Source organism: Lithobates pipiens, unplaced genomic scaffold (genome assembly GCF_037356315.1).
Source record: "Lithobates pipiens isolate NorthernLeopardFrog02 unplaced genomic scaffold, aLitPip1_a1.2 Scaffold_16, whole genome shotgun sequence".
Taxonomy (NCBI): Eukaryota; Metazoa; Chordata; class Amphibia; order Anura; family Ranidae; genus Lithobates; species Lithobates pipiens.
Genome location: NW_027507748.1, coordinates 177,477,466 through 177,621,644, shown reverse-complemented (window position 1 = coordinate 177,621,644; position 144,179 = coordinate 177,477,466). Strand labels below are relative to the sequence as shown.

The 144,179-nt window shown below is 43.1% G+C and overlaps 2 protein-coding genes across 7 annotated transcripts in view; one reads left to right on the top strand and one right to left on the bottom strand.

The window, feature by feature from the left end:
* LOC143982247 (arylsulfatase D-like) overlaps nucleotides 1-20,988 on the top strand; it is a 90,790-nt gene extending 69,802 nt beyond the window's left edge. For both annotated transcript variants that reach the window (XM_077480810.1, XM_077480811.1), the window contains 2 exons: nucleotides 5,697-5,818; nucleotides 15,652-20,988. In XM_077480810.1, coding sequence (XP_077336936.1) covers nucleotides 5,697-5,818; nucleotides 15,652-16,022 — 493 coding nt within the window. In that variant the 3' untranslated portion in view covers nucleotides 16,023-20,988. The remainder of the gene's footprint in view (nucleotides 1-5,696; nucleotides 5,819-15,651) is intronic.
* A 37,542-nt stretch (nucleotides 20,989-58,530) lies between these two features.
* CD99 (CD99 molecule (Xg blood group)) lies at nucleotides 58,531-140,480 on the bottom strand. Of its 5 annotated transcripts, XM_077480805.1 has the most exons (15): nucleotides 140,221-140,476; nucleotides 140,040-140,129; nucleotides 100,247-100,276; nucleotides 97,225-97,242; nucleotides 96,335-96,385; nucleotides 93,461-93,547; nucleotides 92,096-92,131; nucleotides 89,337-89,396; nucleotides 83,489-83,548; nucleotides 72,924-72,944; nucleotides 71,108-71,131; nucleotides 70,737-70,763; nucleotides 68,275-68,388; nucleotides 67,121-67,174; nucleotides 58,531-61,420 (listed from the first exon to the last, which is right to left on the bottom strand). In XM_077480805.1, the coding sequence occupies exons 2-15, from the start codon at nucleotides 140,095-140,097 to the stop codon at nucleotides 61,395-61,397; spliced, it is 666 nt and encodes a 221-aa protein (XP_077336931.1). In that variant the 5' UTR covers nucleotides 140,098-140,129; nucleotides 140,221-140,476; the 3' UTR covers nucleotides 58,531-61,394. The 5 variants fall into 5 exon arrangements, with proteins under 5 accessions (XP_077336931.1, XP_077336934.1, XP_077336933.1 ...); XM_077480808.1 differs by lacking the exon at nucleotides 96,335-96,385 and having other exon boundaries at nucleotides 140,221-140,480; XM_077480807.1 differs by lacking the exon at nucleotides 100,247-100,276.
* Nucleotides 140,481-144,179: the final 3,699 nt, after the last annotated feature.

Below are 144,179 nucleotides of genomic sequence, written 5' to 3'. Positions count from 1 at the left end.
CTTCTTTTGCTTTCGCAGGGGTGCTGGATGTCGTAGCGGTTGGCGGGTGTTGGTCGGTGCAGGTAAAGGAAGATAACCCCTCCCCACTGAGTTTGATGCGGGACCCATTGGGGATATGGGCTCGTTGCTGAGATGCCATATAACGATGGTTTATATGGAAGATGGTGAATGGGTGCACTGCGGTCAAGAGTTGGTTGTCTCTGAGCTAGCACGTCAGCTTGAGGCCTAGTTACCGTTAATACGACCGCAGTGCATGTTGCTCGTTATGTTAATGGAGTGGGGAGGGGGAATGCCCTGCAGAAGACCAACGAGTTTCAGTTTGATCAGTTAAATGATAATTCTATTGATGTTTGGTTTTGATATGTTAATTATTGGTTTTGATTAATAAAGGGGCTGCTACGGCCACTAATTACTCCAAAAAGGTGTGGTCTCATTTAATGGTAATGGGATAAGGTTCGGAGTTGGGTGGTCGGTGTAGCAGCAGTGCAAACATCAGTTATACTATAGTCATGGTATTATAGACGTTTTATATTTTTTCCTTGAATCACTGGTCGCATGGAAGAGGTATTACCAGGGGTCCAATCTCACCATGCATCTATTAATTGTAATGTAACCTCTATTTAATCATCCTAAATTGTCCTCTTTCAGATCGTAGAGACATAGGTTGGACATCCAAGGCTAGGTCAAAAACAAAATTAAAATCTACTGCCAGAATTACCTTACCTTCTCAAAAATTCTCTAGTTTACTAAGAACCCCCTTTAAAAGAAGGGATAACCATCTATTGGGACAATATATACATTTGCTAATGTACAATCAATATTATACAAAGATCCCTTTAATTAATAGATATTGCCTTTCTGAGTCTGACAGTATTGCTTTTAGTGTAAGTGGCGTACTTCTGTCGAACCCAATTGGGACTCCCTTTGATCTTTTAGTGGGGGAATAACTGTAATACCATGTTGAAAAATATTTCGAATTTTAGTGGACATTTCTGGTGAATTTCTTGTAGCATCACTACATTAGCAGCATGTCTTTTTAATTCCCTGAAGGTCTGGTGTCTCTTAGTGGGATTGCTCAATCCCCTAACATTATAAGTAATTATTTTCAATGGGGTCATGGTCATGGTATATAACCAGTGGTATGGAGAAAATCTTCTTTTAGGGTCTCAGGGGTACACCATTAAATAGGGAAAAGACAAAACATACATACAACATATAACCCCTAATTCAACACTCCCTGAAGACTAATGGTCCCTCTACTGAGAAACACCATAAACCAATGTTGTGCTCAGCCTCACAATCGCCTCTTTGGGCTGGTGATGGGACCAAGTCCCTGTAGGGGGATTTCATGTGCACACCCGGGCTCTCAGTCCTCATTTCCTTAACTGGGGGATGGTTCCGATGTTCCGGGTGCATACATCTGCTCCACACAATCTCCCATCAAATCTTAATCTTTTTGCCTAAACGTAGTCAATAGTCCGAACAGAGTCTTTACTTATCCCCGCTATTTGCAGTTCTTTCACTTTGATCGTCATACTTGTTCTTTCAACCTACTCCACTCTCGGGGCCTCTTTTTTCAGTTATCCAGTTTGAGTGGGGGTAATACTAGTTTTCCACAAAAATCTTTCAAATTTTCCAGAGATCTCAAAATTGCTGTACGTTCTTGATTTGTAGCAATCAGACAAGCTGAAAACCCCAATCAATATTATATATTCCTAGTTCTCAACTGAGTTGTTAATGGTTTTAACACCCTTCTACGTGCTAGTGTCTCAGGTGCTAAGCCTGAGAAGATAAGTAGCTCTGCTCTGTCAAAATCAATAGTTGCTGAGTCTCTCATACTTTTAGACACTTTTTCTTTATCCTTTTAATAGGGGAGTATAATATGCAGAAGAGGGCAGGCAGGCACACAGTTTGTCATGATCAGGGTTTAGGCATGAAGACCAGTTGCTATAGCAGTGAGAAGCTCTCACAGGAACCAGCAGGATAGGTACACAGGCAGCTCATCCTGCAGGATGATGCGGGCTCACATGAGGTGCAGAGTCTAAGTACTAACCGGTGTTCACCAGAGCTCCTGATGGTGGAGAGGGATTTTACTGTGTGTTATTACCAGGTCCCGGCCCTCAGGATTGCTCCACCAAGAGGTGAGCAAGCTGGGGTCCAAAAGCGGATAAGCAGTTATGTATCAAACAGAAGGGTAGTCAGTAAACAAGCCAAAAAGTCAGGAATGAACAGTTGCAGGTTGGGATCATGCAGAAGAATAGTCGGAGAACAAGCAGAAGGTCGATAACAAGAGAGAGCACGATAATCTGGCAAACGGGAAGTGCGGAGGCATGGCTTAAATAAGGAAGTTCATGGGAGGAGCAAATAGTTCAAGGTTCAGCAGAAAACAAAGCACAAGGTAGGATTGTCCAATGGATCAGGCATAGAGATGCCCAACATCTCAGGTAGTTCAGTAAGAAGAGTTATTGACAGACACAGCAGAGGTCTGGGGTTCAAACTTAGGCCCTGACACTTCTTTAGCTTACTGGCAGATAGCCCAGCAGACTGCTATAGGCTATCATCAATTTTCCGACAACATGATCCGATAGGACTTTGTCCAATCGTTTGTAGAGAATTCCGATTGGACAAAGTGCCACGCATGCTCAGATCAAATTACGAGACCAAAGCTATTGGCTACTAGCCTGAATGTAGTCCCGTCATAACTTCCAAAGTCATCACGTTCCGAACGATCAGATTTTCCGACAACTTTGTCCGACCGTGTGTATGCAACACCAATTTTGGACAAAATCCGTCGGAAGAAATCCATCTGATTTTGTTGTCGGAATGTCCGACCGTGTGTACAAGGGCTAAAGGAAATTGAATAAGAAAATTGTATAATGCATGGCCAGCATTAGTAAGTGTGTATCTAACTAAATATCTATGTGTCTTGCCTTGATTTTTTACAGAATCTATTAGTGTGCCCTTTCATGGCAAAGTTATAGGTTCTCTTGTCAGAGCACCCTCCACACGTTTCATTTTGTTTCTCTGTTGGAGCCCTAAATCGAATCTTTGGCAAAGCTTACACAGAGTTCACCTCCCCATGGGAAAGTGTTATGCAGCAATACATCTCCTGCGCCCGAATGTTGTAATTTGGCTCAGATTCTTCCTATACATCCATTTCCTGGCAAACACACCACACCTTGCAGCCCTCTCAGGACTGGTGACAGTCCCAGCAAAGTACTGGAAGAAACAAAGGAGAGAGGGTACACTAGCCTAGTGCATTATCCCAATAACCATTAATTAACCACTTACTGACTGCATAACTTACATATACGGTGACAAGGAGGCTCTGCTGGGCGGGATCACATACCTAGTACGTGATCCTGCACTTCTGGGTCTGGGGCGATGCCGCTGGCCCACTCCCGCTGTGATTATACACAGCGGAAGCTGATCTTCGAGTACCACGGACTTGATGTCTGCCGGCACCCGCCAATCATTCAGCACAGAGGCAGAACAGCGATTTACCTATGTAAACAAAGCAGATCGGGGTTCAAGTAGGGAAAGCAGGAACATGGATCAATGCATTCCCCTTGTAAAAGCACCTCCCATGCAGTACACAAACACTGGCTAGGCACACAGTTAACCCTCTGACCACCCCTGATATTAACCCCTTCCCAGCCAGTGTCATTAGTACAGTGACAGTGCATATTTTTGTCACTGATCACTGTATTAGTGTCACTGGTCCCCAAAAGTTTCAAAAGTGTCAGTTAGTGTCTGATTTGTCCACCGCAATATCGCAGTCCCACTGTAAGTTGCTGATTTCCGCCATTACTGCTAAAAAATAAATAAATAGATAGATAAAAATTCCATAAATACATCCCATAGTTTGTAGACACTATAACTTTTGTGAAAACCAATCAATATGCACTTATTGGGATTTTGTTTACCAATAATATGTAGCAGAATATATATTAGCCTAAATTGATGAAGATATTTGATTTTTTACATTTTTCTATTGGATATGTTTTATACCAGAAAGTAAAAGATTTTTTATTTTTTTTTCAAAATTGTCGGTCCTTTTGTTTTTATAGAGCAAAAACTAAGAAACACAGAGGTGATCAAATACCACCAAAAGAAAGCTCTATTTGTGTGATCTGCTAAGGGGGGGCAATGTATTCCTAACACCCCAAACAAAGATCGCAAATGCAGTGCGTTTGCCTGCATCGGATCTCATGATACCACAATACCATGTGATCTGGTTGCAATGCATTTTATAAAAGTAATGCATGCACTACTTTTGGTGAAATCTAGTGTGATTTCAGCCCATCCAAATGGGCTGAAAATCACACTGCGCGGAATCGCCTAGGAACCCGGACATTGTTCCTGTGTGATTCAGTATTTAGTTAAGTGTGATTAGCCCTAAATGCAGCTAAACTGAATGCATCTGATTGCAAGTAAGCATACAGTGGGGGGTATTTACTAACAGAAAATCCACTTTGCACTGCAAGTGCACTTGAAAGTAAAGTCTCTGTAGATCCGAGGGGGACATGCAAGCAAAATAAAAAACAACATTTTAGCTTGCACATGATTGGATGATAAAATCAGCAGAGCTTCCACTCATTTCAGATCTTCCCCTTAGATTTTCGAGCGACTGCACTTCCAAGTGCACTTGCAGTGCAAAGTGGATTTGCCTTTCATAAATAACCCCCAGTGTGTATTATACAATTTAAACTCATTATATGAATTTTTATACATTTAGATGTGTCCTATAAACACATATAAACGCACATAATTGCATACCCTTCTAAATGAAGCCTTTCCTGTTAAATAATAACTTTTTTACTTGGATTTGTACACAGTCATTTGGCACAATATGATAATCTACCCGTATCTCACCTTGACCGTATTGCGCACAGCTGAACAAAGTTTTCTTTTCTGTTATTCTGCTTAATATTAAACAGTGATCTCCAGCTGATAGACAATGGGTTCTGCTACCAGCACCTATACCAGGACTGTGGAGGTTATTTACAAAAGGCAAATCCACTTTGCACTGCAAGTGCACTTGGAAGTGCAGTCGCTCTAAATCTAAGGGGTAGATCTGAAATGAGGGGAAGCTCTGTTGATTTTATCATCCAATCATGTGCAAGCTAAAATGCTGTTTATTTTCCTTGCATGTCCCCCTCGGATCTACAGCGACTTTACTTCCAAGTGCACTTGCAGTGCAAAGTGGATTTGCCTTTAGTAATTAACCCCCTATGTGTTTTAGAAGCAGCCCAGTAATTTTAGGTATACAGTATACAGTGGATATAAAAACGCATAAATTTGCAAATTAATTAACGCCCTGGTATGGGAACACCATCAATCATGGGCACAAATCTAAGCTGCATAGATGTTAAAGGGTTAATTCTAAACACATAATGTAATTGTAAGATATAGGGGGTTATTTACTTTGCACTGAAAGTGCACTTGGAAGTAAAGTCACTGTAGATCCCAGGGGGACATGCAAGGAAAATAAAAAACAGCATTTTAGCTTGCACATGATTGGATGATAAAATCAGCAGAGCTTCCCCTCATTTCAGATCTTCCCCTCAGATTTAGAGCGACTGCACTTCCAAGTGCACTTTTAGTGCAAAGTGGATTTGCCTTTCGTAAATATCCCCCATAGTTTAGCTTTAGAAAATGTTTCTCCTTCATTTACTTATTCTCCATTATATTAGAATTATTGATGGTCGGGACATATTTCCATTGCTTTTGAAGAAAGTCAACCATTCCGAACATGAGTTTCTATTTCACTACTGTGGAAATCATTTACATGCCGTGCGATGGTACCAAAAAGAAAGTAAGTCAACTTTTGTTTTTAACTAAGAATTGCTAATGTGGCAGTCAAATTATATTTCACAATTGTGTAGCTGGTGACAGGTTGATTAAATTGCTGGCTTCTTTTACAGAAACCGTTCTAGTATTCTGATTCTGATTTGTGTCTAGTCCCTCCAATCTGGCATGACCGTTATGTAAGAACACTAAAATAATAAAAAGTAGCACTTCAATTTAGTGCTAAATAACCTTAAACAACAGTATTATAACCATATACACAGTAAGTGACATACACACATTAGATACACACATGAAATATGTCTCAGAATAAAAAGAAAAGTGTTATGGTACAGTAATACATTTAATCTAAAGTCACTGTCTAAAAGTGTCCATACAAGTCTGCCATCAGTCCAGCCTGAATTGCATTGTGTGGGTGTGCTACCATCCAATTTTTCTTGACTACATCTGATAACTGCATAGGGTTGCCACCTGTCCAGGATTCACCCGGACAATCAGGGTTTGGACTCATCTGTCCGGATTTCAGGCAGACTGAAACCCAGACACATTATTCAGATCGGACTGTGGCTCCCCAAGTAACCAAGATAGTCACACACAAATCTGTTGCCATCTGGAAGCTGCAGGCAGCTGCCTGGGGGTAGGTTGGCATTAGAAGGGGGCCGGCAATCATGTCAGCAAGTGCTATTTGGCCACACCCACTGCATTGCTGGACGCTATGCGCACCGCATTACTACTCTCCTTGTTCAGGTTTGGCTTTAAGAAAAGGTGGCCCTATAACTGCAGTAGTGACATGGCATGCACCTAGGGTTGCCACTTCATCCCTTTAAACCTGAACACATATGAATTACACAGTTTCCGTGGCTGATTAAGGTAGTAATTAATTTTTTTTTCTTTTTTAACCACTTCAATACAGGGTACTGCCCAGGACAATTTTCAGCTTTCAGCGCTGTAACACTTTGAATGACAATTGCAACACTGTAGCCAAACAACATTTTTTGCATTTTCTTCCCACAAATAGAGCTTTCTTTTGGTGGCATTTGATCACCACTGTGTTTTTTATTTTAATGCTAAACAAATTAAAAAAAAATCCAAATTTTTGAAAACATTTTTTTTCTTTGTTTCTGTTATAAAATGTTGTTTTCTCATCCACTAATGGACACTGATGGGGCAGCACTGATGGGCACTGATGAGGAGGCACTGATATGTAGAATTGATGGGCACCGATAGGCAGCACTGATATGCAGCACTGATGGGCATAGATGGGACCTAATAGGTGGCACTGATAGGTGGCACTGGTAGGCAGCACTGATGGGCACTAATAGATGGTATTGATAGGCAGCGCTGATGAGGAGGTACTGACAGGCATTACTGATGGGCATCTGTGAAGGGTACTGACAGGCGTTACTGATGGGTACTAATTGGCACTTTGATGGCCATTGATTGGCGATTTAGGTGGGCACTGATTGGCATTGTGGTGGGCACCTCTGATGGACGCTGCGCTGATAATCAATGTGCTGATTATAAGTGCGCACCCCCTTCTGACAGGAGAGCTGCCGATCGGCTCTCCCTGTCAGTGTGAACCGAGGAAAGACATTTACCGGAACTTCCTGGTTCACGCTGTGATCAGCTGTGATTGGTCTCAGCTGATCACGTGGTACAGAGCCGCCGTCAGAGGCTCACCTGCTCTGTGCAGTGGTTTTTCACAGAGCAGACCGCATCCTCTTCTTCTCTGGTCCCTTGCCGGCGCTCCTGGCCCCTCCCTCCTGCCGAGTGCCTCCATAGCAAGCAACTTCCAATGGGGCATTCAAGCAGGTTTGTTCCCAAACCAGGGCTCTGCATGTCACACACAGAGCTGTGGTTTAGCCCTGCCCCCTCTTTATCCTCATTGGCTGTAATTGATAGAACCCGAAGCCATTGGCTAATGAGGAGGGAGAGTCCCCAGAGAGCCGAGGATTTTGTGCACATCACTGGATCATGATGGGGCTCAGATGAGTATTATGGGGGACTGGGGGGGGGGGTATTTTGCATTCCTGCATAGTATACAGGAAGGTAAAACAACTTTGAGCCTTTAGATTTTTTTATTTTTTTTTGCCATGCAAATTAGTAATAGAGTTTATAGTTACAAACACTGGTGCATGTTGGCACTGCTAAATTTAGGCTGACAACTAGGCATCAATGACCCCTGCTCATTAAATAATGAATTCCAGAGAAGTACTGCTATTAAACTAGATTTTTGTATATTGTTTTTTCTATTTTAACTCACACATTTAAGCAAATTAATCACTTTTCCTGTGTAATGTTTTTCATAACAATTGCACTCTTCTTACATACACATGTGTTTTTTCATACTCTGTTGAAATGATCATTAAAATGTGGTTTGCATTTAAAATTGATACGGTTCCCAACCAAAATGTGGATACTGCATCTATACGGAGCATGGTTCCCACAGCTGTTCCTCCATCATAAATGGATTTTTGGATGTTTTTAGTCTCTAATTAGAAATATACCACAGTAAGTGAGTTCATGGTACCATAGTATTTTACAGATCTGTTTGTCTTTACCGATTTATGAAGTAATAGCGCAAAAAAATCTCCAGCGGCTTAAAAGCCCTTTGATTATAAAATAGTACACAGTGGACTAAGCAGAAAACAAAACTATAGGAAGAAATAATCACGTGGGAGCTAGCTGCAGGCCCTCTTTAAAATAGTTGTAAACCCTTGTACACACGGTCGGAGATTCCGACGGACCGTTTTGTCGGATATTCCGACTGTGTGTGGTCTGCATCGGACTGTTTCCGTCGGAATATCCGATAGACCAAGTTTTCCAACTTGCCGGTAAAATTTTCAGACAAAATGCTCCTATCGGACATACTCCGATCATGTGTAGCCTACTCCGACGGACAAAGTGCCACGCATGCTCAGATAAAATTCCTAGACCGAAGCTATTGGCTACTAGCCTGAATGTAGTCCCGTCTAACGAAATAACGTCATCACGTTATGTACAATTGGATTTTCCGACAACTTAGTCCGACCGTGTGTATGCAACATCACTTCCGGACCTCTTCCAGAATTAATCCGTTGGAATTACTCCGACGGATTTGGTAGTCGGAATCTCCGACCGTGTGTACAAGGGCTTACAAACCACTTTGACCTACAGGTAAGCCTAGATTAAGGCTTACCTGTAGGTCCAACAAATATCTCCTAAACCTACACGGTTTAGGAGATATTTGCAAAAAGACAGGCACCACTATCTACGGCACATGCGCCATAGACAGCGACGCACAGGTGCACTGAGCATGCCACTGCTAATGGCGATATGCTGTTAGTGGCGATTCCCATGCTCATGCGCGGGAGTGATGTCATTGTGGCTCCGGCCAATCACAGCACCGGAGCCACGATACCAGGAAAGAAGATGGATGCTCCGTGGAAGATGGGAAAGCGGGGACATCGCTGGCTCCTGTGTCAGGTAAGTGACACATAATGGGCTACTATGCGATGCATAGTAGCCCATTATGCTTTACCTTTGCAGGGAATCAAAGAGGAATTAAACCCATCAGGGTTTACTTCCTCTTTTAGTAGTATTGTGATGATGATGATGAACTTTTTGGGAGATACAACTGCTAATTGTCAAGAAATACCGTATGTAGACATGTTTAAATGTTTATTTTTAGCTTACAGTGCCTTGAAAACATATTCATGATGTGATAAACCAACAAAAAATGGCACATAATTGTGTAGCGGATGACATTTGGGACCAAATGTCACGCGCTTTGTAAATTTAGTTTTTGCCTCAGGACCTTACAGTATTGAGGGTTAATTGTGTAGGTAAGCCTTAACACCTGTCTGGCACGGCCATGATCGATGTTCTGCCTGGTCATGTGAGCGGTGAGGTGCACATGACAGGTGAGAACCAGGCTTGGTTGGATGTTTGGGTATGGCCCTCTCAGAGCCAATCAGCGGGAGTGCCGGACCCGCTGAGGAGTCTGGGAGGGGGTACTTAAGCAGGTGTGGGTCACGTGTTCGGGGTTCTGGAGTTGTTCGAGAGACCCATGTGGTCTATTCTGGTTCCAGGACCGGGGTAGCCCCGTGAGGGGTCCCGGTCACGGGGTGTTTTGACATCCTGCAGCATGTTGCTGTCAGTGGCCCCTGTTAGACGCGACTGGTCTGGGGTAGGGATCCGTCTGTTCCTGAGTCTCGGAACCGGCTTGTCTGAGGCGATGTAACTGAGGGAGGACTCAGAGTGTCCGGGTGTGCTTTCAGCTTGGAGGGGCACCACAGCTCGTGCAAGTGACCACGGGAGGACTCTTCGGAGGAGGGCCGACTAGTGGCATCCTGAGAAGTGCCTGGTTACTGAGTTGGGAAGGACATTGACGAGCCCACATTTTTCCAGTACCTCAAAGAAAGTGGGAAACGTTCCAGGTACGGTTGGAAAAAGGTTCCTGTTTATCTTCGGTTGATTGTTCAAGTTTGAGTCAACATGCTGACTGCTATGACCTCTGGTTAGAGGTCTGTTCAGCCTTGAAGTACCCAGCTGCGAGTGGCTACTCTCTGGGTGGAAATAGCGACGTTGTTAAACCTGCAATTCAAGGTACCTGAGTTTTTCACCCGTGCCCTCTGTTCCCAAACAGACTGTGTTTTGTGAAAGTTCTACTGCAAAATAAAACCTTTTGAAAGGACTTTATCTGTGTCAGTGTACAAGTTGTTGGGTATCAACCCTGGGAACCCCTAGATGTGGAGGAGCAGGCCAAGAAAAGGTAACCGGTAAGCCCATTAAGTCAAGGCCGCTACAATTGTGAAGTGGAAGGAAAATTTACAAATAAATATGTGAAAAGTGTGGTGTGCATTTGTCACCTATCACTGCAATTACAGCTGCAAGTCTTTTTGGGGATGTCTCTACCAGGTTTGCACATCTAGAATGAAATGTTTGCCTATTTTTCTTTGCACAATAGCTCAAGCTCTGACAGATTGGATGGAGTGTGTCTGTGAACAGCAATTTTCAAGTCTTACAACAGATTCTCAATTGGATTTAGGTCTGGACTTTGACTGGGTCATTCTAACACATGAATATGCTTTGATCTAAACTATTCCATTGTAGCTTATTGTCCTGCTGGAAGGTAAACCTCTGCCCTAGTCTTAAGTCTTCTGCAGACTCTAACAGGTCTTTTTGTAAGATTGCCCTGTATTTGGCTCCATCCATCTTCCCATTAACTCTGACCAGCTTCTCTGTGCCAGCTGAAGAAAAGCATCCACACAACATGATGCTGCCACCACCATGTTTCACAGTGGGGATGGCATGTTCAGGTTGATGTGCAGTGTTAGTTTTCCATCACACATAGCATTTTGCTTTTAGACCAAAAAGTTCAATGTTCAAAAAAAGGAACCTGTGCTTTTCTGAACCCCGACCCCCCCCCCCCCCCGATGTCACATTTGGCACCTTTCAGGGAGGATGGGGGTGCAGATACAGGTATTTGCACCCACTTCCAGGCATAGACCCCCCCCGCTGGGAAAAACACAGATCCCAGAGACTGCAGGGACCAGGGACCATCCGGATTGTGCATGCACAGTAGGGAACCGGGAAGTGAAGCCATGATACTCTGGCACTCTGCAGTGTAGTGGGGCATCATGAGAAATGTAGTTCCAAAACATCTGGGGTGCCAAGGTTCGCCATCACTGGCCTAGACTGATAACTGTCACCACCCCTTTGACTTTTGACTAATTTTAGTCACTGTAAGAAAAACTGACAGCCACCCACAGTCCTCTGCGGGGCTGAATAGCACAGCTGTACTCCTCGCTGTGATTGTTTTCTGACAGGGGACCGATGCCAATCAGCTGCTGGTTTTCCAGCATGCCCGTTCGACAAAAGCCAGATGTTAGGCTGACTTCTGTCAGGCAGGCTGCTGTACACACTGGCCAAATGTTGGCTGATTTCTGTTAAACTAGATAATACCGGCCAATAGCTGGCCCATGTGTATCAGCTTTTAGATTAATAACCATCTGTAGCCAATCCCACCCAAACGGAGAACTCACCACACTTCTACCTTCCAAGTTATCACCACCCCCACCATGGCAGGAACCTCTTCTTTCTACTAGAACAAATACCACCTGTATCGTCACCTCCGAAACCGATTGCCACCCACAAAAACCACAGAGCATTTATCAATGAAAGATGACATTTCACTAGGTAAAACAGATAGGCTGCCTTTACCGGCTACTTCTTCTAAAAATGCTAGTCGCTGTTCTCCCCTCTTTAACACTTTCTAAGCCACAAACCTAGAACAGGCATGGTGCCAAAAAAAACAAGTTTTATCTGCATACTTAGGATTCATGCACATGGCCGTACAGTGGCCTTATAGCATCACAAGGCTGCCTAATCATTCCCATGGGACCTGTTCAGAGCATATCTCTCATGTCTATGTGCATGTGGGTGCATTACACATCCCCTAGTGCATAAGTGCTGCATCTTTAAATTCATCTAATTTGGCAGGTATACATGGCAGCTGCGAGGCCCGGAGAGTGATTACACAAGCTCTGCACACTGTACAGTCCCTGTATGGCCATTTGCTAAATACTGAATTTCAGCTGTCTTCAGGCCGGTCACATCACTCGCAGTCACTTTCCAGCTCTGATGAATGTCTTCTGTGGGAGAGGCCATGATCTTCCTCTGATGGCAGCTGGAGAGATCACGTGACCACTCGTCTCCTCCGCAGAAGCGTGTATCGGAGCTGGAGAGCAGCCGCGAGTCATGTGACTGGCCTGAAGACAGCTGAAATTCAGTATTTACAGTGCTCGTTTTTAAATACAACATACACAGTGTGCTATGCCAGCCTCTAATAGAGAGGCTGACAGTAAAAATTTAAGCTTTTATATTAACAATAATAGTGGCGGGGGGTGGGACCAGGCCAGAGACAGGCAGAGAGGGAGATGACAGGGAGGAAGGAGGGGGTGAGGGGGGAGAGAGTAAAGCAGAGAGCAGGGCAGCCTATCACGGAGGGAGGCACTGTAACCACGGTGATGAGGGCGGAGAAACCCTGGTTATCGTGGCCTGTTTAGAGAGGCCATACAGGAAGGGCAGGTTCAGGTTTTTTTTTTACAGTTTGGAGGGGGGCAGATTACATAGCACAAGCTCTGTGTAGTATGCACCCACCTTGGCATTTTTCATGTTTTGTTCCTCTATACATTTTGGGATTCTCCCACATGCCTTTTTTTGCAAACTCAAAACCTGCCATTTTGTTTTTTGCTGAAAGTAATGGCTTTCTTCTGGCCACTCTGCCTTCCGTGCCCCTTTGAAGACGTCAGCTCTGACGAAACATGTAGGGTGGTGCTACGTACCGACGCCATCATGCCCCCCATGTGTTTCTTGGAACACGGGTGTTTGTTTGCTTTTATCGCGATCGCTTGCTGGCAATTTTTTGTATGTTAAGCTTGAGACGCTGGTCCCAGCTATTTTATCTGTTATGCGTTTTTTAAACAATAAATGCTTTTAGTGACAATATCACACTATCAGAGTTATTTCTATTTCCTCACATTTATGTTTTCCTCGGCATACGAGTTATAGCGTTGAATGGAATTTTTAATCCTATTTTTGGATCTCTGTGGATCGGTTAAGGAGCAGCTGGATATCTAATATACCCGTGCAGAGGGTTGTATCTGCCTGCGCAGTAGACCTCGCCAACTAGGGGGTCCATCATATTCGGTAAGGTGCATTTAGAATTTTGACCTGCTATCGTCACATCTCCTACCTTTTCTCCACCTGTAAGTTCTGGTGAAGGTGTCTTCTGCCTTTTCAAGCTCTGGGACCTCCAAAAACAACTGTCTCTTCATTGGATGTACTGGGATCTTCATTCTTTGGACTATTGATGGACTTTTTTCTTTTTATTCACTTAAGTGCACATATATTCATATTGTTTACAGATTTTTGCACATGTATTGATTTATATTGATATATTGATATATCAATTATCACTTATTTGTATGTCATTTATACTGAGAGTGGTCACATTTATTAGCGCAATTTATATAATTTTTGACTCTGCCATAAAGCCCAACTCTATGGAGCATACAGCTTATTGTTGTCCTATGTACAGATACTCCCATCTCTGCTGTGGAAATCTGCAGCTCCTCCAGGGTACCCAGGGTATCCAGGGTGCTGCCTCTCTGATTAATGCCCTCCTTGCCTGGTTTTGGTGTGCGGCCGTCTCTTGGCAGGTTTGCTGTTGTGCCATGTTCTTTCCATTTGGTTATGATAAATTTGATGGGGCTCCTAGGGATCATCAAAGATTTGGATATTTTTTTATAATCTAACTCTGACTTGTACTTCTCAACAACATTATCACTTAATTGTTTGGAGAGTTCCTGGTGTTTGGTTAGTGGAGCCTCTTGCTTAGGCCGCGTACACACGCGGGGACTGTTCGCTCAACTTTGTCCGTCAAACAGTTTCAGCGGACAGTCCGCTCAAAATTAGCATGGACGGACTTGGCCACACATGACGAACGAACAGTCCGCTGAAACCGTGCGCGATGACGTGAACGGCACGTACGATGGGACTAGAAAACGACGTCCTATACACTGCAATGCAAACTTCGGCGTGTAAATCCTTTCTGAGCATGCGCGGAACTTAGTTTGACGAACAAGCCTACACACGAGGGGACTGTTCGCTGAAACAAAGTTTCAGCGGACAGTTTTTCGGAATTTCCGAAAAACTTTGTTCAGCAGACTGTCCGCTGAAACTGTCCGCTGAAAGCCCACACACGAGCGGACTGTCCGCCGAAACACTGTTCAGCGGACAAAGTTGAGCGAACAGTCCCTGCGTGTGTACGCGGCCTTAGATGTTGCAGCCTCTGGGGCCTTTCAAAAAGGTGTGTATATGTAATGACAGATCATGTGACACTTAGATTGCACACAGGTGGACATCATTTCACTAATTATGTGACTTCTGAAGGTAATTGGTTGCACCGGAGATTTTTATGGGCTTCATAACAAAGGGGGTGTATACATATGCACATTCCAATTATGAGTTTTTTTATTTCTGAAAAATAGTTTTGTGTATATATTTTTCTAATTTTACTTCACCAATTTAGACTATTGTGTTCTGAGCCATCACATATAATAGATATAAAAAAAAAAGCACTGAACTAAAGGCTGTAATGTAACAAAACAGGTAAAAAGCCATGGGGGGGTGAATAATTTTGCAAGGCACTTTAAATCCAATTGAGAATCTGTTGCAAGACATGAAAATTGTTGTTCACAGACGCTCTCCATCCAATATGACAGAGCTTGAGCAATTGTGCAAAGGAAAATAGGCAAAAATGTCACTCTCTAGATGTGCAAAGCTGGTAGAGACATCCCCAAAAACCCAGCTGTAATTGCAGTGAAAGGTGGTTCTACAAAGTATTGACTCAGGGGGGCTGAATACAAATACACGCCACACTTTTCAGATATTTATTTGAAAAAAAAAATTGAAAACCATTTATCATTTTCCTTCCACTTCACAATTATGTGCCACTTTGTGGTGGTCAATCGCATCAAATCCCAATAAAATACATTTACATTTATGATTGTAGCATGACAAAATGTGGAAAATTTCAAGGGGTGTGAATACTTTTTCAAGGCACTGTATTTAACAGACTGAGAAGGGCAGATAGTGAATCAACAAATACTGTACTGAAGCAAGAGGATTGGCATGGTAGCCAGACATTTAGTATTTTCTTTTAACTATTAAATGGCAAGTATTCTTTTGAGTGACCACATTTTTCTTTATTTCTACAATCCAACCAGTTGTAACATTCTTGGCTTTATAAAAACTTTGATAAATGTTAGTAATTACATTTCTTTTTATCCTTAGGTAGCACTACCTGGAAAGTGCACTTTATAACTCCTGCTTTTCATCCAGAAGATGCAGTAGGTTGCTATGATAGTTTACTCTGTGGTTGTGAAGGAAAGGGTGTCAATCACCACAGTCCTCCTCTGTTATTTGATTTATCTGCTGATCCTTCTGAATCCCAGCCTCTTCAGCCTCATACCAACCCTTACTATAAAGAGATTATTACTAAAATAGAGGCTGCTGTAGAAGAACACAAGAAGACCATCAGTGTGGTTCCTCATCAGTTATCCTTCTACAATAATCTCTGGAAGCCGTGGTTACAGCCATGCTGTGGAATATTTCCCTTTTGTTGGTGTAATAAGTCAGATAATAATGGGACAGACATCCTCTAATAGATTTGCAGCTCATTTTGAGTATTAGCTGACAGTTCTCAAAACTGGCCTCTACACGTCATTGTATTGTTACTGACCTCAAGATACCCACCACGTGCACTAGATATACTGTATATCATAAGGGATAGGACCACAAATGGGGTCTCAAAATGATTTAACCACTTGCAGTCCAGCAACGTACTGGTGCAGCTGCAGCAATGAGTGAGATATAATTTTTTAGGGTCGGCAATTCCCTCCAATGTAAAAGTGATCCTGGTGGCTAAGATGCCACTGGATTACTTTTACAGGTGGGGTAAGGGGATCCTACCCACCTCCACCTCCTTTACTGGGCTCTCACGTGCAATCCTCCAGTAAGGATGTGACTGGCAGCAACTGGTTCCTGGAACACAATGAGAGGAACTGATGTTCAACTGTGTGATATCAGAAACTGGAAGCAACAAGGATTTGGTCACTTACGGTTTCTGTCTCACGTAAACAAGTCATTACCAGCTTGAATAAGCATCTGATCAAACCAATCTTGGTTTGATTAGATGCTTTTAATAATAATATTCATTAGATGCTTTGGAAGGCAGTGGAGAGATCTGGGGTCTACTAGACCCCGGATCTCTCCATAAAGAGGACCCATGTCATGACCCCTGCTATCACAAGGGATGTTGTTCATCCCTTCTGATAGCAATAAAAGAGAGAAAAATCATTACATAAATAACTAAAGATACAGTGTAGTTTTTTTTTTAAATGAAAAGAAATTCTAAAATGTAAAAAAAACTGTAAAGCTCCCCCGCCCCCCCTGTCCTCACGCACACATATGTAAACAGTTTTCACATCACACATGTTGGGTATCACTGCAAACGTAATACTGGAAGCAATAATTCTTGCTAAACTGGTAACCTATAAAGGCTTATAAAATGTCACCTATGGAGAGCACCATTGTTGTACAAGTGTGCGCAATTTTAAAGCATAACACGATGGGTATCTATTTACTGGGCGTAACATCATCTTTTATATTCTACCAAACAATTGGGTATTAGTACGTGTTTTTGTGCATTAAAAGTCAGTAAAGTGTATTTTTGCCCAAAAAATTACATCTGAAAAACTGCTGCTCAAATACGGCATGACATAAAAAAATTGCCACACCCACCATTTTATTCTCTAGGGCATCTGCTTAAAAATATATAATGTTTGGAGGTGATAAGTAATTTTCTAGCAAAAAAAACGTAGATTGTAAAGTGTACCATTTTAGAAAACCAACTGCAAATAATGGATTACACCACAGAGATTGAAGTGATTGTAAAGGAAACATTTTTATTTTAAAAAAAATAACAAACATGTCATACTTACATGCTCTGTGCAATGGTTTTGCACAGAGCAGCCCCAATCCTCTTCTTTTTGGGTCCCCCCACCAGTGCTCTGGGCCTGTCCCCCTTGCCAAGTGCCTCTATAGCAAGCCACTTGCTGTGGGGGCACTTGTGGGTGCCTGCTCCTGTCTCACTGGCTGTGATTGACAGCAGCAGGAACCAATGGCTCCTGCTGCTGCACCTCAGCTAATCAGGAGGGAGAGACCTGGGAGAGCCTTGGGTCTTGAGCATATTGCTAGATCAAGATCGGGCTTAGGTAAGTATTGGGGGAGAGCTGCATACTGAAGGTTTTTTACCTTCATGCATAGAATGAAAAAAAACCTTCAGCCTTTACAACCACAAAACTAAAGCACAAAAATTTATTTGCAGCTCACAAACTCTTGTTTTAGGCTTTTTTTGTTTATTTTTCACTCGGTGATCCTGACAGTGATTTTTCAACTTCCTTAAACAGACCAAGCTGTCCAGTTAAAGTAGGGTTAGAGGTTTCAGACAAACCATTTAACGCTGACATGGGCACTTGCAATAATCAGCTTTTATATATTTATGTAAAACCTTTATTCCAAAAGGAGAAAAAAAATCAGTTTGCTGTTTTCTTAAACTGCTTATAAAGTGTTTGGTGGAGTTCAGCTTCAATTTTTCTAGTCAAGTCCATCTAACTCTACTATTCTAATTCTACCACCCCCAGACTGACAATGCTGCTGTCCAAAGGTGTCTGCTTTACTGCTTCATCCAGAATTCAGACACCCTAAGACAGAAAGTGCGTTACTGGCCAGATCACCAGGTGAAATAATGGTAAAATACCTAAAAAAGGAAACTAATGCAGTCACCACATCTAAGCCCCTGTACACACGGTCGGACATTTTTTCAGTCGGATTTTGCCTGTCGGATCTTGTCTGAAACTGTTGCATACACACGGTCGGACTAAGTTGTCGAAAAATCCGATCATTCAGAACGCAATGACGTAATTTCATTACGATGGGACTAGTAGCCAATAGCTTTGATGTAGGAATTTGATCTGAGCATGCGTGGCACTTGGTCCGATCAAAATTCTCTACACATGATCGCAGTATGTCCGATCGAACCAGTTGATCGGAAAATATTTCCAACATGTTGGAAAATTGGGTCCGACGGATATTCCGACAGAATCAGTCCGATGCATACCACACACAGTCGGATTATCCGACAACACGGTCCGATAGGACACATTCCGACGGATTCTCCGACCGTGTGTACAAGGGCTAAGAGTTTTTGAGCTGCATTATATTACATTTTAGTTCTTGGATTTAACACCACTTTGTTGTGTCAATTCATCATGCCATCCATTGTAATAAGGTGCTGGTCATTTTTCTACTGTTACTATTATTATTATTATTATTATTATTATTATAATTAATAATGATTTTTTAAAGATTAAAAGATAACCCAACATATCATATTTCTAAAATGTGCCTGATGTACTTGTAAGAAAAACTGTTCTCTTTGCATTGCTTCCCTTGTGTGAAATTCTCTATCTGGTGTTCCTTCCAGTCTCTCTGTTTTCCCATTAAAATGTTAGACATTATGGTCAGTTTTTTGGCTGTGCTGGAAACTCAGCCTACTCTCCTCCAATGATTAGACTTATGTTGACACCCCTCCCCCAACAGCCACTCACTGGGAAGTTCAGTATACTGCTGTTTCTACACCCCTAGCTCTCTGTGCTCCTTATGAAGATGAGAACAGAAGGTATGTGATTACTTATAAAAAGGGGAGAAAAAATGTATTTATATATATATTTTTATGTATATACAAATGTTTTGCCTTTCATTTCTATTTTATATTGAATGGGTTGTTCTACAAGGTAAGGGTTTAGATATACTTTAATCAGGGTTGATTTATTAAAGATAAACTCTGTGTAGCAAAATATGTAGCAAAAGAATAGTTCACTTAGAGCCGGTCCACACAGGGGCAGCACAACTTGCAGCACGACTGCCTCAGATGACTTGCACACGACTTCAGCGGCGGCTTGCAAAACGACTTCTGTATAGAAGTCAATGCAAGTTGTCTGAAGTCGCCCCAAAAGTAGTACAGGAACCTTGTTCTAAGTCAGAGTGACTTGAGTCGCTCCTATTAGAACGGTTCCATAGTACAGAACAGGACGTGACTTGTCAGGTGGCTAAGTCTCCCCTGTGTGAAGCGGCTCTTAAGCTGGCCATACATGCTCACAATTCCTCCATGCACAAACAAACAAGGTGGATCGGGGAATCTCTTCCTGCATAGAATTTGTATTCTGACAGCGGCACCTGCCACTGTCAGAATACACTTATCAGCAGCTGCAGCTGATTGGCTGCAGACAATGATGAAGGAAAATAAATGGAAATTGTTCAAACTATCGACTTTTATCGAGCAGGGATGGACTCCATCTGGACCTTGCTGAACTGGCCAAATTTCAATCAGTGTATGGCCAGGTTTAGTAAATAAGATGTGTTCTCCTCCAGCAACTTACCTTCTATCATATAACTTTTTTTTTATGCATTTCCCCACGTGCAGGGGCATTGCTGGGTCTTCAAAAGATCTGGGTCTAGAGCCCATAGCAGCGAAGTAAAGAAAGTCATACGCTTGGGTGTGCATACACATGTATATACAGTAATATACGTGTGTGTGTGTGTATATATCCCCAGCGAGCCCCCCACTTACATTAGGGTCCCCAGAGAGCCCCCCTTTCATCAGGGTCCCCAGAGAGCCCCCCTTTCATCAGGGTCCCAGAGAGCCTCCCCCTTTCATCAGGGTCTCCAGAGAGCCTCCCCCTTTCATCAGGGTCTCCAGAGAGCCTCCTCCTTTCATCAGGGTCTCCAGAGAGCCTCCCCCTTTCATCAGGGTCCCCAGAGAGCCCCCCTTTCATCAGGGTCCCCAGAGAGCCCCCCTTTCATCAGGGTCACAAGAGAGCCCATCCTTACATCAGGGTCCCCAGAGAACCCCCTTTCTTGCATCGGGATCCCAAGAGAGCCCCCCTTACATCAGGGTCCCCAGAGAGGCCCCCCTTTACATTTGGGTCCCCAGAGAGCCTCCCCCTTAAAACTAGGGTCCCCAGAGAGCCTCACCCTTGCATTAAGGTCCCCAGAGCCTCCCCTCCCCGTGGGAACCCCTACAAAGACTCGGGGCTATAGCCCAAAAAGCCACCCCCTAGAGATGCCAATACCCACGTGATTAGCATTTAAGGTAAACATAGGTTCAGCCTTATCATTTAATTTGCAAAATAAATCAACCCTGCCACCTTCTGCTGCTCTGTACATTGTAACTGATATAAGTAGAACTGGTGTTAGAGGTCCATGCCTACCTTCTCTTGCCCATATGTGGCCTATAGGATTGGTGTGATTTATAGCAACTTGTGTCCACATGATGAGGATAATGATGGTTTCAAAATTTGTGTCTGTGTTTTGGCTTGCCATCCCCTCGTCATGAAAGGGGGTAAATCTTCCAGAAGTCAAGTGGATAATATTCCTTAATGAAATCTCTCTAATAATGTGCATCTATAAACATTTAAAACTGTCTAATCCTTAGATAAAATGCATCCAGTCCAAAAAGTGGGTTGTTTTTCTAATACATTTTGTTTATTAAAGTCTTTATGAAACTCTTTTGTATAGTGTTTATCATCGAAAGGTACACAAGCATAATTTAATGAGGTTAGCACCCCCACAAGGATTATCGATTACAACCTTAAGCCCCGTACACAGAGACCAAATGTTGGGAGACAACGGGCGGTTAAAACAAAAAAAATGCAGACATGCGGCCTGTGTGTATGTCAGTCAGTCAGACAGCTTCTGTCGGACATGCACGCTAGAAAACTAGCATCCAACTGACTCCTGATCAGTGCTCTCAGCCAATGGCAGAGAGCACTGACAGGTGGGGGGAATCACTGTACTAACTTTGCATGGCTAGAACAACGTCTCCGACCGGAACTGGGTTGCAGGGAAAATAAATTAATAGTGTGTACCCGGCTTAAAATATTCTTTACTCCAAACTTGTACAAATTCTGAATGAATGAATGAATAATTTGTATAGCGCTACAATGCGAATCGCCTCAAGGTGCTGGATTCGTCCTGTGTTGTCAAGCTTCTTAGCCCTTGTACACACGGTCGGAGAATCCGTCGGAATGTGTCCTATCGGACTGTGTCGTCGGATAATCCGACTGTGTGTGATATGCATCGGACTGGACCCAATCCGTCGGACCCAATTTTCCAACATGTTGGAAATATTTTCCGACCAACTGGTTGGATCGGACATACTCCGATCATGTGTAGAGAATTTTGATCGGACCAAGTGCCACGCATGCTCAGATCAAATTCCTACATCAAAGCTATTGGCTACTAGTCTGAATGTAGTCCCATCCTAACGAAATTACGTCATCACGTTCTGAATGATCGGATTTTTCGACAACTTAGGCTGCTTTCACACTGGGGCGGTATTCAGGCGTTACAGCGCTAAAAATAGCGCCTGTGTAACGCCTGAAAAAAACCGGCCCCTTTAACTCCAGTGTGAAAGCTGGAGGGCTTTCACACTGGAGCAATGCGCTGGCAGGACGGTGAAAAAAGTCCTGCTAGCCGCATCTTTGCAGCGGTGAAGGAGCGGTGTATTCACCGCTCCTAAACCGCTCCTACCCATTGAAATCAATGGGACACCGCGGCAATACCGCCGGCAAAGCGCCGCTGCAGCGGCGATTTGCGGGCGGGTTTAACCCCTTTTCGGCCGCTAGTGGGGGTTAAAACCACCCCGCTAGCGCCCGCACACCGCCGCTAAAACGACGGTAAAGCGCCGCTAAAAATATCGGCACTTTACCGCCGACGCCGCTCCCGCTGCAGTGTGAAAGCAGCCTTAGTCCGACCGTGTGCATGCAACAGTTTCGGACAAGATTCGACGGACAAAATCCGCCGGACAAAATCCGACGGATTTGGTTGGCAGAATGTCCGACCGTGTGTACAGGGGCTTAGAAGAGGTAGGTCTTGAGTTTTTACCTGAAGGCCTGATGGTTTTCGTCCATGCGGATGTAAGTCGGTAGACCGTTCCATTGCCGTGGTCCTTGGACTGCAAATCTCCGTTCTCCCTTTGATTTGTAACAGGATTTGGGAATGAGGAGGAGGAGGTTTTGGTTAGATGATCGAAGGCTGCGATTGGGTGTATAGTGTTTTATTTTCTCGAGTATGTATTGAGGAGCGTCTCCGTGTGTGCATTTGTGGGTGAGGCAGAGGGTCTTGAATGTGATCTGATTCTTTACGGTTAGCCAAAGTAGGCTCCTCAGCGAAGGAGAGATGGATTCCCAGGGCTTTTTTCCTGTTATCAGTCTTGCCGCCGTGTTTTGGATGAGTTGTAAGCACGCAAGTTGATATTGGGGTAGTCCTATGTAGAGGGAGTTTGCGTAGTCAAGTCGTGAATTAATGACTGTTCCAACTACCGCTGCTTTGTCCCCTTTTGGAATGAAGAGGATGAGTCTACGTAGCAGGCGGAGGAGATGGTGAAATCCGCTGACTAATGATCCTATTTGTGCATCGATTTACATTTCTGAGTCAAAAATGACTCTAAGGCCGCGTACACACGGGCGGACTGTCTGCCCAACTTAGTCCGCTGAACCGTGTTTCAGCGGACAATCCGCTCGTGTGTGGGCTTCAGCGGACTTTTTCAGCGGACAGTCCGACGGACTTTGTCTTTCGGAATTTCCGTAATTTTGTCCGCTGAAACTTGGTTTTGTCCGTCCAAACTTGGTTTCAGCGGACAGTCCGCTCGTGTGTAGGCAAGTTGGACGGACTAAGTATGGCGCATGCTCAGAAAGGATTTACACGGCCGAAGGTTGCATTGCAGTGTATTGGACGTCGAATTTCTAGTCCCGTCGTACGTGCCGTACACGTCATCGCGCAAGCTTTCGGCGGACTATCTGTTCATCGTGTGTGGTCAAGTCCGTTCATTCGAAAGTTGGACGGACTGTCTGTCGGATTGTCTGACGAACTTAGTTGGGCAGACAATCTGCCCGTGTGTACGCGGCCTAAGACTCTTGGCCTTGGACCTTGGAGAGATGGTCTGTCCAAAGATGGTGGGTGGTGTCCAAGGGGTCTTGGTTTGGGAATTTTGGTTTGCGTGTAGGATAAGAAGCTCTGTTTTCGATTCGTTGAGTTTGAGGGAGCTAGTGGTCATCCAGTCATCTATCAAAGTGAGGCATTTTCCTAATTCTGATTAGGATATAAGCCAAACAAATGTGCATATTGTCCAATCATCTGTTAACATATTTAAAGTGGTTATAAAACCTTGTATATGCAGCAGCCCCCTAATACTTACCTGAGCCCCAACTTGATCCAGAAAGTTTGCACGAGAGTCTTGACTCCCCTCCTCATTGGTTGAGATAGCAGCGGAGTGCCACTGGCTCCAGCTGCTGTCAATCAAAGTCAGTAAGCCGATGAGCAGAGAGAGGGGGCGGATCTGAGCCATAGTTCTGTGTCTGAATAGACAAAGAGCAGCAGCCCATATAGCAACCTACTTGCTATGGGGGCACTCAGCAGGAGCGAGGAGCCAGGAGTGTGGGCGAGGGACCTGAGAAGAGGAAGATCAGGGCTGCTCTGTTCAAAACCACTGCAACAGAACAGGTAAGTATAACAGGTTTATTTTTAAATGGAAATAAACTAGCATTTAGTATCACTTCAAATACACGTGGCTCTAGTACAGCCCTTTTCAACCAGGTTTTTTGGAAAACTAGAGTTCCTCCAGAGGTTTCTAGGGGTTCCTTAAGCTATGGCTGATTGACCTTCCATTCGACAGAGGTGCAAATATAGTTTCAGGGCTAACAACATTTGGGAAAGCCAGCAGTATGACACCAATGATTGCATTCTTCCAAGTTACCACCAATGTAGGGATTTATTTCCCATTTACCCACAATAAAGTGGTTTTAGTAAGGATTCCCAGAGACCTGAAAATTATTTCACGGGCTTCTGTGGGGTAAAAATGTTGAGAAAAGCTGCTCTAGTGCATGCCAACACAAGATAAGCGCATGGACAAATGAAAGGTCTCTACGTTTCAGCCTCAGAACCTCTTCAGACTTGTTCCCCCCTTTGGACCTGACTTACATAGCTAGTTTTCTCCAATACTGTATGTTTCACCACTGAGTGACTTCCTGAGGGATCTGTCTAGCAATTCCACTGACTTATAAATCTTCTGTTGCCCTAGAGACCTCCTATCTCTACTTAGGTTTTTTTTTTTTTTGTAATAAGACTTTGATTGGATTTTCAAGAATACAAAACAATTACAATCTTGTGCATATCAATACATAAGTTGGTAACACAAATAAACATATTGAAATAATGGCACACAAAAAACAAGCATAGAAGAGAGGTAAGGATTCCTCTAGGAGAGTATGGAATTCAGTAGGTATGGCCACGGTCCTATAATAAGGAGTATGTAAACCCAACATATTCCTGATATGTGCCTGCTGTACCATGGACTTGTATGAAAAAGTATCCTATTTTCTTTGTCTTGCCTTCTTTTTGAGAAATCCCTGTTTAGCCTGTCAGTCCCTCTGCTTTCCTATTAAAAAACAACCATACTAAGCAGTAGAGCACGGTGTGGTCAGTTCTTTAGCTATGCTGGGAACTCAGCCTGTTCTCCTCCAATGATCAGGCTTGTCCTGACCCCCCCCCCCCTGCAAAGCCATTCACTGTGAAGCTCAGTGTTCTTCTGTTTCTCCTCCCCCAGCTCTTAGGCAGCTGAGAACAGAGCAAAAGTGATCACTTATTATATTTGTACTTAAGGTATTCATAATGATTTTTTGTTAATCTATACAAAAATGTTTTGTCTTTAATTTCTATTTTAAACTGAATGGGTTGTATTACAAGGTGATCGTTTACAATCACTTTAACCACCTGACGACTGCCCTCCTGCAATTTACTGTGGGTGAGCGGCCGCTGTAGGCAAATCAACATACCCGGACATCGTTGTCTACTTCTGGGTTTAGGGAGCATGCATGCGCGGCCCCTGCCCAGTACCCCCTGTGATTGTATATAATGGGAGCCTGTCAGCAACTCCCAGACAATGAGTCATGGTCAAGATATGCTGATCGGCTGTGTGCAATCACACCCCAGAGCTCTGTATTGGTAGATAACACAGATCTCTGAACAAAGAGAGCGATCTGTCAGTTTCTCATCCTAGTAGTAAAATCAGCACACTTTACATATATTAAACATAATTATATGTACACACAATTACGATATATAATATTATCACTGATCACTGTATTAATGTCACTGGTTATGTCAGTGGCAGTTAGTCAGTTCACCCCAGCGTCAGTTAGTGTCAGATTGACCTCCGCGCTATCACAGTCCAATTAAAAGTCGCTGATCCCCGCCATTAGTAGTATGAAAAATGTTACAATAAAAATTCCAGTGTATATACCATAGTTTGTAGGCGCTATAATGTCGCGTACACACGAGCGGATTGTATGGCGTACTTAGTCCGTCGAAACACATTTCAGCGGACAATCCGCTCGTGTGTGGGCTTCAGCTGACTTTTTCAGCGTGCAGTCCGGAGTACTAAGAATTTCGTTTTTTTCTAAATTCTGTCCGTCGTACTTTGGTTTCAGCGGACAATACGGTCGTCAGTATGCTAGTTCGACGGACTAAGAATGGCGCATGCCCAGAAAGGATTTACACGGCGGAAGGGTGCTTTGCTGTGTCTTGGACGTCCTATTTCTAGTCCCGTCGTACGTGCTGTACATGTCATCGCGCAAGCTTTCGACGGACTGTTTGTGTATCCGTGTGTGGTCAAGTCCGTTCAGTGGAAAGTACGACGGACTGTCCGTCGGATTGTATGACGGACTAAGTACGCCATACAATCCGCTCGTGTGTACGCGGCATAACTTTCACGCAACATTTTGGTCAAAGTTTATAAAGAAATACGATTTTCTACATTTTTTATTGGATACGTTTTATAGCAGAAATTAAAAAATATTGTTTTTTGTTTTATTTAAATTTTCCGTCTTTTTTCATTTATGTTGCAAAAAAAACAGTGGTGATAAAATACCGCCAAAAGAAAGCTTTATTTCTGTGAAAAAAATTATATAAATTTAATTTGGGTACATCATTGCATGACCGCGCAATGACCAGTTAAAGTAGCGCAGTGTCAAATAGCAAAAAATGGCCGGGTCATGAAGGGGGTAAAATCTTCCAGAGATCAAGTGGTTAAGAATGGTCTAGCCCAGTGATGGCGAACCTTGGCATCCAAGATGTTATGGAACTACATTTCCCATGATGCTCATGCACTCTGCAATGTGGTTGAGCATCATGGGAAGTATAGTTCCAAAACATTCTGGGTACCAAGGGTCGCATTCACTGGTCTAGCCCTATCCTCAGCCAATTATTTTAGTGTGGGAAACAATAGGTAGGTGAGCAAATTCCTGTTTAGTTCAGAGGGCAGCACTTTTTGGCACCTGTAGTTATCTTAAATTGAGCCTTCAGGTTAAACTGGCCTCAAGAGCTAGTAGTTGCTTAGGTTACCTGGGATATATCATGGTTTGTTTCCCTCTTCCTAGTCTGGGTCAGGGAGGAAGATGCTATTGTTATAAAAAGAGGAAAGACGAAGGTCAGAGGGGAATGGGACCGGTGAGAAAAAGGACTACGGAGCCATGTTGAGAAGAGGTACATAGGGGTGGGGAATAGATAGGAAGTGGAGGAGAAGGGTATTAGGGACAGGAGTGAAATGATAGTTGGACTCAGGAAGGGGTCCTCCACCAACTCTGGAGGACTGGGCCACCCCCACCTCCCAGAGCTCTTATGCCGCGTACACACGAGCGGACTTTTCAACATCCAAAGTCCGAAGGACTGAGTCCGTCAGACTATCCGATCGTGTGTGGGCTGCAACGGACTTTTGACTCGCCAAAGTCCGAAGGACTTTAGAATATGGAACATGCTTGAAATTTTCCCGAAGGAACTCCGCCGGACCCGGTCCCCTTCGAAAACTCCGCTCGTGTGTATGCTACTCCGACGGACTAAAACCGACGCTAGGGCAGCTATTGGCTACTGGCTATGAACTTCCTTATTCGAGTCGGGTCATACGTCATCACGTTCGAATCCGTCGGAGTTTAGTGTGATTGTGTGTGGCCAAGTCCGTTCGGCCGAAAAGTCTGTCAGAACTCCGTCGGAATTCCAGCAGAACTCCGACGGAACTCCTTTGGAAGTCTGTCGGACATAAGTCCGCTCGTGTGTACGGGGCTTTAGTTTCTGTAGCTGGCTGGCTCAAAGGCTTGGGTGTGATCAGGTGCAGCTCTACAAAGAAACCAATAACCTTCCATAATTTTTTGTCAAAGCTTAACTGAATGAAGTCAGAAGCTGATTGGCTACCATGCACAGCTGGTGCGAGCTTCATTCTCCAGTTTTAGTAAATTAAGACCATTATGTTATTATACCTCATTGTGCTTATATATAGTAAATCCAACATCACCACATTGTGTATTTAGCAATAGGGATGGCCGAACTGTTCGCCCGGCGGTCGGTTTGCGGCGAATTTTGCACGTTCGCGATTCGCCCGATCGGCAGACTATTGCCGCTGTTCGCCCGGCGGACATATGTGTTTACAGTGTGAAAGAACTTTGACCCATGATGACACATCCATCATGGGGTACAGGACAGCCAATTGAGACATTTCAGCACATGGACAATTAGACATACCCCCTACCTTATAAATAGACCTGATCTGGCGGCCATTTTACATTCTGTCTTATGTCAGTGTAGGGAGAGGTTGCTGTGTCGAGCAGGGACAGACTGTAGTGACACAAATCGCTAGCTATTAGGTCCACAAAAGTCCTTTTAAGGACTGGTATAGGTGTAGTACAGTATATAGGGTTCAGTGCACTGCTGTGCTGGTGATTTCAGCAGCCTGTCATTTGTCAGTGTAGGGACAGGACACTGTGTGCAGCAGGTATACACTGTAGTGACACAAATCACTAGCTATTAGGTCCACAAAAGTCCTTTTAAGGACTGGTATAGGTGTAGTACAGTATATAGGGTTCAGTGCACTGCTGTGCTGGTGATTGCAGCTGTCTTTTGTCAGTGTAGGGACAGGACGCTGTGTGCCGCAGGGACAGTCAGTTTGATCACTAGCTAGCTATTACTACTAGGTCCACAAAGGTCCTTTTAAGGACTGGTTTTGGTGTACAATATATAGGGTGCTGGTGCATTGCTGTGCTGCAGATTACTGCTCGTTTCTGCAGCTGTCTTTTATCAGTGTAGGGACTGAGGGACAGTCTGCAAATCACTAGCTACTAGGTCCACAAAGGTCCTTTTAAGGACTGATATAGGTGTACAATATATAGGGTGCTGGTGCTGGGCTGTGCTGCTGGTTTCTGCAGCAGTCTTTTATCAGTGTAGGGACTGAGGGACAGTCTGCAAATCACTAGCTACTCGGTCCACAAAGGTCCTTTTAAGGACTGGTATAGGTGCACAATATATAGGGTGCTGGTGCAGGGCTGTGCTGCAGATAATTGCTGGTTTCTGCAGCAGTCTTTTATCAGTGTAGGGACTAAGGTACAGTCTGCAAATCAGAGAAAGGGAAAGTTATTTTGCCATTGTTCAACAATTTTGACCTAAAAGGAAATGTTTAACATGTGAGATTTGGAGTAGCTTATGTTCAGATTGGAGAGAAGTTGAAAATGTTGAAGATCTTTCATTGGGTTTGGGTGAACGCTGTGTGATTGACATAGGAAAAGGAGTGTCATCCAAAAAACGCAGCCAATTTATTATTGCTTCTGTCCACTTGCAGTCCATTTATTTATGGGTTTGATTGTAGGCAGCAGAGAAATGCTTCAATTGTGAACACTAAAATCAGTGGTGATAGGTGGCAGCCTTGTTTAGTCCCATTGCGGAACCCCCTTGCTTGGGGATTGAAGGATACTGTCTTGATTCTGGCAGGTATTCTCTCCAGAAGCCCAATCACTTTAAGAACCGTTCCTGTATAATTCCAGGCCACTCTGTCGAATGGCTTCTCGGCATCCATAAAGTTTGTTTTGCTTGTTTTTAGTTAGGCAATTGTGTATTTTCGGGGCTATATTCAGGCCTTTTAGGGTAGTGTTTCCTGTCTCCCTGCCTGGGATAAACTTAATTTGGCCCAGTGAGACAATAGATGGCAGTGAGAAAAGTAGTCATTTTACCAGGATTTTGGTTCAAATTTTTATATTTATGTTTAAGCCATGGTTCACAATGAGCTGCGGGAATGAAGCCATGCGAGTTTAGCACAATTTCACTCCCGCATATCAGTCCAATTACGGGCAAGATTTCAGAGACATCTGTGCTGATTTCTGCACAGATGTCAATGTAAATCGCAACCCGAAATTGCAAAAAGTAGTACAGAAACTAGTTTTTGAAATCGGTGCTGCGCCGCAAATTCAGCATCGTTCCGATTAGGACGGTGCCATTGCCGGCAATTGCCGCCGATTTGACATGTCAAATCGTACCAATGTGAACCATGGCTAAAAGTGAGATGAGATGGTAATTCATAACTTGGGTCAGGCCCTCCTTCTACAAAATTGTTATGTGGATCTCAAGTATGTGGGATGAGTGAGATTGTGTTTTTGGAACTGAAAGCTGATATGGTTTCGAAAAGCTCTCTCTACAACTTTGTACAGTCCTTTAAAGAGGAAGTAAACCCTGATGAGTTTACTTCCTCTTTCATTCCCTGCAAAGGTAAAGCATAATGGAGCCCATTATGTGTCACTTACCTGACACAGGAGCCAGCGAAGTCACCGCTGTCCCCTGTAGTCCGGCGCATCCATCTTCTCGGTGGGGTCTCGCAGCTCCGCCGCTGTCATTCGGAGAAGCCGCGATGATGTCACGCGCGGCATGTTCGTCATTGACGATGCCACGCTCAGTGATGGAGCACTTAAAGTGGTTGTAAACCCTTACAAACCACTTTGACCTACAGGTAAGCCTAGATTAAGGCTTACCTGTAGGTCCAAGAAATATCTCCTAAACCTACACGGTTTAGGAGATATTTGCCCGAAGACTGCGCTTCGGGCAAATATCTCCTAAACCGTGTAGGTTTAGGAGATATTTCTTGGACCTACAGGTAAGCCTTAATCTAGGCTTACCTGTAGGTCAAAGTGGTTTGTAAGGGTTTACAACCACTTTAAGTGCTCCATCATAGTGAGAAATGAAGAAAAGGAAATCAAATGTTTACCTAATTGTGTAGTAATAAACTTGTCCAGTATGTCTGCATACTAGAGAGAGAAAATGAACTGGAACATTGTGGGAACAAGATTTCTAATTACTGTAGAGAATAGATTAAGTGATGTTGTATTAAAGCAGGATAAATACATTGATTACGTCTAATTTATGTTAGTTCTTTTGGAACTGAACACATAATATAGCTCATTCAAATTGCCTCCACAGGAAGAAATGCAAAATGTGACACAAAACAAAGCGCTCAATACATAATTAATACGTTCAAAACATCACTTACTGCTTTTCTAAAAATACTGTTATGCAAGCAGTGTATGAATGCATTTTATGAATTGCACAATGTGGGGCACTGATAATGTGTTTATAAAACATAAGTATACTCTTCAGAGTGAAATAAATGGAGAAACACTGTAATAATATGCATCTAGCCATAGTTATATGTTAGTCTTTGTCTTACTGTAACAGATTCATTACAGCCAAAACAAGCCCCTATTAGCACTAAGAGGCTAGCAAATTAAAAATAGACTCATCCAATCCATGTACAAATTGAATGCGTACTACATAAGGACTGACCTAATCCTGATAGGATATTCACTCATCTTAAGATTTTTGCTGAAATTTCCCATTTAAAAAAAGTATTTTAGTAAAATGGGCGGTTGAGGTAGTAGACCCGTCCATTTCAGTCCTCAATAAACACCTTAGGCCGCGTACACACGCGGGGACTGTTCGCCCAACTTTGTCCGTCAAACAGTTTCGGCAAACAGTCCGCTCAAAATTAGCATGGACGGACATGGCCACACACGACGGACGAACAGTTTGCTGAAACCGTGCGCGATGACGTGAACGGCACGTACGACGGGACGAAAAATACGACGTCCTATACACTGCATTATAACTTTCGGCGTGAAAATCCTTTCTGAGCATGCGCGCAACTTTGTTTGACGAACAAGCCTACACACGCGGGGACTGTCTGCTGAAACAAGGTTTCAGCGGACAGTTTTTCGGAATTTCCGAAAAACCTTGTTCAGCGGACTGTTCGCTGAAACTGTCCGCTGAAAGCCCACACACGAGCGGACTGTCCGCTGAAACTTGGTTTCAGCGGACAGTTTCAGCGAACAGTCCCCGCGTGTGTACGCGGCCTTACCGTTTCTATTGAGAACATTCCCTCTTTTAAGGAGTTTGTCAAAACCCTTCTTTAACAGCTTTCTGCCCACGCTATAGCCAAAAGACGCGGGCCTCCAATTCTGGACATCCATGGACATCCACCCGCATGCGTGCATCACGCACACTCAGTGAACACTGTGTCCTTTGGACACAGTTGATCACAGATCGCGGTAAAGGGTCAATCACAGCGGCCTTTTAGCATGTGATCAGCTGTGTCGAATCACAGCCGGTCACATGTAAACAGACTTGATGGTTTCCGGCATTTCTTTCCTCACACGCTGTCTCTTTGTGAGGAAAGGAGGGTTGATAACTGACTAGTCTGACAGGGCACAGTGAATACATTGTTTTACTGATAATCAGTGTCTAAGTAAAGAAAAAGAATTACTTATTTGCAAAATTTTATAAAAGAAACTAAGAAAAACATTGGGGAATCCGTTGACACATTCATCAATGAAGTGACTGGGGTAAGGTGTTCCTACCTCATAAAAATGTCTCTTACTGCAACGGTTACTGCCTATGCTCAGAAAAGGAGCCCTTTTACTTTCCCCAGGCGTAAACTCGAGGAGCAGTGGGATACTCCAGAAACCCTGAGCAACACCAAAAGGAGACTCCTTCTGTAGCTACTCTTTGGAATAGTCCCTTCAGTGGTAACCCTAGCTATGGACAGCACTGAGACACCATATGCAATGTCCAAGGCCAGGCAAACTTTGACCTTAATGTACAAACGGTTGCAACAGTCCCAGTTACTTGGATCCTGCCCACAGTTCTGTACTCACAGTGTCATGGATACTTGGATGCCCCCTTGCAATAGCTGACAAACTTCCTTTAGTGAACCTTTTAGGCCAGCTCCTCAGTAAAATCCCTTGTGGAGCTGCACCGATTCTCAGAAAGTAGGTCCCCTGGGTCAGCAGAAGCTGAAGTAGAAGTAAATGCAGGTAGAATTTCAGTGTGGCTGCCTGCAAAGGTAGCTTCCAGCCTCCCAAGACTATTTGTGCACGCGTGTTTGTGGTCGTTATTTTGGAATACTGTCCTGCGGCCCAGTCTCCTAAGGGAGGAGATCATGCTTCATGCTCTGCTTCAGTATGTCACATTACATGTTGGTATTCATGGTTCCTTCAATGAACTGTAGTTCCCCAGTGCTGGCAGCACTCATGCAGCCCCAGACCATGACACTCCCACCACCATGCTTGACTGTAGGCACACTTGCCTTTGTACTCCTCATCTGGTTGCTGCCACACACGCTTGACACCATCTGAACCAAATCAGTTTATCTTGGTCTAATCAGACCACAGGACGTGGTTCCAGTAATCCATGTCCTTATCCTTAGTCTGCTTGTCTTCAGCAAACTGTTTGCAAGATTTCTTGTGCATCATCTTTAGAAGAGGTTTCCTTCTGGGGCGACAGCTATGCAGACCAATTTGATGCAGTGTGTGGCGTATGGTCTTTGCACTGACAGGCTGACCCCCCACCCCTTCAAACTCTGCAGCAATGCTGGCAGCACTCATATGTCTATTTCCCAAAGACAAACTCTGCATATGACGCTGAGCATGTGCACTCAAATTCTTTGGTGAACCATGGCGAGGCCTGTTCTGAGTGGAACCTGTCTTGTTAAACCATTGTATGGTCTTGGCCACTGTGCTTCAGCTAAATTTCAGGGTCTTGGCAATCTTCTTATTGCCTAGGCCATCTTTTTGTAGAGCAGTGTTTCTCAACTCCAGTCCTCAAGGCGCCCCAACAGGTCATGTTTACAGGATTTTTCTCATATGAAATGGCTGTGGTAATTACTAAGGCAGGGAAAATGATCAAATCACCTGCGCAAAATAATGGAAAGCCTGAAAATATGACCTGTTGGGGTGCCTTGAGGACTGGATTTGAGAAACGCTGATGTAGAGCAACAATTCTTTTTTTCAGATCCTCATAGTTCTTTGCCATGAAATGCCATGTGGAACTTCCATTGACCAGTATGAGAAAGTAAAGCCGCGTACACACGTAGCGGTATGTCCGACGTACTTAGTCTGGCGGACTTCCCGCCAGACTTTCCGAACGGGCTACTTGCCCACACATGGCACTTTTTGAGCAGAGTAATACGGCGTACTAAGTCCGCCGTACTATCTGCCCTACTTTTGAAATGAACGGACTCGCCCACACACGTAGAGGAAAGTCCGCTCATTTCGAGCGCGTCTCCAGGTAGGCGGGGCCCGCGAAGGAGACGTCGCTTGCCCCGCCGACTGGTATGGACTTAAAGGGGAACCCCAACGCCGAAAAAAATCGGCGTGGGGGTCTCCCCCAAGTCCACAACAGACCCTTGTCCGAGCACGCTACCCGGCCGGCCAGGAAAGGGGGGGCGAGCGGGCGCCCCCCTCCTGAGCAGTACCAGGCCGCGTGCCCTCAACATGGGGGGTGCCTTGGGGAAGGGGGGCCCATGTTGATGAGGACAAGGGCCTCTTCCCGACAACCCTGGCCGTTGGTTGTCGGGGTCTGCGGGCGGGGGGCTTATCGGAATCCGGGAGCCCCCTTTAATAAGGGGGCCCCCGGATACCGGCCCCCCACCCTATGTGAATGAGTATGGGGTACAATGTACCCCTACCCGTTCACCTGTAAAATAAAGTACAAAAAAAAACACAACACACGAGATAAAATACTTTATTGCACAGCTCCGGGGGTCTTCCGTCTTCGGGGGTCTTCTCGCCGGACTCCTCCGCTATCTTCTTGTAGCTCTTTTGCTAACGGAGGAGTTCGGCTTTCTTCCTCGCCGCCGGCCTCTTCTTCCAACTTCGGGGTCTTGTCCCCCTCTTCGGTTCTTCTGCCGGGCCACCGCGCCTTCTTATAGCTCTTTTACAGGCGGTGGCCCGGTCTTCTGTCGCCGCCGCCTTCCGTTCTTCTTCTTCTTCTTCTTCTTCTCCAGGAGATGTTGACTCGACGCTCTCTCCGGCCGCAATGCCAGGGACGCTCTGCGCTGCGACTTATATAGGGACAAGGGGCGGTGTCACATGGGTTGGTGTCACATGGTGACCCCGCCCCCTTACGATGTCACAGTCCCGGAGGATGCTGGGACTGTCGCCATGTGACATCAACCCATGTGACCAACCCATGTGACACCAACCCATGTGACACCGCCCCTTGTCCCTATATAAGTGGCAGCGCTGCGCGTCCCTGGCATTGCGGCCGGAGAGATCGTCAAGTCAACATCTCCTGGAGAAGAAGAAGAAGAAGAAGAAGAAGAACGGAAGGCGGCGGCGGTGGCGACAGAAGACCGGGCCACCGCCTGTAAAAGAGCTATAAGAAGGCGTGGTGGCCCGGCAGAAGAACCGAAGAGGGGGACAAGACCCCCGAAGTCGGAAGAAGAGGCCGGCGGCGAGGAAGAAAGCCGGACTCCTCCGTTAGCAAAAGAGCTACAAGAAGATAGCGGAGGAGTCCGGCGAGAAGACCCCCGAAGACGGAAGACCCCCGGAGCTGTGCAATAAAGTATTTTATCTCGTGTGTTGTGTTTTTTTTTGTACTTTTATTTTACAGGTGAATGGGTAGGGGTACATTGTACCCCATACTCATTCACATAGGGTGGGGGGCCGGTATCCGGGGGCCCCCTTATTAAAGGGGGCTCCCGGATTCCGATAAGCCCCCCGCCCGCAGACCCTGACAACCAACGGCCCTTGTCCTCATCAACATGGGGACAAGGTGCTTTGGGGCGCTCGCTCGCCCCCCCTTACCTGGCCGGCCGGGTAGCGTGCTCGGACAAGGGTCTGTTGTGGACTTGGGGGGGACCCCCCCGCCGATTTTCTTCGGCGTTGGGGTTCCCCTTTAAGTCCATACCAGGTGGCGGGGCCAGCGACGTCTCCTTCGCGGGCCCTGCCTACCTGGAGACCCGCTCGAAATGAGCGGACTTTTCTCCGGGCGGGAAAAGTCCGCTCATTTCAAAAGTACGGCGGGAAGATTGGAGTGCAACATGGCATTCTAAGTCCGCCGTACTTTCGGGTCAAAAAAGTATGCCGGAGGCTACACACGGGGGGATTGTTTGGCGGACTTGAGTTTGCCGGACTTTTCCACCGGATTGTTTGATCGTGTGTACGCGGCATAAGAGTGATAACCCCAAATTTAACACATCTTCTCCCCATTTACACCTGAGACCTTGTAACAGAGTCACATGACACCGGGGGGGAGGGGGGAATGGCTAATTGGGCCCAATTTGGACATTTTCACTTAGGGGTGTACTCACTTTTGTTGCCAGCGGTTTAGACATTAACCACTTCCAGACTGCCCACCATCGTTATACGTTGGTATTTTGAAGAGGAATATCGTTGTTATGGCAGCAGCTAACTGCCATAACCCTGGTATCCTCTTCTTCAGCGGGCGGTCCACTTTAAGAAAAAAGTGGTCTCTGCGGCTGCAAGATCACTTTTACTGGTGGCGGGAGAGCCTCCCCTTCTAACGCACTCTGGTGCCCTCCACCGCTTACCGGAGCTGTCGACAGCGGCGGAGGCGGTCGGATGTTGCCCCTTGTTTGACATGGAGACGAGTGATGGGAAGATGGCCCCCACACGTCTATCATTGCAGGGCGGAAGCAACATCAGGGCTATTTTTTTTTTGTATTCTTTTAAATGCCAATTTTTTTTTTATTATTGCATTTTAGTGTAAATAGGAGAGATGAGGTCTTTTTGACCCCAGATCTCATATTTAAGAAGTCTTGTCATGATTCCTTTCTATTAAAAGGGATGCTTACATTCCTTGTAATAGGAATAAAAGTGACACATTTTTTTTAAAAGAATAGTTTAAAAAGAAAAAAGAAAAGGTAAAATAAGAAAGTGCGCTGAAGCGAACGCATATGTGAGTAGCGCCCGCAAAACGTTCAGACTACACATGTGAGGTATCGCCACGATCGGTAGTGAGAGCAATAATTCTAGCCCTGGACCTCCTCTGTAACTCAAAACATGCAACCTGTAGAATTTTTTTAAACATCGCCTATAGAGATTTTTAAGGGTAAAAGTTTGTCGCCATGCCGCAAACGGGCGCAATTTTGAAGCGTGACATGTTGGGTATCAATTTACTCATTGTAACATTATCTTTCACAATATAAAATAAATTGGGCTAACTTTACTGTTGTCTTTTTTTTTTTTTTATTCAAAAAAGTGTACTTTTCCCCAAAAAAAGTGCGCTTGTAAGACCGCTGCACAAATACGGTGTGACAGAAAGTATTGTGAAACAGAAAAGAAACACTGCGCTATCCGAACAAAGCAGCTAACACGCTAAACATGGATATTTTAGCTAGTAAAATTTGTATGTGAAGTGTAGCGCTAAATAGCTATGCGTAAATCTGTATACACATTAAACAAGTTTAATGTGTGCACAGATTCACACATAGCTATTTAGCGCTACACTTCACATACAAATTTGACAGAAAGTATTGCAACGACCGGTATTTTATTCTCTAGGGCAGTGATGGCGAACCTTGGCACTCCAGATGTTTTGGAACTACATTTCCCATGATGCTCATGCACTCTGCAGTGTAGCCGAGCATCATGGGAAATGTAGTTCCAAAACACCTGGGGTGCCAAGGTTCGCCATCACTGCTCTAGGGTGTTATAAAAAAAAGTATAATGTTTGGGGGTTCCAAGTAATTTTCTAGCAAAGAAAAAATGTTTTTAACTTGTAAACAACAAATCTCAGTCCTTAAGTGGTTAATGGCTGTGTGTTGAGTTATTTTGAGGGGACAGCACGTTTACACTGTTATACAAGCTGTACACTCACTACTTTACATTGTAGCAACGTGCCATTTCTTCAGTGTTGTCACATGAAAAGATATAATAAAATATTTACAATAATGTGAGGGGTGTACTCACTTTTGTCAGATACTGTAAATGATCTGAGAAGTGTCTCAAAACGAATGCCATCGACACTAGGCCAAAGTTTATTGACACAGACCCCAAGGCCTGTCCCTCTTACATGTGCCTAGCTTTGTGTGGAGACAATATTCTCTATTTCTAGGCCTCGTGCATGGGTGGCATTTCATAAGATGCCAGAGAACTGTAGAATGCAGGTTACGACAGTGAGAACTTTGACTTGTCAGTATCTGAGGACTGAACTTGTATAAACTTGATGGGGAGGCAGCTAATTTTTTCCTTTTGAAAGTAAAGTTCACAAGGTAAAACAAGGATGAAAGCAGGTCTCTGTAGCTGACTGTCAATAAAAAAATATATGTGACTGCATTTCCCGGTGGAAGATTAAGACGCAGTCCACAAAGTGACTGTGACTCTTTAATATGTATACCAAAAAAAAAAAAAATTTGAAAAACAACAAAATCATGTATTGCCTTTAAATGTAAATAGCCCCGAATTTCTGCTTGAGCGACAGCTCTAACGTATTTACACCCTGAACCGGTGTGTATGACCAGCACTAATAATTCTTTTTGTTTATGAGAACATAAACTGTAAAGACAGCCCTGGAAGAAAGCCATCCTAAATTTGCTATATTCAGTTGCACATATAAAAATAAAAGTGTCTCACGGGTCTGGTCAGGATAATTACAGAGTAGGGTGCAGAAAGAGAACACAACACAAATCTTCTGAACATATATGACCTTTCTGAGAGAAGTAAACACAGACAGAAAGATATGACAAATAATAAGCACAAGAAAAATGTAACAAATTCAATATCTGGTTGCACTACATATTTGCTTAAAAGTGGAAAAAAATTCTTGATGATTAAATTGATCAGACTCTAATAGTCTGAATTATTTATCATATCTCTTGGAGGGGCTATTAATGTCAAGATCTTTCTGCCAGAGCACCTGAGAAAGATGACGGCTTTGTCAGCTACATAAAACAAAAGCCAGAGATAAATAAAGCCTTACCCTTGTAGCCGAGACATGCTTTAATAAAGTTAGAAACTGGTTTTAATTAAAAATTGAGAAGATTTGGGGTTCCGGTCCAGTATGAAGTGCTGATTACATGGTCTTGGTCCTCCTGACCAGCCCCCAGGAAGGCTATGGCCTGGGATGCGGATCCACCTGACTCTTATGTCTCGGGGCTGGCTAGCTTGAGACAAGGAAACTAAAGAAGGATTCTGAGGTGGATGGATGCCGTCTCCGGTTCGGGAGAGACCCAGTGTACTTCAAGCATTCCAGGTGAGGACTCTTTAGAAGAACACCACGTACGGTTTGGTTTTCTTAACAAGAGCCTTAAAGGGCTGAAGCAACCAAGAGAATCCGGTCTTGTGGATATTGTCAAGCAGGCTGAAAGATCCAGGTATCCTACAAGTGTTCTAAAGCTTAGTTTTCCTACGCGTTCTGCAACAACGTCTGTGACAAAGACTTTGTTCCTGAGTAAGCACCTTGTTGGCTGCGAGGCCTTGTGAGAGAGGAACTGTCCAACCTGAGTGTTCATCCAGCTGTGAATGGCTATTCTCTGGATGAAGTCAAAGCCAGCAAGTTCTTTAACATTTATGAACTTTGACATTAAGAGTACCTGAACTCCTTTCCAACCCTCTGATCCCAAGTTGAAAGACTGTTCAATTGTCTGAGTTTGCAAATAAAATCCATTTAAGTGGATCTATTTTCAGTCTCAAGTTACTGGGCCATCTACCACAGGACATCCCCTAGGCATGCTACAAGAACGGAAGGTAACGGTAAGCCCAAAAATAACCAGCAGCTCCTTCGGGGGTTAGTGCTACACTTGATTGACCCTCACCTTACCCTCTCTGTCAGCGTTGGGGACACTTTAGCTGAGTGATGGAGATAAACTGAGGGAGAAGAGAAACATTGGAATACTAGTCATTATATTCTAGTCATCAATACTAATCATTCTCCGCATCTATTACCATATGTACCACCACCCCCTCCCTTTAGAATGTAAGCTCTACGAACAGGGCCCTCCTGTCTCTTCTGTATTGAACTGTACTGTAATTGTGCTGTCCCCCCTCTACATTGTAAAGCGCTGCGTAAACTGTTGGTGCTATATAAATGGTGAATAATAATAATAAATACTAGTCAGAACCAGTTTGCAAAAGTGTATTTGCTTTGGAAGAATAAATCACTTCTAATGTTGGGTGTCCTACTTGGACTTGTGGATGTTGCTGCATTACGTAAAACTATTATGCCCCATACACACGGTCAGAAATTTCGATGGAAATAGTCCGATCTGATTATGTTGTTGGAAAATCCGATCGTGTGTGGGCTCTATTGGACTTTTTCTGTTGGAATTTCCGACGGAAAAAGTTTGAGAGCTGGATCTAAAATTTTCCGACAACAAAATCCGATCTGACTTTTTCCGATTGTGTGTAGAGAATCCTGACGCACAAAGTGACAGAATGAGTGTTGTTCTGCCCTAAAGAGGATGACCAGCGCAGCGCAGGACCAAAGGGGAAGTTGGGGACAGCGCTGGACAATGGAAAGGGTCAATGAAGATTTGCACCTTTTTACATACAGGAGGGGGGAACTAAAAAAAATATTTAAAAATTCATGAAAGGAAACACTTTAAAGGATATGTAACTAAAACTTAGTTCTGAAAGGAGTACAAATGTACTAGTGAAAATTAAGACCAGAATATCCCTCTGTGTAGAGGTTTCCTCTCACTTCTTGTTGGGTCCCTGGGATGGGGGGCAAATGGGACACAAGCAAATAATAAACGGAAAAGAGTTTTAACCATTCTTTATGCAATCCAGAATCGAAAAAAGATTTTAACTTTATATTTTAGGATACTCTATGTACCTTGGTCACACCAGACCTTTCAACCCTATTGGGTTCAATCAGGGAAAATTACCTCTGCTACCAACAACGATGGCATAGACAAGTCCAATTCTCCAAAAGTGTAAAGGAGAAATTTTTATTTTAGTTTTGGATAGAATGGAGAGGAATTAAAACACTTGCCGGGTGTTACTGTTGTCTGTGTCCCCGTTAGGAGTATTCACTCTCCCCATTTGTCCTGTTTCCCATCATCATTGAAAGGGAACGTAAATGAAATTCCCAAATTTTGGGATGACAAAAGAACGGTAATAAAGGGGGAATCTTCCAATGAGAGAATGAGTTCTGGTAATCCTGGTGACACCCTGGGACTCTCTTACTTTGCAGGGATTTCCTCTCACTTCCTGTTTTGGTTATGGAACAAATAGTGAGGGGAAATCTCCCCTATGTGACACAGATGTAAAAAAAAAACAAAAAACTGACATGTGTTATACCAGGGGTAGGTAACCTGGGGCCCTCCAGCTGTTGCAGAACTACAAGTCCCATCATGCCTCTGGGAGTAATTGTAACTGCCAGCCTTACAATGCCTCATGGGAAATGTAGTTCCACAACAGCTGGAGGGCCCCATGTTGCCGCCCCCTGCGTTATACCCTTTCTTTACGCTATCCAAAATGAAAAAATAAGTTTGGCCTTTAGTTAAACTTTGAGGAGTTTTTACATCCTTCCCATCCTTTTTCTAAAAATATTCCTTCACATGTGCATTTTTTTTTATCTTCTCATGGCGGCAAAAATTAAAAACTCATCTTACTTAAAATGGCAAAAACAGCTGAGTTGGAAATTAAATGTTTTTTGGGCATATCATAAGATAGACCAGATCTCTATGTCAAGTAATCATAATACTCCTAGTCCTCGAGGACTGCTGTCACTGGAGTCTTTAACCTCCCTGGCGGTATGATTATTTCAGATTTTAGGTGCTGAAAGCGGTATTTTGCATGAAAATTTGGCGTTTTATGTTGTAGTTCTGTAATTCTTAGGAATAACTCACTTAAATCTGTCCAAACCAGAGTCTAGCAGACATCCCGGGTATGATAAAGTTTGAAAAATGAAATCATAAATTATAATATAATAAATAACTATAAATAATTATACCAAATAATAATATAACAATAATAAAAATGATTCAATAATGTAATCAAATCAAAAACACAGAAATTTGCTCAGTTGCAGAATTGTCACTGTCATTACTTTTCAGTATTTGATGACGGATCTCCCCACAAATCGCTATCGCTCAATTCTGCGAGTGATTCTAATTTATTATCGCTGTTTTCTAGCTGGTCTAAAATCATTTTTGATGTAAAGGGACAGTTTTGGTTGCTATGGACAATCTCCAGTTTCCAGGCAGAAAGAACAGTTTTTATATTATAAAACTGCATGCAGGACACTGGGCAGACCACTAGGGACAAAGGGGATGTGAAATAATTACATAGAGCAATGTAATCTGTAAGATTACATTATACTGTATGTATACTGTGTGTTTCACTTTTTGAATTTGGCGCCGTTCTCCATCCCCGTGCATCGCAATGCTCACAGGGAACGGAGATCAGCTCCGTGATAGATCGAGCGGAGGACGAGCCGCTCGTACAGCGGGGGGACATCGCTGGATCCAGGGGACAAGGTAAGTAACCTCTCCCTGCATTCAGCGATGCGGTCCCGAGTCTGGCTCGGGGTTACCGCTTTTGGTATAAAATCTCCACCCTGACCCAGACTTGGTAATACCGCCAGGGAGGTTAATGTGTAGTCCCCCGAAAATGCTTTCTTCTCTATCAGTAGCAGATCTCTGAGTGACTGTTTCTTTTTGTTCATCTGAGAATCCTACAAGCTGGCATTTAATGCTCATCCTCTATCTAAAAGTCTTCATCCATCAAGTACCCCAGAAGAGCTGTGTAAGAGAAATGTAAACGCTCCCTGAGAGAAATGTTATTACAGAGGTTTTGACTAAGAGGATCAACCCAGTCAAAGTCCTCTGATTACAAGTTCACTTATGCCGCATACACACAAGCGAATTGTCCGACGTACTTAGTCCGGCAAACAATCCGGCGGACTTTCTACCGAACGGACTTGGCCACACACGGACACACAGAAAGTCCTGCGTTTGCTAGCGCGATGACGTACAGCACGTACGACAGGACTAGAAAAAGGAAGTTCAATAGCCAGTAGCCAATAGCTTCCTTTTTCGTACTTGCTTCTGAGCATGTGTCATTCTTAGTCCGCCGGACTAGCATACTGACGAACGTATTGTTCGCTGAAACCCAAGTCCAAGGCGGAAAGATTGGACTGCAAAAATACTTTCTAAGTCCGCCGGACTTTGCGCTGGAAAAGTCCGCTGAAGCCCACACACGATCGAATTGTCCAGTGAAATGCATTTCGGCGGGCAAAGTACACCGGACAATTTGATCGTGTGTACGCGGCATTAGTGATTATGCCCAAAGGAGCAATATATAGGTAAAAGGTTTGGCAGTCAGTCCTAAGGGCAGTGATGCTAGAGGTGGTAGGGAACGATCAACTCTTCAAGCAGGTCCTGCATTGAATTGTGATAGGGTCTGGCACAGCTGAGCATGTCTCCATTCTCTTTGCTGGAGTGGCAGACCAATCCAGCCAAAGCATGTGTCATCTTTTTTGCAGACTCAGAGCAGCCAGCATTGCTCATGTACCCAATTCCTCCACTAATGCCACCCTAACCTGCAAACTGTTCATGAGAAGTCATTGGAAATATTCAATTTCAATGTTGGTGGAAGAGGTGCCACAAGCTGACAAAGATTATATTGATATTCAAGCTTTCCTTTCTTCTCTGGGGCAGACTGGCAGTGGCAAAGGGAGGCAGAGTGCAATCTGAGCAAAGAAAGAAATGTGGTTCGGAGCTTGCCAGAAATCTAGAGGAGACTATGCTGGGGACAGCTGATGTAAAACTGTCCTGCTACCGGCCCATTTTACACACCTGTTGCTGAGGGATAAATCTCTAATTCATCAACAGCTGCCTGTGCCCTTGTCTCTACATGTGGGCCTATAGTTGCTACTGACAAACTGTGCTGCTATGGGCCAATACTTGCACACTTGTATCTGGGGACTGCAAGTCCTATTTAGAGAGTCACATGTCCTTCAGTATTGGACAGTCACCAGCACTCCAATAAATAAAATGTTGCAACCTATATATATATGTATAACCTGACATTCACAACCTAACCATACATTTTATATATATATATATATATATATATATATATATATATATATATATATATATATATATATAGTAGGAGCCCTCCGCTCTAAGAGATATAAAAGAACACATAAACACATCACAAGACTAACAACATAAAACAGACCTGAAGTTTGCCCTGGCCTGCTGTAAGGTAAGCCCTGGTGAACTGGGCGGTGAACCCTGGTCTGCTGGGCGATATGCCAAGAGAAGGGTGCATACCTTAAGAAAGTAAATGGATGTTTCTGTAGAGAAGCGTGTTTTAAGAGAAGTACTCAGAAAAGGGAAATGGGTGGGTGGGTACCATGCACTGGAACCGACACAGACCATTGTGGGTGGTCTGGTTAAATACCCTCTGGGCTTCTCCCATAATTACAGGCCACCATACGGGCCTTCTTATATATATATATATATATATATATATATATATATATATATATATATATATATATATATATATATATATATATATATTTTATTATTATTATTTATAATACACACAGTCTAAAACTACACGGCCACTGACGCTGTTCCTACAGACTGTTCTGGTTCTGCGACACCATGTCCAGATTTAAGACATCACCAAACCAACAATTTAACAAGTTAACTGCAGTTACAGTGATGACCAAGATACCATTTTTTTTTTCAGGCAGCGATTCTGAAGCTGGTAAACATTATCCAAGTGGCTAAAGAGCTGCTGGATTATTTCTACAGGCAATGGAAGGGGGTCAACATCCCACCGCCACCACCTTTACAGGGCTCCACGGTGTGATCTGGGAGCCTGGCAAGATTGCAACTGGCAGCATCCAGTTACTGAGTCACACTGAGGGGACATTAACCACCAACGGTGTGACGTCAGAAACTGGAAGGGACGAGGCTTTCCTAACTTTTGGTTTCGGTCACATGAAAACAAACCAGTACCGGCTTGTACAAGCATCAGATCAAACTGATCTTGATTTGATCTTTTATTTTGGAGGACAGAGAGAGAGATCGTCCATAAAGAGGACCTATCACAATGGATGTGATTTATCCCTTATAATAGCAATAAAAGTGATTAAAAAAAATAAAAAATGAAAGGCTGTGTAAAAATATTTTTTTAAATAAAATAATGTTTTTAAAATATTTTAAGAGCCCCCATCCCCCTGTGTTTGCACACAAACGTCATTGCACGCAATGTAAACAGCGATCTCACCACATGTGTGTTATCACCACGAACATAAGAGCAAGAATTCTAACTGCAGACCTCCTGTGTAACTCTAAACGAATAACCTGTAAAGGCTTTTAAAGTGTAGCCTAGGGAGAGGTATAGTTTTAAAGCGTGACATCTTTAGCATTTATTTACCCAGCGTGAGATCATCTTTTATGTTTTACCCCAAAAAAAATGGGTATTATATAGTGTTTGTGTACACTAAAATTCATTAAAGTGTATATTTTCCAAAAAAGAGAGTTTGAAAAACCATTTTATTCTCTAGGTCCTCTGCAAAAAAAATTTAAAATGATATCAGGGGTGGACTGGGCCAGGGGGCAAGTGATGCCCCATAAAGAGGCCGCACCGCCTCCGATCTAGGATCTCTTTAGTTTTGTTAGCAGAGGGGCTCGAGATTTGTGGGCACCGGTCCTGCGGCATCTTCTACCTGCCATAACCAAGCTGTCACCTAAACCTTTGATCATTGCTTAGCCACCGACCAGCTGGGAGCAGGCGCACAGTGCGGTCTGTGGCTGCCTGCACTCACCCTGTTCCTCAATATCTCACTCACACAAAGTCTGAGCATCACAGGGTGAACAGCGCAGGGTGCTGAAGAGGCCCATCATTTTTGCACCGCCTCCTTGTGATCTAGTCAATCCCGGATGTGCCTACAGCCCCACCTATACTGCACCCCCTGATGTGGACACACACACACAACGCTATGCTATGTGTATGGAAGGTGTGCAGCAGGCAACAAATTTGACGACTCTCCCTTGACAACTGCATATGTACCTCCCTCACCTCTGCTGCTCCAAGTCTCTGATTACAAAAGACTGACACACCTCTGAAAAGCAATCCACACATGGTTTTCTTTTCAAGGACAGCAGTGATGTCGCCTCCTCACTACCTGTTTTAACCCTTTAAATGCCACATCACCCCCACCACAACCATTGCACATGGTTGTGGGTACGTTGCAGAGCCATCTCTCTGGCAGGGGCCGCAGTGTATTACCTTGCTTAGGGGCCCATGATGCTCTTAAGGTGGCACTGGAGTAAAAAGTCCACTCCGGTGCCCTACTGAGTGTGGGATGAGGACAAGAGGGAAAGTGGGGGGGGGGGGGGTGAGTCATGCCATGAGCCTCTGGTTTGTACTTGCCCCCTGGGCCAAAATTTGCCAGTCAATTATAGAGAGATTATATATACACGCCTAGTATCTCACAATAATTAGTAAATATTTTATTATATCTTTTTATGTGAAGAAATTACACTTTGCTACAATGTAAAGTAGTGTGTGTACAGCTTGTATAGCTGTGTCAATTTTCTGTCCCCTCAAAATAACTCAACACACAGCCATTAATCCGGATAAACAGACAAACAGAAAAAGAACCCGCTCCAGGTGTCTGAGCCACAGAATCTCCTCCTCCCTCAGGTACAGCTACTGGCTCAGTATGCAAATAGGATATGAAAAAGATTTTTTTTGATCTGGATGGCCGCACTCAGCTTAGCTGAGTAAGCACCAGTAGTTATGGTGTGAAACATGTTAGCGATTGATGCCATCTTTTGCTGTATGGATTTTTAACCAATAAAGACATTTTTGCTTGAGTGCGGCTACCCGGATCAAAAAAAATATTTTTCATACAAAGCCATTAATGTCTAAACCGCTGGCAACAAAAGTGAATATACCCCTAAGTAAAAATGTCAAAATTGGGCACAATTTGCCATTTTCACTCCCCGGTGTCATGTGACTTGTTAGTGTTACGGTCTCGGGTGTGCATGGGGAGCAGGTGTGTTAAATTTGGTGTCATTGCTCTGACTATCTCATACTGGTCACTGGAAGTTCAACATGGCACCTCATGGCAAAGAACTCTGAAAATCTGAAAAGAAAATTGTTGCTCATAAGGATGGCCTAGGTTCTAGGCTAAAAGAAGATTGCCAATACCCTGAAACTGAGCTGTGGCCAAGACCATACATTGGTTTTACAGGACAGGTTCCACGCAGAACAGGCCTCGCCATGGTCCACCAAAGAAGTTGAGTGCACGTGCTCAGCGTCATATCCAGAGGTTGTCTTTGAGAAATAGATGTATGAGTGCTGCCAGCATTGCTGCAGAGGTTGGGAGTCAGCCTGTCAGTGCTCAGACCATACGCCGCACACTGCATCAAATTGGTCTGCATGGCTGTCGTCCCAGAAGGAAGCCTCTTCTAAAGATGATGCACAGTTTGCTGGAATCAAGGATATGGATTACTGGAACCATGTCCTGTGGTCTGATCAGATCACGATAAACGTATTTGGTTCAGATGGTATCAAGAGTGTGTGGTGGCAACCAGGTGAGGAGTACAAAGACAAGTGTGTCTTGCCTACAGTCAAGCATGGTGGTGGGAGTGTCATGGTCTGGGGCTGCATGAGTGCTGCCGGCACTGGAGAGCTACAGTTCGTGGAGGGAACCATGAATGCCAACATGTACTGTGACAAACTGAAACAGAGCATGATCCCCGCCCTTTCCGAGACTGGGTCACAGGGCAGTATTCCAATATGATCACGACACCAAACTAGGGTGACCAGATGTCCCCGGTTTCAGGGGACAGTCTCCGGATTGAGGACACTGTCCCCGGACCAAGTTTGTCCCCGGATTTGACTTCAACAGGGCCTGGGGCAATTTTCATAGACAGTCAGTGCAGAATAAAAAAAAAACAATTCTGAATTACACACTCCCGCTCCTATTAGCTTAGGGGGGTGTATTTTTTCCATTATCTGCGTCCCTTTCTTATGATGATGTGTTAGAGCAGATGGACTATTCCTTCAGTTTCCGGCACATGCCCATTCAGCTCCTCTCACATGTTCTTCTGCCTTGGCTCAAATCCCGGCCAGCCGCCTGCCTGATTATCTCCTTGCCTTCCCCGGCAGAGTCATTTTCCTCTGCTCCCCACCCAGTAGGAGCCGGGGCCCGGAGAGTGAGACCTGAGAGGCTGTGAGGCCGGCGGAGGCGACGGGCAGAGAGAGGCAGCTGAGCTCAGCTGACGATGTCCAGCAGCAGGAATAGAGGGGGAGGGGATCCAATCGTGGGGCTGCCAAGTGCCTTCAAAGCTTCAACACAGGTGTGCTTTGGGGTGTCTGTGAATAGACTACATTGCACTGTGTCTGTCTCTCTGGCACAAGATGGTATCAGAACTCACAGGCAGCAGCACTTATTGGTCAGAAGTTAACAAAATCAGCACCCAGCAGTCATGTTATGTGACACACTGTGACAGAGCCAGTCAAAGCCATGATAGAGTGCCCGCTGCCTGTGAGTTATCATGATGATGATGATCTTAACCAGTTTCCGATCACCTGATAGCAGATTTACTGCTACAGGGCTGTCGCGCTGCGCAGGATCACATATATACGTGATCCTGCATTTCTGGGTATCGGAGCCAATCAGCGGATCCGGCGGACTCGCCTAGTGTAAACCTAGTGTAAACAAGGCAGTTCGCAAAGCAAGTACAGGGATCCATGTCTTCCCTTAGTAAAATCACCTCCCCCACAGTGAGAAAACACTTGTTAGGCACACATTATACCCATTGATTGCCCTAGATGTTACCCCCTTCCCAGCCAGTGTCATTAGTACAGTGACAGTGCATATTTTTAGTACTGATCACTGTATTAGTGTCACTGGTTCCCACAAAGTGTCAAAAGTGTCACTAATTCCACGTACACACGAGTGGGATGTCCGACAGAAAAAAGTATTTTCGTCCTATATTCCGATCGTGTGTGGGCCTCATCTGACTTTTTTTCAAAAATTCTGATGAACCTAGAAATGGAACATGTTTTAAATATTTCCAACGGAACCAATTCCCAGCGGGAAAACTGTTAGTCTGTATGCAGTTCCATTGGGCAAAAAAGACGCATGCTCTAAAGAAAGTACGAGATGGCAACAATTGGTTACTGGCTATTGAACTTCCTTTTTCCAGTCCTGTCATACGTGTTGTACGTCACCACGTTCTAGACAGACGGACTTTGATGTGATTGTGTGTAGGCAAGACAGATTCAGCAGAACTCTGTCGGAAACACCTTTGGAGTTTATTCCGACGGGAAAACCGGTCGTGTGTACGCGGCATTAGTGTCCGATTTGTCCACCGCAATATCGCAGTCCCACTATGAGTCACTGATTTCTGCCATTACTAGTAAAAAAATAATTATGTCCCCGGATTTCATTTAAAAAATCTGGTCACCTTACCCCAAACACACCTCCAAGACCACCACTGCCTTGCTAAAGATAAAAGGTGATGGACTGGCCAAGCATGTCTCCAGACATGCTTGGCCAGTCCATCACCCTATTGAGCATCTGTGGGGCATGCTCAAATGGAAGGTGGAGGACTGCAAGTTCTCTAACATCCACCAGCTCTGTGAAATTGTCATGGAGGAATGGAAGAGGACTCCAGTGGAAACCTGTGAAGCTCTGGTGAACTCCATGCCCAAGAGGGTTAAGGCAGTGCTGGAAAATAATGATGGCTACACAATATATTGACAATTTGGGCCCCAATTATGACATTTTCACTTGGGGTTGTACTCACTTTTGTTGCCAGCGGTTTAGACATTAATGGCTGTACACTCACTACTTTACATTGTAGCAAAGTGTGTTTCACTTTGTGTGTATGTGTGTGTTGCTCAAAGTCCAGCCAAAAACTTTACTTTAAAATTTGGATATTGTTGGGGGAAGGATTAGAAACCCTGGTTTTGTTTTTACTACCATTAGGGCCTTCATTAAGCCTGGTACTCACAGGCAGTATCTTTTTCGTTCAACTGAACGTTGAGCTGAATAAAAAAATAAAAAAAACACACAAAAGGAGCTTGCTACTATGTGATATTAGTACAGTGATTTCCCTGCCGTGCTATTGTGTTGACAGGGGGACCGCTCCTACCAGAACACACCAGTCAGCATTCGCAGCCTTTGGTTGTGAACGCCGATTGGATGCTAATCGGCTGACATTTTTCTGCTTGTTCAACAGAAGCCAGTCATAAGACTGGCTTCTGTTGGATGAGAAGCTGTACACACAGGCCAAAAGTAGGCCAGTAACTGCCAAACCGGTTATTTTTCAGCCTGTATGTACCTAGCATTAGAGGGATTAATCTTCACTTAGTAAGGCAACTAAGGTTTCATTAGACAGGAAGTGAGAAAATATTCTGCACTGGGGATAGGCAATTACAACCTGATAGATTCTAGACCAGTTGTTCTCAACTCCCATCCTCAATACCCGCTAACAGGCCAGGTTGGCAAGATAACTGAAATACATCACAGGTGATATAATTTGCTGCTCAGTGATTGCAGTATTCTAGTCTGCAGCTCCCCAAGGTAATACAATCTGGCCTGTTAGTGGGTCCTTAGGACAGGAGTTGAGAACCACTGTTCTAGACTTTTAGTGCTCATGCACACGGACGTTTTAAAAAACTGGCTGCAAAGCTAGCTCCGATGCCTGGAAAAATTGTTGTTAAAAACGTGATTTTTACCGCGTTTTGCATTGGCGTTTTTGCGCGTTTTTTAGCGTTAGCGTTAAGTAGCTTTTTTTAAGAAACACATCTCTTGGCTATAGGACTCAGAAAACAAAGAAAATATGTTGCGCGTTTATGCGCGTTTGTGCGCGTTTTTGCGCGTTTTCCCGTGATTCGCGTTTTTACAGCACTAGCTCCACGCCACGGAACGCACTGGTCCTGGGTTTTTTTTACAGCTTAAAAACGCCTATGCCATTTGCAGCTCAAAAACGTCTAGGTGGGCATGAAGCCATAGACTAACATGGACAGCCGTTTTTAAGCTGCAAAAAAAGCTCAAAAAAGCGGCTGTAAAAACGTCCGTGTGCATGAGGCCTTACTCTACTAAAACGTTATATATATATATATATATATATATATATATATATTACACACACACACCTGATGTTTAGGCAGGGTTGGTAAATTTACCTGCCAGGTATAGTTGCTTTGGCCAACTCTAGAATTGCTGCACTTCTCTCTTCTGTCACCAGATGCCTGGGTATCTGGTGGAATTAGATGAGACAAGGGCATTGTAAGGACAGATTAGGAATAGATGGGGTGTCTTAGTCAATGGGCAGGGATCTTCTTGGGTCCCTTGGCCTGCTGGGAGAGCCTATTTAGTTGGGTGAGGTCAGGTGGTCATGGAGCTGTTCCACCTGGACAGTCGTCTGGGTGGACGTGTGTTGTGCTACCCCAGGTTGTTAGGCCAGAGTCTGAGGCCTATCCCGGGACGTCTGGCTGCTAGGCTGTCTGAGGGCATATCCAGAAGCAAGGGAGGAGCGTAGGGTTGTGACTGCGGCTTGCAGCCCGACCACAACTGCCAGTTCTGCTGGCCGGAGAACACTTCGTTGTCGGAGGTAGAGGGAAAGCTGTAGCCACTAAGGAACCATCCGCCTTGTTAACAGGGACCACCGTGAGTAGCTGAACCAAGTACCAGAGCAGTATTTTCACCAACTGGGGAAGTTGAAGAATTGGGAAACTTCAGCAGGAGTTAGGCCAAGGACCCAGCCAGTGGACGTGATGTTTGCAGAGCAGCCTTATGCGTCAAGCCAGGGACTGAGAAGGCCAGTGGGGTAACGCTTGAGGAGTATCTGAGTGCCAAGCTACAGACCCAGCAGGGACACAGGGGTGACGCTTGAGGAAGATACTCAGAGCTCCGGTAATCCAGTGAGCTCAGTTGCGTGAAGATCTACAAGAGGAAGTGAATGAGTTTATTGTAACCTTTGTTAGAAACTGTTCAAGGTTGTTCCCATAGGAGACAATGGGGTTGATTTACTAAAGGCCAATCCACTTTCCATTACAAGTGCACTTGGGAGTACAGTCACTTTAGATCTGAGGGGAAGATCTGAAAATAGGGGAAGCTCTGCTGATTTTATCATCCAATCATGTACAAACAAAAATGCTGTTTATTTTTCTTTCACAGCTCCCCCTCCGATCTACAGGGACTGCACTTCCAAGTGTACTTACAGTGCAAAGTGGATTTGCCTTTAGTAAATTCCCCCCAGCGTGTCTACACATGCAGATATGGTGTCCGGCTGTGTGTCTTTCCCTGCATGGCTACCTATAGGAGTCTGAGAATTAACATTGAAGCCACAAAAAGGGTGTCCTGGCCCTAACCCTCTCCCACAGTTCTGTTTAAGAGACAATAAATTGCATTCAAGAAGCATCTGGCACCTATGAATCTATGTTGCACTACACCCATCCTGCTTTGTAACCCTCTCTACAAAGAAAGATGTCAGCTATCCCCAACGCTAGAGGTTCTCACTAGACCAAATGGGGTCTGGGACTTGGAGAAAATGTTATATATCTATAATTAAATTTTTATTCCTGTCTACTAAATTGTATCTATATATCCTGTTCAGCAGTGGTCATCAACCCTGTCCTCAGGGCCCACTAACAGGGCAGGTTTGCAAGATAACTGAAATATATCACAGGTGATATAATTTGCTGCTCAGTGATTGAAGTATTCTAATCTGTATCTCCCTAAGGTAATACATAAAACCTGGCCTGGTAGTGGGCCCTGAGGACAGGGTTGATGACCACTGCTGTACAGAGAATTTTTATCAGGACAGTAAGGCTACTTTCACACTGGGGCGCTAAGCGCGCTGGCGGTAAAGCGGTGCTATATCTAGCGTCATTTTAGCGGTGCTGATCGGCCGCTAGCAGGGCAGTTTTAACCCTCGCTAGCGGCCAAAAAAGGGTTAAAGCCGCCCGCAAATCGCCGCTGTAGCAGCGATTTGCAGGCACGTTTGGAGAGCTGCCCCATTGTTTTCAATGGGAAGGGGCGCTTTAGGAGCGGTAAATGCACCGCTCCAAAGATGCGGCTTGCAGGACTTTTTTGACCGCCCTGCAAGCACACCTCAGGGCTTTCACATTGGAGTGCACTGAGCAGCTCTTTCAGGGCGCTTTGCAGGCGCTATTTTTCGCACTTTATCGCCTGCAAAGCACCTCAGTGTGAAAGGGGCCTATGAAAGCAGTAGCACAGTAAAACCTTGGTTTGAGAGTGTTTTGCAAGACAAGCAAAATTTTTTTAATACATTTTGACTGGATATACAAGTAGCGTCATGTCACAACTGAGTATAAAAGAGAAGAGAGGTGCCTCGAAGTGTAGCAACATGGTTACATTTAATAAAAGGTACAACATTTAGCAACTCACATGGTTAATGATTAAAACAGGCACATCTATGTATGCAGACATCCGGGGTAAAGCTGTCCACATAGACCATCCACCTCACCACCATCAATGTCATCCCTTCCACGCTGCACTCGACAAGCGATTCAAGTCTCACTTTCAGATCACTCTACTGAAGGGCAGTCTTCCAGGTCATGAAGACAGACTGACAGCGGTGAGAGCCGGCAGCGTTGGTCTGTGGGGACAGCTTTACCCCGGATGCCTGCATACGTGGATAGGCCTCTTTTAACCACTTTAGCCCCGGACCAATAAACAGCCTAAGGACCAGAGGTCTTTTTACAATTTCGCACTGCACTGCTTTAATCGGTAATTGTGCGGTCATGCAATGTTGTACCCAAACGAAATTTGCGTCCTTTTCTTCCCAGAAATAGAGCTTTCTTTTGATGGTATTTAATTGCCTCTGCGATTTTTATTTTTTGCGATATAAATGGAAAAAGACCGAAAATTTTGAGAAAAAAAATGATATTTTCTAGTTTTTGTTATAAGAAAAATCGAATAAACTCAATTTTAGTCATACATTTAGGGCAAAATGTATTCAGCCACATGTCTTTAGTAAAAAAAAATGTCAATAAGAATATATTTATTGGTTTGCGCAAAAGTTATAGCGTCTACAAACTAGAGTACATTTTCTGGAATTTACACAGCTTTTAATTTACGACTGCCTATCTCAATTCTTGAGGTGCTAAAATGGCAGGGCAGTACAAACCCCCCCAAATGACCCCATTTTGGAAAGTAGACACCCCAAGGAAGGTGGAGAGGCATGTTGAGCCCATTGAATATTTTTTTTTTGTCCCAAGTGATTGAATAATGACACAAAAAAAAAAAAAAAAAAAGTTTACAAAAAGTTTTCACTAAATGATATATTGCTCACACATGCCATAGTTATATGTGGAATTGCACCCCAAAATATATTCTGCTGCTTCTCCTGAGTACGGGGATACCACATATGTGGGACTTTTTGGGAGTCTAGCTGCGTAATGCACCCCGAAATCCAATCACTGCCTTCAGGATTTCTAAGGGTGCAAATTTTTGATTTCACTCCTCACTACCCATCACAGTTTCGAAGGCCATAAAATGCCAAAATAGCACAAAACCCCCCAAAATGACCCCATTTTGGAAAGTAGACACCCCAAGCTATTTACTGAGAGGCATGTTGAGTCCATGAAATATTTTGCCACAAGTTGCAGGAATTTTACAATTTTTTTTTTTTTGCACAAAGTTGTCACTAAATGATATATTGCTCACACATGCTATGGGCATAAGTCAAATTACACCCCAAAATAAATTCTGCTGCTTCTCCCGAGTACGGGGATACCACATGTGGGGGACTTTTTGGGCGCCTAGCCACGTACGGGACCCCGAAAACCCAAGCACTGCCTTCCGGATTTAAATATAAAATGCTACCAAAAAAAACTGTTATGCCGCTTACACACGAGCGGACTGATTCCGTCAGACTATTCGATCGTGTGTGGGCTGCAACGGACTTTTGATTCGCAAAAGTCTGACGGACTTTAGAAATGGAACATGCTTCAAATTTTTCCGACGGAACTCCGCCAGACCCGGTCCCTTCGAAAAATTTGCTCGTGTGTATGCTATTCCGACGGACTAAAACCGACGCTAGGGCAGCTATTGGCTACTGGCTATGAACTTCTTTATTCGAGTCCAGTCTTACGTCATCACGTTCGAATCCGTCGGAGTTTGGTGTGATTGTGTGTGGCCAAGTCCGCTCAGTCGAAAAGTCCGTCAGAACTCTATCGGAACTCCAGCAGAACTCCGGCAGGACTCCTTCGGAAGTCTGTCGGACATAAGTCCTCTCGTGTGTACGGGGCTTTAGCGATCGCAGGGATCAGGCCTGACTCTGCGATCGCTGCAGTTATGTGTTTAGGTGCCAGCAGGTATCTGGGCTGATCCCGCTAACAATGCGTTTTTTTGGAACTCTAAACTGCTGGGGATGCTAGTATAGATCTGATCAGATCAGATATTGATCTGTTCAGATTCTATACCACCACGGGAGGTTTATGCTTTGCGTGTGGGTGTTAGCGGTACTGGCACTAACCTTGCACTGCCTGGGGCGACGCACACCCTGACCCTAAAACCTAATTGATATCACCCGCCGGGTGATCAGGGGGTTAAACCTTTATTGGGTAATAAATGGTGGGTGCCCTGATGCTATAAAAAGCAAACTAACCAGTCACCCGTAACACTTATACGGTGATCACTGGTGAAAGGGTTAACTAGGGGCAATCAGGGGGTTCAAATTTTTGTTAGGTAGTATATGGGGGTCCCTGGTGCTATACAAAAACCTGACGGGGAACCTAAATAACTAACTAGCTAACCAGCGTCACCAGTGACACTTATACTGTGATCGCTGGTGAAAGGGTTAACTAGGGGCAATCAGGGGGTTAAAACCATTATTGGGTAGTATATCGGGGTACCTAGCGCTATAAAAACCTGGCGGTGAACCTAAAAAAATAACTAGCTACCTAGCGACACTAATGCAGCGATCAGAAAAATGATCGCTTAGTGACATTGGCAAAAGGGGGTGAAAGGGTTAACTCTAGGGGCAATCAGGGGGTTAAACCTTTATTGGGGGGGGGTGATATGGGGCTACCCTGGACCTAACACTAACTGCCCTGACAGTTTTTACTTTTACAACGGACCCCCCACCCGCTGGAAGGCAGGCACGTACATGTACGTGCTTGTGCCTGCCTGTGCCATTGTAATGACGTACATTGGCAATACGGCGGTCCTTAAGTGGTTAATCAACCAAGTGAGTTGCTGAATGTTGTACCTTCGTTAAATGTAACCATATTGCTACACTTAAGAGGCACCTCTCCTCTTTTATACTGTTGTAGCTTCTTCTGGATTATGCTTCTAATCCCCTTGTGGAGGCTTCCGTTTGTGGATGGACATTTTATGGCTACACAACCAGACAACCTGGTCACATTGATATAATTTTTTATATGGACTATAAACTGAAGGACTTATGAAGAAATGGTTGTGGAACAAATCATTTGAGTTTATTTTTTTTAATCTATTTTATTTTGCTATAAAAGAGTGTTTTGGGAGACACACGGGTCCAAGGAGACAGCAGGGACCATTGCGAACATGTAGAGCGAGTGGCGAATGCGCAGTAGGGAACCAGGAAGTGAAGCCACAAGACTTCACTTCCTGATTCCCTTACCGAAGATGGCAGCGGCAGCACCTGAGAGCCGAGGGACAGATGGGCTTCGGGTGCCGACATCGCGGGTGCCCAGGACAGGTAAATGTCCATATTTTAAAAGTCAGCAAGTGCAGTATTTGTAGCTGACTTTTTTTTTTTAAACACAAGACAACATTTTTCAGCAGCATAAAAAGGCCCAGTTACGAGAGGGATTGTTTTTTCTTTTAGATCTAGTGCGACATTCCTAGGATTCCCTATTTGACTGATCAGGAGACACAATACAGGTAATGAGTGGAGGACAGAGGAGCCTCTTGAAGATACAGGCCTGTGAGAGCCAGAAATCGTGCTTGTTTGTATTTCACCAAATACTTATTTTCCACCATAATTTGCAAATAAATTCTTTGAAAAATCAGACAATGTGATTGTCTGGATTTGTATCCACATTTTGTCTCTCATAGTTGAGGTATACCTATGATGACAATTACAGGCCTCTCTCATCTTTTTAAGTGGGAGAACTTGCACAATTGGTGGCTGACTAAATACTTTTTTTGCCCCACTGTAGATAGATGGATAGATATTTATTTATATATTATTATTTCTGACATTGCTGCTTCAGCTTTTATCTGTCCTTAGCCAGCAACCACCCCAACTAAGTTTTCTGTGAGCTTAGGATCTCATTCGGATTGGTAGAGGCCTGTACGAAGTGCCCAGGTGGTCTGTGCATTCCCAGCAGTGTGGAGCTGCATTGAGGCAGCTTATGCCAGTCAATGGGAAATGCAGCGGCTGTATGGACACCCCCAGGGCCGTCTTTAATATTGACTGGACCCTGGGCAAACATTTTCTTGGGCCCCCTCTTTCAACGTCGCTCTCCGCATACAATAAATAGCAGCTAGACTCAAAATCAGTTTACTGAATGAGATCAGGCAGCGATTGCAATTGGTTCCCAGAGATTACAGTATCTTTACCGATCACTGACTGGCTGCTAGAGGTTACAGCACACATTATGGCTCACTGTTATTTTCTAGTGGTTACAGCACATGGCTTTTGCATGTTGATTGGTTACTAGAGATTACTGTACATCAATACTGCTCACTGATTACTAGAAGTTACTGAACTTCTATATCACTCACTAATTGGTAGTTAGAGGTTACTACACATTATTACTGCTCACTGATTGTTTTCTAAAAGGTTACAGCACATCATCTCCTCACTGCCTGCCTGTGTATTCACATGCACTAAAATTCAGGGTGCTGTGGCACCATATTATTTTGAAGACAGGCTCCACCTTCAGTTTGCTTACTTTTGCAGAACAGGCTGATGATAGGCTTAATGACCACAGTTGTAGGCAGGACTTTCAAGCATGCCCCTTTACCCCCCCAGTGGGCAGCATTCAGCAGAAGGGATGGTGGATGTAACTTCATAGGGACATGATATACATATGAATGCTGCCTCTAGTTACACATCACTGCCGCAGTCCACGACTATTTACATATCAGTGCAGGTTATTTGCATGGAAACACATTCTGCAGGTGAGTAATCTGAACATGGCAATAGGGTAGAGCTGGGCAGCCGCAACAGAAGTTTACACTAATATATCAGGACATAGCACAAGACTAAAAATTCAAGGGATAAGGGAATTTGACCTGGGATAGTTGGCAAGTATGAGGCAGCCTTTTTGTTCCCTACTACAACGATGGGGCCCAGGGCAGCTGCTCCTTTTGCTCCGTCTTAAAATCTGTCCTGCTCACCCCCATCTGAGTTTGACAGGCATGCAGTTATGGGTGCATAGCCCTTAAAAAAAAAAAAAAAAAAAAAAAAAAAAAAAAACACACCAAACACACACACACACTGTCTGCATTCAGGGGTGTGCACCCAACCTTGGAATACAACCAGGTGAAGGACATTACTTGCAATTAAGGAATACAGTGGTTTCCTCTCTCCACCATAGCCTTCTGAGTGAACAGTGTAGAAACAGCAGCAGACAGATGAGGTCATCCCTCTGCTCTTTTCTACTTTCAGCATATTTCACATCAATACATTTGTAAGCAGCTTACCTGATTGACCCCCCCAGTCTTGATCCTTCCTCTCTCAGTGCAACAGTAAAAGGGATTGCAAGAGGCTGGGGAAAATAGATATTCATTGACACCAGAGGCAGTATGATTTCCTAAAATAGTCCCTGGTATTTAACTGGCATTTTGCCTTCTTTCTCCTTTCAGCACACTCTAAATGTACCAAAATAATCCACACATTTGTATTCCTTTGGCTGTATGAATTCTGCCAATTCAGTAGCAGGGCTATCTATTGGAATGACTAATTTTGGTAACAATAGGACATGACAATCATTTAAAAAAAAAAGAACATTTTATTTACTACATTTTAACATCCAATTGACATGTTCAAAGAAAAAAAAAAAAAAAAAAAACACACACGCAAGCATGAACAAGAAGTTGAAGCACGTCTAAGTACATACAACATTTTTTTTCTGTTCTAATAACCTCCATGACTTTACAGACTTGCATTATATTCCAAAAATTCAAACATTGACATCTGAAACGGATTACTTAAAACTAATCAGAACTGTGAACTCGGTTTTGGGCAGCAGTTGAGTAAAGCATTGGAAACAGCACTACCTACAGAAAAAAAATCCCAGTGTCACTCTCCTCACCTTGTTTCTTACACGGTCTGTCATTGTACCTAATGTTAAGAGTGGTTGACCTCTAGATAGCAGAACAGCCAAAAAGTATTGCAGTTCTAGTAAACAATGCTGATGGCGGAGACTCCTCTTCATGGCAGGTAAGTGTAGTGCATCAGGCTTCCTAGTCATACAGAATTCATAGTTCCGAGTGGAGTTTTTCCTTAAAGAGACTATGCCATAAAACACACAACAAAAATTCTGCAGGTATAAAGTGCACTGCACATACCTGTAGCAGTCTAGAAGTCATGCTGTTATGGCCGAAACCCCAAGCCATTCTGGCTGCCCACCTCTACCAGCCTCCTGCACGATCCTGTCAGCCAGTGAGGTATCCCATCAAAGTGATAGGCCAATAGAAAAGTGCGGGGGAGGTTTTGGCAAGCTCTAACACTACGTGGAAGTGTCAGGCTTAAGCTTTCAGAAAAGCTTATTTTTTTGGCCATAACAGCAGGGCCTACAGCTGGCCATACACCAATTTTAAATTTGGCCAAATGAAATTATCTCATTGGAACTCCATCAGCCCTCTCCCATCGGACATTCACCAATTGTAAAAAGTCGAAGAGGCCAGGTGAAATATGTTGTCTGAACAGTGCCTTCATCCAGATGAAGACACTTTTTGGGCATTTTGACAGCTGGCAGGGCTGGCTGTCAAAGCTCTACAGCCACAGCATGAGATTAGTCCATCCATGCCGTGTAGCGTGAATCGAGCAACCTGTTAGGCTTTCTGTTCAGCCTGCAGGCTAAAACAGTAAAATAATCTATACTGTATGTATATGGCCAGCTTTAGAGACTGCTACAGGTATGTGGTACCTACACTTTATAACTGCAGCAAGAACAGATTCTCATTACGAATGCTATCATGCCCTGTCCTGGGTTGTTGGCTTAATCTTTCTCAATTTTCACTGAAAACTAAGCAACAGTGTAATGTAACAAAAAAACATCCAACAGTAATATCAACAAGAGAAGAATAAAATGGAAGTGGCTTTTTAGCCATCAAACATGTTACAAAGTAATTGGATCTCTTATAATAGAGGACTTTGCTGCCGCGCACAGCATGTGCAAAAACAGCCTTTTATGACAAAGATATACGGTAGATTGATTTAACTTTACTTTCTCACTTGACCAAAAAGGGTGAACTTCAAACCACGTGAGATACTAAAGATCAATATTACACGCCGCTTTCTTACGGTCTATATCAGCCAAGATACATAGAAAAAGAACATTATTGACTAAAAGAGAAAGAATTTTACTTGACTATGGCTTACATGTATTAAGTGGAAGTCAGCATCTAGAAGAAATGAACAGTTTTTTACACCAAGGCTGATTTATGAAGCAATGAAACCCAAAAATTTTATGTTTTCTCGAGGCCAATCAGGTTTCATGTTAAAAAAAAAAAAAAAAAGAAGGAAGCAGATATGTAGTTATATGGGCAACAATTCCAATTCTGCCCCAGTTTTCATAAGTCAGCCCGAGTGTGCGGAACACAGCTAACGAACATGAAACTGGCAGGACAAACGCCAGATAGACTGTTAGAGGACATGAATATCGCAAACCCCATCTCATCAGCTGAGTGTTATTTACTGTTTCATTGGAGAAAATAAGGGAAGAGTTTGCATAAAATAAAATGTAACATTCAGCTAAATAGCAGTTACGATGTCTGCAATCTACACAAGAAGAATATCTAAGGTGGGCTTTATTTTCGGCTGAAAGCTTTAAAGATTACATTTTTTTTCCCCCAACACAGTCCATTCAAAAAGATAAAAATCAGATATTGATGAAAAGTTTTTCACTTTACATATTATCATATTGTGTTTTGCCTGGGGTCCTCCTTTATCATGGTTTATGTAGTAAAATTAGGCTGCCCATCTTGAGCTTGAACTTAGTAAAAAAAAAACAAAAAAAGCACACGGTGGCATCAAAATATTGGCGCAATAAGTAGAACTTTTTGGTTATGCACAAACCGATGGAAATAGTTGCTCAATGACCAAAATATACAAGATAAGGTCACTGTGCAACCATCTTGTTCACCACACCAGTTCAGTATCGGGGATGGTACTGATCAAGTGTGGACAGTCATCCGTGCTCTACACCCAGATAATGGTTGGCAGATTATGTCTAAAACGACCTAACCTCCCTCTGTCAGCGTATGGGTAGTTTAATATATATAGATATTAAAAAAAAAAAAAAAAAAAAGCTGAAATGTCCTAACTTGTCTCGATTTACTTTAAAATAGGCAATGTTAAAACCAATTGATGGAGCAAATAAGTGAACTGAAAATGTTTCAAGTGTAGCTTTCCCAAAGAAACTAAACTCTGTGTTCCATACCCAAATCTAGAAGACACAAGATATTCTAGTATAAAAAGTCCACAAAATATCCTTCACTGTGCTTGTGACCATTTTCTGCAGAACGTTGGTGTGTTTTCAGCTAGTTTTTAAAAACACCAATGGCAAAACTTTTTCTTCTTCTAGAATTCTTTTTCTCTGGGATGTGATGACCATCTTCAATTCCGGCATTTACTTTGAAAGTAGGTTGGTTTGGACTGAAAAGGTAAAAAAAAATGCATGGTTGTAAAACACCGTAGTATACATTATCAAGGCTACAAGTTATTGGCAATCACAGTGTGCCCCATTGTGCTAATTTTCATGCAGCAAGCACAGAGAAAGTGCGTAGTGTAGTGTTGTAAAAAAACGTATTTGAAGAAGTGGTAGTAAACGCCACATTTTGATTTTTATCTACAGGCAAGCTTACCTGTAGGTTAAATGAATATCGCCTAAACGTACACCGTTTAGGAGACGTTTGCTTGTTTGGCAGCCGATGACTTTACTGGCGCATGCACTCTGAAATAACAGTATACCTGTGTTGATCCCCCAGAGCTGTGCCTTGGCCTCGACTCCCGCGCACATACCTGGGAGTGAGAGCATCGCGGCTCAGCATTCAAGCAGCCTACAAACCCATAAGGAAGACCAGGTGAAGATGGAAGCATCTGCATCAGTGACAGCGCTCCGCTGGAGGGCTTGGTTTCAAGGCAAGTCTTTCATAATGTGCCGGTATGTAATGCATCCTAGTACATTATGCCTTTACCTTGCAGGGCGAAAGCTTTTTTGTTCACAGGACAAATTCTATCTCTTTGAATGACATATCATACATTATGTTACCATTATAAACAATGCCTGCATAATAAATGCAAACAATGCACAACGTATGATTGAAGCCCAGTTGAAATCTTGCTCTTTTTTTTTTCTATTTATAGATATTATCACAATATACCATTATATTTAACAGTCTTTTGCTTGGAAACGCCTTAAATACCCCTTTGTTTTGTGGAACTGAGCTCCCAGTTATCCCATTTCAGTGCTACAGATGAACAATGGCCACATCCTCAAACGGATTTGTAGTTCTGTGGAAGAGTATGCCACATTATGAAGTGCACAGGACAGCCAGGGTTAATCTCAGGTGCCTAAATAGTCATTTTTAGACAGCATTCAACTAACACAATGTACAACTGCTAGAACAGGAAAGTAGAAGTACAAAAGGAAGTTGCTAATCAAACCTGCTGTCTCTGACTTCCATGCTATAAAGCCACTGAAGACATTGGGGTCAGCACAATTGGCCAGAAAGCAGTGATTTTCACAAGGAAATATCAGCAAGATTTCCTTAAAAATCAAAAATCCTACTACTAACAAGTAAGAATTAGAAAACGTGTGAATTGTAAATTTTTGGATTCTTTGAAATATAAGCAGTCTAATCTGCAAAGGAATCAAGAACCAACCATTAGGATTCCATCATCCTTAACAGCAAATATCTGTATGTAAAAACTGACAGTGGCCATACAAAGTCTAAAGAAAGCAAGCAGCAAAACCTATTTGAGTGCTAGAGATAGTTGTAGTTCATCACATTCAACTGGACCTGTTGTGTAACGTTGAATAGAAGTAGCTTCTTCCCTACTCAGACAAGTAGCGAAACATCTTCAACATCACAGAGCAAGTCCAGTTCAACGTAACCCTATTAGCCATACCATGACTTGAATAAATGGAGAGAAGGGGTGCACTTACAGGGGTTTCAATTGAGACCCGGCTTTAGGGGGCCCATGCGGTCCCCTGTATAGGAGGGGCGGTGAGGACAGCATATAGAGGAACTGATCACCTCCTGCAGCTGCTGAAAGGCTGTAGGAGGAAAATGGAGGGGGGGGGGGGGATCAGTTCCTCTGCATGCCATCCTCCTAAATCTCCTGCTGTGTGATCAGGCTCCTGCGTATTCCCCTGGCCCTACCTCATGGCTTTCGGGGTTCCCCCAACCCCTCTTGCTGCTGCGGGGGGGGGGGGATCTGTCAGGATGGAAAGTGGGGAATGGGCCAGTAAATGTGTCATTTACTGGCCCCTTCCTTGTCTTGATGAATAGTGTTAGAGATCTGTACCAATCACCAACTCTTCATTCATAACTGAGGCATAGTAAACTCTTTACTATGCTTTTGTAAATGAACGGGAAGCTCTGTAGAACAAAAAAATAAAAAATAACCCTGACATCAGTGGTGAACTACCAGGGTCGTAAAGGTCACACTTGTGACTGGGCCCTGAAGGTTCTAGTTACACCTCTGCTTCAGAGACATATTTGAGCACTGTCTGAAAAAATGAAGTGCTAGAGTTCATTTGTCCATGAAGAAAAAGGATAGAAAAATGTTGACCACAAATGTGGCAGTTCATATGTATGCAAAGTCCGAAAGGAGGAGATCATTGCAGATCCCAATGATGCTAAGAGCATAGTCAGCTCTCACCACCAGTAGGACATCTGCCCATACCTGATGCCTTGGATAGTGAGCACAAGCAGAGCATATACTGTATAGCTAACACCTTATTTCCCTTTTCTCAAAAAAAAAGAAAAAAAAAAAAAAAAAAAAAAAAAAAAGAAAAGGAAAGGAAACTGAGAATCTGATTTGTTTGACCAAGTTCTCATTGCAATACAGAGAGCTTCCAACATCTTATTAGCACTTCAAAAGTGCACGTTAACCACTTACCGACCAGCAAACGACGATATACATCCTATTTTTGAAGAGGGATATCTCGGTAACGGCAGCAGCTGCTGCCACAACCGAGATATCCATCTCTTCAGGCGCCAGTCAGCTGTACGATTACGGTGGTCTCCATGGTGGATTCGCCGCGAGATCACCGCTATCGGCGGCGGGAGAGGTGCCACCCCCCTCCCGCACCTTCCGTCGCTTACCGGAGCCGTCGGTAGCGGAGGAGGCGATCGGGTCCTTTCGCTAGCTGGGTATGGAAACGAGTGAGGCCAAGATGGCCCCCACTCGTCTCTATACCATAGGAGGACGGAAGCGACGTCAAAATGTCACTTCCGCCATACCTCTTAAAGTTATATTTTTTTGAAATGTATTTTTTTCTTTATTTTTTTTTGGTTGCATTTTAGTCCAAATATGAGATCTGAGGACTTTTTGACCCCAGATCTCATATTTAAGAGGACCTGTCATGCTTTTTTCTATTACAAGGGATGTTTACATTCCTTGTAATAGGAATAAAAGTGATCCATTTTTTTAAATTTTTTTTTGAAAACAGTGTAAAAAACAAAAAAAAAAACAAACACACCCCGTCGCGACGAGCTTGCGCACAGAAGCGAGCGCATACGTGAGTAGCGCCCGCATATGAAAACGGTGGTCAAACCACACATGTGAGGTATCGCCGCGATCGGTAGAGCGAGAGCAATAATTCTAGCCCTAGACCTCCTCTAACGCAAAAAATGCAACCTGTAGAATTTGTTTAAATGTCGCTTATGGAGATTTTTGAGGCTAAAAGTTTGACGCCATTCCACGAGCGGGCGCAATTTTGAAGCGTGACATGTTGGGTATCAATTTACTCGGCGTACCATTATCTTTCACAATATAAAAAAAAATTGGGCTAATTTTACTGTTATCTTATTTTTTTTATTCAAAAAAGTGAATTTTTTTCCAAAAAAAGTGCGCTTATAAGACCGCTGCGCAAATTTTATTCTCTAGGGTGTTAGAGAAAAAAAAAAACACAATATAAAATGTTTGGGGGTTCTAAGTAATTTTCTAGCAAAAAAAAAAAAAACTGTTTTAAACATGTAAACACCAAATCTGAAAAAGAGGCCTGATCCTTAAGTGGTTAAATAAGCCATTAGACTAACAAGCTAGATTCTGTTTTGGAAAGTAGTGCACTTTGAATACAGGTCTGCATTGAATGCCTATTACTGATGAGTAAACAAAAGGATGTGACCCATTAATGGCTCAGAGAAGACTTGACAGCTGAATAAACATTCTAAGCTAACAGGATACTGTGCAAACAACTGGACGTTTGGTGCAACCAAATACATGTGTTACAAACAAACAAAACTAGAGTTAGAGTGAACCTTTGAGGCTAGAATATAGAGGCTGAACTGCTGATCTTTCCATTTGCTAGTTGTCTAGATGACAATTATTCACTGCCATTGACACTTTGACCTGGAATAACTATGCAAATACGAAAATCTGAATTAGCTGGTTCCAAGCTTTCCCCATGTCAGTGACACAAAAAATACTAAAGCCAGAGACGGCCAGGCAACCAGTATTTCTACAAGATGGTCAGCAATGGCAAGCTTTCCACCAAGTTAAAGTACACAGCCCCTTTAGCCTTTTTCACAAGGACTACACCTTGTATAAGAGCAGTGTGAACAGCAAGCTTTAAAAAAAAGCATGTGCAGAGTTTTCAGAAAGCTCCGTTGAAGCTTTTAAAGTACCATTCACCTCCAAGTTGTAAACGTTGAACACTGATCCTTAATGGGAGTGTTGATTGCCACTTTAAAACAAGCTAGCAGGCTTCAGAACTTCTTCCTGCTTGTTGAAAGGCTGCAGAAGCCTGCCAGCAGCTTGTTTAACCGCTTCACGACTGCCTCACTTATAACCACAGAGGCAAAAGTGGCCTCTGTGCTGGATCATGTATATGATATGTGATCCAGCACTTCCACGTATGTTTCAGCACAAGTTGATGAGCAGGTGTCGTCCGATGATTGATCGCTGGTCGATTCAGTCATCCTGGGAAGGGAAATCTGTGTTGTAAACATATAGCTCCAAATTCCTGCAGGCGCGCTTGCCCCTTTTTTTTTTTTTTTTTTTTGAAGAAGAAGCAGAAGAAGCAGAAGCAGAACCCAGTAAGATGGCTTAGTAAAAGCCCTCTGTTCAAGACTGTACCCTCAGACCAGGCTACCCCCCCCCCCCCATTGGGTGCTGCCATCTTCCAAAGCCTAGAGCAGGTAAAGCCAGACTTTTGATCACAGCTTTGCCTTCCAGTGACAGAGGTAATTGTGCTCTAAGAAAGTTCAGCAACTGCAAAAATGCCTTGCAAGACTTTCTATGCATGACATTTTTTGGAGCATAATGTAAGGATTATGACCTCCCTGTGTTCTCAAAAATAATGGAAACCATAATCATGTCAGCAACCAGTGAGAGCTGTTGTATACTGACAGAGGGTCTATGAGGGTCTATCTGCATATCAGAATCTGGCATGCTTTCCGTTTAACCTGCATGTTTTAGAGAAAAGTAAACATTTATGAAGGCCCTGCTAAATTTATATGCTTGAGAACCCCCCACCCCCCCAAAAAAAAGGAATGAATTGCTGATGTGCCCTTGCCACGTGTGTTTGTGAACCGCTTATTCGGCACGGATTTTGTCAGACACTATAGATAAAAAAAGGGGTTGGATGTTTCTCTATAAAATTGTTTTAAGTGGCACTAAAAACTCTGTTTTAAAAATAAATAAATAATACAATTCTATTCTAGTATGTATTCCTAACTCAAAAAGTACTTTCTATTGCCACAAGCCTTCTTCAGAACCTCAAAATTCTTTTTTTTTTTGCTGTGAGTGGACTTCTAGGGTGGCCACTGTATGTGGGGACATAGCCACCCTCTGGGGAATTTGTAGTGTGCATAGAACAATGGAAGCGATTGCAACTTTTGTGCATGGCTCATTCCAAAACAAACAGAAGTGAGGGGAAAAGGAAGGAGAGATACAGGAGCTCACAAGGAGACCGAAAAAACACAGCAAGAAACCATTTTTATAAAATACAGATCACAGGGCCATTAGGTAGAGGAAGTGTATGGTTTATTTTTGAAGAATAAGGATATTTAGTGCCACTTTATCACCCATGCAATGTAAGCAGGTAACAAACAAGGATTACACTACAATAAAGGTTTAGAAGAACAATGGTCAGTACAGTACAATAGCTTGAATTGAGCTCACCTTGTGGGTCATTCTGATCTTTTTGATTGTCCATGTTTACATTTTCTGGATCTTCTAGAATAATGGGACACAATTTGTAGAAGTGAGTGACTTTAACAGCTCCCCACTATACAGCAAAATCTTGTGGTTAGAGCCTCCCTTTAAAGCTGAGCTCCAGGAATTTACATTGGTCGAACTTTGCACAAAGTGTGTATGCATTACTCATGGACGGATGAACCACTGGAGAAGCTGTAAATCACTATAGGATTTGGCTCTACTACAGCGACAGCCACCATCACCTGGGTCCTCCTGGTGTTCTGCATGAACAGCTGCTCATTGCGTGACCACGTAGACCTTGTATTTTTATATTTTTTAATGAATACAAGGCATTCTCTGATTGGATGAGGCAGACATTATGATGTCAACATCCCTTCTCTCCACCCCGTCCAATCAGAGAACTCCTTGTAGTCATCAAAAATAAAACAAGGCATTCTATGAATAGTGGCAGTGCTGAGCAAAGCAACCCCTCTGATCAGTGTGCAGCAGGGATCTGCTCATATAGAACACCAGCAGAACCTTGAAGATCGCAGCAAGTACTATAGTAGCAACAGTTGAATAATGCATGCTTACATTATGCCAAGCTGGACCAGATATGCAATAAAGAGAATTCCTGGAAGCTTTAGGCCCCGTTCACATCATGATGCAGTTTTTGTGCACGTGTTCTGCATGGGCACAATAAAAAAAAAAAAATATTATATTATATATATATATATATATATATATATATATATATATATATATATATATATATATATATCCATGTGTCCTGTTCACACCACAACATTGGTGTCACATGCAGATTTTTTTTCTGCATGGGAGAGAAACTGACATGGCATCAACATTCTTGTGAATAGGGCACATAACGGAGGCTCCTGAAAACTGATGTTGGTTTTCCTATCAGTTTTCACGCACGTATGGTGCGAACGAGCCCTTAACTAGATCTAAAACATTTGACATAATGTAGTCATTTACTAAAAACAGGAGACTGTTTGTTCCATCTGTGTTCCTGTTGAAGACTGTATAATGCTTTGTGCAGCAAACCCTTCATGTATTTTACCAATAGTAAGCCTATGTAAGAGAGAAGACACTTTGCGGAATACAATTTAGGCACGTACCTGCTTGGCCTTTAAAGCAAAGCTTTTTCTTCTGGTAAGCGATGAAACTGGATACTGCCCCAACAGCAGCCACGCCCAGAGCACTTAAAACACCGGCTATGACACTCTGTTTTTCTGAACAAAAACAACACCATACACAACGGTCAGACAAAATTGTTCAGGGTAATTCGACCACTAGGGTACACATGGTAAAAAACTGCTTGTGCAATCAGTGGAGCAAATTTCATAAAGCCTCCCGTCAAACACGCTGCAGGTAAAGGAAAATAACTGCTGATATACAAGAAATAAAGTGTGCTTCCATCTTCCTCGGTCATGACAACATGGTGTATTTTGAGCTCCAAAAGCACCTGGTGTCATCCCAGCCTACTTCTGATGGATTACACAAAGCACAACCCTCTACACATCTCCCCCCCCCCCCCACCACACTAATCTCCATGCCTCCACCTTGAGCACAGGCAGAGAGCATGGGAAGTGATCAGCTCACATAATTTCTGACAAAACAGAGATTTTTTGCACTTAACAGAAGTCTTTCAATGATATATTTAGCAGACTAAAAAAGGAGCGAAGAAGAAAAGTTTATTGTTAGGGTTCACTTCTACCTTAACCCCCTGGTGCCGACTTCCGTCCTTTAAGGGGTTTGCCATGCCGGGAGGCGGAGCAGGGCTTATGGCCAAGTGACCGCTGTGATTAGCTGTCACGTGATTGAAAAAAAAATCCTGATCACAAACTTTCTGGGAGCTGCCGGGAGCGTGCTCCCTGCACGGCATGGTCGGAGATAATGCACGCAAACATGCGGCCGCTCTGCGCTAAGGCCCGGGCCACCGAGAGGTTGCATATTTGCATGCACTTGGTACCAAGAGCTTAAAAGTAGAGTTCCAGGCAAAAAAAGTAACTTCTATAAAAACAGAAGCACCCCTCACCCCCTTCGTTTTTGGATATACTTTTTTTTTCCCCTCATACCTTTATGGATATTTTCTTCAAGACGTCACTCCTGTGGGTTCCACAAGGCTTCCCTTCCTGTTTCTCCTAGCAAGGATGCTGGTGCCTGCACCCGGAGCTGATGGATGGGTCGGCTTCGGATGCCGACATAGCAAGGCTCCCTGGACAGGCAAGTGCCCTAATGATAAAAGTCAGCAGCTACAGTATTTGTAGCTGCTGACTCACTTTTTTTTTTCACCCAGGCTGGAACTCTGCTTTAAAAGAGGTTCAGTCTTTCCTAAAAAAAAAAAAAAAAAAAAAGTCAGCAGCCACAAATCCTGTAGTTGCTGACTTTTACTGTCCAGGAACCCAGTGCTGTCCTCACCTGAGCTGATTCTTTAATGGACTTCAGGTCCCTAGCACCAGCATCTTAACTAAAGAGAAACCAGCTGAGAAGCCTGGCAGCTGGCTTCCTACTCCGCTAGAGCGAGGTACACTGTGCTTTGTGAATGGTCCTGCAGTCTTCTGGGACCCATGGAGGTGACCCAAAAGGTTTTGGGCTAAAGGTGAATTTCCATTCAGATCACCTAGGGCAGGGGGTAGGCAACCTCAGCCATCTAGCTGTGGTGAAACTACAAATCCCATCATCCCTCTGCCTCTAGGAGTCATGCCTGTGATCGTCCGGGTCTTGCAATGTCTCATGGGACTTGTAGTTTCAAAACAGCTGGAGGGTCAAGGTTGCCTAACTCTGAACTAGGGGATCCAGCGGATGGAAGTGGGAGCAGGTACCTGTCAAACTCAGGTACCCCCCCCCCCCCCCAAAAAAAAGTGCCAAAACGTTAACGAGGAAGGGGGGGAGGAGGCAAAGAGGAACTTCACTTTTGGGAACTGCCTTTTCAATAGATTTTCTAACCATTTGCTGTAGTTATAATAATTAGTCATAATATATATATTTCCTGGATAATTTTTTAATCAAACGCTGGCTGAATTAAAAGTTTAGGCACAGGTAAGTTTTATACTGTCGCAGTGCTACTTTAGAGATGCAGGAGCAAATGATGAAACAAGCTGCAATCTTACAGATACATTTTACTGCTCCTTTTTGCACCACTATGCTGTGCAGCGAATTTGATCAATATCCACAATTGTATGTTGGCAGGGCAGGTTTTGCACTAATACAGAGCAATGTTGCTACTGTGTGAACATTTGATTTCACTTCAACTAAATAGAATCAGTAAGAGTGGGATAGCTAGAGGTAATCCAGCCAGCCAATCTGTGATATGTAGAAATTAGGCTTAAGAACAGACAATATTTTGGTCAACTCTGAAATAACCATTGATGGGGATTGTATATATGGCAGCACCCTGAAACACCAACACCACCCCCCCCCACCCTGTCTCCCCACTCTGGAATGCCACCCTCCCTTCCCCAAAATGCCAAGGTTTATCAGCCTGTATTTTTTTATTTTTTTTTGATCACTAGGGTAGTAAAATGTATAATTTTTATTTGCATGTAAACACAGGATATAAAAACGGAAAAACCAGCACCTTGTCCTTGACCTTCTTCTTGTCCACCTGCCAAATACAAAAATAAATAGTTAGCTAGATGCCATTGATGGGTCTGTTCTGATTCTTAAATTTTGATGCATACAGCAAAGCAGACTGCAGACATGCAAAAAGAAACATGCATGTAACATAACAGAAGATTTGTGTGATGAACAAAGGTAACAGTCCAATATCCAAGGAGAAAGAGAAAAAGACCAGTCACCGACAATTAACTTGATTTTTTTTGTCTAGGTTTTTTTTTTTTTTTTTTTTTTTTAATTAAAATTACAATGGAGGAAAAAGGACAAAAAAAAAGGGGGGGGGGGGGGGACAATAACACCCATGAGTTTTTGAGAAAAAGGTCTAAAACATACCAGACGATGGCTGCATTGCACGGCCTAGCAAAATTTACAAGCAAGAAATAAGATATGTAGGATCAGTGGGATCCAATGATACCCCCATACATGTAAAATCTACACAACTCTTACTGACTTATACCAGACATAAAAAAGTAACAGTACTGTCTAAAGCATTCAATATTCCTCAATTTTAGATTGGTGCAGATTTTGAATGCACGTTTCTATTTCCCACTGACAAGAAGCAGAAGATTGAACTAGCATTTTGCACAGTCAGGATCAAGTTATCCAAAGCAGCTAAGCATTACACTGTCAAAGCAGATAAAAGAAAACATGGCAGGCACAATTATAATTGTAAGCATAGCTTTTAGATTCTTGATTTTATTAATTTTTGTAATGCACAGCATAAGCTTCAAGTGGGCAAGTGGTGCTTGTGATGCACTTTACAGATGTAGTATTTGTTAAAGGGTCAGTCCACCCAAAGGAGATACTTTCATTATGGAGAGGGTCTGCTGATCGTAGTCAGTCTCTGTCACCTTACACTGGGCCTAGACAAAATGGACAGAAGTTGATTCTTAGATCAGCTTCTACTGAACGGACATGCTGAAAAACTTGTGTCGGTCAGCCCTTCAGCCACTGATCAGTGAATTCTGACAGCAGTGGGAGCCGCTGGAAGAATACAATGTCCCAGCAGGGTGGGGTTCCTCCACCGACCTGGCTTGTGTGGCTGGAGGAACTTTATTTTATCCACCCCTATCTACAGCCTAGTGGCCGAAAAAAAAAAAAAAAGGGGGGGGTTGGGGGAGAGGAGGAAGAAAGAAGAAAGGGAGGAAAGAAAGAAAGAAGGGGAGGAAAGAAAGAAAGAAAGAAGAAGGGGAGGAAAGAAAGAAAGAAGGGGAGGAAAGAAGAAGAAGAAGAAGAAGAAGAAGAAGAAGAAGAAGGGGAGGAAAGAAGAAAGAAGAAGAACAAACAAGGAGGAATCTATGCCCTGCTCTACTCATTCATGGCTAAACTTTGGAGCCAACTAACCATCGGAGCCATTATTAAACAAACATTCTATTCCAAAATGGAGTTTCACCCATAATCACCCCCAATCCCATTGAGGCGGTAACAACCTCTTCTGGAAGGGCTTTTAAAAAAAATAAAAAATAAAAAAGGAAGAATAAAAGCACAAAGCCTTTAGGGTTGTCCACATGACTTTTGGGCATGCACTGTGTGCCCTAAACACTTCAAAATGGCTGACTACATATATTTTCCAGCAATTATTTTCTATTTTTTTGACTCATTTTCGTGAGGATGGACCCTTTAACTATCATCTGTATGGTAATTGTAGAATGCAATCATGTGAAATATCAGGGAGTTAGTTCAAGCTTAAATACCGTGTTGTACTGCAAAATTTATCACACAAAGCATATGCGCTGGTAGCAATAAAAGATTCTTTTAAAAAGGTCAGTCTGCAAAAAAGTATAATTTCAGTGCAGTCTAACTCAGCAAGGACATCAGTCTGTGGCTCTATTTTAACCCACCTTGTTGTTTAAGGGATTCCTTTCCACATTGGGATGCCTACACCCAGTATATTGCATTATAAAAACAAATTAGGAATTGAAAAAAGGTGACTGGGACTATAGCAGATGTCCAGATCTTAGCATTCAAGTTCTGAGGTTTTACTACAGGTAGAAAATAGCTGGGTGGTTCAATAATTGGTCACCCACAAAAAAAAAAAAAAAAAAAAAAAAAAAATTTTTTAGAATGGAATGACCATTTAAAAATCATAAGATTATCAAATCAATGCTGTGTGTACCCATGGAAGTAATAAAGGCAATAATTCACTTACCACTTGGTTTTCCATCATGTTCTGAATGAAAAAAAAAAAAAAAAAAAAAAAAAAATTGATGTAACACATTTCTATTTCATTTATTATATATTGCTATACCAACAAGCATGCAGAATATATTTAATCTGAAATACCTAAATATGCACAGATGAACAAGATAATTTGATGACAAATGCAACAAAATGTGATTGTTAGTCACCAAGTTGCTATTCAGTCAACTTGAATAACAGCAGCAACATCAAATGCATCAATGGTGCAGTGTGTGCGAAACTTGAGAAAAAACATACCTACCACTCATGCCCTGTACACTTTTTGTAGCTGACAATTTTTAAATGGGTGGAACGCCACTTTAAACCCCAGTAATTTTTTTTTTTTTTTTTTTTTAATTGTCTGTACCACTGGTGAAATTTTAACCTCACTTCCTGTCCCAGATACAGAACAGAAATTTAGAAGAAAATCTCTGGAAGTAAGGGGACAGTTGTCCCTTGAAGATTTGCACTACCCACAAGTACAGAGGGTTCAGTCTCCCCAGTGAGGTCTCATACAGCAAAAAAAACACAACACTTGGCAGGGGGTCCAACCCTTCCCCAGTCAATAAAAAAAAAAGAAAAAAAAAAAGGGGGTTTGCCTAGAGAAACACTTATGTTGGACCTCTAATAATTTCTATGGTAAGCGACGTATTAGGTCAGTGGGAAGGAATATGTAATTATTGCCTGTATTATTCTGCAAATCTAGAAAACAAGTAGACAAAGAGGAGCACATCTCTCGCCAGCCTCTCAATATGCTCATAGCCTGTATTGATCAGTGTAAAGTGCTGTAGGAATATATAATCAGAGCCCCAAGCTCAAAGCAGGCTTGTTTGCCGACAGGGAATCCCAGCCATAAAAATTGACAAGGAAACTGTAGTGAATGTAAGGAAGTGGGCATTCAACTGGAGATTCCTTGATATTATAGCACACACAAATTCGTAAAAACAAACGTTTATCGAGATATACATAGAAGATACATATCCAAATACATAAAAGGGGGCTAACAAAGAGTCCCCTGTAGACTTTGCTAGGCCCACTTTATGTATTTGGATATGTATCTTCTATGTATATCTCAACCTTTTGTTTTTACGAATTTATGTGTATGCTATATTATCAGGGAATCCTCATTTACAGTGGAAGTAAACCCTGATGGGTTTTACTTCCTCTTTATTCCCCTACAAAATAAAAGCATACTGGGCTAGTATGCATCACATACTAGCCCATTATGTGCCACTTACCTGCAAACAAAGCCCGCAATGTCCCTGCTGGTGGTCCCATCCATCTTCACCCTCTTCCTTCCGGGGCAGAGTACCCCAGTTCTGTGACTGGCTGGAATCCCGTGACGTCACTCCCACACATGCACACGGGAGCCGATGGTCACGACATGGGCCCTCTAGAAACAGCATGACCCCTTCTTCAGTGTGCATGTGCCGATGACCTTGGCGCAAGTGTATAGTGTATAAATCGTGCAGGTTTAGGAGATATTTTCAGTACCTACAGGTAAGCTTTATTATAGGCTTACCTGTAGTGTAAAAGTAAGGGTTTGCAATTGCAACCACTTTAAATGCTCACTTCCCTACATTCTCCGTTTCCCTGTATTAATCATCTCCATAACAATGTATGCAATCCCCTGAATGTTGTAATTGGTAGAAAAAAAAAAATCCAGTGCTTTCAGTCTTTTGCAATCTGATGACATATTCAGTGCCAACATGTGGCAAGTTGTGGTTATTTAAAAGGAAAAAAAAAAAAATATATATATATATATATATATATATATATATATATATATATATATATATATATATATATATATATATATATATATATATATATATATATATATATATATATATATATATATATATATATATATATAGAATGTTTAGAGGGCATCGTTACCAAGCAACATTAAAAACAGGAAAAGAAGCATGCAAAGCATCTGGTCTGTGTACAAAAAAACTCGTTACAGCAGAGGAAATCACGATGACAAATCTAAGCTGTGGGGGCTCATAACAGGAAGACGCTGAATCATACATTGTGTTGCCTAGGTGCGAAAGGTTATTGCCCTTCTGAGGATTGTGCCTGGTGTACTTGTACATAGCTGCCCTGGGGCACATTTCAAGGGAATCCGCTGTAAAAAACAAATATGAATTCTGTCCCACAGCAATGTAGATCTTAACAGGAGCCATGAGACAGAATAGAAGACGATCTACTACAAGAGTTCAGCGCTTCCTGCTGCTCTAAAAGTAATAGAAAACCTTCCTCCGATTACCTCCTAATTGTGCGTCTGTTTGGAGTGAAAATTTGTCTCAGATCTGTGCAAATGTGTCCAGGGGAGAACTGACAACTCATGGGGCCCCCGGGCAATAGGAGATTATGGGGCCCCCAGGCAATCTGAGATTATGGGGCCACACAGTATACACACACATGTACACACAGTATACACACACAGTATACACAGACATGTTTCTATTGGCTGAGAAGGTACTGGAGAGGTGGGGCAGCTATAATCTCAGGATTTTTAGACCAAAAGGTTGTCGGTAAGGGACATTTCAGAGACAGATGTAAAAAAAAAAAAAAAAAAAAAAAAATCAACACACACCACACAGATTTTTACATACTGTCCCTGGTTTTACTGAGGCTGGCAACCCTGATGGGGCCCCCTTGTGGCTCGGGGCCCTCAGGCAGTGCCCGAGTGACCCAATGGTCAGTCCGCCCCTGAATGTGTCTCATATTGCTGTCTGGGATTCCAGGCACAGGGATCACAAATACACAATTTTGCTAAATGAGAGTCATGCTTGTTTGCCTCTAATCGTGTTGCCCATTTACCTGATCAATGTCCTCTTATGCCAGCGTCAGGCAATAAGGGCACCTGTACACCGACCAAAGAGCCACATACGAGTTCTAAAGGGCCGGATCACACCAGATGCAGCCCAGTGCGTTTTTTAATCTGCATCAAAAATGAACAATGGTTTCCAATGGCTTTAATTCACGCCAGTGCAGTCCAACGTAAAAACCTGCTGACCCTTTTCTGTATGGAATCTGGATTGCGGCATAACATAACCGGAACACATCAAAAAGGTGCATTTCACAGAAATTGTGAACTGGCACACTACCTTTTCACTGAGGCATTGGCTGGCTCTAGTAAAAAGTAGTTAGATCTGGTTCACACCTATGCGTTTTTTGGTGCTTTTTGCCGAGACACACTATAGTCCATTTAACATGGTTTCCTATGGAACACGTTCACACCTATGCTTTTTTCAGACGCTGCGTTTTTTGGAAAGGGTCAGGGACTTTAAAAATGCAACGTTTCATTTTTAGTTCAATAGATTTCAATGCAGATGTGGCAGAAAAGCATGTAGTGCGTTGACACGCTTTGCGTTTTCAATCTGCCCAACAAATTGGCCAAAGAAAAAAAAATAAAAAACAAAACGTGCAACACCCTCTACCTTAGGTAGGTGCTAGAATTTAGGTTTTTGGCTAGTACATGTAAATGTAGGCAGGCCTAGCCAAAAGCTAGCCCTGTTTGCTTTGATCTGGGAGCTGGGGAGTGGTTTAGTGTAGGCTGGAGACTCACAGGCAGCGTCACTTCTTTGTTACCTCTCTCTGGCTGCAAGAAGATTCTAGAAGCAGAGGAGGAAGAGAGGTGGAGCTGTCTGGGGTGTGTTGAGGAGCCCTGACCAGACCCCTTCTAGGACTGGCAGGGGGCAGGCCTCCTTAAATACCTTGGGTCAGCCCAGCTAGGGAGGAGTTGTTCGGGTGGAAGAACTGAGAGATGGAGTGTTAGGCTGTCGGGGCCTTGGAGAGAGCCCCCTTGGGGGGGGGGGGGGGGGTGTGACCTTGGGCTGTGACTCGGAGCTGTAATGGAACCCCTCCATTACAACCCAAACATGGGGTGTCCTGAACAGGAGCGGGAGAGGACAGCGGGGAACACTGCTGGGCAAATCTTCAGGAAGGATTCACCTGTTCAGCAAGTGACAGGCACAGTCGAGCGATCTGGGAGAGCCATTCCAAGAGTTGCTGTAGAGCCAAGAGGGAGAGGCTGATGTTACTGATGTTGAAGTCAGGCTGCTGCAGCCAGGCGGGCTGGCAGAGTTTGCACAGGACTGACTGACTGGGACCAGTAGTCCACCTAGATACAGCTAGCACAAAACGGACACTTTCAATTACTATTGGTTGATACACCAAAGCGGCCCGTGGTCCCCTGCCAGCAAATGGCAAATCTACAAAGTTGGGCCTAACCTGTGCAAGCTGCTATAGGAACCAAGTATTGCACAGTAGAGGAAGTAACACTTCATCAAGAGATGTTTTGCTGGATAAGTCTGGGGCTTTAGAGACTGAATAGGAGGGTCCAATCTACATTTTCCTTGATTAAATACTATTGATCTGGATATCCCATATTCCCTTTACCCCATCCAAGTTTAATCCCTTAGTTAAACAAAAAAAAAAAAAAAAAAAAAACACACAACAAAGCTGATAGACTGAAAGTCAATGCCAAAGAAAGAAATGCAAAGTGCACTACAGAAAACAGATCAAAAGCAAACTGCACAAGTGTGAACTTAGGCCTTAGATAGGATGACAGTAGCTACGTGGGAAAAAGAACCCTTTTGCATGCCATCACAGGGGGTCCCATTTGTATCAGGTTATACCCTAAATAAAGATGTAACATGAAATATGGTTCAAAAAGGTGGAGTTGGCCTTATCAGTTGTAGTGGTTCCCACATATATTTTTCTTTGTTTGCTGCAGTACAAAAAAGAAAATAAATACATAATATCTCAGCTATTGCTACTTACAGTTCTGTCTCTGGCATCTCAATACATTCTCAGACACCTGACTGATAACTGAACAGAAGAAGAATACCCATACCCAAAATATAAACATACATACGTCACTATCTTACAGATAAGAGGTGCAACTGCGCTGACCCCAAATAATATATTTATCTTACCACATATCAAAAAACAATCTTTATCAGTGATTCATCATCATGAATTCAAATAAAGTGCATATTTAGTGAACTGCAATATTATAAAGAAAAGGCATCTTGAAGAGGCACGGGTGGATGCGAAACGCATAGAGGCTTCTGGGTAACGCCAACGTCACTTCCTGCTCCAGCCTGCACCAAATCGAGGCTTCGCTCTTACAACCGATCCCAGGAGACGGAACAATGCTTGCTACCCGAAAATAAGAGCTAGCGTGATTGTCGGTGATGGTTGCAATATGAGCCCTACCCCCCAAATAAGCCCTAGTTAAAGTCCTTGCAGGTCTTATTTTCAGGATAGGGTTTATTTTCGGGGAAACAGTAGGGCTTATTTGGGGGGTAGGGCTTATATTGCAGCCATCACGGACAATCACGCTAGCTCTTATTTTCGGGGAAACAGGGTAGCCCTAAGAGCATTGCTGGAAAGACTTAGTGCTAGTCTATAGGCACCACACTTGTGAGTGAAAATTCCCTATACTTATTTTAATGATGCAATTATAATAGGTTGCTCAATAATGGCCGTTTGCTTTTTATGAGATCCTGAGATTAATGTGGAGATGCAAGGAGTGATTACTGGCATTGAATCGGGAAATCTTCAGGCATACTTATGAGTGGAGTGGTTAACCCAACATAAACCAAAGGCGTCTTTTTACCTTGTTTCTGATGAGTGTCCATTTTAGAAGCTGGTGGTGTTTCACAAAATCGGTGAAAGTTTTCCAATCATGTATGTGGATTTATGCACATGGGATTCGGATAATCATCCTTTGAAGGAGGAATATTGGGACTGATTTTTGTTTAACATAGGATTTTATATATTTTTTCTTGATTAAGAAGGATCATTTTCTTTATAATATTGCAGTTCACTAAATATGCACTTTATTTTAATTTATGATGGTGAATCACTGATAAATATTTTTCATAGATGACAAGATAAATATACTATTCAGGGTTCAGTGCAGTTACACCTTTTTCTGTAACATTGCGTACCCCACTATTGTTGGGGGGGGGGGTCTTTAACGGCAGCAGATCTGCTATTTAAGTCACATATTATTCTAAATTGATATCGTTTTGCGCCTGTTTTTCACATACTTCACTATCTGCAGTTTAACAAAATTCATGTGCATATTGGGTAATATTGTCCATAACCCTTTCACTGCCAGAGCCAAAATTTTCTCATTTTAAAATGCAAATTTTAACAGTATACTTTTTAAATTGGTTATGGTTTTACCAGCAGCTAGTGCTGCGATTTACACACATCGCCCACACAGATAGGCGACATACACATACGGATCCTGACAGCCTCCAAAACCTCATCATATATACACACACACACACACACACACACACACACTACAATCTAATTGTACAATCTTTTAGCACTATCAAAACTATGTAGTGTAAAGGCCTGTGTGACTTGGTTGGTTTATGTAGGGTCTCTTTTTACATAGTTTTGGTAAAGTAGATCTAAAAAGTGGAATATATCGTCAGACCCCCAAAGTCACCTTCCCTTGCAAATTTCCTCAATATTCAGGTCATCAGCATCATCTCTGTCCAATGAGCAGTAACACCAAGCCAGGAAATAGCAGTGCAATATTAGCAAGGTATTTTACAAGAAGGGTTTGCTAAAATTGCAAATTTGGCATTTAAATCCAGAAAATACATTTATTTAAATCATTAGGATTTAGAGGTTTATTTTAAATGATATCACCGGAAGGCATTATGAGCATAGGTGATGGTGCATTACTAATGGGTGGTTGTTCCGAGAACTAAAAATATTGCTGTGTGGATTATGCATGATCATATGATCTGTGTGCCAGTAATAACAATTCTGCTGGCAGCACATCCTTGAAGTTTTCTTATTTATAAACTGCTACTTTTATGATATGATAACTACTATGATGTGGTTTTGCCCACTGTAATATTCTATAGTGTAATTACTGCAATGAATAGGACTTTCTATTTCTATCAGCGGTCCAAAGTAGGTATCCATTTCCTGCCTCACACAATAAGCAGAAAGTTAAAGCGGACCTTCATCCTAAACTAACAAACATTCATTTTGCCCTGCCTCCATTCTCCCCCACCCCCTCATTTTTGGGTATTACATTTTTTTTTGTCCAGGCAAGAATGGCATTAGTGTCCACCCACCCATCCATCCTGCATTTTGCGCATGCACAGACATGCCGCCAGGCTTCGAGTCCAAACATAGCCCTACGGCGCATATGTACACACGCAGCATCCCGTACATGTGACTTATGGATGTTCTAAACCTTTGGTGCATTTACACATGCAAGGAAAATCCCCTGCATGTACACAGATGTGTCCAAGAGCTTTGCCAGTAACAAAAGGTCAGGCAAAGCCCTTTCAAAAATCTGCACATGCACCATAAAAAAAAATATATAATATATAATACTATATTATATATATATATATATATATATATATATATAGCCTGGGTGGCGAAACCAAGCCAAAAACGTAAGGGGGATGAGATTAAAACCAATATTTATGATTTTCCATGTGTCAAAACAGACAACAAATAAATAATAAATAAATCAATATAGTGCAGCAGCCAATAATTACTATATTAGACCAAGTAAAAAAAAGAAAAAAAAAGAAAAAAAAAAAGCTGCATCTACTCAGAAATGTAATATATTACAGCTTAAAGAGGAAGTAAACCCTGATGAGTTTACTTCCTCCTTGATTCCCTGCAAAGGTAAAGCATAATGGACTACTATGCATCGCATAGCAGTCCATTATGTGTCACTTACCTGACACAGAAGAGAGGGTATGACAGGGTCTCGTAAATTTGTTGTGCCACATCCTAAAACATCACAACAAATAAGAGGGGGTCCTCTTAAATGACGCGCTAGTTTCTGCCCTGCACTGTAATTGTCAGCCCCAGTGTTTCCCCACTTGCACCGCTCACCCGGTGGGGTCAAACCTTTTACTTTTTATTTATTTATTATTTTTTATTTCATGTTATTTATTTATTTTTTGTTAGCATTGTTTAATGTTTAACTTTCAGTCTTTATTTATATATATTTATTCTTACCCCATTCAAATTACTATCATTACTTTTTATTTCTCATTTTTTCCTATCCAGGTGTTAGTCTGGGTAAAACAACTATAAAAGTCCCAGTTTATATGAAAAAAAAAATCTTCCCCCAATAGGGGACTGCAGATCTGTTTTCACACCACTCCTGCAGGATCTCTACAACACTTTATTGAATAGAGATAGACTAGGGCATATACCTCGAGCATTGGCGGAGTCAAATATACCCATATGGTCCTGTACAATTGTTTGTTCTTTTATCAAATGGTGCCCAGCGGCTATTGTCATATATGTTAACAGTATTGTAAGTATTTTGAAATTGTGTCTGTTTAACTATTTTTTGTACCAGTGTGTCACCATCTGTTTAGATACTATATAACTGTGCTACCCTGTTCCTTGCCATTTATTAGATTCTACAGAAACATTGTATCCACACACCCCTAAAGAAGTGCGCGCTTTTCCAAGCTCCGAAACGCGTAGGGTGTTTCTGTTCAAATGACTGATACGACATAGCATCAATACTGGTTGTATATATACCTGTTGATGTACTTTTTAATGTATACTGTATATTCAATTACCTTTTGTTGGTTTTATGTAATAAAATAATTTGTATACTATTATAATTTGTACGTGCCTCAAAAGTCCACCCCCAGGGGACCCCCTCTTCTTTGTTCTTACCTGACACAGGAGCCAGCGAAGTCACCGCTGTCCCCTGTAGTCCAGAGCCTCCATCTTCTTGGTGGGTCTCGCTGCTCCGGCGCTGTCATTCGTCGAAGCCGCAATGACCTCACTAACTAACCACCAACTGTGGCGCGCTCAGTGCACCTGCTCGCCGCTGTCTATGGCGCATGCGCCGTAGACAGCGATGCCTGTCTTTCGGCAAATATCTCCTAAACTGTGTAGGTTTAGGAGATATTTCTTGGACCTACAGGTAAGCCTTAATCTAGGCTTACCTGTTGGTCAAAGTTGGTTGTAAGGGTTTACAACCACTTTAAGAGTCCTTAGATGATGTGGCTGCATTTGTTTTCTTTGTTCTGGCATTTTTTTTTTTATCTATTTTCCCCTGGTGATCCTGAAAACAGCATGCTACTTGTCCTCGGTTGGCTATGCTCACTTCTTCACTGTATCCATGAACTAATCCATAGCTGTCAGCCAAGCTTGGACACCAAAACAGGTTTTTCTCTCCATCTCCATCACATGGAGGATGAAGGATCAGTAGTTTACAGATGGAAGAGAACATAGTTTGCACCTTCATGTCATCTCACAGGAAGTAACTAGGACAATACATTTGTAGCAAGATCCACATGTTTTTTATGTACTTACCGAAAATGTTCTTAGCCTGAATAAATAAAACTAATTCAGCAATCACATCTAGGGATTGGTAAGCTGCAATACATTTGCACACTTTGTCGTTTGGTTTAGATACCCTTCAAAATGTTTTTAGATTTTTTATTTTTTTTAGTAATTAGTGCTAAAAATCTTTACCATATATCAACAACATATACCTGAAAGAAGAAGTAAAGGCAAAACCTAACACTAAACCTACTCTCATGCCAAGTACACACGATCGGAATTATCGTCGTAAAAATCTGATTGTTTTCCCAATTGAATTCCGCTCAAACTGTCTTGCCCACACACGGTCACACCAAATTCCGACCGCCAAGAACGCGGTGACATACAACACGTACGACGGGACTAGAAAAAGGAAGTTCAATACCTAGTAGCCAATAACTTCCATCTCGTATTTGAATCTGAGCATGCGTGAGTTTTTGCGGGTCAGAATTGCATACACACGATTGGAATTTCCGATAGCATGTTCTCAATTTTCCAGATGGAAAAACTTTCTATCAAATTTTTGCTGGTGGGAATTCGGCCAGCTAAATTCCAATGGAGCATACACATGGTTGCCTTTTCCGATGAAAAGCTCTCATCGGTCTTTTGCTGGCCGAAATTCCGATTGTACATGGTATCAGGCAAAATCTAAGCCTAATCTATCTAGCCCTGAAAAGAAAAAGATCTTACCTGTTCTGCAGCTACTCTGGTCCAGTCTCCATCAGCGCCCCCTGTGTTCAGGAGAAAGCAGACAACGGCTGGAAAGTGACATCACCCATAGAGGCAACTACGGGTCTTCCATTGTCGATATGCCTCTTCTACACACTGAAGCTGCTGCGGACAGCTCAGCCTAGGACCAGAGCGTGTGCAGAACAGGTTAAGTATAGTGAATTTTTCTTTACAAGGTTAGATAGATTAGGCTTATTATGTGGGTGGGAGTAGGTTTAGAGTTAGGTTTTGCCTTTACTTCCACTTTAAGGGTCTAGCAACTAAAAATGTGGCAATAAAAAGCAGTGATTTATAGTAGTGGATTAATAAGTGTGTGACACTATTGCATAACCAAGGTTTAGCAAAGAATCGCAGAAGTTGAAGGGCCAGGCCCAATGTACGAGACCATGGAGGACATTTTGAAGGACACTTTTCAAATCTGTGAAAGCAATGCATTCTTACCACTGGGATCATGAGGGGGCAGACCTCCAGCAGCATCAATCAGGTCATCATCACCTAAGCCTTAAAACAAAGAAATCTCATTATTACAAGTGAAATACAAAACTTTAGGCATGCGCTGAAAATAAATTAGAAATTTCTAGTAAGAAAGATAAGCAGATGACCTTGTAAAATCTATATCCTGTGTGTTGGGGAAGATCTCTTTTCCAATCCAGTTACCACTATTGTATGTTTATTATTTATTACAAGTATTTATATAGCATTGACAATTTATGCAGTGCTATTGCACATTCACATCAGTCCCTTCCTCAAGGGCCCTATATTATAAAGGTCTCCACCTCAAATACAAATACATACAGTACATAAGCATTTTAAGGCCAACTTAGAAAGAAAACAATTAAACCTACCAGCATGTCATTTGGACAGTGCAGGAGGAAACCTGAGTACCTGGAGGAAACCCACACAAGCACAGAGAACATTTAAACTCCTTACAGATAGTGGCGTCTTGGTTGGGATTCAAACTGAGGACCCTAGTGCTGCAAGGCATAAGAGTGCATTCACACCTGCGAATGCTCCCGCCCTCCACATAGATTTGAGAACCCCAGCAAAGTTTTTTTGCGATTATGTGCGGGAGGCAGCTTCAATGAAAGCAGTGGGCGACTGACTGCTGCCTCCCACAGCTAATCTGCACCCAGGGCCGATCATTGGCATGTGATCGCTGCGTGAGATTACATGCGAGGGACCGCTATTAGCAGTGGGAGCTGGCAGCCTAATCTTGGGAACTCAGTGCGATTACACTCTCTAAGTGTTAACCATGAAGTCACTTTTTTACACTTCTTTATGGTTTTGCTAGATTTAAAGTTTAAATACATATGGTTGAACAGCCTTCTCTAGCAAAAATGTTGTAATTTTGTTCGGCCAGCATTCTAACAGACATCCCTCAAAGAGGGAGGTAACGACCCCACTTTTTCCACAGCAGTTAAACACACACTAGCTTTGTTAAGGAACGCCCTGCCTATGACTGTATAGCAAAGGGGCAGGGATGATGCAATTCTTGTGCTTTCTTCTCCCATCAACCAACTAACTCCCTTTTTCATTGTGCAATACAGTATGGCTTGCAGTGCTTCCACTCCTCACTCATTAATGGATGACCACTGAATGCCTCCTCCGTTTGACAGTTCTAATATAGGTAAGGGCGTTGCCACCTGGTAATGTCAACCCGTGGCACTGCTCCCCCCTTTTGGCATCACGGACCGGTGCATGCTGGGTCGGTGATTTTTTCTTTTTTTTTTTCTCAGAGTTCCAGGGGAGGTGCGATTGATGACGGATTTACATCGGGGGCACTAAAAATTTTTTTGGACAATTCCTTTTTATAAAATTGTCAGTTTTTATTACTTTTTGACACTTTCTTCTGTGAATGGGTAGGGGTATGTACCCCATACTCATTCCCATAAAGGGGGCCCAGGATCTGGGGGGGCCCTATTTAAAGGGGGCTTCTAGATTCTGATAAGCACCACAGCCTAGAGTTGCACCCCCCCCTCCCATGTTGAGGGCATGTGGCCTGGTATGGTTCAGGAGGTGGAGGGTGCTCGCTCCCCCCCTCCTTTCCTTACTTGCTAGGCTGCATGCTTAGATAAGGGTCTGGTGTGGAGTTGGGGGGCGGACCACCACACTTTTTTTTTTTTTAAAGGAGTTGTAAAGGCAGCAGGTTTATCTTAATGCATTAAGATAGAAATGTTTCAGTGTGTAGCAGCCTTCCCAGCACCCCCTAATTACTTACCTAAGCCCCATCTCTCTCCAGCGATGTCCCCGAATGTCTAGGCTGTCCGGGACACCCCTCCTGATTGGATGAGACAGCAACCACGCCATTGGCTCCCGTGACTGTCAAAATCAGCCAATCAGGGGAGAGAAGGAGCGGGGCCAGGGCTCTGTGTCTGAATGGACAAACAGAGCTGTGACTCGGCTCCAGTGCCCCCATAGGAAGCTGCTGACTGTAGGAGCACTAGACAGGAGGGAGGGGCAAGGAGCAGCGAAGGTGGACCTGAGGAGGAGGATCCAGGCGGATCTGTGCAAAACCAATTACACAGAGCAGGCAAGTTTAAACATGTTTGTAAAGTCTTTTTTTATTTATTTTTTTTTATTTTTTTAAACAACAATCACTTTCATTTTGGCTTTGGGATCCTCTTAAAATCCATACCAGACAGTAACCCACACTTTTTTTTACGGCAATTTTCATTTTTTTAATTCAGTTGTCAGCAGGTGAAGCCCATTAACTCATCAGTTAAAGATGCCGCGGCCAACTTCCCAGCCCTGCTCCTTAACAGCCAGCTTTTACTGCTCCCTGATTGAGCAAAGCTCTGCACCATGCATTACACCCGCCAAGCACACTGCAAATTCGCTCAATTTTCTTATTGTAATGCTGTCAGTAACAGTTCCTGCCCTAGGGTGATAGCGCTCACCCACTGTAGTGTTTTTTGTTTTAGGCAAGGACTACAAAAGTGAAAAAGAAATGTCTGCATATACTTATTTCATTTAAAGATTATTAAAGCGAACACAAAACTGGGCAATTATACACCAAATTAAACCCAGCAAGTAGCACACCTTGTATCCAATACAAATCGTAATTGTGACTGATGCTAGATTTGCTATTTTTAAGCTTTTTAAAGTTCCCTTTTTAATTCAAATGCGTGAAGCCAATAAGTACTTGATCTTTTTTCAAAGGTTATTTATATACATATGCTGTAGATCTTGAAGAAGTAGAATATACTCCCATAATTTACCAGTCACCGTTATTTCTCATCAGTTTCATCTTAAAAGGAGTTGTAAAGGCAGAAGGTTTATCATCAGCCTCCCCAGCACTCCCAATTAGCCACCGACCTCCTCCTCTTCCTCCTCTCTCCAGCAATATCCACAATTCCCTCAGCCATCTAGTACACTCCTCCCGATTAGCTGAGACAGAGCAGTGGCGCTATTGGCTCCCATGGCCATCAATCAGCCAATCAGGGGAGAGAGGGGGCGGCTTGCGATGGGGGTGTCCGAGGTGCACTGTTGCTATAGGTGGGGGGAGGTTTGGCATGGTGTTCGCCACTTAGAGCTGGTGAGATAAGGAGGAGTGCTTTTGTCCGGCGCCCTGTGCTTTCCTGATAAATGGGCTAAATTGCCGATATGCCCACCCTGAGCTGGTCTGATAACCAGGAGGGGGGGAAGGGGGTGTCTGCAGCAAGGGCTGTCGACAGTACCACCAGGCGTCTTGTAAAGGGGCCTGGTCCCGCCTCTTTAATAGCCAGCCATAGGGTAGCTTCAAACTTCATAATATACATGGGCATACATACTGTGAACAAACAATGTTCCCCCATGCCCCCCTGGTGGTAAACCATATTCCCTGGGTGGAATGGGGGGGGGGGGGGCATTCAGTTCATCCAGAGGGTTTCCTTTTCGGTACAGACGGCCTTACACAACAACCAGTGCCGAACTTTACCGCACCAGGTGACACCAACCCTAGTGACAACACTGTGCCAAACTAGTCCACCTATGTTCTGGCTACTGCACCCTGTTGGTGTGGGTAATCGTTTGCATGAAATATTCAATAAATGGTACTCAATCACGTTGGTGTGCAGACAATTTCTTCCTTCATTCAGCCTTCTACGGCAGGCAAGCCGAGGCTTGCACCCATGTCAGGAGTCTTACACTATTCATTGTGCCTGGAGCTTCTCATCTGGAGCAGCGATTTTCCTTTGCCTTACGACATGCACTGCTCTCTCTAATGAGTCTGACGGAAATATTTAGAACATGTTTTATTACTAGGACCGTCAGAATTAAAAAAAAAAAAAAAAAGGCAGATGAGGCATATGCAAGAGCGGAATGTCCGACAGAAAAAGTCAGACGGAAGCTTTTCATGGTGTGTATGCCTCATCTGACTTTTTTTTGGGGGGAAAATTCTGACGGACCTAGAAATAGAACATGTTCTAAATATTTCCAATGGAACCAATTCCTATCAGGAAACCGCTCGCCTGTATGCTGTTGCGACGGACCAAAAATGACGCATGCTCTGAAGCAAGTACGAGACAAAAGCCATTGACTACTGGCTATTGAACTTCCCTTTTCTAATCATCTCATCATCTAGATGATCAGACTTTGGTGTGATCGTGTGTATGCAAGACAGTTTCAGTAGAGTTCCGTCGGAACTCCGTTGGAAAAACCTTCCGGTTTTCCCTGTCTTGTGTACAGGGCATTACTCTTGTGAGAGTTTGCGATGAAGGGAGGGTCATAAGAGGGCCAATGAGATCTGCAGGGCTGGAGGTGTGTGTGTGTAAATCCAGGAAGTGAACAGGCAGCAGCTTCAGCCAGTCTTCGTGGAGGGAGATGTCTGCAGCAAATTTGGCAAGTACAGACGATAGATAGATATCGTATTGCGATTTTTACCAGAAATATGTAGAAGAATACATATCGGCTTAAAACGGAGGGAAAAAAAATGGCAGAGGTGATCAAATACCACCAAAAGGAAGCTCTATTTGTGGGAAAAAAAGGACGTACATTTTTTTGGGTACAGCATCGCACGACCACGCAATTGTCAATTAAAGCAACGCATTGCCGTATCGCAAAAAATGGCCTGGTCATTGAGCAGCCAATTATTCCGGGGCTGAAGTGGTTAACGTAGATCGTAAATGTGTGTGCGCAATTAATTAAAAAGATAGGGGGTGCATTTCCAGTGCATGCATACTTTTAGGTATTACTTTGGTGTTTACCTGAAAATAAGTTTGGATTCAAAACTTTAAATATTACAAGCCTGCTCTTTCATATTTTTGTTATTGTACTCAATAGATTTAGAGGTCATATAGTATTACAGAAGTATCACCAGAGATAAAGTCCTCCTTGCATCAGATAAATACTAAAACAACACTAAAAATAAAATAAAAAATTGATGGTAATGAAACCATAGGGCAATGGCAAACACCACGGCCAAAAGTCTTTATGTAGCAGATGGATATGTGGTCAGTTCAGATAATTCAGTCACTTTTCTCTTAGCTGCTTACATTTATAATGCAATCAACAAGGATAAAGAAATAAAATAGAGGGCGCCATCACCATCTCCAGCCGTCCGCTGGAAGTGTGTTCCTTGCAGACACTGTATTACACTTCCGGGTAGAAGGCAGAGCGCGGTGGACCTATACCAGTGGACCTTCTGGATATTTGGGGTGTCAGCACAGAGCGGTGTTTGGACACAGATACAAGGCTCTCTTTCTAGCGGCATCTGGCGAGTTTGTACCCCAGAGAGGTGTGTGCTTCACGAGGTGGATAATTGCATTCTTACTCTGGTGGAAGGTGCATGCCAAGAGAAAAGTGACTGAATTATCTGAACTGTCCACATATACATCTGCTACATAAAGATTGTTGGCCGTGGTGTTAGCCATTGCCATATGGTTACATTACCATCAATTTTTTTTTCAATTTTCTTTTTAGCGCTGTTTTAGTATTTATCTGATGCAAGGAGGACTTTAGCTCAGGTGATACTACTGTAATACTATATTTATATTTATCTAAACAGCTGCTTAGTCTTATTTTATGTTTTGATTTCATCTCTATTTTATATTGGTAATTTTTATTTTTTGCTTTATCTATTTTTTTATTTTTTTGCGATTTTAAATGTCTGGAGACATCGACATATGATATTGAATAGTTCAACACATCTACCTGCTGCTGGCACTGTAGGATTGAGGTGGCGCTGAGTGGGTGACCCATAGGCCATAGTTATACCTCATTTATCTATAGATTTGGGGTCAGCCACCAGAGGGAACTCAGTCGCTCAATGGAATTACTATGTCTTTACAACTGTTTAACTCCAAGAACTTACTGCCGCCTCCTCCTCCTCCTCCTCCACCACGGCCTGGCTGATTTTTTGGAGTTGTCGGTTCTGTAAGAAAAAAAAAAAAATGCATGTGATTAATCCAAGCAATAACTTGTGAAAACACATTTTCCAGTGTTAAGGCAAACAATCTGTGCAAAAATCAAGAACATCCAGGTGCCTTCATGCTAGCGCCAATCCCCTGGAGAAAAGCTGATTCTGGGCCTCTTATTTCCAATTCCTAAAATTATGGGGTATTTGTTGTCCGTGAAGACTGTGTTCCACACTGTTGTTGCCCTGCTTTATCACTGCTTCAATGTCCAGGACCCAAAAGGGATAAGCAATAGCAGATTCTCCCTTTGTGTCCAGGCCATCCAGCGTAAGGCAGCGTGAGGGCGGCAACACTGCTGAGATAGGGAGCAAGTCCAGGAAGGCCACCAAGTCCACCTCTCCTCTCAGAGGAGTGGAAACGTGAAGAAGTTGGTAGGTCTGAGTGGCATTGGCTGCCTTTCCTGACCCTCCTGAAGATGCTGGAATCTGAGAATAGAAGCATCCCAACAACACCAGGTCATTTTTTATATTGGGAAAGTTGAGGAACATGTTGTAGCCGCTGCTCAGGAGTGCAACACTAAGAAGGGAAGCTTTCATTTCAAATTGCTTGGTAAAGGGAAAACTTATATTGGTGTTGGGGGGCATATTGATGCTAGAAAATAATCATGATTAGGGATTACCGGAGAAGGGTAAAAAATGTGATAATGCTGCTATAGTAATTATTTTGCATGTATACAAAACCACACAATTGTAGGATTACAGACCTTTGTCACACTAGCGATACATTCACTGGTAGAAATGCACAAGTGATAGGATCCTTAAAGAGTGAGGAAGCTACTCGCTTGTTTCTATAGCATTACCCTTTTTGCTAACCAAACTTTGAGGCTTCCCCCATTTGTGCTCTCTCTCCCTGGCCACATCTTTCCAAAAGCCTCTCTTATTTTTAAATAGCTGGCAACCAGGTTGTTGTGATAAAGTTCCAGACCATTTGGGCCTGTACTCTTGTTTTAGGGTCATAAAGCATTGTCTGACTGTACACAATGGAAGCTGTTACAGAGGGAATTCTTTTCAAAATGAAACCATATTAGTCAACAGGTCGTTAAAAAGTTGTACAAATCCCCCAGATCAGTGGTCATCAACCCTGTCTTCAGGGCCCACTAACAGGCCAAGTTTGCAAGATAACTAATACATCACAGGTGATATAATTTGCTGCTCAGTGATTGCAGTATTCTAGTCTGCATCTCCCCAAGGTAATAATACATAAAACCTGGCCTGTTAGTGGGCCCTGAGGACAGGATTTATGACCACGGCCCTAGATGCATATTTCCCTTAATCGGATGGCCTCTGGTGTTTCTGCACATCCAATACTAAAGAGTCTTCAGTGTCCTGACTGCATCTGCAAAGTAGAACCCTATAGTGCCCTATAGATTTCTATGGCCTCTGTCCCAAATGTCTTTGGCTTTATGAAACAGCCCTATAGAAATACATGGGGATCTACTGTGCAGGTGCAGCTAGAACACTTCAGACCTGTTGTGCGGAACAAACACCCGAGGCTTTGAGATCAAGGTAGGCATGTATCTGGGCAAAAGGAGTGGAGGCAGAGGAGGTGGGCGATGTAAGTTAGGTCAAGGACAAAGCTGAGGGCGGGAGTAGGACAAGAGATTAAAAAGGAGTTAGACTAATGTCACTGAAGCATAAATGTGTAGGTGGTTGCATTGAAGGCAAAAAGCGTGAAGTTCATTTCTGGTTAGACAAAGGAAATAGTCTAAAGTTGGCCATAGATGGATCAGATCTTGGCCGGTTCAGCAGGGACTAGCCGCGATTCAATCCTATGGACATGCCGATTGTACTCAAGTCAATCCATTGATTGACTTGGGTACAATCAACCAGTAAGGTTTATTACATGCGATTACTCCCAGCGGATACAGCTGCTAGCAGTAATCTGCTGCAAGAGGGATTCCTCCATCAACACAGTCCAAATTGAGCATTTTTCTTTCCTTCCACCCGTGGTGGAAGAAAAGAAAATCATCTATGGCTTGACTTTGTCTGGTCATACAGGTTACAATGTGAATCTCCTTTAGGCTTACCAAAAATGAAATGTAAGGGTCCACCTTACTGGATACCAGTAGGTATTTAGATAGTTTCACGCTACACAGCTATTTGTAAATCCAAAGGAGACTGTATAAAGATTGCACAAAATATATTATTTTGTCTGGAGCACCATTCAGGGCCAAAGAAAGGGATAGGAGCTTGGAAGCAGCAAGATTCAGAGTTATATAGCAATAGCGGAGCTGCCGTAATAACTGAGGGGATATAAAAAGAAGAAGAGGAAGAAGAGGAAGAAGAGGAAGAAGAGGAAGAAGAGGAAGAAGAGGAAGAAGAGGAAGAAGAGGAAGAAGAGGAAGAAGAGGAAGAAGAGGAAGAAGAGGAAGAAGAGGAAGAAGAGGAAGAAGAGGAAGAAGAGGAAGAAGAGGAAGAAGAGTCTTGCTTGTAAGTTTAATTTTATCTAAGGGAACATCAAGAGTACAAAATTAAAAAAAAAAAAAAAAAAAAAAAAAAAAAAAAAAGTGAATGGAAGAAGGTACATTTTTCAGAGAAATCAAAGTCAAGAGACACATAGGAATAAATGGTAAAAACCTAGATCTTGAATGATGCCCATCTACTGCACATTCATTTTAGCAAGACTGAGAACACAGAAGAGATAGTGCAATGCTTACCATCTCCACCAACAGCATCGCCCAAGTCAAAATCAGCTAAGAAAAAACACAAATTGACAGAATTAGCACAGACTGCTGAAACACAATAACTTTAAGGGCCGGTTCACACAGCGAGGCGAGGCGAGGCGACACGGCTCGCCTCGCCTCGCTCCCGCAAGTCGCCCCCATTCAGTACTATGGAACCGTTCTGAGAGGAGCGACTCGAGTCGCTCCGACTCAGAAAAAAGGTTCCTGTACTACTTCGGGGCGACTTCGGGGGCGACTTGCATTGACTTCTATACAGAAGTCCTCTGCAAGTCGCCGCTGAGCTCCCCGCAGGTCGCGGCGAGGTAAGTCGGAGACGCCTCGCCGCGCCTCGCTGTGTGAACCGGCCCTAAAAAACAAACAAACATACTAGCAACATATATGGGGGAATTGATTCCTGTTATTTATGCATCCAGTGTGGTAACCCAACTAGACTCATTTTAGCCCTATAATGTACATATATTATACACATGTAATGTACATTTTCTGAACCATTCTGTGGTAAAAACCAGGACAAGGAGCATAACTTTTTGATGTAGAACACATTCTAGCGTTATTTGCTTTAAATGCTTAAAGCAGCAAGAAATTAAAAGACCTAAAAGGCAAAACAGCTCTTTAAATTTTCAGTAGAGAATGGTTAGAACCCATGTCCATTTTTTTGCCATCTGTGTCCCATTGGGGGAGATTTTCCTTCACTCTAGAAAATAGAGGGATAGGGTTGCTTTGTAAAGGTGAGGGAAATGCCCTCAATAGTCACTGAATAAAGTGGCCTCATTGCATGAATTTCAAGCGGTTGCTATTGTGGTAAGGAATAGGGTGACCTTTCAGAACGTTCATCCATATTCAGGGTGTAACATGTATCGAATGGACCAGCTCCCTCCCCCCCCCCCCCCACTTTGATGGCTAGCAATGTTCTTTTCCCTCCCTGCACCCCCCCCCCCCCAGCTGTCACAATTTAAATTAAAAAAAAAAAAAAAAAAAAAAAAAAACACGTAGCCGAGTGCCCACATAGCCGCACTACTCATTTACAGTGCTCTGTGAATGGGAAAACTAAAAGATCGGGCAGCCTTTGAGGCTCGCAGCTTGTAGATTTCAGTGAACATTCGATTTTGCCTAAAAGCAAGATTTGACGTTGCTTTGGCACACCCTTCACAACCCACAATGCAATCATGACATAAGGAGAGGCAAGTGCCTTGGACTATGTAAAGCACCATCATGGTGAAGGAGGTGGTATCTGCATTCTGTGTCGGCCTCAGAGGTTTATGCCTTATGGATCTGCTATAAGGTCACTATGCATCCTTCATTACTTTATCCACAAATCTTTAAGCAAAACGTCCTTACCATCATCATGTGGCTTTGGCGCTGGTTTGGGTGCTGAGGTTGCTGGCTTGGGATCCGCTTTAGGTGCCAAGGTTGCTGGCTTGGGAACTAAAGATAGGGTGAAAAAGGTAACTCACGCTCTGAAACCTGCCACTTGACATACAGTACATAAGAGGACTCAAGTTATTGAAACCTAAACAGTCACATGCTGAAATACTTTTATCCATAAATGCAAAGCAGTAGCAGAGAGATTAAATACAGCCATTTTTCCAAATCCTTTTCACAATACCAATAGAGTACATGCATTAAAGCTTCACTTTCATATTACCTACAGACTACACATGATTGGATTTTCCGCCAACAAAACTGGATTTTTGTTCGAAGGTTGTTGGCTCAAACTTGTCTTGCATACACACGGTCACACAAATGTTGGCCAACAATTACAAACCCGGTGATGTACAAGACGTACGACGAGCCAAGAAAAAAGGAAGTTCAATAGCCAGTGTGGCGCCTTCTGCTTGATCCCAAGCATGCGTGAACATTTGTGCGATGGACTTGTGTACACACGGTCGGACTTTCCGACAACATAGTTTTGTGGGCGGAGAATTTGAGAACCTGCCATCAAAGATATGTTGGCGGAAAGTCCGACAGCAAATGTTCGATGGAGCCTACACACGGTCAAAATTTCCGACAACAAGCTCACATCCAACATTTTCCATCGGAAAATCTGACTGTGTGTACGCAGCACAAGACCTGCTTAGGTTTTTTACATAGCTGGGTCCATACCTTCCACATTTTCCTTGAGACTTTCTGCAATAATCTCACTTTTCTCATTAGCAAAACTGTGCTTTGTTCACCTAGATTTAAAGTGGACCTTTAGCCTCCCGAGGACAATCCTGCCTCTCCATCCCTCCTCCTATCCTTTGCAGGCATAGGGCTTTTTTTTCTGCTTTCGGTTAACTTAAAAAGTGTGTTTTTTTGTGGATTGCAACTGTATGTTCAAGTATACAGAAAGTAAACAGAAGTTTTTTTAAAAGTGTTGTCCGTATCCTGTAGGGAGGTTTTCCCTTTACTTCCCGTCCTGTAGACAAAATAGGAAGTTAGCCAAACTCTCAGGGGTTTAGTAACAAGTCAATTATCTGGTATTCAAAATGGGGGGGGGGGGGGGTCACGTCTTGCTCTGAAATGGCCAGGAAGTTGTGCCCAATTAGATCTTAGATTACGTCTGTTCCTAAAACCTAGTGAGGGAGAGATGGGATAATAAGAAATAAAAAAATTATACAAAAAAAAAAAAAAAAAAAAGGAAGGAGGAGAGATTTAGGATAAATGCCGTAGGCACACACACACACACACACACACACACACACACCCCCCCCCCCCCCAAGGGGGTTTAAATTATGATCTATTTTTGTGTTTGTAGGATGGTTTTTATACTACATGACAGTGGTTGGAGCAGTTGTATACAATACTGCAATCTTACCCTTTTCCATTTTAGATTTCCCTATTTTGTATGATCTTTTTATCTATCCTTTCCCTTTTAAAAAGGAACGTCAGAGTGCACATATGGTGTTGGTTATTTCACAATGTAATTTCCTACCCAGTTGCTTTAAATGTTTCATGCGATCTGTTGGTAATGCGCCTTATAGAGAGCATGTAATTCTCAATACTGTTGCTTTGCATCGTTATAAGAATTAAAAAAGCATAAAAGTGTTGCCAGAAATTGTCATTTAAAGGGGTTGCTGGCCCACTCCTATATTAGGGCTCATTTACACTTGCTGCGGACAGGCTTTGTTAAAGCTCTCTGAACGCTAGTTAAAGCTCCTGTCACTAAATAAAATGGTTATCTTACAGTCCTGTTTACACATGCTTTTGCTTCACTTCAAAAATTTGACCCCATGTAGCTTCAGTGGTGCTTCAAAGCCTACATAGAAGTCTATGGCAAAGCTATCTTGGAGCACCCACCGAAGCCTCAAGCAAAAGCAGGTGTAAACAGGACTGTAAGCTAACCCTTTTTTAGAGACAGGCCCTTTGCATGGCGTTCAGAGAGCTTTGACAAAGCGTGTCCAAAGCCATGTTTTGAAGCAAGTGTAAACTAGCCCTTACAGTAAACTCTAGAAAACAAAATCATTGCCAAACACTCTTTGAATAGCTAGCAGCCCCTCAGGCTTGGGTTTGTGTCTTTTTTAGTGAAGGAAAGTCGGGTCACCACTAATAGCCCAGCACACTCCTGACAAATGTGCTGGTGGGTCACAAAATATGGACCCAGGACTGGAGATTTCATCCCACCCGGCTCGCTAATAAATCTCCAGGTCCCAAAACTGATTTTTTCCAAACCATGGAGGAAACCGAAGCCAGAAAATGATATTATAAAATTTTTAGAATTATGTCATCCTTCTGTTACGTGAACAGAGGCCTGAGATGTAAAAGTACTGCTTCCTACAGAGATAAATACTGTATATCTGTACACATACACTATAAAAAGACTGCCTGGAGTTCAACTTTAGGCACAACACCAAAACACCCTTGTCTAATCCATGAGCATTCTACCAGATGTTCATTACTGATAGTGCAAATGCTACAAGATGCAATGTCATTTTCTAAGCTCAGTAGATATCTTTTCCAAATTCAAAAGTTTGCAATGCAATGTAGTATGCATTACAGTCAACAACTGCTAGGATTGGCAATAAGGAAGGTTAAGCTTCAACAATTTTACAAAACAAATATATATATATATATATATATATATATATATATATATATATATATATATATAAAAATATCATAGTTGCATCTATATCCCACTTTCTACTCTACAACACATGCCTACAAGCTAACGCTCATGGCGGAGAACACTGACATTACTATCTTTTACACATCCCATCTCAAATAACTCACCATCAGCAGGTTTAACTGTTGGGTCGATTTTTTTTTCTGGAGTAGGTGCAACTGGAAGTGATACAGAGAAACTTAACTTATGGTAACACATCCTTTTTTTAAAAATTATTATTAAATCATCAGTAATTCAGACTAGTCAAAAGCTATATACAATATGTGCTGTGTAAAATTATATTATATATATATATATATATATATATATATATATATATATATATATATATATATATATATATATATATATATATATATATATATATATATATATATATATATAGGGGAGAGAGAGAGAGAGAGACTTTATGGCAAACAGCCACCCAAGAGATAATGTAATAAATACATCAGGAAAACAACATTTACAACCACCTTATGACAAATGTGTACTTTGACATACTACAGGTGCTGTCACTCATATTACTAATGGCAAGGGGGTATAATAGTTTATCAGACACACATTTTTGTCCTGGTTTAAAGTAAGTAACAACCATACAACACGATTAGCTAGAGCTTTTGTAGGCGTTTAGGACAAGACATCTAATGCCCAAGAAGAACCATGCATGGCAAATATGTGCAGTGCTTTGACCATTGTTCACACAAGTATGTGGACACATTAGTTCTGGAATGACAATGAGGACCCAGATAGCATCTAGTATTCATTGTTACAGAGAACACCCCATCTTATTCAGGATTTATCTTCAAAAGAAAAAAAATAAATAAAAAATAGATGAATCAAACGTAGTAACTATGAATGAAGCCATCCTGGGAGTTCGCTCACTGAAAATACAGGCCGTGTCCACAGCAAACTGAGCACGCTATCGTATATGCGCTATTAATGTGCAGAATCTCAACAAACACACACAAATAAATTAATTGACCAATGTAGAGCTTACCTGTGGGATCATCTTCACCTATAGAAGCAGTGAAAAGAAAAAAAAAAAAATTATATTGACTTAATTTGCTAGATAACTAGTACACACATTATATTATACAGTGGATTTAGTCTGGAATTTTATAGCTAGACTGTGGCAGTTATAAAAATTACTATATTGACTTGATTTGCCAGATAGCTAATGCAAATATTAATAAAGTGCTCTCGTTGGAATTCCATGGCTTAAGTTACTAAAACATATTCAAACCCAAGAACAAAAATGTACAGTGTTGCTGCTTATTGGCCCCTATATAGTGGCTGCAGTCTTTTTTTTTTGTTTTATAGTTTTCCCCCCCCTTTATTTTAAGCTGGTAACTCTGCCAAAAAATCAGTTCTTGTTCTGGGGTGACAACCATACTGAGCAGGGTTGAAAGGCCTATGTCCAGGCAGGAGAGATTTGCCTTTTCCTTTTCCTGTTGCATCTCCAGAAGTGGATGCAATCTCTCCAAATTGAACAGAATTACCATCTAGGAGAGCTGACTAAAAATTTGTACGACAAGCTCTTCTGCCATTTTTGGATCGTTAGTACGGTGCTTTCGATGGCCAATTTTGCTTTTCCGTTAGACAAAATGTGGATGTGCAGACTATAAAATTGTCATCGGATGTGAACTCAATGTCTTATTGTTGTTTCATTTGTATGGTTTTCGTAAAAAATAAATAAATAAATAAAATAAAAAAAAAATCATAAGAACAAGGACTACACATGCTCAGAAACAATGACACATGCAACACATTACGTCACTTTTGACGTTGTATTCTGTCGTACAAAAATGTTCGCATTGTGAGTAACCTCTCATTTTAGACATAAGACTAGCATGCCACAAAAAAAAAAAAAAAAAAAAAAAAGCAGAAGTGGTCACATTTTTATTATGCACCACATTACAAGACATTTTAAAATACAAAAATTGTGATATAAGTACTGTTTAAAACACTTTAAACAGTGGTTTTTTTTTACATGTCATGCCAGTGGTTGATGGCTATATCCCAAGTTAGTCATAGGGAAGATCTCATAAAAGGTCCCCAACATGTTTCGCAGGACAAAGCCAGCTTCCTCAAGGAGATCTGGAATATATCTCTGCTGTAGGAGCTCACACATAGAGATTGATCCCGGGATTAGAGGACCGTAGCTGACACACAGCAAAGGGGCCCAGCCATTCAAAGGATTGGAAATAATGTATGGAAACGAGCTGACATTTGCCCCTTGAGAAAGTTGTAAAAAAAAAAAAAATAAATAAAAAATTTAGAGCAGCAGGAGCATGCACCAGTGCCCCCAGAAAAGGCAGCTTGCTACTGGGGGCACTGGCTGAAGAGGAAGAGCCAGTGGGGGACCTGAAAAGAGGAGAATCAGGGTTTAGCGCCACTTTAAAGGGTCCTTTATAGGGAAAGTCTAGCGTGTAAAAGAAGCCCATCTATACTTTTCTTATAAGCGACCCAGGTCCTCAAGTGATGCAGCTGGCCACTGTGGGTATTCAACCCTTTTGAGTGGATCAACTACTTGACCCTCCATCGGCAGGCAGGAGGTGCAGGTATTCATACACCCAGAAGTGTGGAAATACTGAAGCAACTGGAAAGCAGCAAAGCCTCAGCAATTGAAAACATGAAATTGCCACCGGAAATAAAAAAAAAACAAAAAAAAAAAAAAAAGTGTATACGGGTTTAAGTTATAAGCCCGTGAGGGCTTAATACGGAGGGGAAAGCAATGTCCCACACACTCCACACCTTAGGGAGCACCAGCCCGGTAAAGGTTAAAGAAGGAAAATATTTTTGTATTCACACTAAAATTACAATAAAAATAATTGAAGGATAAATTGTAGCTCCCATGGTGAAAATGAAAAATTATATCAAGATGATATAAAAATGATAAGAGTTTTATTCATCAATACATATACTGTTATTAAAAATAGAATAGAGGGGCAAACAAGAGCCAAAAAAAATACCACATATATAGTGTGGAAATAGCCAACATGTTTCACGGTGGTTCCGCTTCCTCAGGGCTTAATTCTCCGTATACAAGACAAAATATCTGATATGTGTATAAACAAAAATGAATCATATATATTGGAATGTACATTGTAACATGTAAAGATTAAGTTTGGTTTATACACATATCAGATATTTAGAGAAATAAGCCCTGAGGAAGCGGCAAACAGCGAAACATGTTGGTTATTTTCGCCCCATATATGTGATATTATGCTTGACGTTTATGTGATGTGTTTTTAAACGTATTTGGGCCCTTGTTTGCCCCTCTATGTTCTCTTTTTATTAACAGTATGTGTATTAAAGAGGAAGTAAACCCTGATGAGTTTTACTTCCCCTTTATTCCCCTGCAAAGTAAAAAGCATAAAGGGCTAGTATGCATTGCATACTAGTCCATTATGTGCCACTTACCTGCAAACGAAGCCTGCAATGTCCCTGCATCCATCTTCACCACTCTTTCTGGGGCCATGGACCCTGGCTCTGTAACGCCATTCCCAAGCATGAGCTGACAGTCACGGTACGGGCCCTATAGAAAGGGCACGATTGTGCCCTTTTAGTGCGCATACGCCGATGAAGTCAGCGCAAGAGTATATGGCAATTATCTCCTAAACCGTGCAGGTTTAGGAGATATTTCCAGTACCTATAGGCAAGCCTTATTATGGGCTTACCTGTTAGGTAAAAGTGGTCTGTAAGGGTTTACAACCACTTTCATGAATAAAATGTTTTTACCTTTATTATCTTGACATATTATTTTCACCATGGGAACCACCATTTCAAAGCCCATCCTTCAATTATATTTCCCATGTATACAGGTTTATTTCACAGGCTGAGCTTCTTTTAAAGTAATTCTGTTGCTTTGACAATAGTATGGATTCATGAGTAATCTGAGAAAAGACCATCAAAAACCTTTTAAAATATTTAGACTGTTCGATCCTCCTGTGAATAAAGTTCTAAGGACAAGCCTCAGAGCACCTATTGGCAATTTCATTTTAGTATTTCTTGCTTACCTAGAGCATCGCCCAAATCCAACTCTTGACCTGTAATACATAAAAAAAAATAAAAAAAAATTATAATGAATACACATACTGTACAGTACAAAGAGGCAAATGCACGGACAAGAGAAAAATACATAAAAATTTCAGCAAAACCTGTCCACACTAATATTTTGGAATAAAACAGTGGCAACATTTTAAGGTCACACTATACAGTATCTGCACAAACCCACACAGAATAAAATTTTAGTGCCAATATTATACCTCTGAGGGTAAACAAAAAAATAAATAAATAATAAAAAAAAACAAAAAACACCACCACACATTATAATGAGGCTGTACCAAGTAAATAGATAAACATGTCATTAAACATTGCAAAGAATGAAAATTAGGGAAGGAGACACACACACACACACACACACACACAACTGTTTAGCATAAAAAAAAAAAAAAAAAAAGAAGATAGATACAGTTACACTCAATTTCGCCAGAGCTTAGTAAACGTGGGTATTTTTTTACAAAGTGAACCTTCACCAATCAGGTGTAAGGAAAAAAAAACAAAAAACACACACACACACACACACACACACACACACCCCGCCCCATTTTTTGCACATGTGTGGGTGATTGAAATTGGCAGCTTTACCGCATTTACTAAGCTCCGGGGAAAATGGATTGCACAGTCTATTTGCCTTTATTGAATCCACCCCAGTGCAGTAGTAAAGAGATCACAATCATATCGACACTGAAGTGATGATTTTGAGAAGTAAGAAGTGGAGGTTGGCTTGGATGGTCGCATTTCTGATGGTTGCATCTCCTGACAGATAATTCAGTGAAGACTAGACCCAAAAAAGGTGACGGACAGACTTCACTGGACACAAGATCTGGTGTAAAGCGCACAATCTCAGGTCACCGGGAGCCCTGGCGGTAGACACACTGAATAGGCCATAGAGAATCCTGGTACTAGAAGTGCAGCAAAGGTCACCATAACCACTGGTGCTAGAGAAAGCATAGGTCATAGCCCTGGTGCCAGATGTACAGTGCAGGTCAAGGATCTGTAGTGGTCAATGCTCAGTGTAGGTCAACATGAGCCGTGGTGCCCAATGCACAAAACAGGCCACAGTTAGCCCCAATGTGCAAAGCACAGGTCACCTAGAGTTCTGCTCCTAAGCACACGCGCGTGTGTGTGTGTGTGTGTGTGTGTGCGCACAAAGGAACATATTACACACACACACACACACACACACACACACACACACACACATGGGGTGGGGTGTGATGTGCCTAGAAGCAGGACTCATGGAAACCTGTGCTGTGTCTAGAAGCAACTTACTTTATATTCCAACTACAAAAATAAAAGATCTGCTGGATTAAAAAATAGTCTATTAAAATGAAAAGTTAATTACTTGCTTTTACATGACTCAATAGGTTTCAGCTCAAGCACTGAATTTCCTTTTTCACAGAATTTTATGACTAAAAATGAGACTCTGCAAAGCTCTGGCCTAACGCACACAAGAGTCACAGAGCTGTACTGATTTCTCAGTGAACAGATACCGCATACAGGAATGTGTCTCTGACTAATGTTGGGTGGAGCATTACAGAAGAGTTACTCATCTCCTGACTTATTTTTAGGGAGGAGAATTTTTTTTTTTTTAAATCACATGACAGTCAAACGATGACCAGACTTGTACACAGCCTTCTAACCCGACGGAGAAAACTGAATGAGATCACTTTGTAGTTTATCAAATCCATCTTAAAAAAGTGAAGATTCGCCAATAGGACTTGCCCTCCATTGACTCCTACCTCCCTTTTACACAATTGTTTCTTGTAAACAAAACACATATATTACTAGGCAAGGATGATGTATGCAGCGCAATTACTCACATGAGCAGACCGCACAGGAACAATAAGACCTTGCAGAGCTGCACATACACACCCAGAAAGCACAGGGTCTCTGCCAGCCTATAGGACCTAGCCCAACACATGACAGCGTATGTGAAGGGGGGGGGGGGGGGTGTTCTACATAGCTCCACATGTGTGCAGACATACAGAGCCGCTTTGGCAGGTCCAACAGACCTGAGAGAGTCCTACAGCATGTCTGTACACGTGTAAGATGGCAGCATAGGAGTACAGCAATGAAGAGAAACATTGGGCTGAAAGGAGGACCATGCTGGACTTCAGCAACAATTACTAGGGGAAAGAAATTTAATTTAGCTAGGTAGGTATTCGGGTTGGCACCTGTCCAGGATTCACCCAGACAGTTCAGGTTTTAGTCCGTCTCAAACCCGGACACAATATTCAGATAGGAATGTGGCTCATAACAGGGCCTGATAGGAGAGCGAGAGGGCATTATGTGCTCAGAATTACTATTCTCTTTGGAGCGCCCAAAAGGTGCCCCAGGTCTGTTACAATCCTATAAATTTATATTAAAACGTTTTTGCGGTGTGCCGCTAAATTGTTCGGGGTTGGCTTGAAGAAAAAGTGGCAACCCTAGTAGGGGTTGAGTTTCCCTTTAAGAAAACTTGACATACTAAAAAAAAATTTAAAAAATATAAATAAATAAAAAGGGGGAGGTTTTAGTCATGGGTTTATTTCCCGTTAGTCATTCAGTTTGTAACCAATTGTGAACATTAAATAATTAAAAGCAGATTTTCCTCACACCACAATTGTCAACTGTTTTTGATTTTGGAGGTCTGCCTCTCAGATTGGTTTTCAAAGTTTAGGAGTACAACGAAAAGTGTTTGATTCAAATTTTTCCTTTTCCCCATTGACTTTTTAATTCTGAAAACCATTGTGTAAAATGCATAAGCCAACCCAAGGTACATGGGTTCATGAGATCAGTTGACATATTTCAGTTTTTGGTAGATGTTGTAGGGTTAAACCACCTGAAAGTGATTTCTCTTGGATAGCCTATTGGTGAGAGATCTGAACAGAACTGAGCTGTCAGGGACATCTCACTATTGGAATATGCAAGATGTAGGACGTCAGGGGCTCAATCAGATAAGTCGCTTATCATGCTCTACCCATCAATAAAATATTACATTTGTGCGGATTACTCCCCTTTAAATGTATATCAAGATACAAACCTTAATTCCCCCCCCCCCCTTTCATTTTGGATAGGGTTGGTGGGGGGGGTTTAGCAAAAGCTGAATTTCAGAAAATAGCTAAAAATATAGCTTTTCATGCTGCCTCTATCCATGTGACCAGTTCAGCGCTGCCTCCTTGTTCAGGTGCATGGTTGCACTCCAGCCTCCTTCACGTACAACCTTGCATTGCGAGTTATGAATCCAGGAGACCACCCACAAGCAGGAACTTTGCACTCTGGTTTTGCCACTCAAAAGTTCCCAGATAACATACTACTAGTAATACTTCTCCCTAGACTTAATGAGCATTTATTCTCCCTTGGAAATGCTTTTTTTTCCCCCCAACCTTACCAACTATGTAACAAAGAAACAAGTCCACCCTATGTGTGGTTATATGTCAGTATTACATTGTATATCCCTGTATGTTGCCGTCATTCAGGTGCTTAAAAAAAACTAACAAAAAAAAAAAAAAAAAAAAAACACCCAAACACACACACACACACACACACACCCCATCGATGCTCCCACAATTCCACATCCTTGCCACTCTTACAGTAAAGAACCCTCTACGTGGTTTAAGGTTAAACCACTTTTCTTCCAATCTTAATGAGTGGCCACAAGTCTTGTTAAACTCCCTCCTGCAAAAAAGTTTTATCCCTATTGCGGGGTGACCAGTATGGTATTTGTAAATTTAAATCATATCACCTTCTCTAGCGTCTCTTCTCCAGAGAGAATAAGTTCAGTGCTCGCAAACTTTCTTCATAACAAATGTCCTCCTTTATTAGTTTTGTTGCCCTTCTTTGTACTCGCTCCATTTCCAGTAAATCCTTTGAGGACTGGTGCCCAGAAATGGACAGAATACTCTAGGTGCAGCCAGACCAGAGTCTTGTAGAGTGGGAGAACTATCGCTTTATCTCCTTTTTAATGCATGCCAATATTCTGTTTGCTTTGTTAGTAGATAGCAGCAGCTTGGCATTGCTGAGCCTAGGACCCCCCAGGTCCCTTTCCATCCTAGATTCCACCAGAAGTTCTCCCCCTAGTGTATAGATTGCATTCATATTTTTACCACCCAAATGCATTATTTTATATTTCTCTACATTAAACCTAATTTTCCATGTAGTTGCCCACCACATTAATTTGTTCAGATCTTCTTGCAAGGTTTCCACATCCTGCGAAGAAGTTCTTGCCCTGCTTAGCTTAGTATCGTCCACAAGTACAGAGGTTGAGCTGTTTACCCCATCCTCCAGGTCATTTATGAACAAATTAAATAGGATTAGTCCCAGCACAGAACCCTGGGGGACCCCCCACTACCCACCCCTGACCATTCCGAGTACTCCCCCATTTATCACGACCCTCTGAACCCTCCCTTGTAGCCAGGTTTTCAATCCATGTACTCACCCCATGGTCCATGCCAACAGACCTTACTTTGTACAGTAAACGTTTATAGGGAACTGTATCAAATGCCTTGTTTTCCTGTTCTGGTGACAACTCAAAATGTTGGGTTTTCCCACACTATCCGTTCTGGTGGAAATGAACACCAGGACAAAGTGAATTCCCTAGCTTGGGACACCGACAGCAAAAGAAGCATGACAGGGTTTTATTCCCTCTCTAATACCAACCCTATCAACAAAAAAAAAATAGAGATATAGAAGATATAGAAGATATAGAAGATATAGAGATATAGAAGATATAGAAGATATAGAGATATAGAAGATATAGAGATATAGAGATATAGTTTTTTTTTTTTTTTTTAATAATAAGGTTTTGCCACACTGTTTAGCATGAATGGGGAAAGCAACCAATTTGTCTCCTTCAGTATATGGACAGCTTTAGGTTTAAAGGAGGCTTAGATGGTAAGAGTATGGGACTGCGATATTCTTCCCTCTTCCAAATGCCTAAAAAGTTCCTGTTGGCTGGACCCAGACGTGGGGCAGCAGTCAGTGATTACTGTCTATTAGAGCTGCATTAATGTGAACCTAGCCTAACAACTGTTTTTCGTGAACACAGCAGCTCACTCATTTTATGAATGGGCTGCCATGCCCCCTGAAACACAAAAGAAAAAAAAAAAAAAAAAAAAAAAAAAAAAAAAAGGTCCCTGCACCATTTCTGGACTTACAGCCCACACAAGAACTGCGGTTCCTAGTGCTGGAGCCATTTCGAGTGTGTGCGGCATGTCATTAGGAATAATGGTTGCAGCAATGGGTGTAGACCCGCAAAGGGAAACACATGCACACAGACGTGAAGCTAGCATTACTTAGCCTATGGTCCATGTAATGAATGAGTACAAAAACACAATTCACGTGGTGCAATACACATATTGGCACCAGTTTAGATCAACATAGCTGGTCCATTTTATTTAGAGTCACATCTGTGGCGCAGGTTTTTTTTTTTTTTTAATAGATAAAAAGCAAACCCATCAAGGCATTGCCAAGCCAAAACGCAAAACAAAGACACACCTCTATGTAAAAACAAATAGATACAGAATTATGTGATTGCTAGCCAGCATTTGTAGCAGCCGTTAGCGATAATCACAGGTAAAACACAGCATGCTGGTTGTACCAAAGTTGATCGATCAACTTGGTACATTCAGCCTGCCCATACACGGTTTGAATCTCAGCTGGTTCCTGCTGAACCGGCCCAGATCCAAGCCATGTATGGCCTACCTTAAAGTCATACATACACTTGGTAGATACAGAATAGACAGGAGCCAATTAACCTACCAACGTGTCTTTAAAGTGTGGGAGGAAAAGCAGAGTACACCCACACAGGCACAAGGAAAACATGCAAACACCATTCAGGTAGTGCCGTAGTTGGGCATCGAAAAGTGACAACCCTAGTGCTGCTGGGCAGAAGTGCTAATCACTTAGCCACCGTGCTGCCAAGTTATTTTTGTCAGACTACGAAAAAAATACGCATCTGGTCCTTCTGCAGTTTCATTGAATTACATAATAAACGTTCATGCTTTTGCAACATTTGTAACTTATTTGTCATATGATCAGATTAACTCCATGGTTATAGCAGGTTGGGAAAACAGTCTGGTAAACAGATGGTGATATAGAAATCAAGACAAAGAAAAAAAAAAAAAAAAAAAAATGTTTATTCAAATAGTGCATTCCCTGATGACCAGTCTTAGAGGTTCTACAGAAACCTCATGGGCATTTAGCTAGAAGAGACGACAGCAGCAGACAGCCATGAGACACTCCTCAAAGTAGAGAAGGCAACAAGCAAGCTTTATTGTAAATAGAAAAAAAAATGCTCTGAAGCTCTATTTTCTTGTGTAGAGGTCCTAAAGAGTCATGTTTTATGATCAGGTCATGTTTAGAAAACTGAGCTTTGTCAGATAATCGGTGTATACCAACAATGATCAACAAATTGATACAGAATCTAGTCCATGATTAACAGTGATTCAAAATTGTGTGAAGATTTCCAAACACAATTCTACAGGCTCGGGAATCGGGATGGATGCCTGTCCTGATTTCAGATGTTCTACTACCTTGGTTTATAAAGTCAGCCATAGATGGTTCCAATCTTGGCTGGTTCAGCAGGAACTGGCCAAGATTCAAACCATACATGGGCAGGCTGAATGTAGCAAAGTTGATCGATCTCTACTATAGACCGGTTTATTTGTATTTATTCGAGGTACTTATAGTTTATTCAGCATAATCTTTGTCACTACTAAAGAGAGCAATACATATATTTTTTAAAAGGACAGACTGGGCTCACTCTTTATGATATCGTCTTGCAACAATGCCCCCTCCCCCCCGCAATCCTTAGACACAAAAAATAAATAAAAAAACACAAACAAAATGCACTTTAAACAGGGTTAGTTTCTCCAAAGACATGCAGGTAGGTTAATTGGCCTCTGACCAAAATTGGCCTTAGTATATGAATGGGGACCTTAGATTGTGGGCTCCTTGAGGGTAGGGACCAATGTGAGTGTGCAATGTACAGGGATAGGGGTAGACACTCACTCAGGTTGAACTGGATGGACTGGTGTCTTTATTCAACCTTACTATGAAACTATGAAACTATGAGTTTACTCCAGATGAATAAATGTACATCATGTTTTTTCTGTAACTTTGCAAATGAAATAAAGCGTCCCCCCTCCCCCCTTTCAATTTTGCACTTTATAATGGGAAGTGTGTAAATATGTTAATTTTTACATTTAACAAAATAAAAAAAAAGTTTAAATATTAAAATGGTAACAATTAGCAGGGAAATAACTAAATGGAGAAGGGTAAGAGTGTCAATTTGGGCTGATTAGCATAAACTACGAATGGGGTTAATCATTAATAAAAACAAAAACAAACAAACCACCACCACCCACTCCACTTTTTTAAACTTGTCTGCTTGCTTCAACTGACATCGGCAGATCCAAGTTAATCCCTTTAGCTCTTGTTCACACTGCTGGACTTGCATTGACTTCTGTTGAAGTCGTATGCAAGCCACGATGAAGTCGTGCAGGGATGTCAGATTCAAATTCAAGCAACCTTGTGGCTTCAAGGTTGCTTGAATTTGAATCTGACATCCCTGCACGACTTCATCGTGGCTTGCATACGACTTCAACAGAAGTCAATGCAAGTCCTGTTGAAGTCGCAACAAAGTAGTGCAGGAGCTTTTATCTAAGTTGAAATGACTTGAGTCGCACCGATTAGAAGGGTTCCATTGCCATTAATGGGGCACAACTCATGTCACATGACAAGTCGTGGCATCATGAACCGGGGGGGGGGGGGGGGTCAATCTGCAGATGAAATTATCAAAACTATGCAAAAAAAACAAAAATCCTTCGATTTATCTTGACAATTATGCCCATTAACCATTAGAAAAGTTGACGGAACAGTGTGTGTTCAGGGCTGCACAACCACACGGCTGTCAAATTGGAAGTGATGCCAAGCAACCAACTGGGATGGATCCAATCAGCTAGATGACTACAGGTGGCAACCATGTAAACAAAAGTGGTGCTCCAAACTTTATTTTATTGAAGATTTGGATTGGGTAGCAAAGCTATAGAATATCTGATCACTTGTATTGTGGTGTGTGTCCTAGTGGGTGACCATACACAAGCAAAAAAGAATGTGCCCAACAGGGACACACACCACAATCAAAACATGACAAAGGCTCTAAATCGTCTCCTTATTTACAAAGAAAAGAGTGCTTATATTTATGTCTGTGTCCCTTTTAGGGAAAGTCAGGGTGCTTCCTGTCCTGGTGAATAAGCAGATTAGTGCTTCCGTCAGGTTTTTATTGTATAATCTTACCACTCTAGGGCATGGTAATTCTTTTGTTTATTGTGAAATCATTCTTTTGTAGAAAAACCTGATTTGCTCTACAGACAGGTGGACTTACTCTGTGACTGGGCGGTTTGGGAGGATCCTACATTAGAGGCACCATTGCTTTAAATGTAGAGGTGACAGTTGAGGTTGTTTGGACTTCTATTGACTGTACCAGGTTCATCCAAGTACCTGGTATGTAGGTGGATGTATATCTCCAAGCAAACATTGGAATGCTTTCTACTTGGAAGAGCAACAGCCCTGCTTGCCTCCCCCAAGATTCCTACATGATTAAAAAGCCTGTCTTCACAGTTGTGTTTTTGCCTCCAGTTTGCATGCTCAACCGCTGAGAAGGATTCCGTTTTTGTTTTCTAAAAACTGAAAAGAAAGCCCATGGAAGCATATATGGTTTGGGGTCTTACCAGAATGCAGAAAAACCAGCAAGGTGTATATCTGCCCTAAACAATCTGGAAATATATGGATGAAAAAAGGACAGCGAATGAACGAACAAATAAAGCTGAACCACTTTTAGGCAGTTACATTCTTTCTCCACTGTAGGTGACGCTCGTTCACAGCAGCATTGCAATTGGCGAGGTATTCAAAAGGAGCATGGTTACTCGATGGTTTCTTGGGTCACTGGGAAAGCTAGCCAATTGGATGCTTCTGCCCCATGCGACTGCAGCAGCCGTTTTGGGTCAGGCAGAGCCCATTTAAAGGTTGTATTAAAGTTTTGCCTTTGTATGACAAACATGTCATACTTAGCTCACCAAAGGTTTTTTTTATCCTCATCGGTCTTTACAATCACTTTAAAGGGTTGAAAACCCTCAAGGTTTTTCAAATAATGTATTATATACACATTAAGACCCCTTTCACACTGAGGCAGTTTTCAGGCGTTTTAGCAGTAGAAATAGCACCTGTAAAGGCGCCTCCCATTCATTGCAATGAATGCTTTCACACTGAAGTTGCGCTTGCGGGACGTTAAGAAAAGTCCTGCAAACAGCATCTTTTGGGTGGTCTGGGAGCACTGTATACAGCGCTTCCAAAACGCCCCTGCCCATTTGCAATTCTTTGGGGTTAAAAGCACCACGCTAGCAGCCGAAAAGAAAACAGCAGTAAAGTGCCACTAAAACGAGAGATACAGAGAGAGAGAGACAGAGAGAGAGATTTGGAGGCGGTGGGTGATAGTCACTGATCGGTGGAGGAGGAACTTTTTTTTTATGTATAAAAAAAATAAAATAAAAAAAAATTGGCAGTACAGGTTGCCCGGGCCCCCCCTGCTGGTCAGGCCCGGTACAGCAGGGCCAGTTGTACTGGCCTATCAGCGGCCCTGGGGGCACCTGATGAAGAGGAGCCATGAGCGCCACTGGGGCACTCCAGAAGAGGATCAGGACTGCTCTGTGCAAAAACACTTGCACAGAGAAGGTAAGTATAACTTTTTTTTTTTTAAACAGCAAACCTTTACAATCACTTTAAGGCTCTGGCCCCCAGGCTTACCATGCATTTTGTGAGTCAGTAAAGAAGGGACAGGTACCCCATCTGGTAGGGACATAAGCTAGCGGCAGGGAAAGACTCCTGAAGAGGAGAGAAAGCGTAGGGCTTGGAACTCCTCTGAAAATCTTCACGCTTGGGCACAAGTTGACCAGGCCGCATTCAGCCCCCCTACAGGCGCTGTCAACAATTCGGCTGAAACCTGCTCTCTCCATGCTGTTGGACCTGTGAGTGTTCCCAGTTGGGCCTCCTTCCCTCCAGACCTATGTAAGCATCTGTTCCGTTTTATGTTTTCTATTTTTCTTTTATAAATCTATGATTTGTTTCTGCAACAGCGGAAAAAAAAAAAAAAAACCCATGACCGATCCGATGATAGCCATGTGAAAGGACACAATTGTGCACAACATTTATCCCCCTTCTCAAGAACATTTCATGCCAATACCCCTTTGCCATTTAAAAAAAAATTTAAACTACTGTATTTTCATCCTGAGATATACCTTTTGAGTGATACAATCCAAGGTATTAGCAATTTTTGGGAAAATATCATTGCAATGTCCCTTTGACAACTAGGTACTCTGTTAATGTGCACAGTGTTAAGGTAACCTATTTGAATGGGTTTTTTCAAAAACCTCACATACAGTGCCCCAACTCTATGCCATAGTGCACTTCGCCTAGATGCACTTCCAGCAATACCAGATAGAAACCAGTACGTGTTTTTTTTTTTTTTTCTTCTTACAACCTTCATGGCTTATTAGGTCTCTGTGCCGCATTCTATTTAAATAAACCCCCATAACACTCTCCTCACTTAGCATGGAATGTGTTAATCCCGAGCAAACAGCCTGGAACTGGCTTCACTAAACTGTGACAAACAACACATACACGTTTAATTAATTTGACTCTGCTACTTAACATAGTAGTGACAATCATGTGTACATGAAAAGATCCTGGTGGCCATAAAGTGTTGCATTTGTAACTTTACTCCTATATTCATAAGCTGGAGAGCAAAGCAATTTCATTACTTTGTTACTAGAGAGCCTCTCTCAACCTTTTTTAACATGAACCCTGGAACACCTACTAGAGCTCCAGGAACTCCTATTAGATTTACAACAATCTCTCCCCACATCCAAAATTATTGAGTGGCACACCAATCCTCCAGATCACCCTCCCAGCAGTAAAACTTAAGTGAAAAAAATAAATAAATGCAGTAAAAACACCTTTTCCTGAAGGGGGAATAAACCAATCCTCTACACTAACCAAAATTGTCCATGCTTCTCCAAGATCCTCCCTTTGTGGTCCAAGACCACCATTACAGAAGGTCCACAACAGTTCCAAGGAGCAGGGCCCTCAGATTCCTACGGTATCAGGCCCCTTTCACATGGGCGACTGTTCTGCCGCTATTAAAGCATTTATTGTTATTTTGAAATTCCAAGACTCCAGGCACAGCGATCACTTGAAGTTGTACATTTCGATTAGCTGTGTTTGCTTGCGGCTGCGTTGGAACATTCTTGCCATTTCTGATGTACTTCCTGTTTTTCTTCCCTTGTTGCTGCTATCCGCAGGAGAAATAGTACACTGCGATTACCTGCAGTCATGTGCAGATAGCTGCAATAAAATCGTTCCTGGACGCAGTCAAAACCCCAGTGGTGATCAAATACCACCAAAAGAAAGCTCTATTTGTGGGAAGACGACGATAAAAAAAAATGTAGTTTGGGTACAGCGTTGTATGACCGCGCAATTGTCATTCAAACTGCGACAGCGCCCAAAGCTGAAAATTGTCCTGGGCAGGCCTGATATTGAAGCGATTAAAGTGTATTGGATTTGTACTGTCTACCCTTAAGTTGTAAAGTGCTGTGTAAACTGTTTACGCTATATAAATCCTGAATAATAATATTATTATTATTATTATTAATAATAATAGCTTTTTATCTTCTGCTGCATGCTGTATATATGTACACAGAAGAATCTCCATTAATTTCTATGAAGCCAAAATGGAGATAAGAAGAGCCCCGAAGAAGAGGATTTGTGGATCCCCTTGGGCCACCAGGCGATGATCTGTATAAGAAACAGGGATCACGTAAAAAATCACTGCACTTAAGTTACCCTTTGGCCACTTACATTTATGGCGGTGGCACAGCTGCTTTGCACTGGTCCACATACAGTGGGGAGAATTTTTTTGATCCCTGAGGTTTTTGTAAGTTTGCCCACTTACAAGTAAATGAAGGGCCTATACATTTTTTTTTCCATAGGTGTATTTTAAATGAAAAAAATACAGAAGATCAACCAGAAATCCAGAAAAAAAAAAAAACACATAATACAAATGTTATAAATGGAGTTGTAGCTCATTGAGTAAAATAAGTATTTGATCCCCAAGGAAAACAAGACTTAGGACTTGGTGGAGAAATCTTTGTTGGCAAGCAAAGGTAAGACATTTCTTGTAGTTGGTTAGCTGGTTTGCACACATCTCAGGAAGGATTTACTGATCTTCTCTAAATCCTTAAGGTTTCTTGGCTGCCTCTTAGCAACTCCAAGTTTCAGCTCCCTCCATAAATGTTCTATAGCATTGCTGCATTGAGGGGCCAATGGACAAGGTCATGTTATTTAAAATCTTGGATGAGAACCTTCGTCCCTCAGCCAGCACACTGAAGATGGGTTGTGGATAGGTCTTTCATCATGACAATAACCCAAAACATAACCACCAAGGCAACAAAGGAGCAGCTCAAGAAGCACATTAAGGTCATGGAGTGGCTTAGCCAGTCTCCAGATGTTAATTCTATAGAAAATATATGGAGGGAGCTGAAACTGAGTTGCCAACAGACAGCCAAAAAACCTTAAGAATTTAGAGAAGATCTGTAAAGAAGAATAGACCAAAATCCCTTCTGAGAGGTATGCAAACCTGGTCACCAACTACAAGAAACGTCTTACCTCTTTGCTTGCCAACAAGAGTTTCTCCACCAAGTACTAAGTCATGTTTTGCTTGGAGGTCAAATACGCATTTTTACTCACTGAACTGCAACTTAATTTCTAGCATTTGTATCGTGTGATTTTTGGCCGATATTCTGCCTCTAAAATAATACACCTCTGATAAAAAATGATAGACTCTTCATTTCAAGTGGGCAAACTTACAAAAAAGTCTGCAGGGGATCAAATACTTATTTTCCCCCACTGTATCCCATATGTGATCCAGCACTTATGGGTTTTATTACCTGATCCTCCACTCCCCGGGCAGCTGGAGCTCTCATCTACTCCTACACTCCAGCAGTGGACTGCTATCTCCACATCCAATGTAGGGCTATGGGCTCTGCACTGGACTTTATGAAGTGAGAGGACACACGACTGCCAGAGCATAGGGTAGAAGAAGCTGTGGGGACCGTCTTACAGTCTGGGAAAATGCCAGAAAACAGGATAGGCAAGTAAAATTACTTTACCCCCTTAGTTGTAAACTAGCTTTTAACCCTTGCAGTGGACAGGTCCATTGCAAGGAAGCATTTTTTCTTTCCCTGGAGTTCAGTTTTAAACCCTTTTAGAAGAGGACTAACAGGCATGAGTTTTAAATACAATGTATTAGTCCTGTGTATTAGTGGGGCTTATATTTAAAAATTGCAATAGGGAATATCAGCATTTTAGAATTTGCTTGCTCTTACTAGGGATTGCATAAAGACAGCAGTTTGTTTGTTTTGTTTTTTAATAATGATAAAAAATAAAGTACAGCAAACTCAGAAAGGACAAAATGTATTAGTAAAACTACTGACATCTGTACAAGGGTGTGGCAAAGAATCTGGTACAGGATGAAATAGAGTTGCACACATGACAAAGAGCCCCATTGTTTCTTTCTAATGCGATTTAGTCTCAGGATTCATTCATCGAGACGCACGCAAAACATTAGGCAGACATTTGTTTACCTGACAACATTTGTACAGTAATGGTGCAGCAGTAAACTGTTCTGAATGCCCCAGCAAAACAAAAAATAAAAATTATACTTTACAAGTATTGCAAATCAGTATAGGGGGATATACAGTGCCATTTTTTACTACAAGGGGAAAACCTGGGATTGCAAAAGGTGAAGCGTCCAGCCCTGCTGCCAGCAGCCTTTCAAAGTAAAAGGACATTATGAAACATGCAGTGGCTGGATGCATTTGGACAAACACAAAGGAGCAAAGGCCTAGTGCGGTGATATGCAATTAGCGGGAGGTCCGTTAATTGCATATCCCTGGCCTAGTGTATTACGGTCTTCATTTATTAGCTAAAAACCAAAACACAAAAGCCAAGGTGTAAAAGGGTTGTACAAAACTCAGGACACAGAAGGGCGAGCAGAAGCTGCATCACTCAGGATCCTTCATACATTTTTAAGAGATGACACACCCTTGTGTGTCCTGGGTTTTATACAACACTTTAGCTTTTGGGAGTATGCACTCATTGGTTTTTGTCTAATAAACGCAGACAATTTTACACAGGGCCTTCCCCACTTTGTTTTAATTTGTCTATGTTTTTTGAAAGATTCCCAGATCTCACAAGGGCAGCATTGTCTAAACGTTCCCGTTCTAAGGCCATCATCTTATATTACCTATGCAGCATCTCAAGTACCCCTGATCGCTAGGGAGTCAGAGTGTGAATTCTCTTGTGTACTTACATTTAGGGCCAAAAAGGTATCCAGGGATATGTCCCTCAATCCATACGGCCTTAGAAGAGAGTAGCGCTTGGTACAGTGTCCAGGACGTCACTTATTTCAGAGTGTCATTCATTTGGGTTGGCAGCTGGCACCTCTTGGGCGTCTGGAAATGTTGGGGCTTAATAACACATGGGCCAAATGGCTATTGTTCAAGAGACCTAGTGGCCACTAACAGCCGTATCCTACCCGAGACACATGAGAACAAAGAAAAGTCAGTCAGAACTACCTCATGGGGCAAAAAGGAGCCCTCAAATGAGTCAGAAATTCCAGAGTCCCCCCCCCCCCCCGACTAAAATCTGCTATCTGGTCTGTCCTTTTGTCTCTTGAATGAGAAGATAGAAGAGGAAAACTCTTCTTTTTCGTGTCAAACCATAAACGGCAGCAGGTTCCAGAACTAAAGAAGAAGTGTAGATGTTTTTCCATGCCAGAAAAGACCCCCAAAAAATTATAGGAATTCATTTTTTAAAAAGGTAATAGCCAATTTTTTATGCCTGGGTAATCCCCATTTTTTGGTCTTTTCTGGTATGGTATTGTTTGGGATGCGAAGTCAATTGATCCACATTAAATAGCGCTGTCTGAATCTATTCTAGCCAGCTATTGTATTAATGCAGGCCATATTCGGTCGAATTTCGAACAAATTTTCTTTTCAAAATCAGAAAATTCTTTTTTTTTTTGTGATCCGATGATGCCACCATTGATTTTTGAAATTCGGCCGACCAAGCCTTCAATTTCACCTCATGTTGCTACAAAAAATAATTTTCTTGGCTGGGAATCTTCTTTTCTCTCCGTAAATTTTCTTTTATCGCCGTACATTTTCTTTTCTTATTACGTTTCTCGCACGATTCTCCCATCATTGATTAGAAAATCGTTTGTTTTTCTAAAAATTTCCAACATGTCCGATTTCTCAAATTTTATTTCCGGCTGTTGCTGCAGCCCACTAATGGTGCGAAATTCATACGAAAATTCTTAGATACGATTTTCGAAAGAAAATTCTTTCGATATTCGAACCGTGTATGGCCGGCATAAGACAGTCACAGCACCTGCTTGAATACCTGGGCAGTGCCTTCACGTGAATGGATGCAGTCACTGTTCATCTGACAATTTTTCAGCCAAATACTTTGATAATGAAATTGTCTTTTGCCAAGCCAGGTGGTCCTGACAAGGCCATCCATAGCTTGAAAACTGGCCAATTACAATTACTTTAAAGCGGAGCTCCACCCAAAAGTGGAAGCTCCGCTTGTCTGCCTCCTGAATTTTAACTAATCAAGGGAGAATTGGGATAAAGTCAAACTGTGTATGCCATGGCCAGCTATGTTTTGAAAGAATGTCTACTTTGCCTTAACCAGCCTTAAGCCTTTCTTCTATTTGAAAGATAAAAAAGGTGCCCCTTTCAGTAGAATTCAGCCTGTCAATTACCCCTGAACCTAGGGCTATACTAGTGATGAAATCTCTCTGCTTCTGGGAGATTATAACGATTGTTATCCAACACTATAAAAAAAGTCAGTGTACTGTTAGGGCTAGTTTAGACTTGCTTCAAACAGGCTTTGTACAGCTCTCTGAACACCAGTCAAAGCTCCTGTCACCAAATAAAATGGTTAGCTTACGGTCCTGTTTACACTTTGCTTTTGCTTGGGGCTTCAAGCGAGCTTTGCCATAGACTTCTATGGAGGCTTTGAAGGCGCTTTTAAGCACCGCTAAAGCTACACGGGGTATAATTTTTGAAGCAAAGCAAAAGCAAGGTGTAAACAGGACTATAAGCTAACCATTTTATTTCGCGACAGGAGCTTCGACTGGCATTCAGAGAACTTTAAACAAAGCGTGTCCAGAGCCTTGTTTTGAAGCAATGTAAAACTAGCCGTTAATGTGTGTTGAAGCCAAACCAAGTGTAAATGAGCCCTTAATGAGATGATCAGCAACAAGGAGTTAAATCTCTTAGGCTTTCCATAGACCGTTCGAATTTTGGTCAGTTCACCAGAAACCAGCTCTGAGTCAAACCGTGGGCAGGCTGAATGTATTAAGTTGATCGATCAACTTGGTGCAAACAGCCTGCTGAATTTTACTTGCAATGATTGCTAGCGGCTGCTAAAGCCTCCAGCAATAATTATGGTCTTCTCCCGAGGGAGGGGGGGGGCTTTCCTCACCGGGAGGAGAATACAATGTGTAGGCAGGAGGGATTCCCCTGTCAGCACCCCGTAGTTGCAGGTAAGAAACTCAAACCATCTTTGGCCTGCCTTAGTAGCAAAGAGGTTTAATCGCTATTGTAACCTTATTCAAACATTCTCTAGTGTGCTGGTGTGTGGTTAGCTTGAACCAGAAATGAATTGAGCAACACAGTCAAGATATCCATTGTGATGACTGAACAGCTGCCAGGTATCAAAGCCACAGGATTTGTCATTCAGCTTTGATCAGGCAGCAGTAATCAATGTGCTGCCCAAGAGAGCGACGTCAGCAAACATACTGCGGGAGCTTACATGGGGCAAAGTGAACCAAAATCATGTAGAGATAAGCCCCATACACACTATTAGTGTTTTCTGCAGATTTTTGTCTTCAGATTTACCAAAACCATGTAGTGCAAAGGCCTGCCTGATTGCATATAATTTGAAACTCTTAAAAAAGGTTTGACCTTATATTATATGGTTTTGGTAAATCTGAAGACAAAAATCTGCAGAGAATCTAATAGTGTGTATGGGGCTTTAGCTCTAAGCCTGCAGCGAGTAACAGAAATGTAATTCTTATATCTTGTTAATGCTGTTTTTACTGAATGAATGTTTTCCCAAGTGTGGCAGTCCTCTGTATAATTTGAATCACAAGATATATAAAAAAAAAAAAAAAAAAAAAAAAAAGGGAGGTCATTCCTGTTCTATGAGTCACACACTTTTTGAATTTCAGTCTAAAACAGAGTAAAATTGTTCAGCAACAAACCAGAGTTCAGGATATCCTGCTATAACAAACCATTAAAAGGGGTTGTTATTCCTTAGCTATACAAACACTGGATTTGCGGAAAACATTTTCTAGCATATATAGTATACCACGCTTGATATGTTTTCCAGATGCCACCATGTATACCTGAAAATTAAACATCTGAATAGCCTAGGTTCACACTGCTATGATCAGATTTTCGGTGCGCCTTGGATGTGGTTTTGCATATTCAAATTGGGCAAAAAAAAAAAAAGTATAATATATATATATATATATCTCCCCCTTTCCAAAATTGCACAGAACCGAGCTGCATTAATGTGACCATCCAACAATGTTGTTTCAGTGGTCATGCGATTCTGTGCAACTAAAGTCACATTAGTTTGAATGGAGCCTCCGCTGCAAGTAATACTGAACAATGACAACAGACCTTTCATTTCCCTTCATCCTTGGATAGATGTGTCCACCTATGACTTCTGGCAGTAAGCCCTGGTTCACACCAGTGCGACTTCAAGGAGGTTGGGGAAAAAAATAAAATAAAAATAAAAAAAATAAAAGGAGGGAGGGGACAAAGGAGGGAGGTGTATACTTGCCAATTTTTAGTTGGCTCCAGTCATTTAACTGCGTACCAGTGAGCAGCAGCTGCAGGGGAGAGGAGGGAGAGCTTGACAGCTTCTGGGAATACCAGGAGCTGCAATGTCACTCTGAGGCTCCCATGTCCCAGTTGCCGACACTTCCACCTCTCTCTTCTCCCCTGCAGCAGCTATGGAATCACATGAGTGGACAGAAGCAGACCAAAAAATAGGTAAGTGTACCATTTTTCATTTTTATACAGGTTGGGTAAAATAGGTAGTAGGAAAGGGGAGGGAACATTTGTAAGCATAGTTTGTAGTAGGGTGCACTGTGGGATTCCAACTTAACATGGCTTTAACGCCTGCCCTAGCCATAAATTCAGGACAGACATGCCAACTAAACAAAGTCCAATGGTATAATTTCTCTCTGGCAAGCAAATCCCTGCCAATGTAACTAAACAGAGAAAGGGAGGGGGGCGTGGCCTGGACGGCGATGGTGTAGGTCGCATGTGAGCTGAGCTCCGCTCCCGACCTATCCTACCCAGATATCCTGCAAGCTTACACCTGGCCGAGAATCGCCAGCGACTACCCGGGAAGTTCGTGGACACCCCGGGCAGTGGTATCACGATGTCCCCGCCGAAAAATAGTAATGCTGCCGCATCCTCCCTTGAAAAGTACCGGAGAACAGATAGAGAAGGGGACCAAGATGGCCAAGATGGCGCCTCCTCACAGCGGGCGGATCAGCAGGCGGCAAGCGACACTAACAAGGTGCTCGAGGCCATCTCCGTGTGCCAAATGTCCTTAACCTCCAAAATTGAGGAAATCCGTGTGGACATCTCCCCGATTAGATAGGACATGACCAAGCTCAGGGACCGCGTCAAGGAAGCGGAGGACAGGATTAATCGCGCGGAGGATGTGTTGCATCCGCTTCAGCATTCCCACGCGGAGGTGCAGCGCCAATTACAACTCCTTGTCATGAAGCAAGATGATTTGGAGAATAGGGCACGCCGATCGAACCTTCGCTTCGTGGGACTACCGGAGGGTGTTGAGGGTCAGGATCCACCCACCTTCCTTGAGAATCTACTGATTACAACCTACGGAAGGGAGGCCTTCTCCACATCGTTTGTGGTGGAGAGGGCGCATCTCATGCCTGCCAAGAGACCACCGGAGGGAGCGCCTCCCCGCACATTCATCGCTAAGCTGTTGAATTTTCGAGAGCGTGACGCCATTCTGCGATTAAGCAGGGAAAAGGGTAATTTACCCTTCCAGGCTGGCCGTTTGAAGGTTTTTCCGGATTTCTCGGCGGAGGTCCAAAAAGCAGAGAGCCCGTTTTGTGGAGGTGAAGCGATGGCTGCGGACCCACCACCTGAAGTACGCGATGCTGTACCCAGCAAGGCTCCGCATTATTGGGGAGGACCGTGCACATTTTTTTGACGATGCGGCGCAGGCGGCGGAATGGCTGGATAGGAGGGAGGCGGCTAGGAACAGCCCGGCCTGAGAGGAGGAATGCCTGGACTGCCTCGTGGGGGTAAGACAATACCTTGACTGATACCATACTCCAGGATCCCCTTTTGTTGCCCCTTATTATCGTTGGTTGCCTCTGCGCAGATACTCTGGCGCCCGCTTCTTATATTTGTGTGCTTCTCCTGTTCCTGCATTTTTTGTATTTTTCTCCCTTTTTCTCCCCCCCCCCCCCCCTTCTTTTTTTATATTTTTACCTTTTTGATTTTCATATTATCTTGGATGGCAGACAGGGAGCCCTTGTTTTCTGATGAGGGGCCCCCATTTTTCGGGGACGTTTTACGGTGGAGTGGGGGAGCAGTGTTGGGACTTACCGCTCAATGACTGCACCGTGCTGACTAGCGGACTCTGAGAGGCTTTATTTTTCTGTGGGCACCAGAACTGTTACTGGGAGCGGGATACCTTTGATATTTGGGGGGGGGGTGTATGTTGTTTGCCTCTTTTTTCTGCTCTGGCGTATTCTCGGGTTGGCTGATACATAATATCCATGGACATCTTATACTGTTTCTGGACTTTTCTTTGTTTTTTCTTTTCATGTTTTTATACCGGGTTGGGGGCGGGGGCGGTTGGCTCTATTGCTCCTATGGGCTTAAAGTATTGCTACAGTCGCCGCTTCAGCGAGTGGTCATCCTCTGATAGGGCAGGTGCCACGTTGGCCGCATGCGCAGGGGACTGTGCGGGTTGGCCGGCGGCGGCCGCTCGGTTGTCCTTAGGTTGGGGATGAATGCTCCAGCTATGTTGGGGAAGCTGAGGGCTGGGTGGGGGAATCTGTTTAAAGTTACGTTAAAAGTTGTGTTTATGATGGAACATGTGCATATTAATGAAACATGGGACTTATCAAGTGTCTTTTCTCACAGTGTCATACTTGGGGGAGGAGGGGGAACCCACTCTGGAGATCAAGCTGCATGCCCTGGCTCATGGCTGAAATGCTATTGGTAAATGTCGGCCGTTAAAATTTTTTACGTGGAATGTCCGCGGGATCAGAGACAAAATTAAACGCACCACTGTCTTTAGCTGTTTAAAAGGCGTACAGGGCTGATATTGTTGTGTTGACTGAGATGCATGTGACCGGTCAGCTCAGGCTTGCACTGAGACGGCCCTGGGTTGGCTGGTCATATCACGCAACTCATTCCCCCTACTCCCGTGGTGTCTCAGTTCTTGTGGCTAAGACGTTGCATTTTGGCCTGATCTCCCTGCGGACAGACCCACTGGGCCGATATGTTTTTATGCAATGTAATATTTATGGCAGGCAATACCTTATTATAGCTCTTTACATACCGCCCCCGTACTCTGCATGCCTGGTCACGGAGGGACTGTTGTACATGGCCCAATACCCGGGTACCCCAGCCATATGGCTTGGGGACTTTACCATGACTCTGAACCCACGCAGAGACAGACTGTGCGGGGACGTAGACCCAGCCACCCCGACAGAAACTAGGCTGGGCCGCACTCTTGATGAGTTCTCCTTGACTGAGGTATGGCGTCATAGGAACCCCGATGCCACTGTATTTTCCTGTTTCTCAGCCTCACACACCACTATGTCCCGGATTGATTATATCCTAGTGTCCGATGTCCTCCTCTCGCGGGTGGAGGACGCGGGGTACCATGTTAGGTCCCTCTCGGACCATGCCCCCTGCTGGGCGGCTATTTGCCTAGCCCCTCAGGTGGGGCCCCGCTCTTGGCGCCTTAACCCCTTTTGGCTGACGGCGTTGGGGGAGGAGGGTAGGGACCTGGCGGGGGAATGGCAATATTTTTTTTAGGTCAGTAAGAGCACGGCGCCGGCGGGGGCGGTGTGGGAAGCGTTCAAACTACATGCCTGTGCTATTTTGATCAGCCGCATCAATAGACTGAAGAGGGCATCCAAGGGGGCCATGCGACAGGCGGCGGTACAGCTGGAATCGACGACTAGCGCTTTTATGTCTACTCCCACACATGCCAATGCCTCGGCACTTAAACTGCAAACGCGAGTGGTGGAGCAATTACATTACGAGCAGGCTCGGCGTAATTTTTTTTTTCGAAACAGCGCATTTTCGAACAAGGCGAGCGGGCGGGAAAGTTATTAGCATACCTGGCTCACCAAGACGCCAGGCCGCCGGTGGTGGTTGCGTTACTAGACTGGAATGATGCCCTGATATCTGACCCGATGGCCGTAGCCGAGCTGTTTCGGCAGTACTATGCTGACCTGTACACGTCCAGAGTGGCGGCCTCGACACAGGAGACTCGGGCGTTCCTGCAGACCATCCCATTTGCATATCTGTCTGCGGCCCAGACCGCGGAGTTGGAGCTCCCCTTTACTAAGGAGGAGGTAGAGGCAGCAGTTTTATCTTTGGCTGCTTCTAAGGCCCCTGGGCAGGACGGGCTACCGTTAGATTTTTACGTGACGTATCTAGAGGTGCTAGCCCCTGAACTTCTCCGACTGTACAATTTCTTATTTGAATCTGGGTCCCTCCCCGATACTCTCCGACAGGCGACGATAGTGGTTATCCCGAAACCGGGAAAAGATCCCCTCCTTCCTGACTCGTACAGACCGATTTCTCTGCTCCAGGTGGACACTAAAATAATGGCCAAAATTTTGGCATCCCGACTGAACCCGCATATTCTTTCCCTGATACATCCAGACCAAACTGGGTTTATGCCAGGCAAGAACACGGGCATGAACGTCCGTAGATTACACATGAATCTTCAGGCATGTCACGAGGGGATGGGTGCCCGGGTCGTGGTGGCGTTGGACGCGGCCAAGGCATTTGATTCTGTGGAATGGGGAGTATTTGTGGGAATGCCTCAGGCGCTTTGGGATTGGCCCTAACTTTATTAAATGGGTTAAGGTGCTGTATTCCTCCCCAGTGGCCAGGGTGGCAGTGAATGGGCAACTGTCGGAACCCTTGCTCCTGGGACGGGGGACTAGACAGGGCTGCCCACTATCCCCTCTCCTGTAAGCCTTGGCGGTGGAGCCGCTTGCAGCCTCCCTCCGAACCAATGCTACTGTCCAGGGACTCCAGTCAGGCCCCATCTCCGAGAAGGTGAGCTTGTATGCGGACGACATGCTCCTCTATCTGGCGGACGAGGGGCCGTCCCTGCGGGCTGCTCTACAGACTAAAGAGGAGTTTGGGGTTCACTCAGGCCTTCGGGTCAATTGGTCAAAATCCCAGATATTGCCCATGGATATGTCCCCTCCCACCCGTGATGCAGCCTCACTACCACTTCGTCGAGTGTCCTCCATTCAATACTTGGGTGTCCAGATCACCAGGGAGCCCCTAGATTATGTGACATATAACATTCTACCCCTGATCCCATACCTCAAAGCCAAAACTCATTCATGGGCCAGACTCCCCTTGGGAGTAATGGGAAGAATCAATTTGATAAAAATGATTATTTTACCCAAATTTTTGTAGAAAATGTGGCATTCGCCCACTCTTATACCCCTCAAGATATTTAAAACACTAGACACTATCCTCAATACCTTTGTTTGGGGATCGGGCCGCCATAAACTGGCCTGGAACACACTCAAGAATCCCACGGATCAGGGAGGGGCGGCGCTCCCTGACATACGCTCGTATTATATCGCGGCCCAGCTATCCCATTTCCACCACCTGCATAAGTCAGATGGCCCTCGGTATCAAACGCTGACCTGCAGAAAGTCTCACGGCCCTGCACATGCCCCCCTTCAGGTTTTGTTTCGAGGACGGGAGAGGGGCAGGAGGAGGAAAGGTGGTACTCCCCTACTGGACCAACACAGGCGTATATGGGATATTAGGATATAAACATCTCACCCAAAATTGAATGAGAACTTAAAAGTGCACAATATTGTACAAAGAAAACCATAGAAACCAAACCTATTGCATGGCATATACTAACCACATTTGATAATAAATGTATAACAGTGTTACTAATTACATAACCGTGTCACTAAATTACATAAACAGTGAATCTCAGTAATATTTGTGCCCAAAACTAACACAAAAGAAATGTGCAAATAAATAAATCACATAAATTATTGATGTGTCCTCATTGAAATAGTTCTTTGTGAAAAACAAAATTTTGAGTGCCAATGCACTATAAACGGAAACACCACGTGTCCAAAATGGCTCCAAGTCTCTGAATCATGTGTCAACGTGGAACGAATTGAAGTGCACCACCACCAAACGTATAAAATTAGCTCCTTACCAGATGAATCGTCCAACCCTGGATCCACTTTAGAATAGGACTCGGGTGTATTCCAACAGGAAGGCAAATGGTCCACCTTGTACAAGTTGATGACAATAATCCAGAAATTCCTTTTATCCAAAACTGCTATATAATCCAAGTTTTTAACAATCCAGCAGAGTGTAGTGTCCCCTGGGGGGTGATCCGGGTGTCACCCAGCACAGGCTCCGGACTCCTTGTCCTCTGGCTGATATCACTCTGGATGGGGGGGGGGGGGGGGACTTCAAAAGAGAACTCCAGATCAGCGAGGACTGGCAGAGATCAGGGCTCGCAGTCCATGATGGCAGGCTGGGATGGATGGGTGGATGGGGTAATAGACTAGCCCGGCTCTCGCACACTCTCATAGGAAAGACTGGAGCCGCGTTCAGCACACAGCAAGCTAAACTTGTCCAGTCCTCGCTGATCTGGAGTTCTCTTTTGAAGTCCCCCCCCCATCCAGAGTGATATCAGCCAGAGGATCAGAGGACAAGGAGTCCGGATCATGGGGACAAGGAGCCCGGAGCCTGTGCTGGGTGACACCCGGATCACCCCCCAGGGGACACTACACTCTGCTGGATTGTTAAAAACTTGGATTATATAGCAGTTTGGGATAAAAGGAATTTCTGGATTATTGTCATCAACTTGTACAAGGTGGACCATTTGCCTTCCTGTTGGAATACACCCGAGTCCTGCTCTAAAGTGGATCCAGGGTTGGACGATTCAAGTTTTATGCATATTCTGACCTGATCTTTCAAAAAGCGCACCTTACTAGGGCATCTGGTAAGGAGCTAATTTTATTCGTTTGGTGGTGGTGCACTTCAATTCGTTCCACGTTGACACATGATTCAGAGACTTGGAGCCATTTTGGACACGTGGTGTTTCCGTTTATAGTGCATTTGCACTCAAAATTTTGTTTTTCACAAAGAACTATTTCAATAAGGACACATCAATAATTTATGTGATTTATTTATTTGCACATTTCTTTTGTGTCAGTTTTGGGCACAAATATTACTGAGATTCACTGTTTATGTAATTAGTGACACGGTTATGTAATTAGTGACACTGTTATACATTTATTATCAAATGTGGTTAGTATATGCCATGCAATAGGTTTGGTTTCTATGGTTTTCTTTGTACAATATTGTGCACTTTTAAGTTCTCATTCAATTTTGGGTGAGATGTTTATATCCTAATATAGGACATTAGGGATTGCGCAGTTTCTTCCTTTTTTTCTTATCTACATACGTATATAACTTTTTGGTATATATTTGAACTGCAGCATCATACAATTTTCTGTGTTTTTGTTTACTCTGTAGCGCGAATTTTTTCTCTGTTTTCCTGTATATGGGATATTGCTCAGGGGATGGTCGGGGCCGATAGGGTACACTCCCACACCCCACTGTGGCACAATCCCCAACTGGGGGAGCTCAGATCGATACCGGGAGTAAATCTGTGGGCTTCTAGGGGGGTGGTGTACCTATATCAGGTTGTCACCCCGATGGGAGTCCGCAGTTTCCATGCGTTACAGGTGGAATTTGGAATACCCTCGCACATGGCTTTTCGCTATGTACAGCTCTCAGATGCCCTCCGGGTCCAATTCGTGGACGGGTTCCCCAGCCCCCAAGAGCTGCCCCTGGTGGGTGTTATAGTGGGGGAGGATCCCGCCAAGCTAATCTCTACTATATATACTCTCCTTAGAACGCGCACGGTGACCGGAATTGCAGAGGTAGCTAAGCATAGATGGGAAGAGGAGGTAGGCCCACTGGACACTGAAGAATGGGAGAATATTCTCACCAATGTTGGGCTGGTTTCCCCTAGGTTGTCGGATCGGCTGACCCAACTTTACATTATACACAAGGCATACCTCACACCGATAAGACTAAGCAAATACCGCACATCACAGGACCTGGGGTGCCCACGCTGTGAGGATCACCCGTGTACATTCTATCACTTAATATGGGCATGCCCGGACGTTCAGGCCTATTGGCTACGCATCATTCAGTTCTTACATGACCACATGGGTTCTCCTTTACAGGTTGACCCCAAAATCTGTCTACTCTGTCTTCTGACTGATACACGGAACACTCGCTGTCATACCATTTTTCTCCACGAGACCCTGTTTAGTGCTAGGAAACTGATCGCAAGGCTGTGGCTACGTACAGCGCCTCTCACAATTAGAGCATGGATAGCCGAGGTGAATTTATCGCTGCCTCTGAAGAAGGTTATTTACGCACATAGGGGTTGCCCCAACAAGTATACCAGGATATGGGACAGGTGGCTCGCTAGCCCGGACACCTGTGCGGAGTCAACTTAAAGAAATACATTAAGTGACCTGCTGGTGGTTATGGTTTGGAAACTATTACACGCAGTCTCAGTCCACTGGGGGAGCTGACGGGTGGGTGGCGGGGATGGAGGTGTGGTGTGGAGGTACTGGTAGTATAGTTTTGGCCTAAATCGATTCAGAGTGTGGCCTCCCGGGCGGCCCTGCTCCCCAGGCCCTATCGGCGGTTGCCTGAGGGGTCCGGGGGGTGGGTTGTTGGGGCGGTCTTGTACGAAGTATGACCAACGAAGCCATAATGTATGTATGTATGTATGTATGTATGTATGTATGTATGTATGTATGTATGTATGTATGTATGTATGTATGTATGTATGTATGTATGTACACTGTATAACATATGTGAATGTGATTTGATTGCCTTGTTACCCTCTGTACATTCTTTGCTGTATGCCCTGTTCTAGTCCACCAATAAACTTGTTGTTCTTTAAAAAAAAAAAAAAAAAAAAAAAAAACAGAGAAAGGGAGAGAAGATGAGGCTGAAGAAAAATATTGGCCGCTAGGACCCCAGGTGAATGTGAGCCCACATGTACAAAGCCGTTAGCCAACAATCCCCTTTAAAATTCACACATTTTGTTTGGGCCAGTCAAATACAAAGTTCCTTGTATACCCAAGGACCCCATTACGAATTCCTACCAGGAACCTTTTCTACCAACAGTCAAGTACCCCGGTCACTATGTTTTTTTTTTTTTTTTACATTCAACCAGTGGGTTAAACGAAAAACAGAGTGCCGATTTCCCCATCAACACATTCCAGAAGGATGGGGGTAAAACAGTGTGATGCATTGTAACAACTCATCACACACCAGTGGTCAACATTCATTTCAAGTAGAAAGGTCATGAGACTGAAGGCCACCTTCACCTCAAACCTTTTCCCCAGATACCACCAATTAAACAAACAAGATTGAATTTGGCAAAATATTGGCCGCGGCATTTTTATTGGTTTACATATTTCAATAGAATACATTTATTGTAAAATGATAAAATTTCATCATCACTTTAAATGAAAACATACATTATTAACTGCCCAATTATTAGAACTCGAGCAGCAAGGCATCAACATTGCACCATATACAAACCCCCCCCCCCCCCCCCCCTAGAATTCCAGGGTGACCCGACCACATAATAAGCGCCTGCGACTGGGGAGGGAGGGAACTCTTGTGCTTCTGCTCTGGTCCTGGGGGAAAGGAATAAGCAGCAGCCCTTATATAACCTATCCTGGTTCTCCAGAATATCCCAACAATTCCCACTGGATCCTGGAAACCTCCAACCTAATTCTTAAAGAGACAGTACCATAACGATCTAACTTGCATAATAACTACTAATTAGCATTACCCCATCACCATAAGAGGTGGCTGGCCACCGTCTCAAGTTGGTAGGCCCCTAATTGTGTCCCGCTTTTCCATGCATTTGGTTTAGCTTTAGACCCCTTTCACAGGAGGCAGTTTTCAGGCATTTTAGCGCTAGAAATAGCGCCTGAAAACTGCCTCCCATTCTCTGCAATGGGTTCTTTCACACTCGGGCGGTGTACTTGGGGGACATTAGAAAACATCCCTGCCCATGAATGGGCAGCACTTGCAAAGTGCCTGAAGAGCGCTGCAACGCAGGAGTTTTTAAACCTTTTTTTTGGGGTTAAAGGTGCCCCGCTAGCAGGTGTAAAGCACCGCTTTACCACTAAAGCCAAGCGCTCTCAGTGTGAAAGCAGACTTACCTCTATGTAGTATTTTAGATTACCCTGGCAAACACACAAACACACACTATGTAAAGGCTGAAAAATTCTATGCATGAAGGTAAAAATCCTTCCGTGTACCGCTTCCCTACAGTCCACCCCCCCCCCCCCCCCCCCCCAAAAAAAAAAAAAAAAAAAAAAAAAAAAAAAAAAAAAAAACGCACCTGAGCCCAATCCAGCAATGTGCAGGAGCACCTCAGCTGTTCGGGGGTCTCTCTCTCTCTCTCTGCTCATTGGCTGAGACAGCAGCAGGGACCAAAGAAGAGGATCCGGTCTGTTCTGTGCAAACCACTGAATAGGAGGTTATCAAAACACATTTAAGGCCGGTTCCCAATGCAGCGATGCGAATCCAGTGCGGTTCCCACATAGCATACAACTTGCAGGCAGTTCCAGTGCCATACGTGAACTGCTGGGAGGGTCAATAGAAAGCTAATGACACCCCCAAATCAGTTTGCATATTGCAGAACAAACTGCAAATTCGGACAGGAATCAGATCGCATGGGTGTGAACAGCCATGCGATCCGATTCTGCTGTAGACCAAAAAAAAAAAAAAAAAAAAAAAGGCGTCTGGCCCCACAAAAGAAAAAAGATTTTTGTTTGTTACATTTTTGTCCTGAAAATCTAAAGAACATTAAAATTATATATATATATATATATATATATATATATATACACACACACACACACACATACACACATATACACACACACAAAGATACATTCCCCATCTATTTACTAAGGATGAAAAGCAAATAATATTGCTTGAGAGAGTGTAGTCCTGCTTTATAAATACAAAGCCAACGCCTAACTAACCAAATTAAAATAAATAAATAACTGTTTTCAGAGTTCAAATACTGATTAAAAGCAGAGACAGAGGCGGAGAGCCAAAATCTGTGAATACAGAGCAAAGCCCAATCACGTACCATTATAAAAACAGTACCAGACTCGTTCCTAAGCAATACTGGCTGTTGTAACTGCGGTAAAACATATTTGTGGCAGCAGGTGGTGAGATCAACTGGCTGCAGAAACAAACAAACTCTGCCGGGATTAATCACACAAACTGTACTGGGCCTCAGGGATCTATAGCTCTTGGGTAGTGCAGAGAAAAAGAAAAAAAAATAAAAAAAAATAAAAAAAAAAAAAGTCTTTATGATTTAGACCATTTTATAGGTTTATTTTTTCTGGGCGTCCAGGAAGGACGGCTGACTCAGTACTATGTGTTCAAACACACCCTGGATGTACAGTACATTGAATTCAGATCCTTAATTTACATGGATCTGAACGGAACAGTATTGTATGTTGTGGGTCCATTCGCACATATTTAGCTGTGCAAAGCAAGACATGAAAGTTTGCATTCGCAGTTTCCGCTTTTAATCGTATTTTACACTGTATTTAAGTAAAATGTTTTTTGCCAATGTTTACATGCATGTAACATATTGACCACTATGTACCACCACCACTGCCTAGTGAATTCAGGGCCAACATGTAAACATTAACAATGTATAGGCAGTATAAAAAAAATAAAATAAAAAAAACACGACCTTGGCCTTAGGGCTGCCACCTTTTCTTTAAGCCAAACACGAACACTTTTTCGGCACAGGTCAATTTTTATTTTTTGATGCAAACACTATAGAATTATAAAAGGCCTTGGAATACATTTGGGTGCCCCAAGGAGAGTAGTAATGTAGTGCACAGAGCACGCCTTGGCAAAACAGTGAGTGTGGCCAAATTGCTCTTGCTGACATCACCCCACCCGTCAGTCAAACCTGCCCGCAGCTCCCAGACGGCAACAGATTTTTGTATGACTATGTCGGTTACTTGGGGTGCCACAGCCTGGTCTGAATAATGCGAGTCCACCTGAAACCCGTACATATGATTCAAAACCCAAACTGTCTTGGTGAATTCTGGACAGGTGGCAACTCTGCTTGGCCATCAGTCATTCTGTGCTGCTGCCGATTACACTATTGAAGTTTATACCTACCCCTGAATTAAACATTTTTGTAGCAGCAGCGCAGAATGGCACCAGCCTTAACTCATTCAGGTTGAGTGAAGGCCAAGGTCATTCTGTACCTGCGCTGCCATGTCAAGATCAATAGTAAAATCAGAGGCAGTGCAACTTAAGACCACCATAGACAATACAATTTTCTTTCCTGCAACTACGTGTTACAGGAAAGGAAATCACTTGATTCCCCCATCAAAACAGCTAGGGGGGGTTTGTGGGAAGCCGTCCCTCCCAGGAGAACACAGTGATTAATTCCATTAGCAATATCACATCCTAAAAATCTGACATGCCGGTTGTACCCAAGTCTATGGATAGATCAACTTGGGTACAATCAGCCTGCTCTAACATGGTTCGAACATCATCTGGTCCCTACTGAACCGGCCAGCTTAAAAGCGGGAGTCCGCCGTTTTTTTTTTTTTTTATTTTTTTTTTTTAAAGCCAGCAGCTACAAATACTGCAGCTGCTGACTTTTAAAATAATGACACTTACCCGCCCAGCGCGCCCGCAATGACGGCACCCGAAGCCGATCTCTCGATAGTCTCTCGGGTGCTGTCGCCGCCATCTTGGGTATGGGAATCAGGAAGTGGAGCCTTGCGGCTTCATTTCCTGGTTCCCTATTGCGCATGCGCGAGTCGCGCTGCGCAATAAGGATGGTCCCCGCTGTCGCTGGGATCCGTGCGTTTCCCAGCAGGCAGCGGGGGACCTTCAGAAAGGGGCGTAGATTCTGCGGAAAGGGGCGTACCTTCTGCAGAATCTACGCCGGAAGTGGGTGCAGATACCTGTACTGTACAGGTACCTGCTCCCCCCTCCCCCCTGAAAGGTGCCAATTGTGGCACTGGAGGGGGCGGGGGGAGGGTTCCAATGAGCGGAAGGTCCACTTTAGGGTGGACCTCCGCTTTAAAGTGCAAGTTTTCACCTTACAGATTTTTCTGTAAAGGCACTTACACAGGACCCCCTCCCCCTCGGTCCTGCTGACCTGGACCACAGCAATCTCCTGTTCTGAGCCCTTGTATATCTGCATCAGGAGTCAGGGCTTAAAAATCCCTTCGGCGTCAATGCGTCTTCTTCATATCTTACAGGATAGGCTATGCGGCCGATGATTGGTCAGCGACGCCTATGTGATGGCGCTGAGTAATCAGAATGCTCCGAAACATCACTGTTGACGAGGTACGTTTTGGACATTCAACTGAAGGGGATTTCAAAGCCCCGGACTCCTGACGTGCATATTCTATTTTTTGAATATGACCACATTGTCCCAAATTAAACTGAAATTAGACTGCCAGAAAGTCTGTTCCGTTCCATGATGTACTTGCTCAAAATTAGGGGGTTATAGGTAAACACTGGACCATTAAAGCATGCTGGGTAGTTACTGCAAACACTTCAGTTTGCCCCGCCTCTCATTTTATTTTGGTGGGCACAAGGAAAGGAAAAACCTCAAACAGCAGCAATGTTTAAAACCAAAAAGAAGCCCGTATAGCTAAAATATGAAAGGCTGTTGTCACTACCCTCTCCTGAAAATGGGATGGGATGGGATGGGAATGGGCTTCCTCCATACATCTTTAAGATATTTAGCTTCCACTGCACAGCATACCATTTTTATATCCCTGAAAGGCCCCTTTCACACTACCGTGACTTCAAAGTCACACAATTTTGCCGTGATTTCACGGAATGCCCATTTAACTCGCAGCAAAGTGGGACCAAAGTAGTACAGGTACAGTACATTGAAGTCGCACAGATATGAATGGTGCTCATTGGAAATCATGGGGTACTTTGCAGTCAAGTCACACAAGTGTGAAAGGGGCCTAAAGCTCACCATACAAAAAAACAGCCAAAACGCTGTAATAGGAGGACCTACCCGAGTCTGATTATAAAGTTTATAGGACCAATAAAAAGAACAGAGTTTCACCCAAAACTCTTAAAGAGGAGCTGCACCTAAAAAAAAAAAAAAAAAAATATTAAAAGCCAGCAGCTACTAATATTGCAGCTGCTGACTTTTAATAAAAATCACACTTACCTGTCCCAGGTTCCAGCGATGTCGGCGGCAGATGACGAGCGATCGCTCGTCTTGCTGCTGCCACCGCCGCCATCCTCTGTCAGGGAATTGGGAAGTGAAGCATGACGGCTTCACTGCCCGGTTCCCTACTGCGCATGCGCGAGTCGCGCTGCGCGTCCCTTATGGTCCCCCGCTGTGTCTCTGGGAACTGTGTGTTTCCCAGAACACAACGGGGGGGGCGGAGCGTCTGCGGGGGTCTGGCCGGAAGTGGGTGCAGTTACCTGGATTATCCAGGTAACTGCACCCCCCTCCCCCCTGAAAGGTGCTGATTGTGGCACCGGAGGGGGGGAGGGATAAGATTAGTGGAACTTCCCCTTTAGGGTGAAGAACCAAGTCCAAGGATTGCACAATATGTCCTTGTAGTGAGCCTCCAGCCCTGTAAGGATTAAATACTCATTAAGTCTAGGGGTAGAGGAATAAAACTGTAATACCTACCTATTCCTTGCTCCAGCAGGCATCCTCCATACCCTGCGACTGGTCCCCTAAAGCCACTTCTCTAAAGGTGATCAGCAGTTTCCGCACACTGACATAATCACATACAATGCAGGGCTAACCCTGTATTGTATGGGAGGACGGCGAGGCCTCATCTACAACCTGGAGCATGGGAGAGGAGAAGCGACTGTCAGAGGCCTACCAAAGCAGGGAATACGCTATATTCCAACTTCTTCCTCTACCCCAAACGTAGGCCTCAGTCACATGTGTGATTAAGGCTATAGGGCAAATTCCAGCAACAAGAACCAGAAGATCCCTGGAGGTCAGAATGACAGGTGTTTGTAAATTGCTATGGCCGCTCAGCTTATACAAAGCAATAACAGCCTGATAGTGGCCGCAGCTGTCCGTGTAAGGTTGCCACCTTTTCTTCAAGTCAAACCCGCACACTTTAGGGGAACACAGCAATTTTATTTTTTTAATAGTATAAACTATACATAGATTTTGCTACTAAAAAACATTTCTAAATCATATGAAATATCAAGAGTCCCCCTTTGCATCAGAGTCCACAGAGTTCCCCTTTTACATCTGAATTTGCAAAGTTTTCTTTCACTGCAAAGGGAGACTCTGCAGACTCTGATGCAAGGGAGAACTCTGGGGACTCCAGCATAAAGGATGCTCTGGGATGCCTGATTTAAGGGGGAAACACTGAACTCTGATGTACGGAGAGGACTCTGATGTAAAGGGGGAACATTGCAACCACTGTTGTAAAGGGGAACTCTTATGCATGTGGTGCTCCAAGAACCTGAATTACCTTAGTTTACTCACTCAGAGGCAGGAGAGAGACTTCGGTCACAGGCAAGGGTGGGTGGTGAGCTCACTCACCCCTTGGCAGTCAGCATCCCTAATCCAGATGTATCTGAAAGCCATAGTCCAGTCTGAATAATGTGTCCGGGTTTCAGGCAGTCTGAAACCAGGACGCATGATTCTGAATCCAAACTGTTTGGGTGAATCCCGGACAGGTGGTAACCCAAGTCCGTGGCTAGTCGCACATCCAGCAATTAGCTGTTGGGGACCAATGTTCATCCTTGGATGCAGTGGGGGAGATTAAAACTGGAGCACTCAGAAGCTGGTGCAGCTGTGCATGGTAGCCAATCAGCTTGTTCAGTTAAGCTTTGGCAATAAAAACTAGAAGCCGATTGGTTTCTATGCAGAGCTGCACCAGATTTTGCACTCACCAGTCTGTCTGCATCCAGGGGCAATTATATTTCTCTAACCACAGGTAATCGGTTGAGGTCTGATCAGCCAGTCATTTCTTTGTATAGGCAGAGAAGTGACAGCTGTCATTCTGGCTCTGATTCTTGTGTAAATGGGGTCCTAATGAGTATTAACCCCTGCAGTGTGGTGGGGGCACTGCAAGCCTTAGGCATCTCATACATTATGCATTCAGGGGGATGGCAGTGTTGCCACGGAATGCCTGTAAGCTGCCCCTTTGCTTCCCTATGAAAAGCGATCCACTGTAGATCACATTTCACAGACATCAGTGTAAATGAGCCCCAAGGGTGTTTTCTGTGTAATGCTCATAGTTCAGCTTTAAAGGAATAATAAAAAAGGAAAGTTGGGCTTTCATTTAAACCTATATAAGCTCTCAGAAAGACAAATTGTGTGTTTGTTAATCAGCAAGTTACATAAAGTATTTTAATAGCATGATGCCTGTTCATTTAAACCAGGTTATGCACATATTGATGAGTGTTTTGTGGGCAAAGACACACCTTAATATAAGCCTTTAATTCGATCTGAGTAACCTAATGATTCAGAAGTATATACTGACTCCAGACTGATTGCTGCTTTTACCTTTTCACTCTTTGTAGACACATCTGAAGCTGACTGTGTGCAGCAAACGCCTTGAACTACGTCTGATCACACTGCATGGGAAGTCGGGATTTCAGGTTGGAAAAAAAAAAAAAACTTTTAAGAGATCATAAACCTAGAAACAAATCCCCAAATTCAGGTGTGACCTGGTCTAGGCTGCTGCTTTTGCATATTCTGAACAATGCTGAACAGGCTCAGTCATACCTGTTTGGTGCCACTGCAGCCTGTACACTTCTGTGCACTTTGGCCGCACAACGCTCAGCATTGGCCAAGCTGCCAATTAAGAAATATTGCTTTCTGCGTGGCTGGAAAGGTTTAGGCAGAGACAAAAATATGTGCTGATGTCATTTATATACCAGGGCTGTCGTTTTCCTACTAGTTTAGTTTTCTCAGCTAGAAATTATATTATATTATATTATATTATAATATATATATATATATATATATATATATATATATATATATATATATATATATATATATATATATATATATATATGCTACTCAACTCCAGCATTCCTTTAATAATAAGAGCAGTAGTAAACCTTTGAAATGAAAAATGAACAAAGCATAGCTTTCTATAGTGTATACCAGCCTCAATCCAAAGCACTTAGTGGGATTTCTGTCTGCCCATACCTTCCTCTGCCATCTGCATAAGTCAATTCTGACACCACAGGATCCCAGGAGATGGCCCTGCCCCCCTCTAGCACACAGTAGGTGAATGACAGCCTCAGCTGTGCATATTTACCTACAAGACTGTATAGAGAGGGGTGTGTGTTCCTTTCCCTACACTCAGATGTCAGATTACACTCTGCTCCATGCTGTGCATAACATCAGATCCCACGCCTTCTAGAGCCAAGAAATGCTGTGCAAACTGATCACTTTGAATGGTTGCAGATAACCAAGTTCCATTTATGTTGGAGGATTTTGTTTCATCTCTGTATATAAAACTTGAGGCCAGTCCCTTCAGTGGGTATATGCAAGGGTTTACTGCCAATTTAAAGTGATTGTAAACTATCACTTTGTAAAATAACCAAAATAAAACAAAACAAAAATGAAAAAAATAAAAATTAAAAAAAAAGGAAAAACATTTTCATTTAGCAAAAAAAAAAAAAAAAAAAAAATATAATAATAATAATAATAATAATAATAATAATAATAATAATAATGTGTGTTTTTTTTTATATAAAAAAAAACAAACAAACACACACACAAATAATATCTTTTTCCCCTTTTTATAAAAGAGATAACATTCCCTTGGTTCTCAGCTGCATTAGAGCTGAGGGGAGGAGAAGCAGCAGTACACAGATTTTTAGTGAATGGCTGTGCAGCGGGGGCATGTCAGGACAAGTCTGATCATTGGAGGAGAGCAGTCTGCGTTCCCAGCATAGCTAGCGAACTGACTATGATGTGCTCTCCTGCTTAGTGTGGTCAGTTTTTAATAGGAAAGCAAGGGGACTAGCAGGAACACCAGAGATTTTCACATAAAGGAAGCAATACAAAGAACAGGATACTTTATCATACAAGTACATGATACAGGAGGTACACATCAGGAATATGAAGAAGTGTTAGGGTAAGAAATGTTTAAAGTCAGGCCGTACACGTGTAAAATGTCTTTCCTGCAGCCATGGGTTGCAGGAAAGAAATGTGCACAATTCCCCTATCAACACAGACAGTGCCAACAAGTGGATCCCGCCTGACATTGTATTCTCCCAGTGGTGATTATTGCTAGCAGCCGCTAGTGATAATTCTAAGTAAAATCCGGCAGGCTTGTTGTACCAAAGTTGATCAACTCGGTACATTCAGCCTGCCCATACACAGTTTGAATTTTGGCCAGTTTGAATCTTCTATTGCCAGACTGCAAGGGTGTTTATGCTCCTGGTGGTAGAATGAACTGCCCGCCACACTGGCTCCTGATTATTACTAGGGTCTGGGAGTTGTCTATGACCGCTCAGTCACTATGCTAAAAGCATACTCCGCACAGAAACCTTAAAAAAAGGGGTTGTAAACCCTCACGGTTTTTCGCATTTAGTTGAAAAACCTTTTGGGCTACAGCACCCCTTGAGAAGGACGTGCCAGGAGCGGGGGGACCCCAAAAGAGGAGGATCAGGGCCAATGTGTACAGAGGGGGCAAGTACAGTATAACAGGGAGAAAAAAAAAAAAAAAAAAAGCTCTCGCAACTCCTTCCCACATCAGAAAACCCCCTAGGAGAAGCACTCTCCCAGGGGGGTTACCTTGCGGGCATGCTCCCGAGTCCATCATTCAGCATCCATAGCCACTGAATGTATGACTTGCCCCGCCCCCACGTCATTGGATTTGATTGACAGCAGGAGGAGCCAATGGCTGCGCTGCTATCAATCTATCCAATCAAGAGCCGAGAACCCCATCAGGCAAAAGAAGAGCGCGTCCCTGACGGATTAAGTTCCGGGGGGGGGGGGGGGGGTCACTGCCAGGTGTTTTCTCTCCCTAATGCACAAGGATGAGAAAAAAATAAAAATAAACACCACAAGGGTTAACAACCCCTTTAAGTGTCCGAGTGGGCATAATCCCACCCTCTTTGCCGCTCCTATGATGCGCATCAGACGGCTGCTCCAGGTAGACTCATCAGGTACAACGGCCCTGCTGGAACTTCAAAATCCTGATTTACTGCAACGACCAGCTCATTTGCTCACTAGTTATGGTTCACCCCTACCACCTCAAGTGCCTTTCTTTCTTTTCAAGTAAGCAGTAAAAGGGTATAAGTTGGGTGAGGGTGTGCCAGAGCCAGTTGGTCTCCATTTGCATTGCATCCTGAGGCTGTATACACGGTTTATGCACACAGACATACGCTAAATGGACTTGGCGTGCATGTTACATTGCACTAATGCTGGATTTTTTTTTTTTTTTAATTAGAGTTAACAGCAAAAGCCAAAATACTTTATTTCTCTTTCCTTTACATGCGTAGCAACGCACTGAAACATGTTGTAAAGCGCTGTACTGCCACTAAATTCTTTAGAGGAAGCTGGAGCTATAGAAATAAAGATCGATGCTGCAAAATCTGTCAATCAACTGCAAAAAAAAAAAAAAAAAAAAAAAAAAAAAAAAAAAAAAAGGGGGCGGGGAACAATCCCTTCAAAAAACACACACACACACACACACACACACACACACACACACACACACACACACACACACACACACACACGCTCCAGGGATGGGCAGACTGCAGCATCTGCCCGTCTATAGCCATACACTGTATTAGGATTTAGTGTTCATTTACGGGAACGCAGAGGGCCGCACACCGCCAATAAAAGCGTAAAGTTCTGCTTCCAGGAGCGATGGGTGTTTGCATACAGCTGCCTGTACAAATTAATGGTAGGCTTTGGTTGTAGGCTAAAAACCCACACATTGGAGCGTTTATATGCATACAGAGATCGATGAATGGCCCTGGACACAAACTGTCCGCCAACAGCAACCAATCAAATTCAACCTCTAACTTTCCCAGTGTTTGCGATTTCCAGATCAAGTACTCTTGGCCACGTTCACACTTGTGCGTATGCTTTTTCATGCACCCCTTTTGAAGTCTATAGGGCCTAAAAAAAAACGCATGTAATACCAAAAGAAGCACCTGAAATTTTTTTCTCCATGTCGCATGGAAACACACTAAATAGGTGTGAATTGACATTATATACAATAATAGAATCACATTACATTACGGTAGGTGTGAATTGGCCACTATAGACAATACACATTGCACAATAGCACATTGCCTATAGTGGCCAATTCACACCTATGTAACGTGGGTTCTCTATACAGGGCCAATTCACACCTATGAACTAATGGCCACACATCGCATAGGTGTGAATTGACGATATAGACAATAATAGAATCACATCACATTGGTGTGAATTGGCCCTGTATAGGCAACACACAGATGTGAATTGGCTACTATAGACAATAATGTCCGCCGCACATTGCATTGGTGTGAATTGGCCCATAGGCAATAATGGAGGCCCGTTACATAGGTGTAAATAGGCCTCATGAGCAATACCAGGATTCCCCTTGTTGCACGATGTCACACAGGTCTGAACGTGGATTAAATGCACTTGCGTTTACATACATTTAGACGCATTCACGGCATCTAATCATCCCCTTCACAAACAGAATTCTATTTTCCCTATACGCAGTTAAGGTGCACCTAAAAAGCATGTAGACGTAGTGTGAATTCTCATTTAAGGCTTCGTTCAAACCTGAATGTAGCAGGAATGCGTGTTCCCGCTTGCGTTTTTCATGCATTAACACATGTCGCACATAGGGCAGCCCATTCGCTTGAATGGACTGCCCTACACGTAACAGACACCCCAAAGTACCTCTAGAACCTTTTCAGTCGTGAAGTGTACCACTTCCCCCCCCCCCCTTTTTTTTTTGAGCATTAATAATAATAATATAATTATTAAATAATATTCCAACAGTTTGCACAGCGCTTTACAACATGCGGGCAGACAGTAGACAGTAGACTTACAATACAGGAAGGATCAAAGGGCCTTGCTCATTAGAGCTTACAGTGTTTTAAGTCATGCAACAAAACGCATTTGGGGTGTCATTAAACGCTTAATGGCACCGCAAGTGCAAAATGTGTGTTTAGTTGAATGTTTAGGAAATGTGCAGGCAGCCTAAAATCATTACATATATTTATATGCATTTTGGGAATGTCCTGCAAAATGGTTGGTGCTATATAAATCCTGAATAATAATAATAATAAACATGTGTGACATTACGAATCAGGCCTTACCCTAAACTCACACTTGGTTTTGAAAGCATTTTTTTTTAAGTCTATAGTGTCTTCACCCCCCCCCCCCCCATAAACCTCCAATATATATAAAAAAAAAAATAATAAAACACACACCACACACAATACGTCGCACCATAAGAAGCGCTTAATCCGCGTAGTGCGAGAGCCTTTTATATAGATGTGATTGGGCCCCATAGAAAATATAGCGAACCGTTCTCCCATAACATTGACCCTCTGGTCTTGTATATTATTGTATGGTCTCCCTTCATTTTGTATAGCACTGCACAAACAGTTGGTGCTATACAAATCCTGAATAATAATAATAATAATAATAATAATTCTTCCCATCAAATGTGACAGTATCTTCTGGAACAGAGGTATGTATAGAAGCGAAGTGGCACACACACCTTGTTACCTATTGTTGGAGGAAGACATGATGAGCCTGGGGGGGGGCAGCTCACCTCCCTGAACACATATCACTGGAATCCCCTTGTACACCTATACAATGACCAGGTGCCCCACCCATCTGCAGGCGGATGAGACAAAGAGCTGGCATTCACACGCTGCAGGGTGGAGGGGGCATCTCTTTCAAACAGATCTACACACACCGGTTATATTTAGAAAGCCCTAAACAGTTGTCAGCTGCTCTACCCCAAGCATGCAAATCGAACGGCGTACACAAAGGGAGAGCTCCAGCCTGACGCTCGCGCACACACACACACGTGAACACAACAGGCTCCATTCACAAAGCCAACACACTGGGATAAAAAGGAACCTTATTACCCCCCCCCCAAAAAAAAAAAGTGTCAGTTATTGATATTAAGTGCAATGATATATGAAAAATGTCAGTTGCCTGGCTGAGATAAAGAGACATATGGTGGTGGTAAAGCTTGGAGATCCTCTCAGGTGATCTTACCTCTGATCCCTGCGATGAGGAACAGCATACAGAAGAGAACAGGGAGCCTCGCCATCATGTTGTGCGTCTTCGCTTCCAGCGACCAGCCAGCTGTTGGGTACACAAATAGGAGAAGGTCTTATAAACAATGGACAGACTCATAAAAGAGCAAGCTTGTGAGATGTAAGCACCAGTCCTTTACCAGTATAGCAAGTTCAGTAGCTCTAGGAGGGGAAAACCTGCCTAATTCTCTCTTACAGCCTGGAGAAAACTTTCCGCCCTGTTACAAAAAAAAAAAAAAAATCAGACTGCAAAGAACTTTCCATCCCCCTGTACCATTCTCCTCCCAAAATGTGCCCAGGGGGGGGCCAGCCAGGGCCAATAGACAGGCAGCTGAGGAGGATTGAGCTGTTCCAGCCCCCTCCTGGCTTTCTACAAGGTTTTAGTAACAAGACACTGGCAGTATGGGTGTGTCCCTGTGAAGGCAGCAAGGCTCCTCTGTATACATAAAAGGCCAACGCTGCTTCACCACACTCCTTCCCTCTCTTCTCCTCAGGACGCAGTCTTACGAAAACACGCTTTTCATACAGCAAAAAAAAAAAAGACACCTTTCTCACATAAAAAAGAAAAAAAAAACACACACTTCTCTCACACCTGTCTTATTAACGGAAGAATATTTTTTGTACCTTTCACGCTAAAATACGATGACGATTCATATAAAAAGGGCATGCGTTGCGTATGAATTCAGCGATCGCTTCGCAACGTGCGTTTGGGTGCCATTATCCCTTAATGGTGCCCTATTCATGGCTCGCTTCTACCGCAATTGTCGCGTCTTTTCTTTTCAGGGCGTGATCCTATTAAACCACACTTTTGTCACACAAACAAACAAAAAAAGACACTTTTCTCACACCTGTCTAAGGATGAGCTCCGGCGTGTTCGCATACTCCACGTGCAGAGCCCGCCAGGAAGTCGGCGCAGCGCTGCGCTAATCACAGGTAGTGAGACATTGCCCCGATGCGCGGCTGCAGAGATCGGCAATGTCTCACTGCCTGTGATTAGCGCAGCACTGCGCCGACTTCCTGGCGGGCTCTGCACGTGGAGTATGCGAACACGCCTGAACTCATTCTTACACCTGTCTTATTTACGGAAAATACGCTTTGTACTTATCGTGCTGAAATACAATACAAGGGCATGCATTGCATATAAATGCAGCATGTCAACATTTTCACTCAGCACAACACACAACACTTTACAACACACCTCGGTGTGTCACAGTGTGGCATTGTGCCTAGAGCTAAAATGATTGTCCTTTTGTGACACTTAAATAAAGTGCCATTCACACTTCACGATTTGGAATTGCGCAGCGATCGCTGCACGACGTGCGTTTGAGTGCCATTATCTCTTAATGGCACCCCAAACACGATGAAATTCTGCTGCAAGTGTTCTTCTCCTCAGAACACAATCCTATGAAACCACACTTTTCACACACCAAATACAAAAAACAGACACTTTTCCCACACACAAAAAAAAATCACTTTTTTTCACACCTGTCTTATTTATGGAAGAATATGCTTTGTACTTATGTTAAAATACAATACGATGGTGATTCATATAAGGGTATGAATGCAGTGGGACAACATTTTCACTCAGTGCAACACACAACAACACTTTACAACACACCTCGACGTGTCGCAATGTGACGTTGTGCATAGAGCTGAATTTATTCTCCTTTTGTGACTCCTTCAGTAAGGCGCCATTCACTCTTCACAACTTGCGATCGCTGCGCAATGTGCGTTTGGGTGCCATTATGCCTTAATGGCACCCCAAATGCAATGCGATTCTGCCACAATTGTCACGTCTCTTCTCCTCAGGGCGCAATCCTATGAAACTACACTTCTAACACCAACAAAAAATAAAAACACTTTTCTCACACCAAAAAAAAGACACTTTTCTCTCGCCTTCTTCTCTTCACCCTCTTATTTACGGAAGAATACGCTTTGTACTTTTCGTGCTAAAATACAATACGATGGCGATTTATATATTAAGGGCATGTGTTGCATATGAATGCAGCATGCCAACATTTTCACTCAGTGCAACACACAACACTTTACAACACACCTCAGTGTGGCGTTGTGCATAGAGCTGAATGAATAGTCCTTTTGTGACGCTTCAATAAGGCGGCATGATGATTGCTGCACAACACACATGTGGGTGCCATTATCCCTTAGGCCTCTTGCACATGATACTCCTGTTTGAGCCTTTACTTTTTCAGATTTTTTTGTTATTTGCGTGTATTTATGCGTATATTTGTGTTCACGCAATTCTGCATGCACTCAAGCATTTTCGTGCAAATGTGCAATATGTAAATGGCTATTTGCACGTATTTACATGCATTTTCACGCAGGAGGCGTAAATTACTGAGAAAAAACAGATGTTTCTATTTTTTTTTACTGAAGAATGCACTTTGCTTGTTTACGTGCCTGTATGCATAGGCACATTACAATTAATGGGCTGTATTTTAGCTTTTCTTTTCATTTATGGAAGAAAACAGGGAGCTTTTTACCCTGTTAGTGGGCGAAAAGCGACTCGGAAGCCCTGTTGCAGGGCTTCCGAGTCACTTTTCAGGTGTTTAAATGGGCTGGGCATTTTTTGGGAGTGCTGTATACCCCCCCAAAGATGCTGCTTTTTCTAACATCCCACAAGTGCACCCCCCAGTGTGAAAGCACTTGGGCTTTCACATTCTAGCGGCATAGGAGGCAGTTTTCAGGCGCTTTACATGCAAAATTTCTAGCGTTAAAATGCCTGAAAACTGCCTCAGTGTGAAAGGGGTCTTATTGTCTTCTATTTGCCCTGTTCACACCATACAGGTGCGTTGCGTATGAATGCAGCATGCCAACATTTTCACACAGCACAACACACAACACAAGACACTTAGGGCCATGTCACACTGGGGCGGGCAGGCATCGGCAGTTTTTGTGGCGCTTTTTTCCCGCTAGCGGGGCACTTTTAACCCTCATTGATTTCAATGGGCATTGATTTCAATGAGCAGGGGCGCTTTAGGACCTCTGTATACACTGCTCTTAAAGTGCCTCAAAGATGCTACTTTTTTTAGCGTCCTGCCAGCACACTGCTCCAGTGTGAAAGCACTCTGGCAGGTGAGGCGCTTTGCAGGCGCCATTTTTAGCATTATAGCGCCTTTAGTGTGCTGCACTGTGGTGTTGTGCATAGAGCTTGATGAATAGTCCTATTGTGACACTTCAATAAGGCACCATTCCCACTTTGCGATTTTGAAATCGCATGGCGATCACTGCACAACACGTATTTGGATGCCATTATTTCGATGCGTATTTGGATGCACCCCAAACGTGATGTGATTCTCCTGAAAAATTTTTGCATCTCTTCTTTTTAGGACGCAAGCCTATAAAACCACACTTTTCTCACACCAAAAAAAAACAAGCAAAAAAAACTTTCATACCTGCCTTTTTACGGAAGAACACGCTTTTCACTTTTCATGCTAAATTACAATACGATGGTGCTTCGTATATTAAGGGTTCATTCACACTAGCTGCACAAAGACATAGAAAAAATAAAGTGCCTTGTTCACACTATACAGGTGTGTTATGGATGAATGCAGGATGTGTCAACATTTTCACACAGCGCACGTTCACAACAACACTTTACAACACACCTCGGGATGTAGCGTTGTACATAGCGATAAATAAATTGTCATTTTGTGATGCTTCAATACGGCTTAATTCACACTTTGTGATTTGGAATGGCAGGCAGAATTGTCATAATTCCGCCCACGATTACAAAAAGCACGGCGATCACTGCGCAACGAGCGTTTGGGTGCCATTATCCCCTAATGACACCCCAAATGGATGCTATTCTGCCACAATTGTTGTGCCATTCAAAATCATGTGAAGCTTGCCACCCGAAAAGAAGCAGGAACTTCAGGTGACAAAGGCACGTTGCAAGTGAATGGGCTGGCGCTATGTGACATGCAAAATCTCGTGCAAATCACTCAACGAAAATTGCTTGTCCCCGCTACATCGTGATGTGAACGCGGGCCTTAGCCGCGGTTCACACCAGTGCGACTTTGAAATCGCACTACTTCAGCATGTCTTCAAAGCAGACTATCAGTGCAATATCATGTACGGT

Bases quoted from the DNA above. Each gene is read 5' to 3' on its own strand.
- CD99 (XM_077480805.1), bottom strand. From the start codon at position 140,097: ATGATGGCGAGGCTCCCTGTTCTCTTCTGTATGCTGTTCCTCATCGCA. The intron at 83,549-89,336 runs GTAAGTTCTTGG...CTTTGTTTTAAG, and splicing joins AGGAGGAGGAGGAGGCGGCA to GCTTAGGTGATGATGACCTG. The intron at 67,175-68,274 runs GTACGTGCCTAA...CCATTATTCTAG, and splicing joins TTGCTTTAAAGGCCAAGCAG to AAGATCCAGAAAATGTAAAC.